This window comes from Symsagittifera roscoffensis, chromosome 9 (genome assembly GCF_963678635.1).
Source record: "Symsagittifera roscoffensis chromosome 9, txSymRosc1.1, whole genome shotgun sequence".
Taxonomy (NCBI): domain Eukaryota; kingdom Metazoa; phylum Xenacoelomorpha; order Acoela; family Convolutidae; genus Symsagittifera; species Symsagittifera roscoffensis.
The window spans coordinates 46,982,943-47,104,838 of NC_087070.1; the positions used below are offsets into that span (position 1 = coordinate 46,982,943).

General features: G+C 36.5%; 1 protein-coding gene and 1 long non-coding RNA gene across 2 annotated transcripts; one reads left to right on the forward strand and one right to left on the reverse strand.

Moving 5' to 3' along the window:
• Positions 1-23,871: 23,871 nt before the first annotated feature.
• On the forward strand, positions 23,872-120,612 carry LOC134854863 (small G protein signaling modulator 2-like). The gene is made up of 23 exons (XM_063871222.1): positions 23,872-24,067; positions 24,194-24,289; positions 24,399-24,687; positions 24,770-24,837; positions 30,345-30,578; positions 33,020-33,207; positions 34,427-34,687; positions 41,630-41,790; positions 42,567-42,634; positions 45,981-46,351; positions 61,417-61,810; positions 62,110-62,321; positions 63,234-63,303; positions 105,921-106,121; positions 107,954-108,216; positions 108,691-108,917; positions 112,015-112,375; positions 114,207-114,334; positions 114,472-114,554; positions 117,065-117,174; positions 118,309-118,422; positions 119,736-119,898; positions 120,309-120,612. The coding sequence occupies exons 1-23, from the start codon at positions 23,872-23,874 to the stop codon at positions 120,395-120,397; spliced, it is 4,347 nt and encodes a 1,448-aa protein (XP_063727292.1). The 3' UTR covers positions 120,398-120,612.
• LOC134854677 (uncharacterized) lies at positions 96,601-99,315 on the reverse strand. Its single transcript, XR_010164430.1, has 2 exons — positions 98,739-99,315; positions 96,601-96,861 (listed from the first exon to the last, which is right to left on the reverse strand). It is a non-coding gene; the product is annotated as an uncharacterized LOC134854677 (long non-coding RNA).
• Positions 120,613-121,896: the final 1,284 nt, after the last annotated feature.

Genomic DNA, 121,896 nt, shown 5'->3' on the forward strand with positions numbered 1-121,896 from the left:
ATCATCACCTGGCGGATTGCACGATATACAAACAAGTCATGAAAAGTCTGGAATACGCTCCGGATGAAGAAGACATGAGCCAAACGGAGGAACACGAGTTTTATAGTGGCTTAATCATCAAAATAGGCGCAAGGTGCCTCTTCTGTAACCAAGAGGGCCATTTCAGGATGGATTGTCCGTTATTTTGGGAGGCTGTGAAGAAGCAAAAACAATCCAAACATAAATTGGCGCTGGCTGCGGTACATAATACGAGGAACAGACAAGCCGAAATTGATTTGAAGAGCACAGAGGCAGCGAGTGGGGAATTACCAGCAAAGACGGTGAAAACGGTAATGCAAGTCAGAAGTGCAATGGAATTCACTGGAGATAAAATAGGAGAAAACTGCTGCAGAAGCAATCAACAAAGTGAAGCTAGACTTGGTTACGAAAGAAATCGAGCAACGACTGAGGCAGGAGATAGAGAGGCAGACATTCAATGAGACACTCTGCAGAACAATCCCAGTGCCGGAAGCCACGGAGAATGCAACAAATGGTGGAAATTGCAACACTCTATAGATGGTGACGGGAAAACCATTTGGCATAACAAAAATTGGAACGAGAATAATGTCGATAATCACAGTGGGCGGTCAAAAAGTAACAAGAAACCTGAGTGAACAGAGCGATCAGACGATAATGCACATCGATGTGTACGCAGATTACTTGAGTGTAATAAGCTCACAAACAACTTCTAGAGGCGTGAGGGCGCTACTCACAAGGGGTAGCAGCAAATCAGTTCGCGTCGACAATAGGTACACGGGAGCATATGGTCCACATAAAGGGGATGCTAAACATAGATGGACTAAACATCTACACGAGACAATGATAACATGTGATGAAGACCTAGCCGGACAAATCTACGTGGGTAGAGAAGAACTAAAAGTGAGATCGATTGGACACTGTGCCATGTTGGAAGAAGATGCGATGCATATAGTGACGGAAGCGGACGTATCTGGGCATGTACTAGACATAAGGGGAAAAAAGACTCAACTGCGTGGGTTATTGGAGACACAGGAGCAGTCTTGAGCGTCATACCAACCGAAACATGGAACAGAATGCGCTTCGACAAAGATGTCTTGATAGACTCGAGAATACGGCTGTCAGCAGCAAACAAAGGGCCGCTGCGGGTACCAGGCAGAACAACAATAATAGCCCTAAACTTGGGTAACGCAATTTGTGGATGAGCGTCCTCGTGGTATTGAACCTAGATGAGTATGACCAATTCATTTTAGGCAGAGACTTCATCAGGAATTTCGACGTAACAATTGATCTAAACAATGCGATGTTCAGGATTGGGAACCGATAATTTTAATAATGGCGAATGAGAATAAAGCACCGGTATTTTTGAGTAGGAGGGTAAGGCTGAAAGCAAACGAAGCGGCAATAGTAAGTTGCGGATGAACTAAGTGACAACAAGCAAGTATGCATAGTCCCAAATCCAAAAAGTCAAAGTGCTGCTATTTTAGGAAGATCCTTCTTGATAACCAAGAGTGGCCTCTGCGTCAGTGTCTTGTTGAATACTCTTGATATACCTATCACGATCCAGAGGGAAAGGAAATTGCGATTCACTCTACCTGTGAAAACTCGATATGAAATGACTAAAAGTGTAAAAGAAAATTAATTGTCCTAATCATAGGGATAAGATTTGTTTCTTGAGAAGAAAGAAGAAAATAAAATTTTCATCAGGTTGTGTGAAATCGTATAAATCGGGGACAGACGAACGACTTTCGAGCTGTTCACATTTTCCGGAAAGACCCACACTAGAGGAATTGGAAAGGGATAAACCGGTTTTACCAGAAATAGAGCACTTGAGGGGCAAGGTGACGGACGAGCAGCTCCAAGCCATCAAGGACCTACTAGATCGGAACGAGGACGTTTTTTCGAAACATAAAGCAGACATTGGTTGTTGTAACTTTATGGAACACAAAATAGAGCTTGAAGAGTCGGCGGTACCAATCAGGGAGGGGGCGAGGCGTATGACCCCTAACAAATCGGATGCATGTAGAAAAGAAATTAAAACCCTACTAGAGTATGATATGATAGAACCATCCAAATCACTGTGGGCGTGTGGAGTAGTGATGGTTAAGAAGGAAAACGACCAACTAAGATTTTGTTGTGACTTTCGATATCTGAACTCCGTCACGGTAAAGGATGCCTATCCCATACCTAGGATTGATCAGAGCCTCTCAAAATTAGGGGATGCAAAATTTTTTCAAGTCTTGATTCAGAATTGACTTTTTGGCAGGTCCCACTGAGGAAGCAGGACAGGGACAAAACAGGGCTTGCTTGCGAGCTAGGGCTGTTTCAATGGAAGAGGATGCCCTTTGGCCTTTGCAATGCCCCGGCTACGTTTTGACGATTGATGGCACACGCATTGACAAGGGTAACGAAGAAATATGGCAACCTGGTGATGTGCTACGTGGACGAAGTGGTAATAGCGACACCTACACTAGAGGACGACATCGAGCGACTAGATGAGGTATTCGCTTGTATGACAAGAGCAGGACTAAAATGCAAGCCATCAAAGTGCGAGATACTCAAGGACTCAATTAAATACCTGGGGAGGATGGTGGATAAACATGGCATCAGACCAGACCCAGACGCAGAAGAAGCGGTGCTGATTTGGAAATCACCGAAAACGGAGCATCATCTGATGAGCTTATTGAGTTTTGCGAACTATTACAGGGAGTTCATTAAGGGCTATGCGGACAAATTGTACCCGATGCAACAACTCTTGAGGCACAAAGGCAAGAAATTCGTGTGGAACAACGCAGCAGAAGAGTCATTCCAGAGGATAAAGAAGGAGTTGTGTGAAGCACCTGTGCTTGCTAGGTATGCCGACGGAAAAAGGGATGTACGTGCTGGATACGGATGCGTCGGTGGTAGCGATCTCGGGCATACTCCATCAAGAGCATGAAAGGAACGGGAAGACAGTCTTGAGACCAATAGCATACGGGAGCAAAGTCTTGAGTGATACAGAAATGAAGTACGGCGCGCCCAAGGCAGAAATAATTGCGGTTGTCACCTTCGTTGAGAAATACAGGGCGTACCTAGGTAGTGAACCATTCAAGTTACGGGTCGACAATAGAGCTGGTTGAAAACGTACTCAATGGATCAGAGCTACATTGGGAGATGGATAGATTGCTTGGATGTCTACAATATGATCATTGAACACAGAACAATGGACAAACATCAAAATGCCGATAGCTTGAGTAGGAAGACGGAATTCTACGAAAGACAGGAACAAAGGGAGGCGGTCAAGTTAGAAATCAGAGATGGCTTCTCTTTTATGGACAAAGAAACATACAACAGCCTTCCACTCACGAAGTGGCCCGACAAGTCAGGTAAACCAATAGAAGATCATCCCGAATTGCCAGAGGAGCGTCCAGAGAGAACAATCTTGAAGAAAAACAGAGGGATGCCAATGGAAGTAATGCTCAGGTCAAAAATAGTGAGGGAAACACTAAAGGCGAAAGGTTACGATCTCAAACAGGTAAAGGCGGGAAGTGCGAAGATAGGTGAGGACGTGAGGGGATTATTTGAGAGTCTAGCAGATGATAGACCCGTTGTCCAGACCAATGATGAAGACGAACCGGAGGTCTCAATACTAAGAAGAGATGAGGCGGCGTTTGGCGAGGACTCGTTGAAAGAAAAGCAACTCGATGGCAAGGATGTCATGCAGTCACTAGTAGAGAAGATCCCGGAAGAGATACTAAGGCGGACCATGGTTCGAAAGAAGAAAGTGACATTTAACGAGGAGGCCGAACACCTTGGATTGGGTCAAGAGTCCGAGGAGTGGGCCACATAAGAAGAAGATGCTGAAGAAGAGAAATTGTCCGGGGATTCCGATGAATGGGATGAAGAATCAGAGAAGAGCAGCAATGATCAGGATAGTCTATGCATGATATTGGCAGAAGAGAAAATGAGGCACCGTGACAGGGAACTACAAACTGACCTTTCCTCAGTAACATACAATTTGGATCAGCAAGAGGTTAGCGGAGGTGAAGAACTTGAGAAAATTGCAGAATCAAGGAAACCGCTCAGGGTGCTATCGTGCAATTCAAATGTCAGAATGAACTTGGTGCCTGACGATGACAGGAAGATCTTGACAAGGATAGTTTGCGTCGAACTGAAGAATGACATCTACAGTCGCGGAAAAATGAATGGTCAAATAATAGCATTGAAGGAATACGACTCTGTCAGATCTGATATGAGCTCAGAAGAATGACAAGATGACGCGCAACCTCTCCAAATGGATTCAAACAGGAGTCAAAGAGAAAGGGGATCTGGAGGAAGACAGTTACAAAATCTTGAGTCAGTTCTTCAAGGAGAGAAAAGATTTACTCTATCACACAGCTGATGGTGTGGTAGCGTGCAGAAGAAAAGACGAGGAGAAGATACTACACAAGCACAACCTCATCATACTACCACAGCTGTACCAGACAGAGTTGTTATTCAGATCGCACAACCAGATGGGACATCAGGAGATAGATAAAGTACAACAATGAATACTACCAAGGTTTTACTGGCCAGTTTTAAGAAAGGCTTGCGAGAGGTGGGTGAACGCATGCCTGGCGTGATTACAAGTGAAAGATCCAAGAAAAGTGAAATTCCCACTCAAGTCCATAGAGAGCTCGGAGTTTAACGAAGTCGTGCAGATAGACCATCAGAAGATCTGCATGACAGACTCGGGATATAATCAAATACTGGTCATAAAAGACCACTTCACGAAGTTGGCAGAAGCGGTGCCATGTTAAACGGCCTCAGCGGAGGAGACTTGTGAATATTTGAGAACACATTGGATATTACGATATGGTTGTCCGATGACATTTCAGTCGGACAACGGGAAAACCTTCGTTGGGGACTTAACAAAAGAGTTGAGGGGAGATCGCACTTTGCTCAAGCACACTCAACTACTTACCATCAGACTAAGGGACTAGCCGAGAGACTAAAAAGAACGCTGGTAAATATGCTCAGGGTGTATTGCTCGAGATACATGACAGACTGGGATAAGTATCTGCAGCAAGTGCAAGGGGCGTATAACAGCACGCAACACTAGACAACAGGTATCACTCCCTTCATGATAATGACAAGCAGGGAAAGAGCGATGCCCCTAACATTCTTTGACCCAAAATACGAGGCGAAAAGGACGTCGCCCTAAGCTTATGTGAAAGAAGCAGTCAAGAGACAACAGGAACTGAACGAGCTCTGCAGGAGGAACATGGCGCAAGCACAAATGATACAGCGGAAGAAATACGATGAGAAGATACTTCAAGCGAAACCGTATGCAGTGGGACAATATGTCTGGGTATTCCAGAATATCATACCTCCGAAGGGGACGAAGAAGCTACAAAATGAATGGCGAGGACCAATCATGAAAACGTAGGTACATCAGCAAGGACGGTTCTACCGCTTGAGTACAGGTCTTGCAGCGCACTATGAAAATCTGAAACCTCATGTCCCATCTCAGGAAGACTGGTGTGTACCGCAGAACATGGAAGGACTTGAGTACCTATTGGTAGAGCCAGCATGCGAAGTGAACGAGAAAGGCACCAGAGAAAAGAATGATGGCAACGAGGACGTGAGCATGGATGATGATGAGAAAATAGATGCAGACTCAGATGCGGGTTCCTTTGCGGAACAAGATTGGAATGATCCAGAGCAGGAGGAGGTGCCGAAGTGGACGGAACCAGACTTGCCGAGAACAGCACAAACAAGGACTGGCAATCGCAAACGGACAGGCATGAGATACAACAGTTACGGGGTTGACTTCTTGATTGACAAAATACAACCTGATGAGATGAGCGAAGAGTTAGTGAGTGTGGGCGAGTTGGTAGCCGCTGACGAATGGCAAATCATCAACAACAGCGAACACTACTTGCAGGAGGATTACTCAATACCTGAACGTGAAACAGATCTGGAGCATAGCGAGATAGAAAGGAGGGAGAACACTAACTTGAGGATACCGGAATGGATACGTGATCTCAAGAACAAGGGAGTTGAAGAGCAAAGTATCCAACAGGTCGATGTGTCAGCGGAAAAACATGTGAAAACGAAAGACCAACTCTTCAGTTGGACAGCAACCGACCGGTCACTCGAGGTACCACCAGATAACTTAGACTCGGCATTATCGACAGAGACGTCGATACATATTTTTGTCCGGGGAGTGGGGGTAGGATTTACCCACACCGAAAATTTGATGATAAAGAAGCTCAGGGAAGTGAAAGAGACCTGGAATTGGATCAGAATGAGGCTGAGCCTACCATAGGGCGAAATTTCAAGACAAATTTTGAAATACCCAATGAATATTCAGAGAACATCCTGATCACGGACAGCGACTTCATCTTGTCAGACAGGACAAGCGCGATCTGCATAACGGCAGATATGAGCTTCAAATCGAGACTAGGGGCAGTCTTCAAGAGAAAGTATCAGAACGTGGAGTTTCTATTTAGGCAGAGACCGGGGCTGGGAGGAATGGCTGCGCTTCCTCCCACAGTTTCACAAGTTCCGGGCAAAATCCTGTGCTTCTTGGTAACAAGGGTCAAGGAAAGGAACACGATAGACCCCGAACAAGTGATGTTGGCACTAACGAGTCTGAGGGACTTCATGGTCGAACGAGGGATAATGGAGGTCTCGATGCTAGTCTATGACCCAAACAGGGGCAAGTTGAGCCCTAGGGAGTTGTACACCATCCTACACGTCGTCTTTGCAGAAACGGAGATAACGGTACACCTACACAAGAAGTACTAAGAAGTACTACTTGAGTATCGCCTGAGTTTCGATCGGAAATGGAGGTCTCGAGTTGGGTTAAAGGGGGGTACAAGTTAGGTACAAGGGAGCGCGAGTCAGGTAGACGGATTTTAACGTAATAGGCATGACAATTAAATCTTAGAGAGTTAATGGTGCTAAAACATGAAATGAATCTGCATGCTCTTAAAATCACTAATAGAAATTTTTTAGCAAGTAAGTGGTGGGATAATGTTTTAAACACAAAAATGGGGGGGGGGTGCTTAGGTTAGGCACAGAACATCTCGGTCAAAAAACTGGGTTTTATTTTCAGATTGATTTGCAAAATTGAGTTGACGACCTAGCCACACGCATTTGAAAAGAAGAAAGAAGATTTTGAGCAAGTTCACTGTCAGCAGCACCGAAGGGAAACATGTCTCAAGCATCAACTAGGGAAAAGATATTTCTCAAGTTTAACTGAAAAGGTGTTTCTCAAGTTGGTTAACTGGTAAGGTATTTCTCAAGTTGGTTGACGGATTTTAGCGTAATTGGCATGAAAATTAAATCTTAGAGAGTTAATGGTGCTAAAACATGAAATGAATCTGCATGCTCGTAAAATCACTAATTGAATTATTTTAGCAAGTAATTGGTGGGATAATGCTTTAAACACAAAAATGGGGGGGGGGGCTTAGGTTAGGCACAGAACATCTCGGTCAAAAAACTGGGTTTTATTTTCAGATTGATTTGCAAAATTAAGTTGACGACCTTGCCACACTCATTTGAAAAGAAGAAAGAAGATTTTGAGCAAGTTCACTGTCAGCAGCATCAAAGGGAATTATTTCTCAAGCATCAAGTGGGGAAAAGGTATTTCTCAAGTTTAACTGAAAAGGTGTTTCTCAAGTTGGTTAACGGGTAAGGTATTTCTCAAGTTAGTTGACTCTTGAGATCATCTGAAGATAGTGACGATGGCGGGTGACGAGGTCAATGTGACGAGGTCGGAGGTCGATGAGAGGTTGGCGGTGATGTTGAACGCCATCCTACAGTTAGAGGCACAGGGTGACTGTAGGGAATCAGCGACAGAATCCGTCTTGATGGTTGGGTACACTTCAGAGGGGATACCCAATCAAGAGCAGACCAGATGGTTATCCTGGAACGTGGATGAAGGCGTGAGGGGATTCGACTTGGCAAGAAATTCCGGCTTGAGCAATAACACGGAATTTGGCGCAGGAAAATTACCACTCCCCACCAGACCGCCAGCGAGATTCGCAGCCCAATCCACGAGCAGGCCATTGTCTGTGATACGATCTCAACAGACAGAGGAAGCGTACCCTGACCTCAGTAGCTTAAAAAGGAACTAGAGAGAGCACAGAGGGAACGAGACAAGGCGAACCTTGAGAGGGATGTTGCGAAGCTCGAGAGGGACCAGGCAAACCTGCAAAGAGATCAAGCAGTCATCGAGAGGGATCAGGCGAGGGGGATCAGAGGTCTCGATGCCGGTCTATGACGCAAACAGGGGCAAGTTGAACCCTAGGGAGTTGTACACCATCCTACACGTCGTCTTTGCAGAAACGGAGATAACGGTACACCTACACAAGAAATACTAAGAAGTACTACTTGAGTATCGCCTGAGTTTCGATCGGAAATGGAGGTCTCGAGTTGGGTTAAAGGGGGGTACAAGTTAGGTACAAGGGAGCGCGAGTCAGGTAGACGGATTTTAACGTAATAGGCATGACAATTAAATCTTAGAGAGTTAATGGTGCTAAAACATGAAATGAATCTGCATGCTTTTAAAATCACTAATTGAATTGTTTTAGCAAGTAATTGGTGGGATAATGTTTTAAACACAAAAATGGGGGGGGGGCTTAGGTTAGGCACAGAACATCTCGGTCAAAAAACTGGGTTTTATTTTCAGATTGATTTGCAAAATTGAGTTGACGACCTAGCCACAAGCATTTGAAAAGAAGAAAGAAGATTTTGAGCAAGTTCACTGTCAGCAGCACCGAAGGGAAACATTTCTCAAGCATCAAGTGGGGAAAAGGTATTTCGCAAGTTTAACTGAAAAGGTGTTTCTCAAGTTGGTTAACTGGTAAGGTATTTCTCAAGTTGGTTGACCGATTTTAGCGTAATTGGCATGAAAATTAAATCTTAGAGAGTTAATGGTGCTAAAACATGAAATGAATCTGCATGCTCGTAAAATCACTAATTGAATTATTTTAGCAAGTAATTGGTGGGATAATGCTTTAAACACAAAAATGGGGGGGGGCTTAGGTTAGGCACAGAACATCTCGGTCAAAAAACTGGGTTTTATTTTCAGATTGATTTGCAAAATTGAGTTGACGACCTAGCCACACGCATTTGAAAAGAAGAAAGAAGATTTTGAGCAAGTTCACTGTCAGCAGCACCGAAGGGAAACATGTCTCAAGCATCAACTAGGGAAAAGATATTTCTCAAGTTTAACTGAAAAGGTGTTTCTCAAGTTGGTTAACTGGTAAGGTATTTCTCAAGTTGGTTGACGGATTTTAGCGTAATTGGCATGAAAATTAAATCTTACAGAGTTAATGGTGCTAAAACATGAAATGAATCTGCATGCTCGTAAAATCACTAATTGAATTATTTTAGCAAGTAATTGGTGGGATAATGCTTTAAACACAAAAATGGGGGGGGGGCTTAGGTTAGGCACAGAACATCTCGGTCAAAAAACTGGGTTTTATTTTCAGATTGATTTGCAAAATTAAGTTGACGACCTTGCCACACTCATTTGAAAAGAAGAAAGAAGATTTTGAGCAAGTTCACTGTCAGCAGCATCAAAGGGAATTATTTCTCAAGCATCAAGTGGGGAAAAGGTATTTCTCAAGTTTAACTGAAAAGGTGTTTCTCAAGTTGGTTAACGGGTAAGGTATTTCTCAAGTTAGTTGACTCGTGAGATCATCTGAAGATAGTGACGATGGCGGGTGACGAGGTCAATGTGACGAGGTCGGAGGTCGATGAGAGGTTGGCGGTGATGTTGAACGCCATCCTACAGTTAGAGGCACAGGGTGACTGTAGGGAATCAGCGACAGAATCCGTCTTGATGGTTGGGTACACTTCAGAGGGGATACCCAATCAAGAGCAGACCAGATGGTTATCCTGGAACGTGGATGAAGGCGTGAGGGGATTCGACTTGGCAAGAAATTCCGGCTTGAGCAATAACACGGAATTTGGCGCAGGAAAATTACCACTCCCCACCAGACCGCCAGCGAGATTCGCAGCCCAATCCACGAGCAGGCCATTGTCTGTGATACGATCTCAACAGACAGAGGAAGCGTACCCTGACCTCAGTAGCTTAAAAAGGAACTAGAGAGAGCACAGAGGGAACGAGACAAGGCGAACCTTGAGAGGGATGTTGCGAAGCTCGAGAGGGACCAGGCAAACCTGCAAAGAGATCAAGCAGTCATCGAGAGGGATCAGGCGAGGGGGATCAGAGGTCTCGATGCCGGTCTATGACGCAAACAGGGGCAAGTTGAACCCTAGGGAGTTGTACACCATCCTACACGTCGTCTTTGCAGAAACGGAGATAACGGTACACCTACACAAGAAATACTAAGAAGTACTACTTGAGTATCGCCTGAGTTTCGATCGGAAATGGAGGTCTCGAGTTGGGTTAAAGGGGGGTACAAGTTAGGTACAAGGGAGCGCGAGTCAGGTAGACGGATTTTAACGTAATAGGCATGACAATTAAATCTTAGAGAGTTAATGGTGCTAAAACATGAAATGAATCTGCATGCTTTTAAAATCACTAATTGAATTGTTTTAGCAAGTAATTGGTGGGATAATGTTTTAAACACAAAAATGGGGGGGGGGGCTTAGGTTAGGCACAGAACATCTCGGTCAAAAAACTGGGTTTTATTTTCAGATTGATTTGCAAAATTGAGTTGACGACCTAGCCACAAGCATTTGAAAAGAAGAAAGAAGATTTTGAGCAAGTTCACTGTCAGCAGCACCGAAGGGAAACATTTCTCAAGCATCAAGTGGGGAAAAGGTATTTCGCAAGTTTAACTGAAAAGGTGTTTCTCAAGTTGGTTAACTGGTAAGGTATTTCTCAAGTTGGTTGACGGATTTTAGCGTAATTGGCATGAAAATTAAATCTTAGAGAGTTAATGGTGCTAAAACATGAAATGAATCTGCATGCTCGTAAAATCACTAATTGAATTATTTTAGCAAGTAATTGGTGGGATAATGCTTTAAACACAAAAATGGGGGGGCTTAGGTTAGGCACAGAACATCTCGGTCAAAAAACTGGGTTTTATTTTCAGATTGATTTGCAAAATTAAGTTCACGAACTTGCCACACTCATTTGAAAAGAAGAAAGAAGATTTTGAGCAAGTTCACTGTCAGCAGCATCGAAGGGAATTATTTCTCAAGCATCAAGTGGGGAAAAGGTATTTCTCAAGTTTAACTGAAAAGGTGTTTCTCAAGTTGGTTAACGGGTAAGGTATTTCTCAAGTTAGTTGACTCGTGAGATCATCTGAAGATAGTGACGATGGCGGGTGACGAGGTCAATGTGACGAGGTCGGAGGTCGATGAGAGGTTGGCGGTGATGTTGAACGCCATCCTACAGTTAGAGGCACAGGGTGACTGTAGGGAATCAGCGACAGAATCCGTCTTGATGGTTGGGTACACTTCAGAGGGGATACCCAATCAAGAGCAGACCAGATGGTTATCCTGGAACGTGGATGGAGGCGTGAGGGGATTCGACTTGGCAAGAAATCCCGGCTTGAACAATAACACGGAATTTGGCGCAGGAAAATTACCACTCCCCACCAGACCGCCAGCGAGATTCGCAGCCCAATCCACGAGCAGGCCATTGTCTGTGATACGATCTCAACAGACAGAGGAAGCGTACCCTGTCCTCAGTAGCTTAAAAAGGAGCTAGAGAGAGCACAGAGGGAACGAGACAAGGCGAACCTTGACAGGGATGTTGCGAAGCTCGAGAGGGACCAGGCAAACCTGCAAAGAGATCAAGCAGTCATCGAGAGGGATCAGGCGAGGGGGATCAGAGGTCTCGATGCCGGTCTATGACGCAAACAGGGGCAAGTTGAGCCCTAGGGAGTTGTACACCATCCTACACGTCGTCTTTGCAGAAACGGAGATAACGGTACACCTACACAAGAAATACTAAGAAGTACTACTTGAGTATCGCCTGAGTTTCGATCGGAAATGGAGGTCTCGAGTTGGGTTAAAGGGGGGTACAAGTTAGGTACAAGGGAGCGCGAGTCAGGTAGACGGATTTTAACGTAATAGGCATGACAATTAAATCTTAGAGAGTTAATGGTGCTAAAACATGAAATGAATCTGCATGCTTTTAAAATCACTAATTGAATTGTTTTAGCAAGTAATTGGTGGGATAATGTTTTAAACACAAAAATGGGGGGGGGGCTTAGGTTAGGCACAGAACATCTCGGTCAAAAAACTGGGTTTTATTTTCAGATTGATTTGCAAAATTGAGTTGACGACCTAGCCACAAGCATTTGAAAAGAAGAAAGAAGATTTTGAGCAAGTTCACTGTCAGCAGCACCGAAGGGAAACATTTCTCAAGCATCAAGTGGGGAAAAGGTATTTCGCAAGTTTAACTGAAAAGGTGTTTCTCAAGTTGGTTAACTGGTAAGGTATTTCTCAAGTTGGTTGACGGATTTTAGCGTAATTGGCATGACAATTAAATCTTAGAGAGTTAATGGTGTTAAAACATGAAATGAATCTGCATGCTCGTAAAATCACTAATTGAATTATTTTAGCAAGTAATTGGTGGGATAATGCTTTAAACACAAAAATGGGGGGGGTTTAGGTTAGGCACAGAACATCTCGGTCAAAAAACTGGGTTTTATTTTCAGATTGATTTGCAAAATTAAGTTGACGACCTTGCCACACTCATTTGAAAAGAAGAAAGAAGATTTTGAGCAAGTTCACTGTCAGCAGCATCGAAGGGAATTATTTCTCAAGCATCAAGTGGGGAAAAGGTATTTCTCAAGTTTAACTGAAAAGGTGTTTCTCAAGTTGGTTAACGGGTAAGGTATTTCTCAAGTTAGTTGACTCGTGAGATCATCTGAAGATAGTGACGATGGCGGGTGACGAGGTCAATGTGACGAGGTCGGAGGTCGATGAGAGGTTGGCGGTGATGTTGAACGCCATCCTACAGTTAGAGGCACAGGGTGACTGTAGGGAATCAGCGACAGAATCCGTCTTGATGGTTGGTTACACTTCAGAGGGGATACCCAATCAAGAGCAGACCAGATGATTATCCTGGAACGTGGATGGAGGCGTGAGGGGATTCGACTTGGCAAGAAATCCCGGCTTGAGCAATAACACGGAATTTGGCGCAGGAAAATTACCACTCCCCACCAGACCGCCAGCGGGATTCGCAGCCCAATCCACGAGCAGGCCATTGTCTGTGATACGATCTCAACAGACAGAGGAAGCGTACCCTGACCTCAGTAGCTTAAAAAGGAACTAGAGAGAGCACAGAGGGAACGAGACAAGGCGAACCTTGACAGGGATGTTGCGAAGCTCGAGAGGGACCAGGCAAACCTGCAAAGAGATCAAGCAGTCCTTGAGAGGGATCAGGCGAGGGGGATCAGAGGTCTCGATGCCGGTCTATGACACAAACAGGGGCAAGTTGAACCCTAGGGAGTTGTACACCATCCTACACTCGTCTTTGCAGAAACGGAGATAACGGTACACCTACACAAGAAATACTAAGAAGTACTACTTTAGTATCGCCTGAGTTTCGATCGGAAATGGAGGTCTCGAGTTGGGTTAAGGGGGGTACAAGTTAGGTACAAGGGAGCGCGAGTCAGGTAGACGGATTTTAACGTAATAGGCATGACAATTAAATCTTAGAGAGTTAATGGTGCTAAAACATGAAATGAATCTGCATGCTTTTAAAATCACTAATTGAATTGTTTTAGTAAGTAATTGGTGGGATAATGTTTTAAACACAAAAATTGGGGGGGGCTTAGGTTAGGCACAGAACATCTCGGTCAAAAAACTGGGTTTTATTTTCAGATTGATTTGCAAAATTGAGTTGACGACCTAGCCACAAGCATTTGAAAAGAAGAAAGAAGATTTTGAGCAAGTTCACTGTCAGCAGCACCGAAGGGAAACATTTCTCAAGCATCAAGTGGGGAAAAGGTATTTCGCAAGTTTAACTGAAAAGGTGTTTCTCAAGTTGGTTAACTGGTAAGGTATTTCTCAAGTTGGTTGACGGATTTTAGCGTAATTGGCATGAAAATTAAATCTTAGAGAGTTAATGGTGCTAAAACATGAAATGAATCTGCATGCTTTTAAAATCACTAATTGAATTGTTTTAGCAAGTAATTGGTGGGATAAGGTTTTAAACACAAAAATGGGGGGGGCTTAGGTTAGGCACAGAACATCTCGGTCAAAAAACTGGGTTTTATTTTCAGATTGATTTGCAAAATTGAGTTGACGACCTAGCCACAAGCATTTGAAAAGAAGAAAGAAGATTTTGAGCAAGTTCTCTGTCAGCAGCACCGAAGGGAATTATTTCTCAAGCATCAAGTGGGGAAAAGGTATTTCTCAAGTTTAACTGAAAAGGTGTTTCTCAAGTTGGTTAACTGGTAAGGTATTGCTCAAGTTAGTTGACTCGTGAGATCATCTGAAGATTGTGACGATGGCGGGTGACGAGGTCAATGTGACGAGGTCGGAGGTCGATGAGAGGTTGGCGGTGATGTTGAACGCCATCCTACAGTTAGAGGCACAGGGTGACTGGAGGGAATCAGCGACAGAATCCGTCTTGATGGTTGGGTACACTTCAGAGGGGATACCCAATCAAGAGCAGACCAGATGGTTATCCTGGAACGTGGATGGAGGCGTGAGGGAACGAGACAAGGCGAACCTTGACAGGGATGTTGCGAAGCTCGAGAGGGACCAGGCTAACCTGCAAAGAGATCAAGCAGTCCTCGAGAGGGATCAGGCGAGGGGGATCAGAGGTCTCGATGCCGGTCTATGACCCAAACAGGGGCAAGTTGAACCCTAGGGAGTTGTACACCATCCTACACGTCGTCTTTGCAGAAACGGAGATAACGGTACACCTACACAAGAAGTACTAAGAAGTACTACTTGAGTATCGCCTGAGTTTCGATCGAAAATGGAGGTCTCGAGTTGGGTTAAAGGGGGGTACAAGTTAGGTACAAGGGAGCGCGAGTCAGGTAGACGGATTTTAACGTAATAGGCATGACAATTAAATCTTAGAGAGTTAATGGTGCTAAAACATGAAATGAATCTGCATGCTCTTAAAATCACTAATTGAATTGTTTTAGCAAGTAATTGGTGGGATAAGGTTTTAAACACAAAAATGGGGGGGCTTAGGTTAGGCACAGAACATCTCGGTCAAAAAACTGGATTTTATTTTCAGATTGATTTGCAAAATTGAGTTGACGACCTAGCCACACGCATTTGAAAAGAAGAAAGAAGATTTTGAGCAAGTTCACTGTCAGCAGCACCAAAGGGAAACATTTCTCAAGCATCAAGTGGGGAAAAGGTATTTCTCAAGTTTAACTGAAAAGGTGTTTCTCAAGTTGGTTAACTGGTAAGGTATTTCTCAAGTTGGTTGACGGATTTTAGCGTAATTGGCATGACAATTATATCTTAGAGAGTTAATGGTGCTAAAACATGAAATGAATCTGCATGCTCGTAAAATCACTAATTGAATTATTTTAGCAAGTAATTGTTGGGATAATGCTTTAAACACAAAAATGGGGGGGGCTTAGGTTAGGCACAGAACATCTCGGTCAAAAAACTGGGTTTTATTTTCAGATTGATTTGCAAAATTAAGTTGACGACCTTGCCACACTCATTTGAAAAGAAGAAAAAAGATTTTGAGCAAGTTCACTGTCAGCAGCATCGAAGGGAATTATTTCTCAAGCATCAAGTGGGGAAAAGGTATTTCTCAAGTTTAACTGAAAAGGTGTTTCTCAAGTTGGTTAACGGGTAAGGTATTTCTCAAGTTAGTTGACTCGTGAGATCATCTGAAGATAGTGACGATGGCGGGTGACGAGGTCAATGTGACGAGGTCGGAGGTCGATGAGAGGTTGGCGGTGATGTTGAACGCCATCCTACAGTTAGAGGCACAGGGTGACTGTAGGGAATCAGCGACAGAATCCGTCTTGATGGTTGGGTACACTTCAGAGGGGATACCCAATCAAGAGCAGACCAGATGGTTATCCTGGAACGTGGATGGAGGCGTGAGGGAACGAGACAAGGCGAACCTTGACAGGGATGTTGCGAAGCTCGAGAGGGACCAGGCAAACCTGCAAAGAGATCAAGCAGTCCTCGAGAGGGATCAGGCGAGGGGGATCAGAGGTCTCGATGCCGGTCTATGACCCAAACATGGGCAAGTTGAACCCTAGGGAGTTGTACACCATCCTACACGTCGTCTTTGCAGAAACGGAGATAACGGTACACCTACACAAGAAGTACTAAGAAGTACTACTTGAGTATCGCCTGAGTTTCGATCGGAAATGGAGGTCTCGAGTTGGGTTAAAGGGGGTACAAGTTAGGTACAAGGGAGCGCGAGTCAGGTAGACGGATTTTAACGTTATAGGCATGACAATTAAATCTTAGAGAGTTAATGGTGCCAAAACATGAAATGAATCTGCATGCTCTTAAAATCTTTAATTGAATTGTTTTAGCAAGTAATTGGTGGGATAATGTTTTAAACACAAAAATGGGGGGGCTTAGGTTAGGCACAGAACATCTCGGTCAAAAAACTGGGTTTTATTTTCAGATTGATTTGCAAAATTGAGTTGACGACCTAGCCACACGCATTTGAAAAGAAGAAAGAAGATTTTGAGCAAGTTCATTGTCAGCAGCACCGAAGGGAAACATTGCTCAAGCATCAAGTCGGGAAAAGGTATTTCTCAAGTTTAACTGAAAAGGTGTTTCTCAAGTTGGTTAACTGGTAAGGTATTGCTCAAGTTGGTTGACGGATTTTAGCGTAATTGGCATGACAATTAATTCTTAGAGAGTTAATGGTGCTAAAACATGAAATGAATCTGCATGCTCGTAAAATCACTAATTGAATTATTTTAGCAAGTAATTGGTGGGATAATGCTTTAAACACAAAAATGGGGGGGCTTAGGTTAGGCACAGAACATCTCGGTCAAAAAACTGGGTTTTATTTTCAGATTGATTTGCAAAATTAAGTTGACGACCTTGCCACACTCATTTGAAAAGAAGAAAGAAGATTTTGAGCAAGTTCATTGTCAGCAGCATCGAAGGGAATTATTTCTCAAGCATCAAGTGGGGAAAAGGTATTTCTCAAGTTTAACTGAAAAGGTGTTTCTCAAGTTGGTTAACGGGTAAGGTATTTCTCAAGTTAGTTGACTCGTGAGATCATCTGAAGATAGTGACGATGGCGGGTGACGAGGTCAATGTGACGAGGTCGGAGGTCGATGAGAGGTTGGCGGTGATGTTGAACGCCATCCTACAGTAAGAGGCACAGGGTGACTGGAGGGAATCAGCGACAGAATCCGTCTTGATGGTTGGGTACACTTCAGAGGGGATACCCAATCAAGAGCAGACCAGATGGTTATCCTGGAACGTGGATGGAGGCGTGAGGGAACGAGACAAGGCGAACCTTGACAGGGATGTTGCGAAGCTCGAGAGGGACCAGGCAAACCTGCAAAGAGATCAAGCAGTCCTCGAGAGGGATCAGGCGAGGGGGATCAGAGGTCTCGATGCCGGTCTATGACCCAAACAGGGGCAAGTTGAACCCTAGGGAGTTGTACACCATCCTACACGTCGTCTTTGCAGAAACGGAGATAACGGTACACCTACACAAGAAGTACTAAGAAGTACTACTTGAGTATCGCCTGAGTTTCGATCGAAAATGGAGGTCTCGAGTTGGGTTAAAGGGGGGTACAAGTTAGGTACAAGGGAGCGCGAGTCAGGTAGACGGATTTTAACGTAATAGGCATGACAATTAAATCTTAGAGAGTTGATGGTGCTAAAACATGAAATGAATCTGCATGCTCTTAAAATCACTAATTGAATTGTTTTAGCAAGTAATTGGTGGGATAAGGTTTTAAACACAAAAATGGGGGGGCTTAGGTTAGGCACAGAACATCTCGGTCAAAAAACTGGATTTTATTTTCAGATTGATTTGCAAAATTGAGTTGACGACCTAGCCACACGCATTTGAAAAGAAGAAAGAAGATTTTGAGCAAGTTCACTGTCAGCAGCACCGAAGGGAAACATTTCTCAAGCATCAAGTGGGGAAAAGGTATTTCTCAAGTTTAACTGAAAAGGTGTTTCTCAAGTTGGTTAACTGGTAAGGTATTTCTCAAGTTGGTTGACGGATTTTAGCGTAATTGGCATGACAATTATATCTTAGAGAGTTAATGGTGCTAAAACATGAAATGAATCTGCATGCTCGTAAAATCACTAATTGAATTATTTTAGCAAGTAATTGTTGGGATAATGCTTTAAACACAAAAATGGGGGGGGGGGCTTAGGTTAGGCACAGAACATCTCGGTCAAAAAACTGGGTTTTATTTTCAGATTGATTTGCAAAATTAAGTTGACGACCTTGCCACACTCATTTGAAAAGAAGAAAGAAGATTTTAAGCAAGTTCACTGTCAGCAGCATCGAAGGGAATTATTTCTCAAGCATCAAGTGGGGAAAAGGTATTTCTCAAGTTTAACTGAAAAGGTGTTTCTCAAGTTGGTTAACTGGTAAGGTATTGCTCAAGTTAGTTGACTCGTGAGATCATCTGAAGATAGTGACGATGGCGGGTGACGAGGTCAATGTGACGAGGTCGGAGGTCGATGAGAGGTTGGCGGTGATGTTTAACGCCATCCTACAGTTAGAGGCACAGGGTGACTGTAGGGAATCAGCGACAGAATCCGTCTTGATGGTTGGGTACACTTCAGATACTCGTGAGGGGATACACTTCACCCAATCGTGAGGGGATTCGACTTGGCAAGAAATCCCGGCTTGAGCAATAACGCGGAATTTGGCGCAGGAAAATTACCACTCCCCACCAGACCGCCAGTGGGATTCGCAGCCCAATCCACGAGCAGGCCATTGTCTGTGATACGATCTCAACAGACAGAGGAAGCGTACCCTGACCTCAGTAGCTTAAAAAGGAACTAGAGAGAGCACAGAGGGAACGAGACAAGGCGAACCTTGACAGGGATGTTGCGAAGCTCGAGAGGGACCAGGCAAACCTGCAAAGAGATCAAGCAGTCCTCGAGAGGGATCAGGCGACGCGTGATCTCAACATGATCAGGGCGGAATGCCAGCAGGAGCAGAAGGTCCGCGAGAACGAGACGAATTGTGAACAGCTGTTGAAGTTTTGGACAGAGAAGATAATTGAAATTGACCCAGTGGTAAAAGAAAGGCCGAGCCTAGGCCTGATACTTGAGAAGATGCCAGAGGTGATTAGTGTACCGGGCTCGAACAAGAGGGTAGAGCTTAAGATGGGAGATGGAAACGGCATGCTGATCACGAATCTGGGGACGGTTTGGAAGTTGCTGGGGCCTTCTTGGTGCCCACATCCCCATGCGAGCCTGATAGAGGAAGTCACGGAGCAAGTGAGACTGTAGCCGACAAAGGATGAAGACTTGGGAACTTTGAATGTGGTACACAAGCTGATCCTACCCCATAATAAGGAGTCGGGAGAAACCATGAACAAGCTAGAGAGGTCAACGAAGATGATGGAACCCGGTAGTTGTCTCAGTCTGACGTCTGGAAGTGGTGAACATTCCTGCGATGAACGGTCATGTGTCAGGATACAGTCCTTTCAGAGAGAAGATCTAGCCACTTGGTTTAGCGAAATCACCGCGAAAGAGAAGAGTGAAGTACAGATAGTGACTGAACGTTACACGAACACTACTGTAAATATAGCAACGGCGTTGGGGCTCTTCTCAAGGATGTGTAGTTTGCAGTCGCTGGAGATGCTGGAGTCCGAGCACCACTTGGTATTAGCGTTGAGCGTGGAGTCATGGCCTGGAGCGCTTCAAATAACCCAGAAGCACATCAGAGGGTGAAAGATTGGTCTGGAGGCGGAAATGGGGTTTCCCGTGAGTGAAGCCTATAGTTTGCCAGTGAACGCAAAATCCCTAGTGGGATCAGTCATGGCCAACCAGTGTGGACGCCACTATCCACTACACATGGCAATGGTGGAGGTATCCAGCCAGAGGATACTAATCGACAAAGCCTTCTCGGCACCCAAATGCCTGGCTCGAATGTCGCATCACTCGCACAGTTTGTTGAGGAATATCCTAGGGACTGTACCGGGGAACAAAGAGAAAACTTGAGTGAGATCTGGAGGGAAGAACTCTTGAGTCTGGAAGGTGAGAACACGAGTGACTTCGAGAGACAAAACACGATCGGGAAACCGATGAACAGCACCCCAGCCCTGGAGGAGAATGATGTGACGCACGAAAACACGATGGAGCTGGAACCTCTGCTTGAAGCATCGGGAGAACGCAAACTCCGGAGTATAAACCTCACACATGGGGAAGGCCCGTGTCACTGTCTGGCGCAAACGGTTTGGTATCCGGAGCACTTGAACCTCTGTTTGATATGGGACGTGGAAGAAGTTAGGTCAACCGGGTTACCCGATCATCGGCAGAAGGTGTCCCTACTGGTAGTGAGTTCAATGCTGGCGTTGCGATGGATGGCAGAAAACGTGACGAAATATCGAGAGTCGAAGATAACAACAGCGAAATCGATACACGCTATTGATTACAGCAGGAGGCTTGAGTTGTTTGAGACTGCGTGCAAGGTATTCGCTATACCAATGGAGGTCAGGCAAGTGTGGAGCCGTATAAGGTTCTTCTCATGGTTTCGGGCGACATTGATGTCTTGGTTATACGCGGTGACGAAGGATCACATGAAGAAGCATCAGAAAGAATATCGACAGTTCCTGGCTGAGATAGGGCCGGAAGCCTTCAAAAGACCCTTGCTGGCCCATCGTAATGCAATCACAACGGTTTAGAAAACAATCGGTAGGGTGTCTAGAGATAACACCAAGGCGAGGGAGTCAATATTGGAAGAAGACTTGGGCAAATAACGTGAGTTTGAGCCTACACAACTCTTTTTGCCTGGACAGGGAATCTAAAAGAAGGGTTTGCCGAACCAGGCAAAGAGATTGCAAAAACAGAGGGAGTGGATGCAATCCTACGAACAACTAAAGGCTTGGAAAGAGATCGCGATCATCTTCGAAATGAGGAAGCGCTGCTGAGGCAGATTACGGTGCCGAATGCATCAGGGCCTAGCACCTCAAAGGCGAAGAGGATGAAGTGAGCAGGAAGCTCACTGTCGGTTTCATGAGTCTTGAGAGGGAAAGAATAAGGGGCTTGAGTGTGAACTCGGATAAAATCTGAGGTCACGGAAAAGAAATTTTAATGAAACAAAGTATTGCTATTAATATGCTATATCTATTATATGAATCAAAATGCTGCATGACAATTTTCTGATTGGATAAGACAAAAGAACTTTTAATCATTAGCTTGCAAAGCGGAAGTTAAGGGTGCAAGTGCATGCAGACCTTGGTTGCTGTTTAGCGATAATGTGACATTTTTGCATGGTTGTGAATTTTGGGGTGTATATAAAGTTAAATCTACTGCAAACTTCTGTAAATGACCAGTATCTTGAGCAATACTCGTTGACATCACTTGAGGACATCAATCTTGAGTCCGGGGAGTATGTGCCAGTCGGTCATTTTTGGAAGTTTGACCTTGAGCAACGCAAGAAACATGATTTTGGGTTTTTATGAAATTTTTCAATAATGCGAATCGGACATGTCATGCTCAAGTTTCTCGCGACAATTGAAAATATCAAGATAACAAAATCAGAACAACCGAACTACAATTGCATGAAAGTAGTCGAAAAAGCAGCGGGAAATAGCTATTCGCCATTTTCAGATATAATATCATTCGAGAGTAAAGCTGTTTTTTTCTTGTCAGAAGTCAGAATGCAATCACGAGTGGAAGGAGAGTAAATTTGAGTGGACCAGAGTGAACCTTCGGTGGAAAGGTGGATAACCGAAGTCTCTCAGTTGTCCAGCCCCAAAAACTTATTTCTCAAGTCAAAACTCATTCTCAAGCTGGAACATGTTACTTTAAAACTCCTCGACTCAAATTTAATTCCCTAGTTTTTCTGGAGTTACTTGTTAATCTAGTTACCCAAATTCTGGAGTGTGCTGGTATGTGAGTACCCAATTTATTTTTCTTGAGTGTGTTTTATATTGTTATGTCGAGGTAGGGAGAGTTTTAGGTTGATCCATCTGAAATGGATCAAAGTTCCACTGTCTAATAAAAAACCACCATACGGATTGTTCTGACCCTGTTTTTAACGGCGTTCGCGTGTTTTAGGTATTTTCAAACCTAATTAAGGGGACGTTCTTATTTTCTAGAGTGGGGGGGGTGTTTTTGGTAGTGGAGTTTAAGCTGTAACAAAGATTTTAGTCTCATGTCGCAAGTGAACCCAATTGGCTCCGACCGTTTGTGGTGGAAAAACACAAGAGATAGTGTCCCTGACTCTTAAGCCAATGGTTATACGGCCTATTTTTCTTTAACCTCATATGTGACTTAAGAAGGCGACTGTAACAAGCATCAAAAGACCTTGGAAAACGTACAAAGAAGAGCGATTCGTCAGTTAGTGGTATAAAAAATCTATCCTTTTACAAACGCCTTAAAAAACTGAATCTATCATTGCTGGAATACAGAAGGAAAAGAGGGACAATGATAGAAATGTATAAAATCTGCTAGGGTTCTTATGATAGGAATGCCACTGCGGGACTATTCGAGCGGAATGATAGGGATTCTAGAGGTAACGCATGTAAAGTAGTAGTACGTAAAGCAAATTGTGAAAGACGAAAAAACTTCTTCACGATAAGAGCACCTCTCGACTGGAACAATCTGCTCATGAAACAGTGCAAAGCAAGATCATCGACGAATTCAAGTGGAAACTGTACAAACATAGGAAAGCGATTGGAATTGACAGGTTCAATTTCGAAGGGAGATAGGAAAGCACATCTGAAATGACCTCAAGAGGCACTGCCTAATGGTCATAAAAAACTTGATTTGACTTGACTTCAAGGAATAACGGTGTTAATTCTTTAATTGAACGAAATAAGAAGGGTCAAATTGCGGTGATCGAGCATTTCCGAGAGTTCGGAGGGCTATTGGGAAGATCTGATACCCTACCTGATTGCCATGAAGACTGCTCTTCGACCGGATTCGAGAATCCGGAGGGTTCTTGTGAAAGACAACAGACATTGATTTTAACAACTTTTAGCTTCACGGAATGCCTAGAACTGAATTTGAATAACAGCTAATTCTTTTTTCAGAACATGAGAAGCTAGGAGTTGAGGGAAAGGGTTGATTTATTTATGATGGATTTGATGATTTTCATCTACTCAACAAAAACAATAGTAATATGATTATAAGTAATAGCCCGGTTTTTAGGAGTGTTCTCGTGGTCTGGGGATACTGAGACCCAGCCATGAGCTCACTCATTCTGCATATAACTAAGTTAATTTGCGCGTTTTGGCCGATAGCCTTGAGTAGCAATGACTCTAACGACCCGATGTTAATGGACCACACATTGAACTGGCTTTGGTAGAGACGGTTAAAAGCATGTGAAGCTGTGTTTAGACGCTAGCCAGTCGTTTTAGAACCTAGCTTTATTTTCCGTCGGCATGTACTTCCGATGCAATATTACAATTTCTTGACCGCTGGCTTGTAAAAACTGGGTAAGTATGTTCAGACTGAACTGGATATCCAGTGTGTGACTGCCCCATGTTGGAAAATCCAGTTTCTTGGAGATTTGTTTCATCCAGTTTTTCAAGGATTTCGCGGTTTTAGAATTTTTTCGTCGATATGTAGATTGCTAGCTGAGAATGCAAATGATCGCTATCTCAAAGTCGGCGCTTTAAGTCCCCCCCCCCCTCTGAAACTATTTTTTTTGCTGGAAGCTTTTTTTAGTATCCTGGGTTGCCGTTTTCTGCTTGCGTTTGTTTAGTTTTGCCTCCTTGTCAAAGCTTTTTGTGACTGAGTTGACTATCGTGTCCTGATGTCGGTCACCGTTGTAACCTAGATAACATGGCTGAAGTTTTGGAGGCTCAATCGTCTCAGGGTTCAGCTCCATTCATTCCTCCGGCATCAGGAAGCTTTGTGTCGGGCGAAGAGAAGGCCGCGATGATTCAGAAGGTGAAACAAGAAGTGAAACGGCTAATGGAGGAAGCCGTCACTAGAAAGTTCATCCATGAGGATAGTTCGTCTGTCCGCAGTTTATGTGGTATGTTTGAACTACAACTGTTTCATTTAGCTACCCGAAGTTTTTCGAAGTATTCCTTTTTTATGCAATGAAACTTAGTTGCTGTTGCTCTCCTGTTGCCGTTTGTTTCGACATTTCCTATTTCAGCGGTTGTGGATTCGTGTTTGGTTCACAAACTAAAGAAAGGAGTGTTGAGCTCTTTCAGTATCGGAGGACTGTGGAATTCACCAAATAATAATCAAGGTTAGTCCAACGCTCCATAAATCATGGCTATACCGAAAATTTTGATTAAATACCTCACAGCACAGGAAACCCTTTTTCAATTTGCTTTCAGTGTACTTTATTTTTGAAGGAAAATCTGAATGCTCGGCAAGTCTAAGCTTAGTTTCAAAGCTCTGCAAGCAGCTACCTGATTCAGAAATCAAGCAGCAACTCAGTGATATACTAGGCCAAGTTCAAGACAAACAGAATGCTTACAAGATCATGATGAAGAATTCGAATGGTCAGAATGGAGCGGGATCTGTTTCATGGTCTATCCAAGAGTTTCCGTCCGAGCGGGCTCTCAAATTTCTGTGGATGCGTTTGTCTCTCTTTTCTGGAATTTTGGATCGTGTAATAGATTTCATCTGCAAAGAATCCAGGTACATTGAAGTTTCAAATTGTGTCTTTGCGCTTGCTCTTTTTTCCTACCAAGTTTTTGCGCTAAGTGTCGTTTTGTTTCAGCAAATACTACGACAAAGAATCATTCATGTGTGATCCAGTAGTTACAACTCTGCTGATTTCGCTAATGGGTTAGTTGCTTAAGTCACAATTTATTTCGAAAATATAAATTTTAGTATAAACTTGAATCACAAAGAGTAACCAAATCACTACATGAAGATCTAATCGACGTTCAACCTAAAGTTACCATTTGGCTGATATGCCACCGAATTATGTCCCTTTAGCCGAGAGCTCAAGTACTGAGTCGAAAGTGAATTTTAAAATTCTGCTACAAAAACGTAATTTGATAGGAATTTTCCAGAAATGGAACTAAAGGTACACGAATTCAATTCGAATTGCAAATCAAAATTATTCCCAAAATGTTCAGCCAAAAATTTTTTGATCAATTAAAGCTAAATGTAAAATATAAAATTTAAAATAGAAAAAATTTTCTGCGCCCATAACGATTCAACATGGCACAGTTAGCCTAAACTAAAATTTTAACCTCAGTTTAAAAATGTGAATCAAAGTGATTTCGATGATCGGTTTTTAAAATTCGTATGTGATATTTGAAAGCTTGTCTTAAATATGTTGCCTCAAAGTTCAAGCAGACTGAAACTGAAAGAGGCAAGTACGGAAATCCACCATTCATTACACTTGTGAATTTAAGTGTGCGAAGTGTAATACTACGACTTTTCTTTTTTCTAACCTATTTTGGCAAATATTGGTAGCAATTGTACGGATTTTTGATAGCCTGTGCTTTGACATTCGAATAGTAATAAATTAACACATTTGATGAACCGACAAAAGCTATTGGTTTTACACAACTTAACAATTATAAAAATTTGATTTCAGAAATTTTGTAACTCAATATATCTCGAAATTTTTTGAAATGCATAATGCATACATAATGTGGCTTTATGCTTTCCAATTTATTAAATGCAAATTTGGTGTGGATGATTCATTTTGTTATATTCCAAATTAGTACTTGCAAAATTGTGTCTAATTGTATTCGGTGCCACTTTTGCTGCGTGGCATTGGCAAAATAATAGCATTTATAGCTGCTTTATGTGTGATTAGTGTTTGCCAGTTGTTTAGCGTTCGTGGCCGAGAGGGCAGGGCGTGATACTCTAAGTCTCGAGGTTTCAGGTTCAAATCCGATACATGGCATAATTTAACTTATTCGAGGCTTCTTTTTTATTTATTTCACCATATAAAGCTGCTTTTTTATCGTGTTCTCGCTAGTGTTTGCGGAGCGCAGCTTTGTCTTTTTGTCCATATTAGGCCCCTCTCATTTTGTCCTTTATATTTCTGATATTCAACTGGAAGAAGAACATGAAAATAGTCTTATGTTGCTAACGACATTTTTGTTGAAGCGATCACCTAAATCTCGAAATGATGGCTCAACATCAGAGATGTCTGGACAAAACGACATCTTGTCTCGAAAAGAAACTTTACTTCAACGAAGATAGCAAGAAAACAGAATTACTAGCCTAGAACAATAATAGCAGTTGTTGTTGTTTTTGTTTGTAGCTGCAAATGGAGATGTCGTCCAATTCGTGTCTTTATTGTAGTTTATTTTCAGTACTTCACAAGCAAAGATTGTGGAAATTGATGAATGATTTAGCTCGTGCGTCAAACAGTATCTCTGGTTTTCCTAGGCTTCCCTAAGAAATGCCGTCGTATGACAGTACTGAGTAAAACCCGTTCTAAGGAGCAGTTTTTGGCATGGAGAGCCGAGCAAAATCCTGTGCCCAATTTCAGCGGGCAGTTTTTAATTAGCGCGAAAAATCGAGAAACTCTAAATGTGCCCAGTTATGTTGGCAAGTTGAGGCATTTTGCAACTGCAACGGAGTTGTCCCACATGTCGTCGAATTTAAGAGACGTTGGAATCGATAGACAGCTAAAGAGGCGCCGTATGTCACAGGGACTAGCGTAACATTTTGGGCAGTTGTTTTTCTTGTGAAATCTCGACATAGCTTTTCAATATCCACAGCGGAGTTGAGCAGGAGTAAGTCGCGCACTGCTCGAAATGCTTTTTTCTTACAAAGCTATTTCTGGAGGTTGAGAGCCCATCAGTTTGGAGGATGTTTAGGTAACGTAGTTTATCACCTCATTCGATTGAATTCTTTTAAAAACGACTTTGTATTGATATGGTGCTAAGCGCTCTTTTTCATCATGATTTTTTTTGATGTTGTCATTGTATTTTTTGGCAAAAGTTTATAAGTCTCGACAACGGTTTGTGTTTGGTTGTGTGGTGGTCGCATCATTCTTGTTGATAGCAGCCATTTAAAAAATTTTTGCTTAACATTTCATTGTTTTCTTTTGCTGGCAGTTTTTGAGTTTCACAGTGAATTGTTCAATTGGAGTCATTTTTGTGCTGCCAGTTACATTTCTAACGGCTGTTTTTTGTTAAGTTTGAAGGTCTTTGCAACGAGATTCACTCCTTAAAGGAGTCCGGACAGGAGCTGCGTTTTTCAGAACACTGCCCCTAATGGCCTTTTATGAGATGTTATACTTTCTGCTACTCAGTTTCTTTACTGCTCCCTGTGCCTGAGAAATTTTTCGGCAAATTTTTTTGTTTGGAGTTTGCTTATCAACGTGGTAATGTGTTCAGCGAAAGTAAAGAGCTTATCAGAAGTGACTCCTATAATTTAGGTTTTTGGATGGTAGGCAGTGGGTTGTTTTCGATAATCACATTAGTTTTTTTTTTTCGTTCCAGTTTGTTATAATAGTCGCTGAAGCTTTGTCTGCGGATCGGTTGAAGCTGCGTTTTCGAAGCCAATTTCATAGTGTTTTTAGGCAGGGTTGTACCTTTAGTTCAAATCAATGTTGGTGATAGAATCTGTTATTTTGATGTTTTTAGCAGAAAGATACTTTCAATCAGCTACCGGGTATAAGAGGGCTATGGGTCGGTTGCTTGTTGCTTCTGCCCGGATTCAGTAAAGGAAAGGGTCGACCAACTTTCCAGTTCTGCGAAATGGTGGAGGTGTTAAGAGTGATATTGGTTCTGTAAGGAAAATTGATGCTTTTTCTCCGAGATAGTCAAGATGAGTTGGGGCGATGTTGTCGGGCGCTTAAGCTTTTCTTTTCTTGCACAGGTGAATTTTTTTTTAAGACGACCTGTGGAACAATCAAAGTGGATTCCCGGTGTATTTCTTTATGTCGCGGAGCGTGCTGCGTTTCTCTGTTTCTCTTCATATGTAATGGGTGGGTGAGGACAGTAGTGCTGATCAATTTGATTTGCGCAATGATTGGTACCATAGACTGTTTTTTTTGTTGTTGAAATTATTAGGTTGGTTACGTGCGTTGTCATCTGCTTTGCCCGCTGAAGAGGTAGAAGTTTTGACGAATACATGACCGTCTCCACTGTGGGCGAGGGTAATGACAGATTCAACACATTTATCGAGTTTGTCTTTTCACAATGGCATCGATTTGTTTAATCAACAGCTTGTTTTGGAATGTGTGGTCTAAGTTCTTTGATGCGGCTCTCTGGAATGTGCTATTTGGCCGCCTTTGCCAAAACTTTGCCGAATGTAACCTCACCTTCAGGCACTTCTTTGGTGATCTGCATACAGAATTCTTTCCAATTTGCTTTCCTAAATTTAACGAAAGTTCTTAATGTTTCCATTAATGAAAGAAATTAATGTTCTGATGGTTCAGCAAACTCGACTTCACATGCTAGTGTAGCACGATTGCCTGATGACCAAAAACGAGGCAAGACTCTGTGATCGAGCTAAGTTTTCTCGCGAGGCTGGCACTTGCAAGACTTATTTCAGAATTAAAGGTTTCTCTAGCAGGGACATTCTCTCAAAAGACTGCGTGGTCTGTAATCTATTTCTTTGGCATGTGTAGTTCCTCTTGTTTCCCTCTCAAGTTCGGAGAACCGGAGAGGGCTATGAGCTTTAAAGTCACCGAGTATTAGGAGTTGAGTAGTTGATTTTTGGAAGCAGTGTAACCATAGCCGCAGCTTGTGTATTGGGATGTGTACATTATCAGGTTTATGTGACTTTCCTAATTTGTTTTTCAATTCCGCAATTTTCTAATTGGATTGTTTGGGGGTTGATTGTTATTTTAAGTTCTTGTACTTGTACGTGTTTTTACTGTGAAAAGCCAAACCTCCATCTTCACCTTTTTCCGGGTTACGTTTCTTAGTTATTGAAAAGCCTGGAGTTACTTTAAAGGTGCTTTTATCTTGAAGTGTGGTTTCTTGAACGGTTGCAATAGATAGTCTGTTGGTTTGTTTGAAGTGAACGATGTTGTCAAGTTATGCGCCAAGGCCATTTGCGTTTAGTGGTAATCTGTTTAATTGTTTCCTTCTTTGGTATCGGGGTGCCTGGTGTTTTATGCTTTGGTTTGGGGCAGTAATTTTGGTACTGACAGTAAGTCAGTGTTGACGGTAAAAGTTGTCAGACCATTCAGTAGGGTTATGTAACGAGGTGCAAGTGAGGTCCACGCATCCGCCAAAGTGGCACCAGAAACTTGTGGGCTCTTTATTAAATCGCAGATAGGGCACCAAAGTTGTATCGGGGTCCTAGTTAAGGTTCTGTGGCGGTTTTTAGTAGAAAGATGTTATTCATTGATATAGCTGAATGTTAGGGGGACGCAGTCGCTGGGTTTCTCCGTTCCCAGAATAAGAACACGAATTGGGCAACTATGTTCCTGTTTCAGAAGGTTTGTTCGAGATTTGAACCATGCTGTGAAGCATGACGTGGATACTGCCGCGAATAGGCACTCGTACTTCGGTATTCATGATAGCAGTTCAAATCTGTTAATGAAAGAATTAGCTATTTAACAGTGGAATTCGGTTTGATACTTAAAATGTCCAGTTTCTGTGGTTATATACTGTAGTTTGCGAAAACTTTTGGAAAAATTACTGAAATTTCATTGTGCGTGGTGTTGGAACCAGTTCGTACTATACGGTTTGCTTAATGCGTCCACAGATGCGAGTATATTTGAATCATTACAACCAAAGTTGTTTCGGCCGCTGAAATTAGTTAGTTATAAAAGTATGAATTGTTTAAGATATAAGATTAACTTTAACAACATAATCATTCAAGGAGTTACATAGCTCAGAAAAAACGATGAGCTATGATTTTAAATTTTTTGAAGTTTACTGATTATCCTTGAAGTTAGGAAGGGCGTCGCAAACGGCTAGTAGACTTCCCCCCTTATATAATTTAGTTACAGAAATTGTACATGAAAATGTTGCACGTGTTTTACTTGCTTTGTTATCAATTCAAGTTCAATGAGCTTTCTGTGCATTTGCCGTATTGGTAGCACGGAAGTTTGTGACAGTAAAGCCCAGAAGTTTGATTCCAGTCGTGAATTTTTTGCGAACTGAAAGTTTTTGGCCCTTGTAGACTATCGTCTGTCTGCTTGTTTTTGTCGGCTTAGTTCCCACAGAACGGACTTCAAGGTTGGACTTCTTAAAAGCATTCCGAAAGCTCATTCTAAAGTTTTATTGGTGAGTGTGATTTTGTTCCAGGATTTTTTGGCCTTTTTGCAATTTTTCATTAGTTTGCGCCAAAATCGAAATTGCCGGGGCATTATTTGCGTTACACAGCAACTGGTTATTGATTGTAATTTTTTCTTTCAGTGGGACCTTGTTCGCTTGACTATTCAAAAGCTAAAACTCCAGATCATCTTTGGACAGATCCTCATGCTGAAGAATTAGTGTTGAAACACAGAATACATTCAGATATAGGCTACACATCTTCCCAATTTCCGATGGACAGTTCGAGTCCAAAAGGCGGCAACTCGGACGCAAGACGCGCTCTCTTCTCAAGCAGCTTTAAATCGCCCAAACCAGCGTTAACTAACATTGAAACAGGTAATCACACCTGAACTGGAGTGTTGAAATTTCCAAAAGAAGGTGACAGAAAATATAGAGAAGTGCTGTAGTTGTGGTTCAAAAGAACCGAAAGGTCAGAATGCCGAAAGTTGAAATACCTACTGACTTAATGGGCTCTACGTACCTTGCCTGCTGATTAATTACTGCTTTGCTGCTGTAGTTAAAAGCTTTTGATAAGATATCAACTACGTGGTGTGCGGTCTGTAAGCAAACATCTCAAAATTATACTCATAGCGTTGCGTGATTTTGAAATAAACAGCAAAATTGGTTAAAAGTGTGCTAGTTTTCAGTATTAAGTTATTCAAATTCATTTATCAGGTTTCCTAAAAATTGTCGAAGTGTTTTGGAGATGTTGCTCTTTAGAATGTCGCCTGCTAAATAGTAGTCGCAGAAGTTGTCTGTTTATTGGCTTGTGTATACTATAGTATAGTCTCAATGATATGTTCCAGTACAATTAGACGCTAATAGTCCGTGTAGTTCTCCAGCAGATTTTTTCCCTAGATGCTGCCACTAATTCCTACTAAAATCTGTTTTCGGCATCGCCTTTTTTTCTTGCGCTAAAAGTGACTGTTGACTTTCAAAACAGCTCGTTTGGATCACCGAAGTTGAGAAACAACTTTGAAATCGGCGTAGTCTTTTTAGCGCTAGTCTTTTAAGTCGTGGTACCACATAAATACGTCGATTGGTATGGATTGATAGTTTATTTTAAAACCCTTCAGTGTTTTAGACTGCTAGGAAACTTTCATAAATGGTAGTTTAATCAACCCTAAGCTATAGCAAGGGTATTACAATTGGGTACTAGACTTTTTTCCCGTAAACGTCTTAGTCCACAGGACTCATTGAACTGGTTGTTCCTTGGTTCACAATGAATTCAAAATTTGTAGTGTCTCTTGCACGCTTAGCCTGGTGATAACGAATAGGCCTGGGACGGCAAAGGTCCTGGGTTTTTTTTTCAAACGGTAAGTGTTTCGGTTAAAAAAATTTTCGGCCCATTATTTGTCTGCTAATGTTTTATCGGCTTAGTTGCCTCATCTAAGAATCGTTTTGTTTTTAGCCATAAATAATTTTAACTGCAGTTGTTTTAAGCATTTTAAAAATCCGGCCGAATCGAAATTTAAAATTTCGATTCGGCCGGATTTTTAAAATGCTTAAAATAACTTCAGTTAAAATTAATTACAGCTAAAATAAACGATTCTTAAATGTGGCAACTAAACGGATAAAACATAAGCAGACAAATAATGGGCCGAAATTTTGGTTATTTTTTAACCAGCTCGCTTTGTTAAAATTTCCTTTTTTTGTCTTTTTTATCGGCTTAATAAATTTCGGCCTAATTAGTAATGACCTAGTGGCCTCTTATTGCGTCGTTGCTACAGAAAAAAAAATTGTGCGCGTGGGTGTGTTCTGACGCGAAAAGGGACTTGACATTTTTATAAGGTTAAAATTTTTCCGATTTTTTTTTTTCGGCTTGAAGGGTTTCTGCTCAGTTTTTTTTTCGGCTTTGTTACCGCTTGGTAATTATAATTTCAAATCCAAGCAACCATCCGGCGCATCTGGCGTGGAGTTTAAACAACCGCTTGTGATAGCAAAGATTTGCGGTTCGAATCCGGCCTGGCCTTTTTTTGCAAACTAGAATTTTTGTGCTTTTTCGGATTATCATCCATCTGTTTATTTTTGTCGGCTTAGATCCCGTAGCTCGATGGTTCAGCTGTATTCAAAGTTGCTGTAACCCCCATGCGTGAGACGACAAAGCACGGGAGTTCGATTCCAGTTGAGACTTGTTTTTCTTTTAAATAGAAAATTTTGGGTTATTTAGATTATTGTCTGTCTGCTCAGTTCCACAAAGTACTTTTTTTTGGAAAACTTGGATTCTTCGTAGCATTCCCAGAGCTCTTTGTAAAGTTTCTAATGGTGCAGGCAATTTTGTTCTGGATACTTTGGGCTTTTGTTGCAATTTTTTTTGACAAAAACGATTGTTTGAATAATTTCTACAATAATTGTTGCAATTTTTAAGGAAAAAAAACAATTTTTTGAATAATTTGGTTCTATAATTATATATCTTTGTCTTTGTTTTATACATAAGAATAAGTGGTTTTTGATTTTTTCATCGATGCAGTTTACCAATGGATCCATCGCGTGTCTTAGGAAGACTTCGATGCATGCAGTCGTGTTTAGAACATCAGTTGTGGTGAGGTTTATTTTGTTGCTTATATATATATATAGTTTTCGATAAATTTGTTTCTCGGCTTACTATTTTTGCATTGCAAGTGGCAGATTTTGTGGGGAGGCTAGGTTTGGGTAACTGTTTTTTTTTGGCTTGGAACCTGTAAAAGAGTTTATTTTATTCTTAATGCTTAGCTCGGCAAAAGTTTAAAAATAAACGTTGACAAAAATTGGTTTCTCGACAAAAATGATGTTATTAGGTGGTCACAAGTTGGACGACACCAACAGCAGTCGCTCTCAGGTCTCTCCAGCTGCTGCACCTCAACTGAGCGTAGACAGCATATCTCCAATCTCACTGGCCCACTCGCCGAAGGACTACGTCGACTCACTGCACCAGAACAACAAAGAGACACTCATCTACGGCAAGAACAATGTCAAAGTCCAACCTGTGAGTTGTAAATTTTATTGTCATCTTCTGATTCCTGGAAAACTTTATATCAAGTGGACACCGTCGCTTGATATGTCATACTGAAGCGTTTTCAGTCGTGATTCGGACTCCATAAAGATATTCAAAAAGTTGTCCGTGTCGAGAAGAACTGGTCTGAATATTGTTGCTACTCAGACTCGTTTATCGCTTGTATGATAAGAAGACTGGTTAAGGAAGAGAGTGCCCCATGCTCAAGTTAGAAGTTGAACACCAATTCTCTCATGAAAAATTGGCTGGACTATTGTGGTCGGAACATTCTGTGCTCTGAACTATTGGTTTGGTTACTCTATTTAAAGTTACTCTATTTAAAGTAATAAAAATTGTTTGCTACGCTGGTATGTAAATTTTGTTACAACTCCACAAAAACAACGTGTTAACTCGGTAGGAAAAAAGCTACCGGACAATCTCAATCTTCACTATCGCCCTAATCCATTTCAACTTCGCTGAAATTGAACATGAAATTGAACATGCGTTAAGCAGGGGTATTGCAATCGGGTACTGGTTTTTTTCCCGTAAATATCTCTGTCATTTCATCGCCTGGACTCCTTCATCTTCTGACATGCTCAATTTTTGGAAAATGCAAATATAACTACTATGTTTTAACTAGTAATTAGGTAAAGCGCGTATCAGGTTTTAATTATTTGGTTCGTGGTTTTCGTCCTAGTTTCTGTCGGTTCTTTTTTCGTTTTTTTTTGATACGCCATTTTTCTAGGCTGTTTATGAACTTCTATACAACCATGAAGTATGGAATGGCGTGTTTTTGTAAAATGGAGTTTTTTAAGTACTTTTTTAGCTTCATTTTCAGCCTTTTTTCGCATCGCAAGTGTTGCGAAGCTCCGCTTCGCCTCTGTGTCAAAGTGTGATATCTACGAAGTATCTAGTGAAGTAAGACTCGGTGCTCAGTTCAGAAAAGGGTCAGCCGCCATTCTCCCAATCTACTCCCCAGACTAGGTATAAAAATCTATAAATATATCTATGCTTTGCAGTTCAAAGTGGCTTTGGGATACACTCGGAATAAGCTTGATGTTCTAGATTTTTGGGGAGCTTTAAAAAAATTAGTTGATCTATATGTATCTTTAAAAATATGAAAATATTTACCCGCCTCCAAAGTTCGCATTTAACCTCGAAGTTCGTCGTCCTTGAACTGTAGATGAAGCGTGAGTTGTGTGCTTTGATTTAGACGAGTGAGTTGGAACCGATGTTGGGGTACCTGTCTCTGCACCAGTCTACTGCTTCGCCCACTATAGTGGCGGCTGCGGTAGCCGCCAGAAAAGCGGGCAAGGACTTAAATAACTCAGCCTACTCAACTTCAGCAGCAGCAGGAGTCAAACAGGTGTGCTGGCTACAGTTGCAGTGGACACCGAATGATGTCATGAGTCCAGTGCCCGTTCAGATATCTGCGGCGACAATTCAGTCGTCAGAATATTCTAGAATAACTAAGGTGATTTCCAAGTTTAGTTTGAATCATTTTTCGTAGTTGGTCGGTGATGTCTTAAGGCAAGGCAAAAAACCTATAAGTAAGACGGTTGATATGGATATCAGCCGCCTTCCTTTACCAATGGTACAATTTACGGTGTTGCCAACTCAGCTGGATTAGAAAGATGTTTCTCAACGACAAGAAAGACTTATGGACAGTTAAGAAAGCAAACAGTGACTGAAAAATGCGGAAAACTTGCATTTTCAGCTACTATTTTTAAATAATGTTATTAAAAATAATGAACGTAATGAAAAATCTTAAATAGGTCTTGATGATTTTTTTCAGGAAAAAGTCTGAAAATGCTCTAATATCTACAGATGTGCATTCATACATGTTAATCCATTTATGAATGCGCTTAGGTATATGCGCACTTTTTGAGTTCAATTGAGTTTCATCCGCTGAAATTTACGTAAGCAGCACTCTCCAAATACGAACGTGCAAATGGCGCAAAAAAAACAAACAGTTTCTTGTTTCGAAAGTGGAATTTAGTTTTTAGATTTCCAGCGGAATAAAAACTTTACCTTATGATCCAGTTTTCTAAAGTTGGGTTGATGTTATCAGAAAAGTGCCCATCATAAATTGTTTTAGAAATTCAAAGAGCTTAAAGGGCAGCTATTTTTCTTTGAATTGTTGAGATTTTCTCAAAGTGTTTTTTTTGTTTACTTGCGTTCATAACTATGTTTCGACTGTCAGTTGGCTATGTCTAATTAACTTTTTTTCAATAGAAATTGTTTTTCCCAAACCTGGCGTTGTGTCTTATATCCACGAGCTCAATTTTTTTCGGAGAACGATCCGGCTTAAGTTGATTTTTGTAGCGCATAGCTGAAAAAAAAAACATTTTTTTAAGATTAATGGAATTTGACGAAGTTTGTCACCTACTTTGCCGACAACAAAAGTTGGATCGAATGCTACATAATATATGTTCTGATTTTCAACGCGGATAATTTGAAATTAGAATTTTTTCAATGAAAAACTTTTTACAAATCTAGGAAATTAAGTTTTGAAGAACACTTTGATATTTTTATGAACTGGTGTGTTTGATTTTCATCAGCTAATTTACTTGCTGCAATTAGAAGTTTTTTTCTACCTATCATGTGTTTGCATACTGTTTTTCGGCTTAGTTTCTGTAGCTAGGACGTTTTTTGTTATTCCAATATTTTTTTTCAATCCCTGAGATGAATCCTGTTTAAAACGTTTTATCTAGGTTCCTAACCATTGTATCTAAAACGATCGAGCTTTGAAGTTCATGTTTTTGCCGATTATTGTTTAGTGTTCTGGTATTCGACTGAAGCTCTTTCAAGTTCCGAATAGAAATTATTCTTTATGTGAAGGCGTGTGCATATTTAATGCCGTATATACACTAGCGGACAAAATTAAACGAAAATTCAGGTTTTTCTCTGAAAGCTGCCTTCTTTTCAATGTCCATTTTGGACAACATTTACTTCGATTTTCAGCAAAGTGTTAACTTAGACCACGAGGAAATCATTAGAGCTACCATCTATGAAAAAATCAGTATTTGATTTCAAAGACTTACCAATGTAATGCGGGTCTGAAAATACCAGAGTTCCTCATCTGCACTAAGTTTTCGATTCGCGTGAAAAAGTAAGTAACAAGCAAATTTAATTAAGCTTTCACTCTGATCGTTTCAATTTTTTTTGCTGAGAAAGTTTCACGTCGAATGAAATTTCTTACTCCGCTTATTCGACAAAAAGTGTACACTACGATTAAAAACTTAAGGCAGATGACGAAATCTGGCGTTTTCAGACCCGGATTAAATTGGTAATTCTTTGAAATTAGATATTGATAATTTCATAGATGGTAGCTCTGATGATTTGAGCTTGGTCTATGTAAAAAATTTGCTGAAACTCGAAGTAAATGGTGTGCAAAATTGCCATTGGAAACAGGCATTTTAGAGAGTGAAAACCTGAAGTTGCGCTTAATTTTATCCTATAGTGTAATCTAGTGGACAAAATTGAGCGCAAAATCACGTTTATACGCTCTAAAAGACCTTTTTTAATGTCCATTTATACAACCTTTACTTCGATTTTCAGCAATTTTTTTCTACATAGATCAAGAGGAAATGATCATAGCTACCCTCAATGAAACTATCAATATGTGGGTTCACCAATGTAATCCGGGTCTGAAAATGCCAGTTTTCCTCATCTACACTAGGTTTTTCGTTTCGTGTGAAAAATTAAGAAACAGTGGAGGTAAGTAAAGTTTTCACTCTTACTTTTTTAGTTTTCTCGCTGAGAATGTTTCTCGTCGCTTGAGCAACTTTTTAATTCCTCTTACTCAAGAAAGAATTCACTACGATGCAAATTAAAGTGCAGATGAGGAAAACTAGCATTTTCAGACGTGGAATACATTTGTAAAACATTGAACCCAAGTACTGATACTTTCATAGAGGGTAGCTGTGATCATTTGCTCTTGGTCTATGGAAAAGTTTAACTGACTTTCAAAGGAAATGTTGGCAAAAATTGACATAGAAAACAGGCATTTTAGAGAGTAAAATCTTAAATTTGCGCTCAATTTTTTCCACTAGTGTAGCAGTAATTCAAGACTGCTTACGAGTCGTAAACGTAATGAATTTTCTTATATAGGTCTTGGTGCTTTACTTGTTTGCTGTTTGACTTTTGATTAAGAGTAATGAACGTAGTGAGTACTCTTATATAGGTCGTGGTGATTTTTTTTTGTTTTTTTTTTATCTTCAGGGAAAAGTCAATTTTGAGTTTTCGCAGTTTGGCATGTGATTTCTTTTTAGGTTCAGTGCATTTCTATTGTGAAAAGGAAGGCAAACTCCACTATCGAACAGCAAAAGTCTAAAGGCCACGAAAAATGTGATCGACTTCTAATTTCGAAAATGGAAATTAATTATCAGATTTCCCAGCTGAATAAAAGTTTCACCTATTGATCCAGTTTCCTCCAATTGGGTTTCTTAACAGTATGTGTCAATCATCAATTGTTCCACAAAATCAATGAGCTTTAAGACAATCAATTTTTTTCGAAATTCCAAAGTTGAAGGTTTTTGAAAAACAAGTGTTTTTTTTTCAGTTTTCTTGCGTTCATTACTCAGTTTATTTTCAAGTTCAGCTCGTCTTTTTTGTCAAAAGGAAGGCAATCTCCATTATCGAACTGAAAAAGTGTAAAGGCCACGAAAAATGTGATTGACTTCTAGTTTTGAAAGAAGAATTTAATTCACAGATTTCCCATCAGAATTTAAAAACAATTATATATTGATCTAGTTTTCCGAAATTCTGTTAATTTTTTTGAAGTTCGAAATTTGAATATTTTTCAAACAACAAGTCAGTTTTTTTTTCTATTTCCTTGCGTTTATGACTCTTTTCTAACCGTCTGTTGGTATGTTTTAACCAAACCAGTGAATAATTTGTGCTGCTATCATTTTTACAGCTGACAAGCTCAATTTCTCGAAAATTTAAATTTTGCTACTGGCTAATAATACTTACTGCTGTTTTACCCAGTGCTTCTAGGGTTGCAATATTAGTTTTTTGAGTTTTTTTGGCTTCCTGGTTGTCGACTTAAGCACTGGTCGCTCAGTTTCCGAATTGTTTATTTGATTTATTTATATGCATTTTCTTAAGCAGTAGCGTCTATAGGAATATTTTAGGATTTTTCTTTGATGTAGACTTTTTCAGATTAAAATAGTATTCATCTGTTGGTTTTCAAACTGAAAAAGTTTCTTCCTCTCGCTTGACATCGTTTTTGTCGGCATAGTTGACTCAGCGCTACTTTTTTTTTCGAGATTTAAGCAATATTTTTTTAAAAATAATTGCAAGCCTTGTTGATTTGTATACTTAGTAAAATTATCACCCGTTATCGTAAAAATTTACTCTCTGTATTTTTATCGTTTCGCTTGAAAATTTTATTCGGCTCAAATGCTTTCGTCATCTGATTCGTCGGATTATATTTTGAATTTTGCGTTATTTGAAAGAAAAATAAATTTCATGGTGTTTCCCGAGAGTAGGAAAAGTTTCATATAAGTCTCTATTTTTAAAATGTTATGCTCAAAAATTTTTCATTTTGTTTTCGGCTGAGACAAACGTATGTATGAAATGTTTTTCTATTACCGACTCAATGGCTATCCTCTTATTATCTCTCCGCTGGCTTCAAATGACAAATGTAAAATGTGTTTTTTTAACTTGCTTCATACTAAATTATTCAATCAACCATTGAGCGCATCTGGCATAGAGGTAACACCCAAAACCCATGCTTGAGACAAGCTGGAAGTTTTCTGCTTAAAAAGTGATTTGTTATGATTTGATTCATTAGGAAAAGTCTTAAAATTAGTTCAGGCTTAAATGTGATGTTTCGCAGTTTATTTCAGTTGTGAAAAAGGAGGCAAACTCTCAAAGAAGGCACTATCGAACAGCAAAAGTGTAAAAATCGATGACTGATACTTTTCCAACAATCTGTTGGCTATGTTTGAAGGTATCATTCTTGTTTGCTATGTTTGAAGGCAGCAACTTTCTTGTGATATTCTGAATACTATTCATCTGCATATAATTTTTACGCATGTTAATATGAATCAGTTTTTAATAGTCCATGGTTTTTGTCCGATTTTCAACATCCTTTTTCGAAGATTGCTTGCCAATTTGATATCGTTTTTTTTCCAAGTGCATAAGTTTTGTTCTTCGGTTTTCTTTTTGGCTTGCGGGAAAATTCTGATTTGATCCCGATTGCTAATCGCAAGCGTTAACTCTTTTAATATCCAAACATAGCCACCAGGCATTTGAAAAAGTGTCAGTGAACGCTGTTGCACGGATTTGCTCTTTTAAGATTCGATAAACATAGTGACGGCTCTTACATAGGTCGTTATGATTTGCTTTTTTAGGAAAAGTTTCAAAATTAGTTCAGGCTCAAGTTTGATTTTTTTGGGGTTTCGCTTTTGATTTATTGCGGTTTCGCTTTAGTTTTTTTTGCAGTTCAGTTAATTTCAGTTGTTAAAAAGAAGGCAAATTTTCGAAAAAGGCACTCGATCAGCAAAAGTGTAAAAATCACAAAAAATGTGATCGATTACTAGTTTCCCAGCGGAATGAAAAAATTACCCATTGATTCAGTTTTTTAAAATCGGTTTATTTTAATCAAAAAAATTGCCAACAGTAAATCGTTCTAGAAATTCAAAGAGCTTTAAGGTAATCTATTTTTTGAAATTCCAAAGTTGAAATTTTCTCAAAAAACAAGACATTATATATTTTTTGGTTTTCTTGCACTGATTGACACTTTTTCAACTCTCTCTTGGCTATGTTTGAAGATAACATTCTTGTTTGCTAGGCTTGAAGGTAAAAACTTTCTTGCAACCTGAAATATTTCAAGTGACTGTTTTTGCTTCGTCGGTTTATCTGCTCGTAATTCCTACGAGTGTTATTATGAATCACTTCTTTGATGGTCCCTGTTTTTTCTCCATTTTTAAAATCCTATTTCGAATATCGCTTGCCAATTTGGTATTGTTTTGCTCTAAGTGCTGATCTTCAGTTTTCATTTCGACCATTGAAAATGGGTAGGAACTTTTTCATCGTGTGTATTTATTTTTTGTTTTTTTTTGTCTTCCAAAGCAAAATCAGCTACCAAAAGTAATCAATATAATAGCTCGAGTGAGATATCATTTTAAAACCCTTTCAGTCGTGATTCGGATGACATTGTAAAGTTTTTTTTTTAATTTCACCGTTTCGAGAAAAAGTGGTTCGAATATTTTGATTTTTAGTCTAATTTCGAGTAGGTCTAATAAAAAGAAAATTCTTCTTTCAAGTGGAGATAAACTCATTTTTGTTCCAGGAAAACTTGTTTGGAGACTTCATTTAGCCTTGCTTTGGCAATAAAAAAAAGTTAGGAAAAAATCAAAAATTATTCTACAAAAAATTAGAAAAATTAAATGTAATGTCTTTTTATTGTGTTATTTTTCGAAGACAACAGATGTCGAATAAGTGTCATTCGATAACGTTTTACGCAATTCCTTCATCACACTACGCATAAACACAACAATAACTTGAAGAAAAATGAAAAAAGAATTTGTAGTTTTTATGAATGTGGTCGGAACATTTTTGTGCTACTTGCACATCAAATGGCTATCCTTGTTTCTTTTCTGAGCTTTGTTATCATGCCGCTAAGTGTCGTTGCTTAATTTGGTGAACAAGTAAGAAGTAACTAACTTCTATCATGTCAAATTTTCAAAGTCAAGGAGTATTCTGCGCCTTTGAGGTAGTGATAACATTGATTCATGGCGACAAAGCCCAGGAGTTCGATTCTTCGCCTATTTTAGACCGTCATCTGTCTGCTTATTTTTGACGGCTTAGTTTCAATGAAAGGACTGTTTTTATGGTTCGGCTTCTCTCTACCATTCCGGAAGCTTCTTGTAAAGTTTCTAATGATGCAGGTAATTTGTTTCAGGATTTTTTGGCTTTTTTTTTTGCAATTTTTATGTTTTTGACAAAAACGATTTTTTTCCAAATTTGTTATTTCGTTTTTGTATTGCAAGTGGTGCGAAGCTCTCCGTCGCATCTATGTTTCACCTATTTTTAAGAGTAATGAACGAAGTGAGTACTCTTATATAGTTCTTACTGATTTTTTTTTTGCCGAAATAAAAGTTTACTTTTGATCCAGTTTTCTCAAACTGGGTTTATTTTAACAACAAAAAAGTGTCCATCATGAATTGTTCTACAAATCCAAAGAGCTTAAAGGCCATCTATTTTTTCTTCGAAGTTCAAAAGTCGAAGATTTTTGAAAAAACAAGTCGTTGCGTTCATAACTCTTTTCCAACTGTCAGTTATGTTTTCTGGATCAAAAGTTGCGTTAGGTCCTTGCAGGCTTGTACGAAAAAGAGCTTACTTTTTCAAATTAAGTGACACATTTCGTTCTTACTCTTCTGTTGGATATGTTTATTTTTCTTAGGCTGCCAGTACAGAATTGCCTCATGTGAATGGCGTGAAAAACAACCAAGAGCCGAACTTAACGAGAGATGAAAAAGGAAATCATGCATCGTCATCGTCTACTGGGAAAGTCGCAAACGAGGGTTCAGTTTGGACAGGGTCCAACCACGGAATAGACAGAGAGTGAGTGAAATTTAATAACGTAATTTAACGTGTAAAAATTTGTACAGTGAAATAAGAACAATAAATCAACTTGTAAAAAGAATGAGAAAATCAACAACAGATATTGGAAAAGTTGTAAAAAACTAAGAACTCTACAATGGCCTGTTAAATTCAATTGGTGATTTTATTTTGTCGGCCTTTTTGGGTTTTTTTAGTCCGACCAAAATGATTTTCCGAGCACTCCCAAAGAACTAAGGGCACTGAAAGTTTTGGGAAAAATAGGCCAAAAATGTTTTTTCGGCGCGCTCTCCCCCTTATAATGAGTGTATATTGTCGCCAAAGGCGCCTTTAGAAAAATTTTTGGGTCGGTCAGTCAAAAATGGATATCCCAAAATAGTACAAAGGGGGGACTCTTTGGGTCAGCAGGGGGTCGAATCCTTGAGGGGAGAAGGCATCGTCGTCCCCCCTTCCCCCCTAAATCCGCCCCTGCACAGGAGTTATGTTTTTTTTTGTAGTTGAAACCTGGACTGTTTCTCACTTGTTTTAGAAACTTTTTTTTTCGCTGAACTATGCGGGTCTAATTTTTGTGAAAGCATTTTTTCATAAGAGGCGGTCTGAATAATTAATGAAGATTTTTATGATGTTCGTGCTCATAGCTGCAAAATGTGCATCAAACCTGCTCCAAATATTAGACACGTGAAAGTTTTCATTAGAAAAAAAACGTGAATGTTTTCACTAGAAAAAAAACGTGAATGTTTTCACTAGAAGAAAAGCATGACTAGTTTTTATTATTTCAGTGCCCTGTGGAAGTATGCCATGAGTGTGGACATGCGAGACATTCTCTATCTGCACTGCCATCAAATGTGTAAGACTTTAATAGGACTATCACAGAATAATATTTCTTAGGATCATTTTATAAAAATTATTTTTAATCCGTTTATTATTTTCATATTGACTGATTTTCTTAGTGTTTGAAATGTAGAGCATTTGCTTCGCAATTACAACTGTTTCGTGAGTTTGAATAAATTGGTAAATCGGAAGCATTTTTGCCTAATATTTGAGCAGGAGTACCAAATGCCGAAATACCAAGTTTTTAAGTCGTTTGTGGTCAGAGTCAGTGTTCAAACGAAAAAAATATATATCATTAATCATAATTATGGTCAAACTCATCTCATTTCTTTATAAGAACGAATTATAAGTACAAACTACAAACCTGTTTCCGGCATCAACAATTGACACGAAAATGCGTTAAAATGCTTTTGATCAAGTATCAATGCACGTAGCGACGACATTTATGTACGTCGTCAGGGGCGGGTCTAGGATTTTCTCACGGGGGAAGGGGTTAGATAATTTCAAATTGATTTTCCGAGCTCTCCCAAGTCATGAGAAAGACCCTATTTTGTCGAACTATGTTTAGGGTCGATCAGCAAAGCATAGATGTTCTAAATTAGCAATTTTGGGTGACCAGGGTTGGTATCCCTGAGAGGAAGGGGCTTCTACTCCGCCTTCCCCCAAATCCGCTACTTTAGGCCGTGTTGATTTTTTAGAAAAGGCAAACTACCACGAATCAAATTCCGATGCGCAGCTTTCAAGTTCAATTCAACTTTTTTTGGTAAAAAGAAGGCAAATTACGCTCTCCAATTACCAGATTGCAACGGGCGCGGAAATACGTGGTCCAATCTAGTTTTCCATAGAGGTTTTTTTTTTCAAAATTTGCAAACGAATAAAAAAAATTTCCTTTGATCTAGTTTTTTCAAATAAGTTTAGTATTACTACACTAGCCAACTTTAGTGAGCGTTATTGTTATACTACGTATGTTCTTTGTTTTTAACCCAAGTCGCAAGTATTGGTGCCATTTTTGGCGCACCTTTACGACTTTTTGATAGCACGTGCTTTGACATTCGACTAGTAATCAAATGAACCGAAAAAAGTTATTTGTTGCAGCCAACATAACAATGATAAAACTGGATTTCAGCAATTTTCTAATTCAATGTATCTCGCAAATTTTAGAAGTGCATAATTAAAACATAATTGTTCCGACTTTCGATACGAAAGTAACGGAATATTTGTGCTCGGGGTGGGTTTTTTTTTCTTTAGACAAATTTCGACTTTTTAACTAGCCATTTTTGACGGAATTTTTTTATATCATTCAAACGGTATTGTTGTCCTGAGCTTAAATTTGAAAAGATATTTCACCTGTGATCATTTTTCGTAAAGTTATGAGGGTTTAAAGATTGCCATTTTGACCAATTTGGGACAATTAACGCGCAATATAATTCGCGCTATTAACGCGTAAGCGAGATTTAATCCGTCTTATAAATCGTTCCAAATTGGTTGAACGAAGCTTATTTGCCACAATTGATTTGTTACAAGGAACGAAATCTATCTTTTTGTACTTTATATGGCGTGTGGGGGAATGATTTTCATAAAAATTTTCAAATTAAAAAAAAAATCATTTTATTTTATTTCATTTTTTTTTATGTATTACTGCTGCTCAATAAACCTTAAAAGGCAGTCGGAACATTTAGGGCTTCGCGCTGATACGAGCACTCTTGTTTGGTTTTATGCTCTCCTGTTTTCTCACCAGTGGTTGTGAAGCGCAGTTTCGCCTCTCTTTCCAATTTAATGTTGGCTATGTTTTGTATACAGTGCTGATTTAAATTATCCGGACAAAACGAACAAAACTTGAATTTTCAAACGCGTTTTTCTCAAATTGGGTTAAGATTAGACAAAAAGTGAACAGAACAAAAGTTGCTTAAAATTTCACCAGAATTAATATGGTGCCATTTGTTCTCCGAAATTCTCAACAAAAAATTTTACCCCAAAAATGGGTCATTTTGGTTTTTTTCAATTAATCAAGAATTACGCTGAAACTACTTTGTAAATTGATAAGAAAATTATATCACAGGAAGCCTCTTACGCAGCTCAACAAAGTTTAAGAAGGGTTAAATCTCCAAAAACCAGTATAAGAGAAAAAAATTTCACTTGATAGTCAATAAATGTGATTTTTACTTTATAAAACCCAGAATTTTTGCTTAAAAATAAATTTTAAACAATTTGCGCATTTTTGGGGTAAAATTTTTGTTGAGAATTTCGGAGAAAAAATAGCACCATATTAATTCTGGTGAAATTCTAAGCAACTTTTGTTCTCTTCACTTTTTGTCTAATCTTAACCCAATTTGAGAAAAACGCGCTTGAAAATTCAAGTTTTGTTCGTTTTGCCCGGATAAGTTAAATCAGCACTGTATTCTACAAAACTTAAAAGCAATCAATGTATGAATTTTTGTCAATTTTTCTCGTTCTTTAAGACGATTTTGGACAGTAAAGGCGAGAATTTGGTTTAAATGAGAAGCAAAGATTTCGTTTGTAAAATCTGTCGTATCCATTTGGAGATTTTCAATCCTTGGTCTATTTTTAAAGCCATAGAAGGAAGGTGCACTGAAGGTGGTCTACTTAAACTAGTACATTCATTCCAATCGGTAGGAGTATCTCTTTAACTACCCTCCCCCTTTGCTTTGGGGAGATTCGTTACTGGGTACACAATTCACATATGCCTAACCGGTGATTTAGTTTATTATAGGGATGGCAATTCGTTACTAGGTACCAAAATGGGGAAATAGTTAAAGAGATCTGGAATAAAAAAAAAGCTTTTACTATCAATCAGTTTTATTGTACTGCTGGTTCATCTGACGCTGAAAAACAAGTAGCTGGTTTTTATTCAGTTCGTAAAAAACAATGCCGCAGGGTGGTGCTAAAAGTGCAGGTTAGTAATGGCACAAGGCTACAGATGAAAGCACATCGCTTCTGGGTGTTTTTGACTACCAAATGAGCGAAAGCCTCAATCCAAACTTGGAAACAATTAATGCCTCATTGAACACGACTAAGAACATGATGCGAACATAATTTTCACAAGTTATTAACGCTGTGTTACATGTTAGGTTTTCATCGAGGGAATTACCATGTGTAGAGTATGTCATCAAATATGTAGATGCAAATCGTTTGAATGCTGACTTGAAGGCTGACCAAAAATCTGAATACTGGAACTAATTATTCCAAATTTCAGCACAAATTGTATCTACTGCAGAATCTTAGAATCTAACTGCACTAAGTTATCCTAAAACAGCGTAAAATAATCTACTGATTTATAGTTTACATAAGCTATGCTGATTTTTTGCAATAAATGTAATTGGAAATGAGTGTTGATTTAAAAGCGGCTTCTAAAAAGGATTCGCGTCCTGTAACTTCGAATTCGCACGATTCGTCGCAATTTCACACAGTTTCTTCAACTGTTACTGACCAATCAAGCGACACATGTGCGAAAAATAGTGATTTACACGAACTGTCAAGTTCAAAAGGCAGCAGTGTTTCGAAAAGGAGAAGCACAAGCGAAGTCGAAGATGATGAGGATGGGGACGTTTTGGTTCTGGTTGGCCATGACGGGGTGTCCCTACCCCCCATCACCTTCCCCCCATCTTCCCAGCCGGGGGGACATTTGCTATCCTTTTTGTCGTGTCTGGAGAACGCACTATCACCTCATGCGATATTAGAGCCGCCTCTTTGGCTGCATCGAAGCAAGGGAAAGGTGCAACTTCAACTAAATTTGAAAAAATGGCAGTTAATTGACCATTGTAAAGTTACAATTTTAAGTTGAGCTTAAGTTTACCAGCCGAAGTGTAAACCAACCAAAAGTGCGCGGAGTACATAAAGCAGCCGAAAGTTGAAACGCAGAAGCTAAAATTTGCACAATATTTTTTAATATATTGTCATATTTGTTATATAATTGTTATGTAACTGATCAGTTGTTTATATGGTAGCTGGTTTAAACTTCGGATGGTTTATTTTACACCAAAAAAGGTTACATAGCAAAAGTAGACAACCAATATGCAAACAGGTCAATAGGTAGACAATATTTTTTTATTTTATGTGCGTAGTTCAGACTCTTATTACACTTGCCGAGCGTTAGTGTAATAGTACGACTATGCTTTTTTCTAACCTAAGTCTCAAATAGTGGTACTAGTTTTGCGGCACTTTTACACTTTTTTGATAGCATGTGCTTTGAAATTCGATTAATAATAAGTTAACATTTCTCATTGTTCAAAAGAACCGAACAGAATCAGTACAATATTTAAAACTCTATTTCAGAAAATTTCCAGCTCAATGTCTCGCAATATTTTTGAAATGCTTCATTAATACATAATCTGGGTTTATGCTTTCGAGTTTAGTTCATGCAAACTTAGCGTGAATGCCTTCAGTTTGTTATATTCCAAATCATTACATGCGAAATTGTGTCTATTTGTATTTGGTGCCACTTTTGCTGTATTGAATTGACAATTTATTAGCATATGTTGCTGCTTTTTTCGTGACTACTGTTTGTCAGTTATTTAGCGTTCGTGGCCGAGCGGGCATGGCGTGAGACTCCAAATCTCGAGATCTCAGGTTCGAATCCGATACATAGCAAAGTTGTACGAATTCGAGGCTTATTTTTTTCTTATTTCACTTTTTGAAGCTGCTTTTTTTGTAGCGGTACTGCTGGTATTTGCGAAGCGCAGCTTCGACTCTGTGTAGAGGTCGTGATGATTTCTCAGGAAAAATCAAAACTTGTTCACGCTCAAATTGGTTTTTTGCTGTTTGGATTTTGATTTCTTCATTTCCTTTGTTAGGAAGGCAACTCCACTGGCGAACACGATCGACTTCTAGTTTTGAAAGTCGAATTTGAATTCAGATTTTGCAGCGAATTTTACTCATTGATCCAGTTTTCTCAATTTGGGTTAATTTCATCAAAAAGTGTCAATAATAAATTGTTCTTGAAACTCAAAGAGAGTTAAGGGTATCTTTTTTTCTTGCAATTTCGAAAATGGAGATTTTGTCTAAAAAATTAAGTCAGTATTTTTCTACTGTTAACTTCGTCATTGAATTTTTTTCCAGCTCTCTGTTGGCTATGTCTTAATATCTAAAGCAACTTTTGTCAATAAAAGACACCATATTAATTACCGAATAAATATATGCTCTTTATTCATAATGTTATTAATAAGAGTAATGCACGTAGTGAAGCTCTAATATAGGTCTCGCTGATTTTTTTTGTATTTTTTTCCAGGAAAAGTCTTACAAGTCTCTAATAACTACAGATGTGCATTCATACGTATTGATGCAGTTATCAATGCACTTAGCTAATGCTTATATGCATTTTTTGAGTTCACTTGAAATTCATCTGCTGAAAGTTGCGTTAATAGCATTCTCCAAATCCGAACGGGGAAATGGCGCGGAATATGGCAAATTTCCAGCGGAATAAAAACTTTACGTATTGATTCAGTTTTCTCAAGTTGGGTTGATGTTATCAATAAAGCGCCTATCATAATTTGTTCTAGAAATTCAAAGAGCTTAAAGGGCATCTATTTTTTTTCTTTGAAATTCGAAAGTTGAAATTGTTTCAGGAAAGTCAGTGTTTTTTTTGTTTACTTGCGGATATTAGCCTTTTCCAATTGGCTATGTTATCAATTGCATTTGAACAGTATTGGTTTTAAAAAAACTTTACAAGCAGTATCGAACGAATTTTTCAAATTACACTTGATATCCTTTTTCAGTCACGCAGATTTGAGTCTTGTCAAATTTGTCTGCCTACTGACTTGTTTGCTTGCGCGATTGTCTACTTACTAGTCTCAAACCACCAAAAAGTGTCTTAAAGTTGTTCAAACTTCAATTTCCTAGTAAAAGCTCGGCGAGTCTGTTCACTTTTTCACACTGATATTTAAGTAGCAAGATTTAAATTAAATGGTATTTTCGAAAGCTTATTTTGAAAAAATCAAGAGGAGTGGCGGCAGAAAATTCCAAAAATAAATCAGTTTGCATTGTTTGGATTCTCTATTAAATTTTTGGTTTTCTCTAAATCTTATTTGCTTCATTTTACATGAATGCTGAGACAGATGCTTATTAGGTTTCCTCTTACGTTTTTATCAACGTGTTGAACAATGTCATCTAATTTAGACACAACTGAAATCCAAATAAGGCATATGTAATCGATCATATTTCGGACTCCCTTCGATTTCTAATTTCCTCCATGGTATACCTTATATGTATGTAAATTGCTTCTTTCTGTACGCCAGTCGCTTTGCTTGGCGGAAATTGAGCCACCAAAAGTCTGCCATCTAAAATGTTGATTCCTTTGGTAGAACTGGGGATGATGAAATAGTGTACTCTTTGATGATATTTTTTACCATGTGAAATGCATAAATGTCCTGTCCATGACAGTGTCGTTAATAGCATGCTTTTTTCCAATTTGCTGTGCTGATCTTGATGTTGTATAAAGGAGTTTTGCTTTATGGCAGTATTAAAGATTGAGTGTGATTTTCAATACCTAGATCAAATGCTTATCTTTGGGATTATTTTTTAGAGAGCTACTACAAAATGATGAAACGAAGCTTGCCGTACTGGAAAAGTTTTTTTTCGAACGAGTTTAAAAACTGATTTGCGAGCGTTTAAATGGGTGGACTTCAGACCAAATATGATGAAGATAAAACTTAACAAAATTGTTATGGTGCATTTTTGAAATGCGGACCTAAATTTTTACCCCAAAGCTTATCATTTTTAGTTTTTTTAGTCAATGAAAAGTTACGCCAGAACTGAGCGATCAATTGCTCATAAAGTTATATCAACGTGAGTCTCTCATGTAGCCCAACAAATTTTAAAAGGGGTTTAAGAGGGATTTGATCAAAACGTTTTAAAATAGTTTTCAAATAAAAAATTGGTGCACATGCTAAGATGTGTGATTCAAGCATTAAAGAAATGCTAAGAAAAAATGCTAATCTGCAAGGGGGGTTAGATTCCGGCGCATAACAGATTTTTTTAAGTTTTATCTTTTCCTTCGATTTTCACCTTTCGCTTTTTTAGAACTTAATTTTGCCGTTTTGTTGCTTGTGTTTCGGAAGTTGTAACTTGGTCTCTGTGTAAAATTGTGTACTAGCTCAGCAAAGTTTAGTTTTATAAATCTTTATTTTTATTGCGAAAACTAAAATCGTTGTGTTGAACAATTTTTATGCTGATTACTATACTGAATAGCAACTGACTATCTGTTTTCAATTTGGATTAGTTTAATCGAAAAAGTCAACTATGAAACGTTCTGAAAGCTTAAAGAGCTTGAAAACAATATTTGTTGTTGAAAATTTTCCTTGTGCTCATTGATAATTTTCCAACTGCCTGTTCTTCATCCTATAAAATTGGTGTGTGTTTTTTGTCAGTATTTGTCATGGATCAGTTTCTCTTGCTGATACTGTCGGGCTTGTTTTTTGGCCGTCCTAATTAATATTGAATTCAAGACGCTCATTTAAGTCGTATTGTGTTTCGCTTCAGAGTCGATGAACGTAGTGAAGACTGTTATAAAAGTCGTTATATTTTTTGAGTCAGTTCTTTTCTTTTTTTAACAGAAAGGCAAACTCCACTGTCGACCTGCAAAAGTGTAAAGATCACTAAACACGTTCTAATTTAGGTTTTTGTTTCCTTGCGTACATTGACTCTTTTCCAAATGTCTGCTGGCAAGGTTGTAATTTTTTTACGGAGAAATTCCTAAATTTGACTCTGCTCAAATTTGATTTTTCGCGCTTTGACTTTAAATTTTTTTGGTTCAATTTATCCATCTGCTAAAAATAACGCTCTCAATTTACGATGGGGCTATCAGCGCGAAAAATAAAAATGCTTCCAAGTTTCGAAACTGGATTCTATTTTGTAAGGTTTCTTAGGGGAATAAGATATCTTAAACCCAGTTTTCTCAAAAACTCTCTCGAAAAACTCAATCATAAAAGAGTGTTGAAATTCAGAGAAAATCATGCTGAAAGTTGAAAAATGCTGAAGAAAAAATCATCTTATTCCGTTCTTTTTTGTGTTAATTGACACTGTTCCAAATGTTGTGGCTGTGTTGCATATGCATTTGTTTTAGTTCTGTTTTTAATTTAAGTTTTATTTGTGCAGTGAATTTGAAGAGATTTACCTTCAATGAGGTAGTGTGGCTTTTTATCCAGGTTTTTTTGCAAAAAACTTCTAGATTGTTCGTACTCATTTTTTTCAATGTTTAGTTATCGATTTTTTAGTTCATTTGGAATACATTTCATTAAATCGACGTTTGATTTAATTTTTTGATTAAATAGGCAAATTCTATTTCACTGGGAAGGCAAACTTTGTGTTAAGATTTCACAGCGGAATTAAAAAATATCTTTTGATCCAGTTTTCTGAAATTGGCTTAATTCGGAGTGTTTTTAATTTCAAAAATTTTTAAGCTCATATATGTTTTTTTTAATCAATTTTTTTTCTGTTTTCTTGAATTCTTTTGCACTTTTCGAGCTGTCTATTTTTCTTATTCTTTGATACTCGAAAATTTTTAAATTTTCTTGAGCTTTGGCCAATACACAGTTTTCTAGATGTGACTATTTTATATATTTTTTTTACGTAGGCCAAGATGTCAAATTAGGGCCTTTATCTCTAAATGGCCCAAAGATATGAACTAAATCTAACTATTCCGATTTGCAGAAATTTAACATTAACTATTATATTTTGAATAACCTACACAAATCATCAGAGTAAAAATTAATCAACAATATTGATTTCAGATCAACCTGTAAAAACATTGATTTTAGGCCGTTCAAATCCGAAAAAAAATCAGAAGTCCATTATGTTGATTTTCGTAACTCTCCTTGACAACTCATTTTCAAACCTTCTTAAGCTCAAATTGCCTTGATGGGTTTTATTGTACGCCTCGTGGGAATAAAATAAGGTAGGGTACATTAATGGCCCTTACAAAATTTGCAATAAAGGTAAGTTATCAGGTAATTTGCCTTATCAATACCGGACGATAAGATTGGCATTTATTGTGTTTTTTTTGTGTATGAAAAATAAGTGCATACAACATGCATTTTGAGAAACTTCGAGTTTAAATAGTGTTTTCGACAGCAAATAAGCTTAAGGAATCAAGTTTATCAAATTTAATGTATAAGGAGACAATAATTCAATGTGTGTACAACAAAGTTATTTTTCAGTGGATTACGTTAGTTACCTTTATTGCTTTGATTACCCTAAAGGTAAATGATAGCATTACACTAAAGGAAAGGAGTCCTATACCTTGTTAAGGCTTTGCCTTAATCCCTGGATTATAGGAAATAACGAAAATTAGAATCGATTTAAAATAATCTTTTAATTGATGAAATGTATATACAGAAATATGCGCTCGCAGTTTGTTTTTAGAAATATTCACGGGAAACTAGTCGTTTTATGCTTTTGTAATCATTTTCTTATTTTCAATTTGAACTCTATTGCCTCTGCTTAGTGCTTTTAAGTTTTTTATTCTAAATGCTTGATTGAAAACTGTAGGATTTTATTGTTCTCGTAGGGTAAAAGAATTAATATAGATGGTCGTACAGTAAAAAATAGCAATTGAGTACAGCACGTAGGAGGAGATAAGTCAAAGTGTATATTGCCCCATTTTTGTTCTGCCCTCGCTTGTTACCTGTGCGCATCCTGTTTAATATTTGTGTGTTTATGTTTAAAATGGTCTGTCGAGTAGTGCTATAGTACCAGAAGAAACATTCAAACCAGCGGAAACAGTTTTCCTTCTCCTTTAGAAGGGCAGGGCAGGAAGCAGAAGTTGATAAGGAATAATGAGAATAAAATGTTCAACCAAATTCTCATGTTCAACCAAATGGCCTTTATGTAGATGAATATTTGCTGCCTGGCATTTTTAGCAGTCTCATGCATGATTATTTGATGAATGGTTAAGTTATTATGAAGTTAACTCATTCGGTCTGACTTCTCTTGAAGTTGCCGATGAGATTTCTTCCTGATCATATAGTATTGCTTGCCGAAGTGTTTTGCATCGATAGCTCTGATCGAAATTAAACTTGTGTGCTAATTAAAGAGCAACCGGTAATTCTCGTTCCCACGTTTTCGTATTATTTGCCTTGCCAAAGCAAAGAATTTGTTCAAATCCATGCAATTCGGACGAAAAATTTATACCAACGAGAATTAGGCCACAGCAGAATGAAGATAATTGTTGATTCTAATAATATTTGAAAAAATCTATATTGTTTCCTAACAAAATATAATCTTCATTATGCTTTGGCCTAATTGTCGTTGGTTGAAATTTCATAAATAGTTCGTCGGAATTGCCTGGATTTGAAATATCGGCTGCGGCATCTCAAATTCTTTGCTTTTGCAAGGAAAATAGAACGAAAACGTGGGAACGAGAATTACTGGTTGCTCTTCAAGTAGCACACAAGTTTAGATTCGACCAAAGCTATCGACGCAAAATACTTAAAGCTTCACTTGTAAAAATAACCATTTGATTGATCGAGAGCGAGCTTTTAAAGAAATTAAAATTCAAAGTGCCAAGTGAAATATGAGCGGAAATTAAGAATTTCCTTTGAAAAAAAACACGATAATATACAAATATTGAAAAAAAATTTTGCATGACCATTTTTACTATGAATCATGAACCGCAACAATATGTTTGAAGTTCTGTTGAATCTAATATTATTTGAAAAAATCGATATTATTTCCAACAAACTGATTTTCAACAATATAGTTGCGCTTCATGATTCATCGCAAAAAATGGTCATGCAAAATAATTGAAGTTGAAAAAAACAATCAGTTGTTAATTGTTTTCTTCCTACCATTGAATCTATACCAGCTCTTTGTTGGCTATCTTTCAGAAAGCCAATTTGCTCATTTGAATACGAAGCTAAAATAGTTTTTGCATCATGTTAAACTCAATAATTGTATTCCATTAATAATACACCGAAATCTGATATTCAATAATCAGTTACTAATTCCATTTCTTTTATATCTTTCAATTCGGATCATGCAGAGTTGTAAGTTTTAAAGGCCAAATTTTCTGCTTATTCCGTATTTTCCTTAATTTTGCAGCTCCTTTTTTCTGTTTTTTTTGCTTTGGTGTGCGAATTGCAACACCATTGTGCAGTTTTAGAATTCTCAGCAGAAGGGAATACTGTAGATGCAGTTTTTTTTCTAATTGGGCTAATTTTTTAGTAAAGTGTTGGTTAAAAAATGATCTTGAAATAGAGAGCTTCAACGTGTGATTTTTTCGTTGAAGTTCAAAATTTTCAAAAAGTTTTTTTTTCTGTGTTATTTGAGTTCATTGAATCTTAAGCAATTGTTCGTTCGCTGTATTTTTCCAACCAACGTTGCGCATTTCAATTATGTGTAAAAATGTTTTCGCGTCATGTAAACATATTTAATTATATCCTTCTATTTTCAGAAAGTTCATTGCTATCTTGTATTTTTAACCATGAGTTGCTAGACAGGCATTATTGGTGTTTTTTAAAATTTTTGTCTTGGAATATGTAGATGGTGGGTTGTGTTCTGCTGAATCGGAATTTTTGAAGGTTAATTTCCGATTTATTTTTGTAGTTTCTCGAGTTTTACAGCTAGTTTTTGATGTTTTTTTTGCTTTTGCATGCGAAGTGTGTTGTGATTTGCTTTTAGTATCTTAAAATGACCTTCGGTATTTTAATTAATACCTGTTAAACATCTTAGTTACGACCATTGGTCGATATGAACGGAAGTTCAGTTGTCCATTTAACGTTCTTAATTCCACTACTTCCTTTTTACCGTTTTATCCTTCTAAGCTTATGTACATACATTGTACGTATAGAACCATAGAATTAGAATAGTTTATTATGGCGCAGTCAAATGATTCGAACGTGCGTGGAATTCCCCCCTTTTGGGCGAACCATACTCTAGAGCCACCGCATGCCTGGACCCAATGGAGCGACCAATTCCAGTTGGCGATCATTGCGAAAGAAAATCTGGATTTAGAGAGCCTACATGGACCAGAGATACCGGCGCAAATTCCAATCGCAAATTCCAATCTTGGAACAAGCAACAGGCAGCGAGTCGGACGCGGAAAAAGCCAACAGAGAGAGCAGTAACAAGAGCGCAATGAAACAGTATGAATCCACCGAAGAGAAGCGGATCAACGAAGAAAAGAGGAAATTTAATGGAATGAGACGAACGGAGGCGGACAAGAAACTGCGATCAATTTTATTTCTAGCCCTAGGGAGCGAAGGAAAAAGAGTTTTTACACAAAAGAACCCGAGAGTCAAGATTCTAGCAACATCGTTCTCTGAGTTCTGGACTCTACTAGACGCAGCATTTAACAAACCGCTCAACACTACGTTCGAAAGATATAAACTACTAAATCGAAAGCAGAAAGACCGCGAGTCGCACGAACAATTCTGGGGAGCACTGACGGACCTGGCCAGCACGTGCAACATCAAGGAATCTGACGAGGTGGAATGGATAAGAGACATCTTCATTTGCAACATGAAGAACACAGACACCCAGAGGAAGCTACTTTCAGCTACCATAAGCCCGTCGGAAGCACTTAATCAAGCCCTAATCGACGAAAAGGGATACTCTAACCACCAGAAACTAACAAATATGTCACAGTCATCGACCAACGGGACAACTTTTAAATCTTTTAGTAACCACAATCATATCAAAAAGGAACCAAGTTCAAACATCGAAAGGAGCAACTCGTGCATGAAATGCGGGAATACATTTACGAAAGGGCACTTAAACGTTTACCCAGCGAAGGACATAACCTGCAAAAATTATAATTATAAGGGACACTTCGCCAAATTATGTAAATCACGCAATAAGAGACCAACTGTAAATACTGTATCAGATAATTATGTAAATACCGAGAATTGTACATACACACATCCGGAAAACTCGTGGATGGAAGAAAAAGAATCGTGCGACGTTATAAATGCGTGGAACGAGTACGGACAGAGTGACGATGACAATTTCTCGGTGTTGAGCGTCAGAACTATTTGCGACAAAAACGGTCTCGAAACAAAGAAACTCCTGAACCTAGGCATCGGCTGGGATATGATTTTAAATATGAACATACCTGTAGATTCAGCAAGCCCTGTAAGTTTTTCAAAACAGAATGTACTACACGAATTTAAACTAAGATACCCGAACCTCAAGATACACCCAGTGGAGAAAAGAATAAAAGACCTATACTGCGGATTCACCAACGATACGATCAATATTTTGGGAAAAATAATTGTCAGAACACAGTCCAATGGGTGGATCAGCGAAGAAACCCCGTTCTTGATAACCGGCGGACACGAGCGAAACATCTTGGGGAACGACAATTTACCCAAACTGGGCATAGAAATAACACAGAGGAAATGCCCCCCAACCAATCTGCATGGTCAATCAACCCACACTCGAGAGTGAGTACAAAAACTTACTTTCTTTATCTGACAAAATTTTTAACGAGTTCAAAAATCTATTCACTAGAGTGGGGAAAATACCTAACGATCGAAAGGTAACTCATTTTCACTCACCTTTTAAACCAATACAGCCATTTCTGTAATATTACAAAACAGCCATTTCGATATAAAAGAGAAGACAAGACTGAAAACGGACGCTTCACATAACGGACTAGTGGCAACCCTAGAACAATTACAGGACGACCAGTGGAAAACAATCGCGTTTGCATCCAGATTTTTAAATAACCATGAAATGAAATATTCTACCAACGAATTAGAGTTGCTGGGAGTCGTATGGGCTACAGATCATTTCAGAAATTACCTGTACGGAACGGAATTTCAAATAGTAACAGACGACAAAGCATTTTTATCAGCACTTTCGGCAAATTATGGAAACAAAACGATGCATAGTCGATTGACCCGTTGGGTAAACAGACTTTTACCATTCAATTTTAAAATTTCACATTTACCAGGAAAGGACATGGGCTTTACAGACCTTTTATCTAGACTTCCTTCGGACAAAGTCCTTCCAATTTCCCATTATGACGACGAATTTGTAGTCGCTTCAATCGGCAAAATTCAGAACAAAATTCTAAAATAGTTACTGCAAAATTCTGTAGATAGACCAACGGTCGCAGTAAATACTAATACGCGAGTTAATACAATCCCGTCGGGAAACGAATATTCAAGCGACGTGATTGGTCAGAATCGGTTGAATAGCTCTTAAGCTTTACTTAATCTCAAGATTATTGCTGCTATCATATCTTGTATCGCTCAGTCGATAAAAATTTGCCACAATCAACACTCTAGGACAGAAAATTGCACTACAATTTGCCAACCTGTCGATAATTCGAAATTTAATTTTAAAAGTATTACCTTTACGGACAAAGTCCTTCTACATTTTTTATTACTAAACAGACACTTCATACCATTTAGCAAGAAACAATCAGATCTCCCAATGGACAAAGTGAACGAACCTCTCTTGATCATCCCGGAAGAACATAATATCGCCCTCAAATTCAGAGACGACCGACTTCACCCGACCACGCAGACCTCGTAAGAAGATACAAGGCCGACTTGAATTTACCAAATTCCCCAACTCGCCCGGAAAATCACTGTTCGAAGAAATTGCTTCAGATCATGACCAGAGAAGACAAGGTGCTGTGGGATTTGAAAGAGACGATAAAGAGGAATCGACCTTTGGGCATACACGGAACTTACATGAAGAACTATGCCAAAGATCTTCACGTGAAGGATGAGCTACTCTTCTTAGACAATAAATTAGTCGTCCCAGCTACCATCAGGGGAACTTTAATTCGATGCTACACGAGACTCATCCAGGACAGTTTGGGATGAAATCTCTCGCCGAATATTTGTGGTGGCCGCACATCTACCGGGAAATTTACCATCACGGGAGAACATGTAGCCAATGTCTAAAAGCTGGTAAGAACATTAAAGTGTTACTAGGCTCCCAGAATATTTCGAAACTCCCGACGTTGACATTCGCGAACGAAGAAATTAACTTGGACTTTGCGGGACCGTTGGACGCGTGCTGGTCTAACAATAAATGCATCCTTCTTTGCATCGACCGTTACACAAAGTTTCCTTCGGCCAAGATAGTTAACAACACCTCTACAAGAAACGTAATTTCATTTTTAAACGATTACTGTCACCTACACGGATTCCCAAGGAAAATTAGAGTCGACCATGGGTCATGCTTCTTATCACAAGATTTAAAAAACTTCTGCGATAAATTTAATATAAATTATTTACTGCACAGTCGGAGACCACAGATCCAATGTGCTAGTGGAAAGATTAGTGTACACAATTAAATCGAAATTACTGGCAATGTCCTTCGAATCACCCAAGCCGTCTCTAAACGAATCGATCGAGAAAATCATCTGGAATTTGAGAATCTCAAAACAATCTGCGATTGGCTGTACACCTTTTGAAAAGCATTTTAAATGAGTAGCGAACACTAGGTGGAAAAATCTTATGTCCAATATTGACCATTTAGATAAAAGGAAGACTATAATGTCCAAAGATCGGGCCACGAACTGGGAACTCCACGACGGGGCAGAAGATGGTTATCTGGACGAGGAAAAAGACAGCACGTCGGATCCAGAAGAAAACATGCCACTATCTAGGACTTTCAACCTACACACAACCCCGGACGTCACTATTCGATCTTCAGAACCTCTGGCAAAAAGAAAAGCAGTAATGGGAGGTAACTTATATAATAAGGTATCTAACAGGAAAAATAGGGACCCATATTTTAATCTGGTTAAGAAGGATATTATCGATTCTTCAGAGCACACCGTTACTCTTGACAACGGTCTCGTTTTACGTAAATCGGATCTGGCTATAAAAGGAAAAATACTCCCTGGGACCAAAAAGATAATAGTGAATCAGACACCCATTGGTCATAATCTTCACACTGATTCGAGTTTAGCTGGGAAAAGGAAACTCTCCCCACCGAAGAAAGCTGTATCGACACCCGCTGGACACTCGGGTCAAGGCACCTCAAGAACGGCTAACACCAGAGTAGGGACTAGTGCACCGACCGTGAGCACAGCCACTCAAGACTCTCCAAGATTTTCTTCAGGTTCATCTTCTTCCTTAAATCTAGATTCGTGGGACGGGATAATCGAGGATTACTTTGACGATGTGACCAATAATAACGTATCTCAAAACCCTCATACCGAGTCTAATCAGGGCTTAAGTATTACAGGTCCTGTCGAATCTCCACAACAGAGCTCAGAAAGGCCAGCGAACAACGACCCCCGGGAGATTGTTGTAATCCACGACGCGACCACGACAGAAGGATCACAAGACAACCCAATACTAGTAGACAGTATTCCGGAACAGATGAACAGCGCGACTCTAAAGCCCCGAAATTCTAGACCACGCAGAAATGTGGGCCCCCCACAGTTTTACGGAAATCGCAGATTTATAGACGTGGTGCTAGAGAAAGACGACCTAGGGGCGTCACCTTCTGTATTCTCTCCGGCACCGGACTCCCATAGGACTACTTTCACGGTCACCTCTCCATCCGGTGTTTTGACTCCACTAGCGGAGGCGCCTCCCAGACATATTCTCGTTGCGGAAACGACGTTGTCCTGGTCTTCAAGGAACTCCCTCCCGTCGGTCAGACCAGCAACCTCTACTATGAAGACTCATCTTCACGAGAATTCTTCGGACTCAAATACAACTTACCCGATCATGAAGGACCCCACGCTCGAGGTGGACAACTATAGCGAGATCTCATCGACTATAGGTTCGGAAGTGATGGCTAAATTGGATGAGTTTGACGATCAATTCAATTAATCTACATATCAATTTAAACTGAACAAAACAATTCTTTGATCCATATCTTACCGCCGGACTTTTTAATTTTACCTGTAGATACAATTGTACATGTTAATGTACATGTTGTGGATTAGTTTTATTTAGTTAGTTACTGTATACTGTAAATTTTGTAATTCTGTATAGTCACCCTGTACATTTGTACATTCTCTTTCAATTGTGGATCCTATTTTGCTTCTGTATATTTACCTTCTGGGTGCAGTTTGTAAAATTTTTCCATTTTCGGAGGGGGAAAAAGGTTGTATATAGAGTTATGTAGTTAGTTTGCAGTTTCATTTTTTTCCCGGTGGGAGATGTTGTGATTTATTTTTAGTATCCTTAAATGACCTTCGGTATTTTAATTGATACCTGTTAAACATCTTAGTTACGACCATTGGTCGATATGAACGGAAGTTCAGTTGTCCTTTTAACGTTCTTAATTCAACTACTTCCTTTTTACCGTTTTATCCTTTTTAGCTTATGTACATACATTGTACATATAGAACCATAGAATTAGAATAGTTCATTTAAGTGCAACACCGCCTCGGTGCAAGTTATAGAATTCATTGTAGAATGAAAAATCGTCTGTTGATTCATTTTTCAATTGCGCCTGTTTTCTGAATAAAGTGTTGGTCATAAATTATTCTTGAATTAGAGAGCTTCAACGTGTTATAGTTTTCGTCGAAGTTCAAAAGTTTCAAAAACTCTTTTTTTTTATTTTACTTGGGTTCATTGAGACTTAAGCAATGGTGCGTGTGCTTTTTTAAAATCAACGGGGTGAGCATTTCAATGTGAAGCTTGCGTGTGAAATGTTTTTGCATTATGTAAACATCACGAATTATATCCCTTTAGTTACAGGGATTCATTGCTATCTGATATTTATCAGATGATGGTGGGTTGGTTTCGGCAGAGTCTCAAGTTTTATAAGGCTAATTTCCGGCTTATTTCTGTATTTTCCTGGATTTTACAGCTCCTTTCTGCTTTTTTTTTTGCTTGAGCATGCGAAGTTCGAAGTCGCCTCTGTGTATCTTTTGAAATTCCCAGTTGCCTATGATATTCACTTACCGACCCAGTTTTTGCTAATTGGGTTCTTTTCATTTGAAAAAGTGTCAATCCGTTTCTAAAAAATTAACGAGCTAAAATGTGATGCTAAATCCAAAAAGTTTACTTATTAGTGGAGTCAATGAATAAGCAGAATTATGAATGAACTGAAAATGAGCGCAGTATCTGTAAGTCAGCCGTCAGAACTGAAAATTGAATCATTTTACGCAACTTTAAATAATCATCTTGTAAATTCTGTTTTTTTTTTGTTGGTTTTATGGAAGTTGATTTATAAACGGCCACAGTGAATCGATTATTTATCGCATGTTTGTTATTTCTTTGTTCTCTCATTGGTTTCGTGGGCTGTTTGGCATTAGCGCACTGATTTTGAATGTAATCATGGGCACTGTCGATACTGAAAAAGAATGCTGACTTTACAGTAATATTAGCTATTCCTTAATGGTCTGACGATATTTATCTGTGATTTTTGATAGATGCATATTTTTCTGTTTATTAGTTCTGATCGATTTGGGGGCCTTCCTTGGCACGGATGCATGGATTCTACAGTTAGAGCAAAATTAGATCTGTTTATCAACCCCCCTAACAGAATGGGTTAAATTGTTTAGTACAGATAGAACATTGTTCTCATAACTGATGAAATTGCTCTCTCTAGGAGGTGGATATCAGGTATCATTAGTACCAGGATCATTAAGCAATCCACGAAATGTTCGACTGGTCAAAATGCTGGTTGAAATTTTATATAGTGAGGTGGTTATTTTATGCTCTCCGTAAAATTAGCTTGCTTCTGTCTAAGTTGTGTATCAAATGTTTAGATCTTCTTGCAGATCTTAAGTTCCTGAATCTGTTCTTTTCACCAAATGTTGAAGAGTTTTTATTGTTGTTTTTGGCGCTTTTTTGCATAATGAAGTTACAACTCACAATTTTTTCAATCCTCGATTATAATAGAGTTTTTGTCCAGGTGTTTCCGCGTCTGTTTCACTCCAATGACAATGGAGGATCTCTGAATGAGAATGGCCAATCAGATTGCAGCATTGCAGATAAATCGAACCTATCAGAAGAGCGAGAAAGGGAACTGAATGTTGGTACAATAACTGCTAAATGCAATGAGACCTCATCTGGAACGTCTCCGAAGCGAAGGCCATTTGAAAAGTACATTCTGAGTGTAAGTCTGAGCAATCCGATTGGAGAATTGGTCTCGTCTTCGAAACTGTTTGCCGAGTCAATCGGCAAAAATGAAAACAGTAGTGAACGAAAATCGGAAAAGTTAGCGAAAAGTAGCTCGGAAGGCGACGCTGACGCAAAACTTAACGAAGCAATGGCTGCCGCAGCAGCAGCTAAAGAAAAAAAATTAGGTGATATATCAGATATAAGGTGTTACGTTTTCTACTGCAATTCGCGAAATTCGTTTTTTACTGCAAGGCACGAAAAATATATCTTATCGAACCTTTTGGTATGGCATACAAAATTTTTAATAACAAATAAACCAAACACTGTAATGAAGGAAAAGTTGCTTCAATTTTTCTGGTCAAGTTTTAGATATTTTTACGTTGCTGCAGTTCTGTATACTTTTACGTGATAGACGCGTTATGAATTTGCAATTTGATTTTTATAAAGTAGCACCTTATGTCTAATATGTCCTCTGATTAATTAGTGGAGAGCCGAGACTTCGTCTTCCGAATAATCCACCAGCACGGGAACTTCTCGCCTGTTAGTGTGTATTCAGGGAGTGCTGCAAACGAGACTGCATCCAGCATGACTACGGCGGCATCTTCATCGGGCGGAGAGGCGCCACTATTCGTGTCATCCATAATCTCACACTTCAGTTTCAGCCACAGTGCGATTATGAGACAGAAAAACTTACTGGTTACTTTTTTATTTACTTCTTACCAAGGGCGTAAGCATATAAGCCGAAGTGTATAAAAATATATTAAAATAGTAATTAAATAAGATATGCTAAGAGTAATGTAAGTAGTGAATACTCTGAAATAGGTCATGGTGATTTTTTTTGCTTATTTTTTTCTCAGAAATTTGATTTTCTGCGGTTAGACTTTTGATTTCTTTTTACGTTCCATTCCGTTCATTTGTTGAAATGAAGCCAAACTCCACTATTGAACAGCAAAAGTTTAAAGGACACTACAAAACGTGATTATCTTCTAGTTTCGAAAGTGGAATTCATTTTTCAGATTTCCCAGTGGAATTAAAAAATTAACTATTGTTCTTGAAATTCAAAGAGCTTTAAGGGCATTTTTTCGTTGAAATTCAAAAATTCCTTGCGTTAAAGTCTGCTTTTCAATTAACTGTTGGCTATGTTTTATATGTAGGAGAAGAATATATTTTTGGCAAGAATTTCAATTGACGATTTTATTAACTGTGTTTCATTCCAAAACATGATTTAATTTTTTTAACTCGATTTGATTGATTCTTTTCCTTTTTGTTGGCTATGTTTTCATTATGAACAAGGGGGATCTCAAAGTAGAAAAATTTTCTTTCGTTATACGTGATATGTTAAAGATTTCAATTACGTTTTTTGTACACCAACTGAGTGGTAGGTTAGAATTTTACTTTGAGTTGCCTTTTTCAAGATACAGCAAGGAATTGAATTTTCACTTATTTAAGTCCTGTGGTTTTTCTTTCAATTTTGTTTTGGCGGTTTGAGTTCGCGCAGAATTATGGTTTGGCTTAATGTGTTAAAAGTTGAATTTTAGCTTAATGTAGAGACGTGATAGATATCAAATCGACTGAAATCATGTATTTGTTTTGTATTTCTTATTTTAGCGAGAAGCAGCGAACATGACTGTTGAAAAGGAGCCCAGGCCCAAATTGCAACATCAGCCAGTAGATATAGGTAAGGACTCATTTCTGATCTTTTTTTTTCTTCATTATTTCATCATCAGCAATGAACTAAAGTAATTAAGACTTCGTCTTGGTTCGAATTGAACTGACACCTTTCTGATGTAATCAAATTTGCTGATTCAGTAGAACAAAAAGTTAGCTGATGATTCAATTATACCAAGCAAATTTGTGGTTCACCTTGGTGATGAAAGGCATGAATTTTACATCTAAAAGAATTTCTGTTACATTTGATTTTAAAGAGCAGTAGTCTGCGACTGCTGACGCAGTGTTGCCTTAACATTGTTCGCTAGGGCTGCAAACAAATTTCTTTTTGTTCTATTTTAAAGCGCGAGACATTTTTTAATCATTCAATTTTAAAATAGCCTGGTGGTTTTGCAATAAAATTATCTGGAAGCTATCCCCAATCAATAGTTTACAAACATGTTGGAAATTAAGTACTCTTTGCTTCATGATAATTGCAATAAACAGCTTTTTCTGATTCAATGTTAGCATTAATTGCTATAATTGCAGTAAGATATCCTGGAAGCTGTCCATTAACAAGTTTATGCACCAATCTGGAAAACAAACACCTTTTATTTTTGTCAGAAGCAATTAACAGCTTTTAATGATTCAATGTTAACATTGAATGCTGTTATTGCAATACAATCTTCTGGACGCTATCCATAATCAGTGGTTTTTGGACGAATTCGGAAAATATTTTCTTTTTATGCAATGTTAATAGTTCAGCTTTTACTCTTTCAGTGTTGCTCTCGGCTGCTGGTTTTGCAATAATTTTATCTGCACGCTACCCTTAATAAGTTGCTTACGAATGTGTTGGAATTAAAAGACTTTTTTTATGATAAGTGCAATAAACAGTTTTTCCTGATTCAATGCTACCATTGATCGCTATATTGCAATAAGCTCTTCTGGACGCTATCCATAAACAATAATTTATGGACGAATCTAGAAAACAAAGTTTTTCTTTTTCACAGAAGCTATTAACAGCTTCTAATGATTCAATGTTAGCATTCAATACTGTTATTGCAATAAAATCTACTGGAAGCTATCCATGATCAGTAGTTTTTAACCAAATTCTGAAAATATTTTTTCTTGTGCAATGTTAATAGTTCAGCTTTTACTCTTTCAGCGTTGCTCTCGGCTGCTGGTTTTGCAATAGTTTTATCTGCACGCTACCCTTAGTAAGTTGCTTACGAATGTGTTGGAATTAAAAGACTTTTGTTTTATGATAAGTGCAATAAACAGCTTTTCCTGATTCAATGCTACCATTGATCGCTATATTGCAATAAGATCTGTACGCTATCCATAAACAATAGTTTATGGACGAATCTGGAAAACAAACACTTTTATTGTCAGAAGCATTTAACAGATTTTAAAGATTCAATGTTAACATTGAAATCTGTTATTGCAATACAATCTTCTGGACGCTATCCATCATCCGTAGTATTTGGACGAATTCGGAAAATAATTCCTTTATATTCAATTTTAATAGTACTAGACAGCTTTTAGTCTTTCAAAGTTACACGTGGTTGCTGGTTTTTCAATAAATTTATCTGAACACTATCCTTAATCAGTTGTTTACGAGTGTGTTGGATTTAGAGGACTTTTCTGATAATAAGTGCAATAAAAAGCTTTTCCGGATTAAATGTAACCATTGATTGCTATTATTGCAATAAGATCTTCTGGACGCTATCCATAAACAATAGTTTTTGGACGAATCTGGAAAACAAACGTTTTTTTTTAAACAGAAGCTATTAACAGCTTCTAATGATTCATTGTAAGCATTCAATACTGTAATTGCAATACAATCTTCTGGACGATATCCATCATCAGTAGCATTTGGACGAATTCGGAAAATAATTCCTTTTTATTCAATGTTAATAGTACTAGACAGCTTTTAGTATTTCAAAGTTTTACGTGGTTGCTGGTTTTTCAATAAATTTATCCGAACACTATACTTAATCAGTTGTTTACGAATGCGTTGGATTTAGAAGACTTCTGTTTTTTGATAAGTGCAATAAACAGCTTTTCCTGATTCAATGTTACCATTGATAGCTATTATTGCAATAAGATCTTCTGGACGCTATCGATAAACAATAGTTTTTGGACGAATCTGGAAAACAAATGTTTTTCCTTTTAACAGAAGCTATTAACATTTTCTAATGATTCAATGTTAGCATTCTATACTGTTATTGCAATAAAGTCTTCTGGACGCTATCCATGATCAGTAGATTTTAGACGAAATCTGAAAATAATTTTTTTATGCAATGTTAATAAATCAGCTTTCACTTTTTCAGTGTTGCGCTCGGCTGCTGGTTTTGCAATAATTCTATCTGCACGCTACCCTTAATAAGTTGGTTAGGAATGTGTTGAAATTAAAAGACTTTTGTTTTATCATAAGTGCAATAAATAGCTTTTCCTGATTCAATGTTACCATGATTGCTATTGTTGCCATAAGATCTTCTGTACGCTATCCATAAACACTGGTTTATGGGCGAATCTGGAAAACAAACACTTTTTATTTTTGTCAGAAGCATTTAACAGATTTTAAAGATTCAATGTTAACATTGAAAGCTGTTATTGCAATACAATCTTCTGGACGCTATCCATCATCAGTAGTATTTGGACGAATTCGGAAAATACTTCCTTTTTATTCAATGTTAATAGTACTAGACAGCTTTTAGTCATTCAAAGTTACACGTGGTTGCTGGTTTTTCAATAAATTTATCTGAACACTATCCTTAATCAGTTGTTTACGAATGTGTTGGATTTAGAAGAGTTTTTTTTGATGATAAATGCAATAAACGGTTTCTCCCGATTCAATGTTACCATTGGTTGCTTTTATTGCAATAAGATTTACTGGACGCTATCCATAAGCAATAGTTTATGGACGAATCTGGAAAGCAAACACCTTTTAGTTTTGTCAGAAGCATTTAACCGATTTTAAAGATTTAATGTCAACATGAAAGGCTGTTATTGCAATACTATCATCTGGACGCTATCCATCATCAGTAGTTTTTGGACGAAATCGGAAAATACTACGGATTCATGTTAATAATTGAGCTTTTACTCTTTCAGTATAAAGCTCGGCTGCTGGTTTTGCAATAATTTTATCTGCACGCTACCCTTAATAAGTTGCTTACCAATGTGTTGGATTTAGAAGAGTTTTTTTGATGATAAGTGCAATAAACGGTTTTTCCCGATTCAATTTTACAATTGGTTGCTTTTATTACAATAAGATTTACTGGACGCTATCCATAAGCAATAGTTTATGGACGAATCTGGAAAGCAAACACCTTTTAGTTTTGTCAGAAGAATTTAACCGATTTTAAAGATTTAATGTCAACTCGAAAGGCTGTTATTGCAATACTATCATCTGGACGCTATCCATCATCAGTAGTTTTTGGACGAAATCGGAAAATATTACGGATTCATGTTAATAATTGAGCTTTTACTCTTTCAGTATAAAGCTCGGCTGCTGGTTTTGCAATAATTTTATCTGCACGCTACCCTTAATAAGTTGCTTACCAATGTGTTGGAATTAAAAGAATTTTGTTTTATGATAAGTGCAATAAACAGCTTTTCCTGATTCAATGTTACCATTGATTGCTATTATTGCAATAAGATCTTCTGGACGCATGATCAATAGTTTATGGACGAATCTGGAAAACAAACACCTTTTTTGTCAGATGCATTTAACAGATTTTAAAGATTTAATGTTAATATGGAAGGCTGTTATTGCAATACAATCTTCTGAACGCTATCCATCATCAGTAGTATTTGGACGAGTTCGGAAAATAAATCCTTTTTATTCAATGTTTATAGTACTAGACAGCTTTTTGTCTTTCAAACTTACACGTGGTTGCTGGTTTTTCCATAAATTTATCTGCACGCTACCCTTAATAAGTTGGTTACGAATGTGTTGGTATTAAAAGACTTTTGTTTTATGATAAGTGCAATAAACAGCTTTTCCTGATTCAATGTAACCATTGATTGCTATTTTTGCAATAAGATCTTCTGGACGCTATCCATAAACACTGTTTTATGGACGAATCTGGAAAACAAACACTTTATATTTTTGTCAGAAGCATTTAACAGATTTTAAAGATTCAATGTTAACATTGAAAGCTGTTATTGCAATACAATCTTCTGGACGCTATCCATCATCAGTAGTATTTGGACGAATTCGGAAAATACTTCCTTTTTATTCAATGTTTATAGTACTAGACAGCTTTTAGTCATTCAAAGTTAAACGTGGTTGCTGGTTTTTTCATTTAATTTATCTGAACACTATCCTTAATCAGTTGTTTACGAATGTGTTGGATTTAGAAGAGTTTTTTGATGATAAGTGCAATAAACAGCTTTTCCCTATTCAATGTCACCATTGATTGCTATTATTGCAATAAGATCTTCTGGACGCTATCCATAAACAATAGTTTATGGACGAATCTAGAAAACAAAAGTTTTTCCTTTTAACATAAGCTATTAACATTTTCTAATGATTCAATGTTAGCATTCTATACTGTTATTGCAATAAAGTCTTCTGGACGCTATCCATGATCAGTAGATTTTGGACAAATTCTGAATTTTTTTATGCAATGTTAATAAATCAGCTTTTACTCTTTCAGTGTTGCGCTCGGCTGCTGGTTTTGCAATAATTTTATCTGCACGCTGCCCTTAATAAGTTGGTTACGAATGTGTTGGTATTAAAATACTTTTGTTTTATGATAAGTGCAATAAACAGCTTTTCCTGATTCAATGTTACCATTGATTGCTATTATTGCCATAAGATCTTCTGGACGCTATCCATAAACACTGGTTTATGGACGAATCTGGAAAACAAACACTTTATATTTTGTCAGAAGCATTTAACAGATTTTAAAGATTCAATGTTAACATTGAAAGCTGTTATTGCAATACAATCTTCTGGACGCTATCCATCATCAGTAGTATTTGGACGAATTCGGAAAATACTGCCTTTTTATTCAAGGTTAATAGTACTAGATAGCTTTTAGTCATTTAAAGTTACACGTGGTTGCTGGTTTTTCAATAAATTTATCTGAACACTATCCTTAATCAGTTGTTTACTAATGTGTTGGGTTTAGAAGAGTTTTTTGACGATGAGTGCAATAAACAGCTTCTCCCTATTCAATGTCACCATTGATTGCTATTATTGCAATAAGATCTTCTGGACGCTATCCATAAACAATAGTTTATGGACGAATCTACAAAACAAAAGTTTTTCCTTTTAACAGAAGCTATTAACATTTTCTAATGATTCAATGTTAGCATTCTATACTGTTATTGCAATAAAGTCTTCTGGACGCTATCCATCATCAGTAGATTTTAGAGGAATTCTGAAAATATTTTTTCTTATGCAATGTTAATAAATCAGCTTTTACTCTTTCAGTGTTGCGCTCGGCTGCTGGTTTTGCAATAATTTTATCTGCACGCTACCCTTAATAAGTTGGTTACGAATGTGTTGGAATTAAACGATTTTTGTTTTATCATAAGTGCAATAAACAGCTTTTCCTGATTCAATGTTACCATTGATTGCTATTATTGCAATAAGATCTTCTGGACGCTATCCATAAACAGTAGTTTATGGACGAATTCGGAAAATAATTCCTTTTTACTCAATGTTAATAGTACTAGACAGCTTTAAGTATTTCATAGTTTTACGTGGTTGCTGGTTTTTCAATAAATTTATCTGAACACTATCCTTAATCAGTTGTTTACAAATGTGTTGATTTTAGAAGACTTTTTTGATGATAAGTGCAATAAACAGCTTTTCCCTATTCAATGTCACCATTGATTGCTATTATTGCAATAAGATCTTCTGGACGCTATCCATAAACAATAGTTTCTGGACGAATCTAGAAAGCAAACACCTTTTAGTTTTGTCAGAAGCATTTAACCGATTTTAAAGATTTAATGTCAACATGAAAGGCTGTTATTGCAATACTATCATCTGGACGCTATCCATCATCAGTAGTATTTGGACGAATTCGGAAAATACTTCCTTTTTATTCAATGTTAATAGTACTAGACAGCTTTTAGTCATTCAAAGTTACACGTGGTTGCTGGTTTTTCAATAAATTTATCTGAACACTATCCTTAATCAGTTGTTTACGAATGTGTTGGGTTTAGAAGGGTTTTTTGACGATAAGTGCAATAAACAGCTTCTCCCTATTCAATGTCACCATTGATTGCTATTATTGCCATAAGATCTTCTGGACGCTATCCATAAACACTGGTTTATGGACGAATCTGGAAAACAAACACTTTATATTTTGTCAGAAGCATTTAACAGATTTTAAAGATTCAATGTTAACATTGAAAGCTGTTATTGCAATACAATCTTCTGGACGCTATCCATCATCAGTAGTCTTTGGACGAATTCGGAAAATACTGCCTTTTTATTCAAGGTTAATAGTACTAGATAGCTTTTAGTCATTTAAAGTTACACGTGGTTGCTGGTTTTTCAATAAATTTATCTGAACACTATCCTTAATCAGTTGTTTACTAATGTGTTGGGTTTAGAAGAGTTTTTTGACGATGAGTGCAATAAACAGCTTCTCCCTATTCAATGTCACCATTGATTGCTATTATTGCAATAAGATCTTCTGGACGCTATCCATAAACAATAGTTTATGGACGAATCTACAAAACAAAAGTTTTTCCTTTTAACAGAAGCTATTAACATTTTCTAATGATTCAATGTTAGCATTCTATACTGTTATTGCAATAAAGTCTTCTGGACGCTATCCATCATCAGTAGATTTTAGAGGAATTCTGAAAATATTTTTTCTTATGCAATGTTAATAAATCAGCTTTTACTCTTTCAGTGTTGCGCTCGGCTGCTGGTTTTGCAATAATTTTATCTGCACGCTACCCTTAATAAGTTGGTTACGAATGTGTTGGAATTAAACGATTTTTGTTTTATCATAAGTGCAATAAACAGCTTTTCCTGATTCAATGTTACCATTGATTGCTATTATTGCAATAAGATCTTCTGGACGCTATCCATAAACAGTAGTTTATGGACGAATTCGGAAAATAATTCCTTTTTACTCAATGTTAATAGTACTAGACAGCTTTAAGTATTTCATAGTTTTACGTGGTTGCTGGTTTTTCAATAAATTTATCTGAACACTATCCTTAATCAGTTGTTTACAAATGTGTTGATTTTAGAAGACTTTTTTGATGATAAGTGCAATAAACAGCTTTTCCCTATTCAATGTCACCATTGATTGCTATTATTGCAATAAGATCTTCTGGACGCTATCCATAAACAATAGTTTCTGGACGAATCTAGAAAGCAAACACCTTTTAGTTTTGTCAGAAGCATTTAACCGATTTTAAAGATTTAATGTCAACATGAAAGGCTGTTATTGCAATACTATCATCTGGACGCTATCCATCATCAGTAGTATTTGGACGAATTCGGAAAATACTTCCTTTTTATTCAATGTTAATAGTACTAGACAGCTTTTAGTCATTCAAAGTTACACGTGGTTGCTGGTTTTTCAATAAATTTATCTGAACACTATCCTTAATCAGTTGTTTACGAATGTGTTGGGTTTAGAAGGGTTTTTTGACGATAAGTGCAATAAACAGCTTCTCCCTATTCAATGTCACCATTGATTGCTATTATTGCAATAAAATCTTCTGGACGCTATCCTTAAACACTGGTTTATGGACGAATCTGGAAAACAAACACTTTATATTTTTGTCAGAAGCATTTAACAGATTTTAAAGATTCAATGTTAACATTGAAAGCTGTTATTGCAATACAATCTTCTGGACGCTATCCATCATCAGTAGTATTTGGACGAATTCGGAAAATACTTCCTTTTTATTCAATGTTAATAGTACTAGACAGCTTTTAGTCATTCAAAGTTACACGTGGTTGCTGGTTTTTCAATAAATTTATCTGAACACTATCCTTAATCAGTTGTTTACGAATGTGTTGGGTTTAGAAGAGTTTTTTGACGATAAGTGCAATAAACAGCTTCTCCCTATTCAATGTCACCATTGATTGCTATTATTGCAATAAAATCTTCTGGACGCTATCCATAAACAATAGTTTATGGACGAATCTAGAAAACAAAAGTTTTTCCTTTTAACAGAAGCTATTAACATTTTCTAATGATTCAATGCTAGCATTCTATACTGTTATTGCAATAAAGTCTTCTGGACGCTATCCATGATCAGTAGATTTTAGACGAATTCTGAAAATAATTTTTTTATGCAATGTTAAAAAATCAGCTTTTACTTTTTCAGTGTTGCGCTCGGCTGCTGGTTTTGCAATAATTTTATCTGCACGCTACCCTCAATAAGTTGTTAGGAATGTGTTGGAATTAAAAGACTTTTGTTTTATCATAAGTGCAATAAACAGCTTTTCCTGATTCAATGTTACCATTGATTGCTATTATTGCCATAAGATCTTCTGGACGCTATCCATAAACACTGGTTTATGGACGAATCTGGAAAACAAACACTTTTTATTTTTGTCAGAAGCATTTAACACAGATTTTAAAGATTCAATGTTAACATTGAAAGCTGTTATTGCAATACAATCTTCTGGACGCTATCCATCATCAGTAGTATTTGGACGAATTCGGAAAATACTTCCTTTTTATTCAATGTTTATAGTACTAGACAGCAATCTTTGTCATTCAAAGTTACACGTGGTTGCTGGTTTTTTCAATAAATTTATCTGAACACTATCCTTAATCAGTTGTTTACGAATGTGTTGGGTTTAGAAGAGTTTTTTGACGATAAGTGCAATAAACAGCTTTTCCCTATTCAATGTCACCATTGATTGCTATTATTGCAATAAGATCTTCTGGACGCTATCCATAAACAATAGTTTATGGACGAATCTAGAAAACAAAAGTTTTTCCTTTTAACATAAGCTATTAACATTTTCTAATGATTCAATGTTAGCATTCTATACTGTTATTGCAATTAAGTCTTCTGGACGCTATCCATGATCAGTAGATTTTAGACAAATTCTGAAATTTTTTTTTTATGCAATGTTAATAAATCAGCTTTTACTCTTTCAGTGTTGCGCTCGGCTGCTGGTTTTGCGATAATTTTATCTGCACGCTACCCTTAATAAGTTGGTTACGAATGTGTTGGTATTAAAATACTTTTGTTTTATGATAAGTGCAATAAACAGCTTTTCCTGATTCAATGTTACCATTGATTGCTATTATTGCCATCAGATCTTCTGGACGCTATCCATAAACACTGGTTTATGGACGAATCTGGAAAACAAACACTTTATATTTTTGTCAGAAGCATTTAACAGATTTTAAAGATTCAATGTTAACATTGAAAGCTGTTATTGCAATACAATCTTCTGGACGCTATCCATAAACAATAGTTTATGGACGAATCTAGAAAAAAAAGTTTTTCCTTTTAACAGAAGCTATTAACATTTTCTAATGATTCAATGTTAGCATTCTATACTGTTATTGCAATAAAGTCTTCTGGACGCTATCCATGATCAGTAGATTTTAGACGAATTCTGAAAATAATTTTTTTATGCAATGTTAATAAATCAGCTTTTACTTTTTCAGTGTTGCGCTCGGCTGCTGGTTTTGCAATAATTTTATCTGCACGCTACCCTTAATAAGTTGGTTAGGAATGTGTTGGAATTAAAAGACTTTTGTTTTATCATAAGTGCAATAAACAGCTTTTCCTGATTCAATGTTACCATTGATTGCTATTATTGCCATAAGATCTTCTGGACGCTATCCATAAACAATAGTTTATGGACGAATCTAGAAAAAAAAGTTTTTCCTTTTAACAGAAGCTATTAACATTTTCTAATGATTCAATGTTAGCATTCTATACTGTTATTGCAATAAAGTCTTCTGGACGCTATCCATGATCAGTAAATTTTAGACGAATTCTGAAAATAATTTTTTTATGCAATGTTAATAAATCAGCTTTTACTTTTTCAGTGTTGCGCTCGGCTGCTGGTTTTGCAATAATTTTATCTGCACGCTACCCTTAATAAGTTGGTTAGGAATGTGTTGGAATTAAAAGACTTTTGTTTTATCATAAGTGCAATAAACAGCTTTTCCTGATTCAATGTTACCATTGATTGCTATTATTGCCATAAGATCTTCTGGACGCTATCCATAAACACTGGTTTATGGACGAATCTGGAAAACAAACACTTTTTATTTTTGTCAGAAGCATTTAACACAGATTTTAAAGATTCAATGTTAACATTGAAAGCTGTTATTGCAATACAATCTTCTGGACGCTATCCATCATCAGTAGTATTTGGACGAATTCGGAAAATACTTCCTTTTTATTCAATGTTTATAGTACTAGACAGCAATCTTTGTCATTCAAAGTTACACGTGGTTGCTGGTTTTTTCAATAAATTTATCTGAACACTATCCTTAATCAGTTGTTTACGAATGTGTTGGGTTTAGAAGAGTTTTTCGATGATAAGTGCAATAAACAGCTTTTCCCTATTCAATGTCACCCTTGATTGCTATTATTGCAATAAGATCTTCTGGACGCTATCCATAAACAATAGTTTATGGACGAATCTAGAAAACAAAAGTTTTTCCTTTTAACATAAGCTATTAACATTTTCTAATGATTCAATGTTAGCATTCTATACTGTTATTGCAATAAAGTCTTCTGGACGCTATCCATGATCAGTAGATTTTAGACAAATTCTGAAATTTTTTTAAATGCAATGTTAATAAATGAGCTTTTACTCTTTCAATGTTGCGCTCGGCTGCTGGTTTTGCAATAATTTTATCTGCACGCTACCCTCAATAAGTTGGTTACGAATGTGTTGGTATTAAAATACTTTTGTTTTATGATAAGTGCAATAAACAGCTTTTCCTGATTCAATGTTACCATTGATTGCTATCATTGCCATCAGATCTTCTGGACGCTATCCTTAAACACTGGTTTATGGACGAATCTGGAAAACAAACACTTTATATTTTTGTCAGAAGCATTTAACAGATTTTAAAGATTCAATGTTAACATTGAAAGCTGTTATTGCAATACAATCTTCTGGACGCTATCCATCATCAGTAGTATTTGGACGAATTCGGAAAATACTTCCTTTTTATTCAATGTTAATAGTACTAGACAGCTTTTAGTCATTCAAAGTTACACGTGGTTGCTGGTTTTTCAATAAATTTATCTGAACACTATCCTTAATCAGTTGTTTACGAATGTGTTGGGTTTAGAAGAGTTTTTTGACGATAAGTGCAATAAACAGCTTCTCCCTATTCAATGTCACCATTGATTGCTATTATTGCAATGAAATCTTCTGGACGCTATCCATAAACAATAGTTTATGGACGAATCTAGAAAACAAAAGTTTTTCCTTTTAACAGAAGCTATTAACATTTTCTAATGATTCAATGTTAGCATTCTATACTGTTATTGCAATAAAGTCTTCTGGACGCTATCCATCATCAGTAGATTTTAGACGAATTCTGAAAATAATTTTTTTATGCAATGTTAATAAATCAGCTTTTACTCTTTCAGTGTTGCGCTCGGCTGCTGGTTTTGCAATAATTTTATCTGCACGCTACGCTTAATAAGTTGGTTACGAATGTGTTGGAATTAAACGATTTTTGTTTTATCATAATTGCAATAAACAGCTTTTCCTGATTCAATGTTACCATTGATTGATATTATTGCAATAAGATCTTCTGGACGCTATCCATAAACAATAGTTTATGGACGAACTCGGAAAACAATTCCTTTTTACTCAATGTTAAAAGTACTAGACAGCTTTAAGTATTTCAAAGTTTTACGTGGTTGCTGGTTTTTCAATAAATTTACCCGACACTATCCTTAATCAGTTGTTTACAAATGTGTTGAATTTAGAAGACTTTTTTGATGACAAGTGCAATAAACAGCTTTTCCCTATTCAATGTCACCATTGATTGCTAATATTGCAATAAGATCTTCTGGACGCTATCCATAAACAATAGTTTATGGACGAATCTAGAAAACAAAAGTTTTTCCTTTTAACATTTTCTAATGATTCAATGTTAGCATTCTATACTGTTATTGCAATAAAGTCTTCTGGACGCTATCCATGATCAGTAGATTTTAGACAAATTCTGAAATTTTTTTTAATGCAATGTTAATAAATCAGCTTTTACTCTTTCAGTGTTGCGCTCGGCTGCTGGTTTTGCAATAATTTTATCTGCACGCTACCCTTAATAAGTTGGTTACGAATGTGTTGGTATTAAAATACTTTTGTTTTATGATAAGTGCAATAAACAGCTTTTCCTGATTCAATGTTACCATTGATTGCTATTATTGCCATAAGATCTTCTGGACGCTATCCATAAACACTGGTTTATGGACGAATCTGGAAAACAAACACTTTTTATATTTTTGTCAGAAGCACTTAACAGATTTTAAAGATTCAATGTTAACATTGAAAGCTGTTATTGCAATAAAATCTTCTGGACGCTATCAATCATCAGTAGTATTTGGACGAATTCGGAAAATACTTCCTTTTTATTCAATGTTAATAGTACTAGACAGCTTTTAGTCATTCAAAGTTACACGTGGTTGCTGGTTTTTCAATAAATTTATCTGAACACTATCCTTAATCAGTTGTTTACGAATGTTTTGGGTTTAGAAGAGTTTTTTGATGATAAGTGCAATAAACAGCTTTTCCCTATTCAATGTCACCATTGATTGCTATTATTGCAATAAGATCTTCTGGACGCTATCCATAAACAATAGTTTATGGACGAATCTAGAAAGCAAAAGTTTTTCCTTTTAACATACGCTATTAACATTTTCTAATGATTCAATGTTAGCATTCTATACTGTTATTGCAATAAAGTCTTCTGGACGCTATCCATGATCAGTAGATTTTAGACAAATTCTGAAATTTTTTTTAATGCAATGTTAATAAATCAGCTTTAACTCTTTCAGTGTTGCGCTCGGCTGCTGGTTTTGCAATAATTTTATCTGCACGCTACCCTTAATAAGTTTGTTACGAATGTGTTGGTATTAAAATACTTTTGTTTTATGATAAGTGCAATAAACAGCTTTTCCTGATTCAATGTTACCATTGATTGCTATTATTGCCATAAAATCTTCTGGACGCTATCCATAAACACTGGTTTATGGACGAATCTGGAAAACAAACACTTTATATTTTTGTCAGAAGCACTTAACAGATTTTAAAGATTCAATGTTAACATTGAAAGCTGTTATTGCAATAAAATCTTCTGGACGCTATCAATCATCAGTAGTATTTGGACGAATTCGGAAAATACTTCCTTTTTATTCAATGTTAATAGTACTAGACAGCTTTTAGTCATTCAAAGTTACACGTGGTTGCTGGTTTTTCAATAAATTTATCTGAACACTATCCTTAATCAGTTGTTTACGAATGTTTTGGGTTTAGAAGAGTTTTTTGATGATAAGTGCAATAAACAGCTTTTCCCTATTCAATGTCACCATTGATTGCTATTATTGCAATGAGATCTTCTGGACGCTATCCATAAACAATAGTTTATGGACGAATCTAGAAAGCAAAAGTTTTTCCTTTTAACATACGCTATTAACATTTTCTAATGATTCAGTGTTAGCATTCTATACTGTTATTGCAATAAAGTCTTCTGGACGCTATCCATGATCAGTAGATTTTAGACAAATTCTGAAATTTTTTTTAATGCAATGTTAATAAATCAGCTTTTACTCTTTCAGTGTTGCGCTCGGCTGCTGGTTTTGCAATAATTTTATCTGCACGCTACCCTTAATAAGTTTGTTACGAATGTGTTGGTATTAAAATACTTTTGTTTTATGATAAGTGCAATAAACAGCTTTTCCTGATTCAATGTTACCATTGATTGCTATTATTGCCATAAAATCTTCTGGACGCTATCCATAAACACTGGTTTATGGACGAATCTGGAAAACAAACACTTTATATTTTTGTCAGAAGCATTTAACAGATTTTAAAGATTCGATGTTAACATTGAAAGCTGTTGTTGCAATACAATCTTCTGGACGCTATCCATCATCAGTAGTATTTGGACGAATTCGGAAAATACTTCCTTTTTATTCAATGTTTATAGTACTAGACAGCTTTTAGTCATTCAAAGTTACACATGGTTGCTGGTTTTTCAATAAATTTATCTGAACACTATCCTTAATCAGTTGTTTACGAATGTTTTGGGTTTAGAAGAGTTTTTTGATGATAAGTGCAATAAACAGCTTTTCCCTATTCAATGTCACCATTGATTGCTATTATTGCAATAAGATCTTCTGGACGCTATCCATAAACAATAGTTTATGGACGAATCTAGAAAACAAAAGTTTTTCCTTTTAACATACGCTATTAACATTTTCTAATGATTCAATGTTAGCATTCTATACTGTTATTGCAATAAAGTCTTCTGGACGCTATCCATGATCAGTAGATTTTAGACAAATTCTGAAATTTTTTTAATGCAATGTTAATAAATCAGCTTTTACTCTTTCAGTGTTGCGCTCGGCTGCTGGTTTTGCAATAATTTTATCTGCACGCTACCCTTAATAAGTTGGTTACGAATGTGTTGGTATTAAAATACTTTTGTTTTATGATCAGTGCAATAAACAGCTTTTCCTGATTCAATGTTACCATTGATTGCTATTATTGCCATAAGATCTTCTGGACGCTATCCATAAACACTGGTTTATGGACGAATCTGGAAAACAAACACTTTATATTTTTGTCAGAAGCATTTAACAGATTTTAAAGATTCAATGTTAACATTGAAAGCTGTTATTGCAATAAAATCTTCTGGACGCTATCCATCATCAGTAGTATTTGGACGAATTCGGAAAATACTTCCTTTTTATTCAATGTTAATAGTACTAGACAGCTTTTAGTCATTCAAAGTTACACGTCGTTGCTGGTTTTTCAATAAATTTATCTGAACACTATCATTAATCAGTTGTTTACGAATGTTTTGGGTTTAGAAGAGTTTTTTGATGATAAGTGCAATAAACAGCTTTTCCCTATTCAATGTCACCATTGATTGCTATTATTGCAATAAGATCTTCTGGACGCTATCCATAAACAATAGTTTATGGACGAATCTAGAAAACAAAAGTTTTTCCTTTTAACATACGCTATTAACATTTTCTAATGATTCAATGTTAGCATTCTATACTGTTATTGCAATAAAGTCTTCTGGACGCTATCCATGATCAGTAGATTTTAGACAAATTCTGAAATTTTTTTAATGCAATGTTAATAAATCAGCTTTTACTCTTTCAGTGTTGCGCTCGGCTGCTGGTTTTGCAATAATTTTATCTGCACGCTACCCTGATTAAGTTGCTTACCAATGTGTTGGAATTAAAAGACTTTTGTTTTATGATAAGTGCAATAAACAATTTCTCCTGATTCAATGTTACCATTGATTGCTATTAATGCAATAAGATCTTCTGGACGCTATCCATAAACAATAGTTTATGGACGAATCTGGAAAACAAACACCTTTTTTGTCAGAAGCGTTTAACAGATTATAAAGATTTAATGTTATTATGGAAGGCTGTTATTGCAATACAATCTTCTGAACGCTATCCATCATCAGTAGTATTTGGACGAATTGGGAAAATAAATCCTTTTTATTCAATGTTTATAGTACTAGACAGCTTTTTGTCTTTCAAACTTACACGTGGTTGCTGGTTTTTCCATAAATGTATCTCTTCAATAATACCCTATTCAATAATACCATTGATTGCTATTATTGCAATAAGATCTTCTGGACGCTATCCATAAACAATAGTTTATGGACGAATCTGGAAAACAAAAGTTTTTTCTTTTAACAGAAGCTATTAACATCTTCTAAAGTTTCAATGTTAGCATTCAATACTGTTATTGCAATAAAATCTTCTGGACGCTATCCATGATTAGTAGATTTTAGACGAATTCTGAAAAAAATTTTCTTATGCAATGTTAATAAATCAGCTTTTACTCTTTCGGTGTTGCGCTCGGCTGCTGGTTTTGCAATAATTTTATCTGCACGCTACCCTGATTAAGTTGCTTACCAATGTGTTGGAATTAAGACTTTTCTTTTATGGTAAGTGCCATAAACAGCTTTTCCTGATACAATGTTACCATTGATTGCTATTATTGCAATAAGATTTTCTGGACGCTATCCATAAACAATAGTTTATGGACGAATCTGGAAAGCAAACACCTTTTATTTTTGTCAGAAGCATTTAACAGATTTTAAAGATTTAATGTCAACATGAAAGGCTGTTATTGCAATTCTATCTTCTGGACGCTATCCATCATCAGTAGTTTTTGGACGAATTCGGAAAATACTACTAATTCATGTTAATAGTTGAGCTTTTAACTCTTTCAGTGTAACGCTCGGCTGCTGGTTTTGCAATAATTTTATCTGCACGCTACCCTTAATAAGTTGCTTACCAATGTGTTGTAATTAAAAGACTTTTGTTTTATGATAAGTGCAATAAACAATTTCTCCTGATTCAGTGTTACCATTGATTGCTATTATTGCAATAAGATCTTCTGGACGCTATCCATAAACAATAGTTTATGGACGAATCTGGCAAACAAACACTTTTTTTGTCAGAAGCGTTTAACAGATTATAAAGATTTAATGTTATTTTGGAAGGCTGTTATTGCAATACAATCTTCTGAACGCTATCCATCATCAGTAGTATTTGGACGAGTTCGGAAAATAAATCCTTTTTATTCAATGTTTATAGTACTAGACAGCTTTTTGTCTTTCAAACTTACACGTGGTTGCTGGTTTTTCCATAAATGTATCTCTTCAATAATACCCTATTCAATAATACCATTGATTGCTATTATTGCAATAAGATCTTCTGGACGCTATCCATAAACAATAGTTTATGGACGAATCTGGAAAACAAAAGTTTTTTATTTTAACAGAAGCTATTAACATCTTCTAATGTTTCAATGTTAGCATTCAATACTGTTATTGCAATAAAATCTTCTGGACGCTATCCATGATTAGTAGATTTTAGACGAATTCTGAAAAAAATTTTCTTATGCAATGTTAATAAATCAGCTTTTACTCTTTCGGTGTTGCGCTCGGCTGCTGGTTTTGCAATAATTTTATCTGCACGCTACCCTGATTAAGTTGCTTTCCAATGTGTTGGAATTAAGACTTTTGTTTTATGGTAAGTGCCATAAACAGCTTTTCCTGATACAATGTTACCATTGATTGCTATTATTGCAATAAGATTTTCTGGACGCTATCCATAAACAATAGTTTATGGACGAATCTGGAAAGCAAACACCTTTTATTTTTGTCAGAAGCATTTAACAGATTTTAAAGATTTAATGTCAACATGAAAGGCTGTTATTGCAATACTAACTTCTGGACGCTATCCATCATCAGTAGTTTTTGGACGAATTCGGAAAATACTACTAATTCATGTTAATAGTTGAGCTTTTAACTCTTTCAGTGTAACGCTCGGCTGCTGGTTTTGCAATAATTTTATCTGCACGCTACCCTTAATAAGTTGCTTACCAATGTGTTGTTATTAAAAGACTTTTGTTTTATGATAAGTGCAATAAACAATTTCTCCTGATTCAGTGTTACCATTGATTGCTATTATTGCAATAAGATCTTCTGGACGCTATCCATAAACAATAGTTTATGGACGAATCTGGAAAACAAACACTTTTTTGTCAGAAGCGTTTAACAGATTATAAAGATTTAATGTTATTATGGAAGGCTGTTATTGCAATACAATCTTCTGAACGCTATCCATCATCAGTAGTATTTGGACGAGTTCGGAAAATAAATCCTTTTTATTCAATGTTTATAGTACTAGACAGTTTTTTGCCTTTCAAACTTACACGTGGTTGCTGGTTTTTCCATAAATTTATCTGAACACTATCCTTAATCAGTTGTTTACGAATGTGTTGGACTTAGAAGAGTTTTTTGATGATAAGCTCAATAAACAGCTTTTCCCTATTCAATAATACCATTGATTGCTATTATTGCAATAAGATTTTCTGGACGCTATCCATAAACAATAGTTTATGGACGAATCTGGAAAGCAAACACCTTTTATTTTTGTCAGAAGCATTTAACAGATTTTAAAGATTTAATGTCAACATGAAAGGCTGTTATTGCAATACTATCTTCTGGACGCTATCCATCATCAGTAGTTTTTGGACGAATTCGGAAAATACTACTAATTCATGTTAGTAGTTGAGCTTTTACTCTTTCATTGTAACGCTCGGCTGCTGGTTTTGCACTAATTTTATCTGCACGCTACCCTTAATAAGTTGCTTACCAATGTGTTGGAATTAAATGACTTTGTTTTATGATAAGTGCAATAAACAGTTTCTCCTGATTCAATGTTACCATTGATTGCTATTATTGCAATAAGATCTTCTGGACGCTATCCATAAACAATAGTTTATGGACGAATCTGGAAAATAAAAGTTTTTCCTTTTAACAGAAGCTATTAACATCTTCTAGTGTTTCAATGTTAGCATTCAATACTGTTATTGCAATAAAATCTTCTGGACGCTATCCATGATCAGTAGATTTTAGACGAATTCTAAAAAAATTTTTCTTATGCAATGTTAATAAATCAGCTTTTATTCTTTCAGTGTTGCGCTCGGCTGATAGTTTTGCAATAATTTTATCTGCACGCTACCCTTATTAAGTTGCTTACCAATGTGTTGCAATTAAGACTTTTGTTTTTTGATAAGTGCCATGAACAGCTTTTCCTGATTCAATATTACCATTGATTGCTATTATTACAATAAGATTTTCTGGACGTTATCCATAAACAATAGTTTATGGACGAATCTGGAAAGCAAACACCATTTATTTTTGTCAGAAGCATTTAACAGATTTTAAAGATTTAATGTCAACATGAAAGTCTGTTATTGCAATACTATCTTCTGGACGCTATCCATCATCAGTAGTTTTTGGACGAATTCGGAAAATACTACTGATTCATGTTAATAGTTGAGCTTTTACCTTTACAGTGTAACGCTCGGCTGCTGGTTTTGCAATAATTTTATCTGCACGCTACCCTTAATAAGTTGCTTACCAATGTGTTGGAATTAAAAGACTTTTGTTTTATGATAAGTGCAATAAACAGTTTCTCCTGATTCAATGTTACCATTGATTGCTATTTTTGCAATAAGATCTTCTGGACGCTATCCATAAACAATAGTTTATGGACGAATCTGGAAGAACAAACACCTTTTTTGTCAGAAGCGTTTAACAGATTTTAAAGATTTAATGTTATTATGGAAGGCTGTTATTGCCATACAATCTTCTGAACGCTATCCATCATCAGTAGTATACGGACGAATTCGGAAAATAAATCCTTTTTATTCAATGTTTATAGTACTAGACAGCTTTTTGTCTTTCAAACTTACACGTGGTTGCTGGTTTTTCAATAAATTTATCTGAACACTATCCTTAATCTGTTGTTTACGAATGTGTTGGATTAAGAAGAGTTTTTTGATGATAAGTGCAATAAACGGCTTTTCCTGATTCATTTTTACCATTCATTGCTATTATTGCAATAAGATCTTCTGCACGCTATCCATAAACAATAGTTTATGGACGAATCTGGAAAACAAAAGTTTTTCCTTTTAACAGAAGCTATTAACATCTTCTAATGATTCAATGTTAGCTTTCAATTCTGTTATTGCAATAAAATCTTCTGGACGCTATCCATGATCAGTAGATTTTAGACGAATTCTGAAATTTTTTTTCTTATGCAATGTTAATAAATCAGCTTTTACTCTTTCAGTGTTGCGCTCGGCTGCTGGTTTTGCATTAATTTTATCTGCACGCTACCCTTAATAAGTTGGTTACGAATGTGTTGGAATTAAAAGACTTTTGTTTTATGATAAGTGCAATAAACAGCTTTTCCTGATTCAATGTTACCATTGATTGCTATTATTGCAATAAGATATTCTGGACGCTATCCATAAACACTGGTTTATGGACGAATCTGGAAAACAAACACTTTTTATTTTTGTCACAAGCATTTAACAGATTTTAAAGATTCAATTTTAACATTGAAAGCTGTTATTGCAATACAATCTTCTGGACGCTATCCATTATCAGTAGCATTTGGACGAATTCGGAAAATACTTCTTTTATTCAATGTTAATAGTACTAGACAGCTTTTAGTCATTCAAAGTTACACGTGGTTGCTGGTTTTTCAATAAATTCATCTGAACACTATACTTAATCAGTGGTTAGAAGAGTTTTTTGATGATAAGTTCAATAAACAGCTTTTCCCTATTCAATGTTACCATTGATTGCTATTATTGCAATAAGATTTTCTGGACGCTATCCATAAACAATAGTTTATGGACGAATCTAGAAAACAAAAGTTTTTCCTTTTAACAGAAGCTATTAACATTTTCTAATGATTCAATGTTAGCATTCTATACTGTTATTGCTATAAAATCTTCTGGACGCTATCCATGATCAGTAGATTTTAGACTAATTCTGAAAATAAATTTTTTATGCAATGTTAATAAATCAGCTATTATTCTTTCAGTGTTGCGCTCGGCTGCTGGTTTTGCAATAATTTTATCTGCACGCTACCCTTAATAAGTTGGTTACGAATGTGTTGGAATTAAAAGACTTTTGTTTTATGATAAGTGCAATATACAGTTTCTCCTGATTCAATGTTACCATTGATTGCTTTTTTTGCAATAAGATCTTCTGGACGCTATCCATAAACAATAGTTTATGGACGAATCTGGAAGAACAAACACCTTTTTTGTCAGAAGCGTTCAACAGATTTTAAAGATTTAATGTTATTATGGAAGGCTGTTATTGCCATACAATCTTCTGAACGCTATCCATCATCAGTAGTATACGGACGAATTCGGAAAATAAATCCTTTTTATTGAATTTTTATAGTACTAGACAGCTTTTTGTCTTTCAAACTTACACGTGGTTGCTGGTTTTTCCATAAATTTATCTGAACACTATCCTTAATCAGTTGTTTACGAATGTGTTGGATTAAGAAGAGTTTTTTGATGATAAGTGCAAAAAACGGCTTTTCCTGATTCAATGTTACCATTGATTGCTATTATTGCAATAAGATCTTCTGGACGCTATCCATAAACAATAGTTTATGGACGAATCTGGAAGAACAAACACCTTTTTTGTCAGAAGCGTTTAACAGATTTTAAAGATTTAATGTTATTATGGAAGGCTGTTATTGCCATACAATCTTCTGAACGCTATCCATCATCAGTAGTATACGGACGAATTCGGAAAATAAATCTTTTTTATTCAATGTTTATAGTACTAGACAGCTTTTTGTCTTTCAAACTTACACGTGGTTGCTGGTTTTTCAATAAATTTATCTGAACACTATCCTTAATCTGTTGTTTACGAATGTGTTGGATTAAGAAGAGTTTTTTGATGATAAGTGCAATAAACGGCTTTTCCTGATTCATTTTTACCATTCATTGCTATTATTGCAATAAGATCTTCTGCACGCTATCCATAAACAATAGTTTATGGACGAATCTGGAAAACAAAAGTTTTTCCTTTTAACAGAAGCTATTAACATCTTCTAATGATTCAATGTTAGCTTTCAATTCTGTTATTGCAATAAAATCTTCTGGACGCTATCCATGATCAGTAGATTTTAGACGAATTCTGAAATTTTTTTTCTTATGCAATGTTAATAAATCAGCTTTTACTCTTTCAGTGTTGCGCTCGGCTGCTGGTTTTGCATTAATTTTATCTGCACGCTACCCTTAATAAGTTGGTTACGAATGTGTTGGAATTAAAAGATTTTTGTTTTATGATAAGTGCAATAAACAGCTTTTCCTGATTCAATGTTACCATTGATTGCTATTATTGCAATAAGATATTCTGGACGCTATCCATAAACACTGGTTTATGGACGAATCTGGAAAACAAACACTTTTTATTTTTGTCACAAGCATTTAACAGATTTCAAAGATTCAATTTTAACATTGAAAGCTGTTATTGCAATACAATCTTCTGGACGCTATCCATTATCAGTAGCATTTGGACGAATTCGGAAAATACTTCTTTTATTCAATGTTAATAGTACTAGACAGCTTTTAGTCATTCAAAGTTACACGTGGTTGCTGGTTTTTCAATAAATTCATCTGAACACTATACTTAATCAGTGGTTAGAAGAGTTTTTTGATGATAAGTTCAATAAACAGCTTTTCCCTATTCAATGTTACCATTGATTGCTATTATTGCAATAAGATTTTCTGGACGCTATCCATAAACAATAGTTTATGGACGAATCTAGAAAACAAAAGTTTTTCCTTTTAACAGAAGCTATTAACATTTTCTAATGATTCAATGTTAGCATTCTATACTGTTATTGCTATAAAATCTTCTGGACGCTATCCATGATCAGTAGATTTTAGACTAATTCTGAAAATAAATTTTTTATGCAATGTTAATAAATCAGCTATTATTCTTTCAGTGTTGCGCTCGGCTGCTGGTTTTGCAATAATTTTATCTGCACGCTACCCTTAATAAGTTGGTTACGAATGTGTTGGAATTAAAAGACTTTTGTTTTATGATAAGTGCAATATACAGTTTCTCCTGATTCAATGTTACCATTGATTGCTTTTTTTGCAATAAGATCTTCTGGACGCTATCCATAAACAATAGTTTATGGACGAATCTGGAAAAACAAACACCTTTTTTGTCAGAAGCGTTCAACAGATTTTAAAGATTTAATGTTATTATGGAAGGCTGTTATTGCCATACAATCTTCTGAACGCTATCCATCATCAGTAGTATACGGACGAATTCGGAAAATAAATCCTTTTTATTGAATTTTTATAGTACTAGACAGCTTTTTGTCTTTCAAACTTACACGTGGTTGCTGGTTTTTCCATAAATTTATCTGAACACTATCCTTAATCAGTTGTTTACGAATGTGTTGGATTAAGAAGAGTTTTTTGATGATAAGTGCAATAAACGATTTTTCCCGATTCAATCTTACCATTGATTGCTATTGTTGCAATAAGATCTTCTGGACGCTATCCATAAACAATAGTTTATGGACGAAACTGGAAAACAAAAGTTTTTCCTTTTAACAGAAGCTATTAACATCTTCTAATGTTTCAATGTTAGCATTCTTTACTGTTATTGCAATGAAATCTTCTGGACGCCGCTATCCATGATCAGTAGATTTTAGACTAATTCTGAAAATAATTTTTTTATGCAATGTTAATAAATCAGCTTTTATTCTTTCAGTGTTGCGCTCGGCTGCTGGTTTTGCAATAATTTTATCTGCACGCTACCCTTAATAAGTTGGTTACGAATGTGTTTGAATTAAAAGACTTTTGTTTTATGATAAGTGCAATAAACAGCTTTTCCTGATTCAATGTTAGCATTGATTGCTATTATTGCAATAAGATCTTCTGCACGCTATCCATAAACAATAGTTTATGGACGAATCTGGAAAACAAAAGTTTTTCCTTTTAACAGAAGCTATTAACATCTTCTAATGATTCAATGTTAGCATTCAATTCTGTTATTGCAATAAAATCTTCTGGACGCTATCCATGATCAGTAGATTTTAGACGAATTCTGAAATTTTTTTCTTATGCAATGTTAATAAATCAGCTTTTAATCTTTCAGTGTTGCGCTCGGCTGCTGGTTTTGCATTAATTTTATCTGCACGCTACCCTTAATAAGTTGGTTACGAATGTGTTGGAATTAAAAGACTTTTGTTTTATGATAAGTGCAATAAACAGCTTTTCCTGATTCAATGTTACCATTGATTGCTATTATTGCAATCAGATATTCTGGACGCTATCCATAAACACTGGTTTATGGACGAATCTGGAAAACAAACACTTTTTATTTTTGTCACAAGCATTTAACAGATTTTAAAGATTCAATTTTAACATTGAAAGCTGTTTTTGCAATACAATCTTCTGGACGCTATCCATTATCATTAGCATTTGGACGAATTCGGAAAATACTTCTTTTATTCAATGTTAATAGTACTAGACAGCTTTTAGTCATTCAAAGTTACACGTGGTTGCTGGTTTTTCAATAAATTCATCTGAACACTATACTTAATCAGTTGTTTACGAATGTGTTGGATTTAGAAGAGTTTTTTGATGATAAGTTCAATAAACAGCTTTTCCCTATTCAATGTTACCATTGATTGCTATTATTGCAATAAGATTTTCTGGACGCTATCCATAAACAATAGTTTATGGACGAATCTAGAAAACAAAAGTTTTTCCTTTTAACAGAAGCTATTAACATTTTATAATGATTCAATGTTAGCATTCTATACTGTTATTGCTATAAAATCTTCTGGACGCTATCCATGATCAGTAGATTTTAGACTAATTCTGAAAATAATTTTTTTATGCAATGTTAATAAATCAGCTTTTATTCTTTCAGTGTTGCGCTCGGCTGCTGGTTTTGCAATAATTTTATCTGCACGCTACCCTTAATAAGTTGGTTACCAATGTGTTGGAATTAAAAGACTTTTGTTTTATGATAAGTGCATTAAACAGCTTTTCCTGATTCAATGTTACCATTGATTGCTATTATTGCAATAAGATCTTCTGGAAGCTATCCATAATCACTGGTTTTTGGACGAATCTGGAAAGCAAACACTTTCATTTTTGTCAGAAGCATTTAACAAATATTAAAGATTCAATGTTTACATTGAAAGCTGTTATTGCAATAAAATCTTCTGGACGCTATCCATCATCAGTAGTATTTGGACAAATTCGGAAAATAATTCCTTTTTATTCAATGTTAATAGTACTAGACAGCTTTTAGTCATTCAAAGTTACACGTGGTTGCTGGTTTTTCAACAAATTTATCTGAACACTATCCTTAATCAGTTGTTTACGAATGTGTTGGATTTAGAAGAGTTTTTTGATGATAAGTGCAATAAACGGTTTTTCCCGATTCAATCTTACCATTGATTGCTATTGTTGCAATAAGATCTTCTGGACGCTATCCATAAACAATAGTTTATGGACGAAACTGGAAAACAAAAGTTTTTCCTTTTAACAGAAGCTATTAACATCTTCTAATGTTTCAATGTTAGCATTCTTTACTGTTATTGCAATGAAATCTTCTGGACGCCGCTATCCATGATCAGTAGATTTTAGACTAATTCTGAAAATAATTTTTTTATGCAATGTTAATAAATCAGCTTTTATTCTTTCAGTGTTGCGCTCGGCTGCTGGTTTTGCAATAATTTTATCTGCACGCTACCCTTAATAAGTTGGTTACGAATGTGTTGGAATTAAAAGACTTTTGTTTTATGATAAGTGCAATAAAAAGCTTTTCCTGATTCAATGTTAGCATTGATTGCTATTATTGCAATAAGATCTTCTGGACGCTATCCATAATCACTGGTTTTTGGACGAATCTGGAAAGCAAACACTTTCATTTTTGTCAGAAGCATTTAACAAATATAAAAGATTCAATGTTTACATTGAAAGATGTTATTGCAATACAATCTTCTGGACGCTATCCATCATCAGTAGTATTTGGACAAATTCAGAAAATAATTGCTTTTTATTCAATGTTAATAGTACTAGACAGCTTTTAGTCATTCAAAGTTACACGTGGTTGCTGGTTTTTCAATAAATTTATCTGAGCACTATCCTTAATCAGTTGTTTACGAATGTGTTGGATTTAGAAGAATTTTTTTGATGATAAGTGCAATAAACGGTTTTTCCCGATTCAATCTTACCCTTGATTGCTATTGTTGCAATAAGATCTTCTGGTCGCTATCCATAAACAATAGTTTTTGGTCGAATCTGGAAAACAAAAGTTTTTCCTTTTAACAGTAGCTATTAACATCTTCTAAAGTTTCAATGTTAGCATTCTATACTGTTATTGCAATGAAATCTTCTGGACGCTATCCATGATCAGTAGATTTTAGAGGAATTCTGAAAATATTTTTTCTTATGCAATGTTAATAAATCTGCTTTTACTCTTTCAGTGTTGCGCTCGGCTGCTGGTTTTGCAATAGTTTTATCTACACGCTACCCTTAATAAGTTGGTTAAGAATGTGTTGGAATTAAAAGACTTTTGATTTAGGATAAGTGCAATAAACAGCTTTTACTGATTCAATATTACCGTTGATTGCTATTATTGCATTAAGATCTTCAGAACGGTATGCATAAACAATAGTTCATGGAGGAATCTGGAAAACACGTTTTTCTTTTGGTCAGAAGCACTTGACAGCTTTAAATGATTCAATTTTTATATTGACTGCTCTTATTGCATTAACATTTTCTGGACGCTTTCAAGAACGATAATTTAGAGACGAATCTTTGAAACAAACGTTTTTCTTATTTTTCACGTTTAATTTACAGCTTTTAATGATTCAATGTTAACATTGAATGCTGTATTTGCAAAACAAATCTTCTGGACGCTATCCAATGTCTGTAGTTTTTGGGCGAATTCGGAAAATGATTTCTTTTCATGCAATGTTAATAGTACTAGACAGCTTTCACTCTTTCAATGCTACACTTGGTTGCTGGTTTTGCAATAAAATTATCTGGGCACTATATTTAATCAGTTGTTTACGAATGTGTTGGATTTAAAAGATTTTTTTTGTTGATAAGTGCAATAATCAGCTTTTACCGATCCATTTTTACCATTGATTGTTGTTATTGCAATAAGATCATCTGGACGCTATCCATAAACATTAGTTTAAATTCGAATCTGGAAAACAAACGTTTTCTTTTTGTCAGAAGCAACTATTAAATTTGAAGGATCTAATGGTAACTTTGAATGCTGTTTTGCAATACAACCTTCTCGAGGCTATTCATCATCAGTGGTTTTTGGACAAATTCCGATAATAAGTTCTTTTTTAGCAATGCAAATTGTACTAGTTAGCTTTTGCTCTTTCAATGTTACACTTGGTTGCTGGTTTTGCAATGAATTTGTCTGGACACTATCCTTAATTAGTTGCTTACGAATGTGTTGGAACTAGAAGACTTTTTAAAAAAAAGTGCAATGAAAAGCTTTTCCTATTTCAATGTTACCCTTGATTGCTGTTATTGCAATGAAGTCTTCTGCACTCTATCCATAAACAATAGTTCATGGACGAATCTGGAAAACAAACGTATTTCTTTTTGTCAAGCAATAAACAGCTTTTGCTGTTTCAATGCTACCATTGATTGCTATTATTGCAATAAGGTCATCTGGAAGCTATCGATAAACAAACGTTTATGAACGAATCTGGAACACAAACGTTTTTCTTTTTGTCAGCAGCTAGTAACAGTTTTTAATGATTCAATGTTAACATTGAATGCTGTTTTTGCAATAAAATTCGCAAAAGTGTAGTTCGACCAGAGTTCCAACGGAACAATTTCCCTTCTGCGCCTAAAATGAGAAAAAATACACTAAAGTACTTCGAAGTCAATGCTGATATACAATTGATTGTCCCGCCCCATCCCGTAGCAAAAGTTGAACTGTATCTCATAAACTATCCCTATTTCAATTTTGAGTTCGACTTAGATTCAATTTGGCATTTTTTATACCATTTTTTAAGAGTCGAAAAACCTAGTTCAGACTCTTAGATAAGTCGTGATAGTTTTTTTCCCATTTTTAAAAGGGAATGTCTTGAAGTTTCTTCAGGCTCAAATCAAATTTGCTTTTGCGGTTTGACTTTTGATTTCTTTCAAAGTTCAGTTCAATTCTCTTGTTAAAAGGAAGGCAAACTCCACTATCGAATAGCAAAATCACGAAAGTGTTAAGGTCACGAAAAACGTGATCGACTTCTAGTTTCAACTAGTGGACAAAATTAAGCGCAAATTTAGGATTTTACTATATAAAATGCCTGCTTTCATTGTACATTTTGGTCAACATTTCCTTCGAACTTCAGTAAAATTTTCACATTGACCGAGAGTAAATGATCTGAGCTACCATCTGTGAAAGTATCAATATTTGGTTTCAATGACTCCTCAATGTAATCCGGGACTGAAAAGGCCAGTTTTCCTCGTCTGCACTAAGTTTTGCATCGTAGTGAAATCTTTCTTGAATAAGCGGAGTATAAAATTTGTTCATGCAACTTGAAACATTCTCAGCGAGAAAATGGGAAAAATCACTGTGAATTTCTACTAAACTCATTTGTTTGTTTTTATTCACGCGAATTTAAAAAACTTTTTGCAGATGAGGAAAACTGGCATTTTCAGATCCGGATTACATTGGTAAATCATTGAAACCAAATATTGATACTTTCACAATTGGTAGTGATCATTTGCTCTCGGTCAATGTAAAAATTTTACTGAATTTCGAAGGAAATGTTGTCCAAAATGTACATTAAAAGGCATAGAGTAAATTGAAATACAGGGTAAAATGAAGAATTTGCGCTTAATTTTTTCAAAAAAAAGTGCCAATCATAAACACTATAAAAGAAGTTTTTAAATACGAGCAGATGGTTGAAGTGTATATAGGTCGCAATTAATTGCCCGCCCGAAGATTTTTTTAAATGAAGATGTAACACTTTTCGGAAAAATGTTTCAGTTTTTCCGATTTTTTGTTTGGGCGATTATTTAGAGGTAAGCAAGTTACCAGGTTCAGTTTTCTGACTTTTTTTATGCCAAAAAACCTGCAGCATCCTAATAGTTCATGTAATTACACATTTTTCTTCAAACAAAATAGCAAAAAGATCTTTTAAGATGCAACTAATTTGGCCATTTTTTTCTATCTTAATCTAGTTTTTGATTTTTTTATAATGTGAGTTTTGGTTCTCCGCGTTTGATAGAGAATCAGGTGAACAGTGTTACGCAATTGAAAGTAGTTTAAGTGGTTGTAAACAGGTCCCTGGTACGTATTGAGCTCTCTCCCAACCGCCGAAATTGGGTTGGGGGAGATTGTTCAATTGATCTGCTTTAGGTGCATCTATTTTTTTTTTGAAATTTGAAAGTTGAATATATTAAAGGCTAGTTCATTCATTTACTCTGATAGTTTAATCGGAGTAAGAAAATATACAATTTATTCACTTTGGCCTGTTAAAATATTAGTAAATGCAAATGCTAACAAAAAGATTCAAAAGTTTGTTTCGAAATACTAAGTTTTTTGTGTATAATCAATTGACCAATCCAAGTTTTTCAACACCTAGTTAAACCAATTGATAAATAAATGCTCATTTTAGACATCACTGAGATTTTTCAAAAAGAACTGGCAATTCGGGTGAAAAACTATATAGAAGTAAGATCTATCATTATTCGTATTCGAACCTGGTCTCGGGACCTCTTCGCCAAACAAAGGTTTGTTGACTTCGTTTCCCGAGTCGAGCTCGATGTTGATCTCGCCTCGACCACCAATAGTTTGACCAGACGAACTGTAAACCGAATCAGCGTAAGGTCGAACATCTGATTACCCATTTTAGAATGTTTTATGCCTTTCGGCTAACTGAAATAGGATAAAAGTTCTTTGACAACAAAAATAGATGACCTCCTGTATAACAAAAATAGAAACTTGAGAAAAAAATGGAGGAAACTAGAATTGGATCGAAATTTCAGTTAAACGTTTAACTGAGGTTATAATATGGCTATCGAATAATTTTGAATATCGAGTTGTGAGAAAATAGCAGTTTTGTTTGATTTGTGATTTCGGCTTTGTGAATTGTGATTTACGAAAGTTGAACCTGGGTTAATTTCGTGCGCTGTGGCGTAGTTGTTATGGATTTAAGAGTGATGGAATTTGAAGAGTTTAACTAATAATCAAATCCAACTGGGTCAATCCTGTGATTCTAACGCTTTATCTCTCAAGAATAACTTCGAAAACACCTCTGCTTGGGACTTGAACTTATGGCTTCAACGACGTTTCTTTAATAATCTTTCATCGATTAGGAATTTCTATTTTTGGCAGATAGTTTTGAGTGACTCATTACCTTTCAACTCACTAAAACAAATTTTGTCCTCTTACATTCGTTGCTGTAACATTCGTTTTATACCAATTTGCTATATTTATGCATGCTACGAGTACTGAACTTCGTTATTGAGACAAGAAGTTGGGCTGCGTTTTCGGGTGTTTATCACTTAGTAATGAATATTTTGAGTTCTCTTATATAGGTCTTGGTGATTTTTTTTTCAAGAAAAAGTCTTAAAATGCTCTAATAACTACAGATGTGCATTCATACATATTTATGAATGCACGTAAGTGTGTATGCACTTTTTGAAATCAATTCAAATTCATCTGTTCAACTTTCGGTTAATTGGCTTCTCCAAATACTAATGTGTAAATGCACTAAAAAAACGTGAGTGACTTTTAATTTTCGAGGTGGATTTAGTTTTTGCGTTTCTCAGGGGAATAAAGATTTTGTCTACTGATCCAGTTTTCTGAAATTGTGTTAGTTTTATCAAAAAATATATTATTTCTTTGAATTTTAGAAATTGAAGTTTTTCAAAAATCAAGTCAGTATATTTTGTTTCCTTGCTTTCATGGCTCCTTTCCAGCTGTTTATTTTTTTCTGTGCTTGCGTTTCTGGCTCTTTTCCAACTGTCTGTTGGCTATGTTTAGGGTAAGCTTGTGAAAAATGGAAAGTATTCTCGAATTTCAATAAGGTTTCAAGGCCATATGTTTTTCCTTCGCTATTGTTACAAGAATGCACGGGCAGTGTTTTCGGTTTTCATCAACAATATCGCTGTCGGCCTATTAAATTGTGATATTCTGTTTTTTTTTCGTATTATATTAATGTTCATTATTTTTCACTTGGGTATTTATGCACTTTTTGAGTTCAATTGAAATTCATCTGATGAAAGTGACGAAATTACGAAATTGGAAATGGCGCGAAAAAAACGTGAGCGATTTCTAGTTTCGAAAGTGCAATTTAACTTTTAGATTTCCAGCAAGATTTTCTCAAAAAAGTCAGTGTTTTTTTCATGTTTTCTTGCGTTCGTTACTCTTTTTCAATCTTCGATTGGCTGTGTTCATTTTTTGCGTCCAAATACCAGCTGAAAACCTGCGAGATGTACGAAGTATCTTTGTAATGTCTTACTTTGTGAGGAGAAGATCCGATTACTAAGTTTGTTTCTATTGAGCAGTTGGAACAATAACTTCAAAAAAATTTCACGGAAGCAAAAAATTTGGAAACTGTATTTTTTAAATACTTTAACAGAATATTTTTGAGTTTTCGGTTCGAGAGCTTGATTCACAACTGAATGGGCTGCAGCAAGATTGACGCTACACGCGATTTCTTTCATATTTTTTTGGGATGCATGAAATTGTAGGAAAATAATCATTCAATAAATCCATAATTACTTCCATAGTACTTACTTAAGCATGTGAGCGCGCTGATATTTTCTAATTTGCTTTATGTTATGCAACTTCTGCTTCGTCTTACTGTTGCTTATTTTCCGTGGCTTTTTTAAATGTCACGGTATTTAAGAAGAAACGAGTGTCTTCTAACAATCTATTTTTTAACCTTACTTAAGCTAATTATACTTGTTTTTGAAGTTTCAATTTCTCCGTCTCGCTATCCAAGAAATGTTCAAATTGTAAAAAAAACTCAAAGGGTTCTGATTACAGTGGCAGGGAACTTTTGAGCTGCGTTTACAGAAATCGGCTGCTTTTTTGAAATATAGCACAGGCTCGCTGCTGTGACGTCAGTTTAATATAATCTATCAGAGGAGAGTGACACCATCAATCTGTGTTCTCTATGAGCAAAAATTGCCGTGCAATTAAATGTCCTGTCATTCCGATGTAATTTCGTTTTATCGAATCGTTATAGCCAATCTGAATCGTTATAGGTTCCTTTTCGCACAAAGTCTAAGTCAAAATTAGCAGAAAATGATAATTAGTATTATAGCCAAATTTTGCTTTACAATTCGTGCAGACATAACATAAAAATTTATTATTAAAATTCGATGATCGTAGTTGCAATGATTTTTTTCACTTTGTTTTCAGGAAAAGTCTTAATTTTTGTACAAGCTCAAGTTAACTTTTTTGCGGTTTGACTTTTGATTTTGTTGAAGTTTATTTCCTGTTGTAAAAGGAACAGCTTAAGTAAACGTCACGAATTTAATTTTCAGATTGTCCGTCGGAATAAAAACTGATCTATTTTTCTCAATTACGTTAATTTAATCAAAAATCCTAAATTTTTCTAGAAATTCAAAGAGCTTAAAAGGCATCTTTTTTTCTTTGAAATTCATTTTTTTTCCTGTTTATTTGTCTGTTGGCTTTTTGGCGGTTCGGCTTTTAATTTCTGGGTGATTTACACATGGAAGACAACTTACCCTGCTCAATAACCATAGCGCACTTGGCACGAAAAATTGTTGATTCATATAGGTCCTTAAGTGGTGGATTATTGGTGGTGCGAATTCTCTGTGGAATCAGAAATGCCACTAGTCAGCCTATTTTTCTTGATTCCATCGATATTTATCCAATTTTCTGTTTTTTGAACAAAAGTTTGAATATCTAAATGTCTGTTTCAGTTGTTTTTGGATGAATTGTTTCTTTTTATGCGATGGTTATAGTGCTAGACAGATTTTACTCCTTCAATGTTACACTTGGTTGCTGGTTTTCCAGTTTTCATTCTTTCTTTTGCAACTGTCTTGTGGCTTTATTTTGATAATTTTTTTTACTGTTTGTGACGTGACAAAGAGTTAATTAGCATCTGGTGTTAATTTTTTTCAAAAATCGATGACCGTAATTCAGACTCTTCTATAGGTCGTGTTGATTTTTTCGAGGAAAAGTCTTTAAATGCTTTAATATTTAACAGACGTACATTCATACATATTAATGCATTTGTGAATGCTTCTAGGTAATATACACTATTTGAGTTGAGTGGAAAAGTTTTGCCTATTGATCCAGTTTTCTCACATTGGGTTAATTGTATCAGAAAAGGTTCGATTGTAAATTATTCGTGTGGCATATTTTTTCTTGGCATATATATATTTTTTGAAATTGTAAAGTTGAATTTTTTTCAGCAAGCAGGTCAGTTTTTTTCTGTTTCCTTGCTTTCATTGAATCTTTTCCTACTGTCTGTTGGCTATGTTGTGAAACTTTGCAAGATCAATAATTAACAGCAAAGAACAGAGCGTGAACCACTCGACCAAGTGTTAAATTTTCTCTTAATCAAGTGTTCATACAGTTCTACTACGAAAGATATAATAATTTTAACTCTGAGCTTTGAAGCATTTGTGGTAGTTATTTGTTTTCTTCAAATTAATTAATTCATAGTTTGAAATTGTTCTTGAATTGGTCAGTTAAGTTTTCTGAAATGGAATTTGCTAGGTATTTCACTCGACAAAGCCAACTTTGAAATCGAAAATTTTTAATTTATCGCTAAAAATATCACTGAATCAAATAATGATGGGGTAATATCACTAATAGCACAAAATCAGTCTAACGAGGGTAGTGTTTGGTTTTGTGTTCACTTTGATTTCATTCCTCGGACAAAGCTTCCATTGTGATTCTACGGTTGAAGGAACTGCTCACATCTTTCTTGTTGCCGAAGCTGTCCACTCGCAAAAGTGTAGTTCGACCTGAGTTCCAACGGAACAATTTTACTTCTGCGCCTAAAAATGAGAAAAAATACACTAAAATACTTCGAAGTCAATGCTGATATACAATTAATTGTCCCCCTAGTCCTGCCCCATCCCGTAGCAAAAGTTGAACTGTATCTCATAAACTATCCCTATTTCAATTTTGAGTTCGACTTGAATTCAATTTGGCATGTTTTAAACCATTTTTTAAGAGTCGATAAACCTAGTTCAGACTCTTATATAAGTCGTGATAGTTTTTTTCCCGATTTTTTAAGAGGAATGTCTTAAAGTTTCTTCAGGCTCAAATCAAATTTGCTTTTGCGGTTTGACTTTTGATTTCTTTCAAAGTTCAGTTCATTTCTCTTGTTAAAAGGAAGGCAAACTCCACTATCGAATAGCAAAATCACGAAAGTGTTAAGGTCACGAAAAACGTGATCGACTTCTAGTTTCAACTAGTGGACAAAATTAAGCTCAAATTTAGGATTTTACTATATAAAATGCCTGCTTTCATTGTACATTTTCGTCAACATTTCCTTCGAACTTCAGTAAAATTTTTACATTGACCGAGAGTAAGTGATCTGAGCTACCATCTGTGAAAGTATCAATATTTGGTTTCAATGACTCCTCAATGTAATCCGGGTCTGAAAAGGCCAGTTTTCCTCGTCTGCACTAAGTTTTGCATCGTAGTGAAATCTTTCTTGAATAAGCGGAGTATAAATTTTGTTCATGCAACTTGAAACATTCTCAGCGAGAAAATGGGAAAAATCACTGTGAAATTTTACTAAACTCAGTTGTTTGGTTTTTATTCACGCGAATTTAAAAAAAAACTTTTTGCAGATGAGGAAAACTGGCATTTTCAGACCCGGATTACATTGGTAAGTCATTGAAACCAAATATTGATACTTTCACAATTGGTAGCTCTGATCATTTGCTCTCGGTCAATGTAAAAATTTTACTGAATATCGAAGGAAATGTTGTCCAAAATGTACATTAAAAGGCATAGAGTAAATTGAAATACAGGGTAAAATGAAGAATTTGCGCTTAATTTTTTCAAAAAAAAGTGCCAATCATAAACACTATAAAAGAAGTTTTTAAATACGAGCAGATGGTTGAAGTGTATATAGGTCGCAATTAATTGCCCGCCCGAAGATTTTTTTTAATGAAGATGTAACAATTTTCGGAAAAATGTTTCAGTTTTTCCGATTTTTTGTTTGGGCGATTATTTCGAGGTAAGCAAGTTACCAGGTTCAGTTTTCTGGCTTTTTTATGCCAAAAAACCTGCAGCATCCTAATAGTTCATGTAACTACACATTTTTCTTCAAACAAAATAGCAAAACGATCTTTTAAGATGCAACTAATTTGGCCATTTTTTAGATCTAAATCTAGTTTTTGATTTTTTTATGTGAGTTTTTGTTCTTTCCGTTTGATAGAGAATCAGGTGAACAGTGTTACGCAATTGAAAGTAGTTTAAGTGGTTGTAAACAGGTCCCAGGTACGTATTGAGCTCTCTCCCAACCGCCGAAGCCGAAATTGGGTTGGGGGAGATTGTTCAATTGATCCGCTTTAGGTGCATCTATTTTTTGTTGAAATTTGAAAGTTGAATATATTAAAGGCTAGTTCATTCATTTACTCTGATAATTCAATCGGAGTAAGAAAATATACAATTTATTCACTTTGGCCTGTTAAAATATTAGTAAATGCAAATGCTAACAAAAAGATTCAAAAGTTTGTTTCGAAATACTAAGTTTTTTGTGTATAATCAATTGACCAATCCAAGTTTTTCAACACCTATTTAAACCAATTGATAAATAAATGCTCATTTTAGACATCACTGAGATTTTTCAAAAAGAACTGGCAATTCGGGTGAAAAACTATATAGAAGTAAGATCTATCATTATTCGTATTCGAACCTGGTCTCGGGACCTCTTCGCCAAACAAAGGTTTGTTGACTTCGTTTCCCGAGTCGAGCTCGATGTTGATCTCGCCTCGACCACCAATAGTTTGACCAGACGAACTGTAAACCGAATCAGCGTAAGGTCGAACATCTGACATCTGATTACCCATTTTAGAATGTTTTATGCCTTTCGGCTAGCTGAAATAGGATAAAAGTTCTTTGACAACACAAATAGATGACCTCTTGGATAACAAAAATAGAAACTTCAGAAAAAAATGAAGGAAACTAGAATTGGATCGAAATTTCAGTTAAACTTTTAACTGAGGTAATAATATGGCTATCGAATACTATTGAATATCGAGTTGTGAGAAAATAGCAGTTTTGTTTGATTTGTGATTTCAGCTTTGTGAATTGTGATTTACGAAAGTTGAACTTGGGTTAATTTCGTGCGCTGTGGCGTAGTTGTTATGGATTTAAGAGTGATGGTATTTGAAGAGTTTAACTAATAATCATATCGAACTGGGTCAAGCCTGTGATTCTAACGCTTTATCTCTCAAGAATAACTTCGAAAACACCTCTGCTTGGGACTTGAACGTATGGCTTCAACGACGTTTCTTTAATAATCTTTCATCGATTAGGAATTTCTATTTTTGGCAGATAGTTTTGAGTGACTCATTACCTTTCAACTCACTAAAACAAATTTTGTCCTCTAACATTCGTTGCTGTAACATTCGTTTTATACCAATTTGCTATATTTATGCATGCTAAGAGTACTGAACTTCGTTATTGAGACAAGAAGTTGGGCTGCGTTTTCGGGTGTTTATCACTTAGTAATGAATATTTTGAGTTCTCTTATATAGGTCTTGATGATTTTTTTTTTCAAGAAAAAGTCTTAAAATGCTCTAATAACTACAGATGTGCATTCATACATATTAATGAATTTATGAATGCACGTAAGTGTGTATGCACTTTTTGAAATCAATTCAAATTCATCTGTTCAAACTTCGGTTAATTGCCTTCTCCAAATACTAATGTGTAAATAGCACAAAAAAACGTGAGCGACTTATAGTTTTCGAGGTGGATTTCGTTTTGGGTTTCTTTTTATTTTCAAAAAACAAGTCAGTATATTTTGTTTCCTTGCTTTCATGGCTCCTTTCCAGCTGTTTATTTTTTTTTTATTTGCTTGCGTTCATGGCCCTTTCCCAACTGTCTGTTGGCTATGTTTAGGGTAAGCTTGTGAAAAATGGAAAGTATTCTCGAATTTCAATAAGGTATCAAGGCCATATGTTTTTCCTTCGCAATTGTTACAAGAATGCACTGGCAGTGTGACACTTTCGGTCTGCTTTGTTTTCGGTTTTCATAAACAATATCGCTGTCGACCTAGTAAATTGTGATATTCTGTTTTTTTTCTTAGTATATTAATGTTCATTATTTTTCACTTGGGTATATATGCACTTTTTGAGTTCAATTGAAATTCATCTGCTGAAAGTGACGTAATTACGAACTTGGAAATGGCGCGAAAAAAACGTGAATGATTTCTAGTTGCGAAAGTGCATTTTAACTTTTAGATTTCCAGCAAGATTTTCTCAACAAAGTCAGTGTTTTTTTTTCATGTTTTCTTGCGTTCATTACTCTTTTTCAATCTTCGATTGGCTGTGTTCATTTTTTGCAGTCCAAATATCAGCTGAAAAGCTGCGACATGTACGAAGTATCTTTGTAATGTCTTACTTTGTGAGGAGAAGATTCGATTACTAAGTTTGTTTCTATTTAGCAGTTGGGACAATAACTTCAAAAAAATTTCACGGAAGCAAAAAATTTGGAAGCTGTATTTTTTAAATACTTTAACAGAATATTTTTGAGTTTTCGGTTCGAGAGCTTGATTCACGACTGAATGTGCTGCAGCACGATCGACGCTACACGCGATTTCTTTCATATTTTTTTCTGGGGTGCATGAAATTGTAGGAAAATAATCATTAAATAAATCCATAATTACTTCCATAGTACTTACTTAAGCATGTGAGCGCGCTGATATTTTCTATTTTGCTACATGTTATGCAACTTCTGCTTCGTCTTTCTGTTGCTTATTTTCCGTGGCACTTTTAAATGTCACGGTATTTCAGAAGAAACGAGTGTCTTCTAACAATCGATTTTTTAACCTTACTTAAGCTAATTATACTTGTTTTTGAAGTTTCAATTTCTCCATCTCGCTATCCAAGAAATGTTCAAATTGCAAAAAAACTCAAAGGGTTCTGATTACAGTGGCAGGGATCTTTTGAGCTGTGTTTACAGAAATCGGCTGCTTTTTTGAAATATAGCACAGGCTCGCTGCTGTGACGTCAGTTTAATATAATATATCAGAGGAGAGTGACACCATCAATTTTCGTTGTTGCTGCTTAGCTACCAATTCGGTCTTATTTCAACTGTGCCTTGCTTTTAATTGTAGGAAAGAGACTTGGATCCCCGGGCACCCCAGCAATGGAGTTTTATAATCTTCATTCGTTCCTGGCAAGTTGAAATTATTCTGCGCTTGCTTAATATCAATCGTATGCGCTCGGAAATTACTTTTTCAAATTAAACTTTCCTTTCGCTGTAATTCGATGAATTCGAACTGAACTTACTTGAAGTAGCATTTTTGTACATTTGCCTTCTGACTTACCTGCTGATTGTGCTGACAGTTTCAGTAAGTAGTGGATTTAGACAAGAGTGTGTCTAGGATTTTGTCGATCTTTAATGGGAGCTCTTATGGAATCCTCAAAAGACGTTAATTTGCCAACAGATTTGAGGCAAGCTAATTGTTGAAAAAATGACATTTTGGGCCATTTTTTTCTTTCATTTTTTGACTGATAAGTTCGTTTTTTTTCTGAGCAATCCCCTCAAATATAGTTTTTATTTGCACCAAAAGCGCTCAAAAAAATTTAAAGTGTCCATCGTCAACCAAAATTTCTGCCGTAAAAATTTACCTACATCCGCCACGTTTAGACGAAAAAAGCCTGCATAAGGCTTTGAGTTGGACAGGTTGGCAAACCAAAGTTGTCTACCCAAGTAAGTTCGATTTTTATTTTGTTACTAGTCTAGGCTGGAAGGATCTAGATCTTTATGGAACTTGTAGTGTATGATTATTACCTGGTCATTACACTTGCGAGCGTTAGTGTGTTAGTGCGAATCTTTTTTTTCTAAACTAGCTCGCAAATAAAAGTGTTCCTTAAAAGTGTTCACTTATTTGGTGGCACTTTCACAATAATCACGGTCTGTAGCGTTGGAAATTTCATAGCATCTGTTCTCTGGTTTATTTGTGGCTAGTTTTTGCGATTAAGTAAGCGTCCGTTGCGTAGTTGCAGATCGAATCCGATACGTAGCCGAATTTTTACTAATTCGAGGCTTATTTCTACTTTTTTTTGCCCTTTATAGATCTGCTTTTTGTCGTGTTCTTGCTAGTGTTTGTGAAGCGCAGCTTTGCCTCAGTGTAGATAAATAGAGCAAAGACAGGATCTCTTTGAATTTTCTTACTTTCCGTTTTTGTGTAAAAGAAAAAGGATTTCTTATTTAGATTGTAGCTTAACTTTCTTAAGTTCTTTATAAAGCCAATAATACAATATGGTTTGCTCGTCTATGTTGACAAGAGTTTTGCTCTTTTTTAAAATCAAATTTTTAATGTTTCAGCGAAAATTATTCGCGTGGTTCGTTTCAAAAAGAAATATGGTTCAAATACACCATTTTTTTAACTACAAAATACTAACAGTGCTTGAATTATGTGTACAATTAAATACAATATAGTTTCAAATCGTTGAAGCAAAGTCTTTCCACGAAGTTTCTGTGTTCTTTGTTCTCTATAATAAGTCTTGCATATAAAACAAGAATTTCAAAATATACAACATTCATTCTCCCATTTTGTAAAAATAAAATGAGAACTGTTCATTAACTAACAGAGGAGCGAACTTGCTGAGTGAGATGAGTGGAAGCGATCGGTTGCCGAACAGTATTGGAAAAATTTCAGTGACTGAAGAAATTATTTTCTTTCATAAACTCAACAACTTTTAGCGCATTTCACTGCTAATTTAGCGCATTTCACTGCTAATTTTTCATTAGTGAAGATGGGAATGTCCAAACGCTAATTTTATCCTCTATTTCTTTACCTTTCCATTCTGATAATAATTCGCATTTTCAAAAAAGAATGGAATAAATCGATTTTGTTGTTTTCTTTTTTGTTAATCCATTAGTTATTGAAGTTATTAAGACATCGTATATTATTATCCATAATAGTTTGACCTAAGCGCAAGCTACGGAATTTTGTTACATCTCCAGAAATAATAAAAAACGACATCAAAAAATTCGAATTTTGTTTTTGTGAGTATTGTTTTTGTTCTAATATTAATTCTAATGAAATTTTTTGTATTGCAGGTAGAGCTTAAGTAGGCGCGCAATTCGCCTTTTGTCTATACTTTCTATTTTCATTTACTGAATTGAATGGTTTAATATCAATTGTTTATATTTAGTTGAAAATAATTTGATGATTGTAGTTGTTTCAACATAATTTTGGATAAATAAATTTTTCTTTGGATATTTATTTTTTATTTGATTGAATGTGAATAGTTTTCCTGCAAATTGAAAAATTTTAGAGTTTTTCTATGAAATTCTCCATTGAATTTCACCAGTTTTAAACTAGTGTTTTTTGTATAACTGTGTTCACAATGAGCAAAAATTGCCGTGCAATTAAATGTCCCGTCATTCCGATGTCATTTCATTTTATCGAATTGTTATAGCCAATCTGAATCGTTATAGGTTCCTTTTCGCACAAAGTCTCTGTCAAAATTAGCAGAAAATGATAATTAGTATTATAGCCAAATTTTGCTTTACAATTCGTGCAGACATAACAAAGAATTTTTTTTTGTCTTTCAATTTTATTATAATTCGATAATCGTAGTTCAGAATCTTAAATAGGTCGCAATGATTTTTTTCATTTTGTTCTCAGGAAAAGTGTTAATTTTTGTTCAAGCTCAAGTTAACTTTTTTGCGGTTTGACTTTTGATTTTGTTGAAGTTCAGTTCATTTTCTGTTGTAAAAGGAACAGCTTAAGTAAACGTCACGAATTTAATTTTCAGATTTTCCGTCGGAATAAAACTGATCTTTTTTTTCAATTTAGGTTAATTTAATCAAAAATCTTAAGTTTTCCTAGAAATTCAAAGAGCTTAAAAGGTATCTTTTTTTCTTTGAAATTCAATTTTTTTTCTTGGGTCCTTAAGTGGTGGATTATTGGTGTTGCGAATTCTCTGTGGAATCAGAAATGCCACTAGTCAGCCTATTTTTCTTGATTCCATCGAAATTTATCCAATTTTCTGTTTTTTGAACAAAAGTTTGAATATCTAAATGTCTGTTTCAGTTTTTTGAGGAAAAGTTCGAATGTAGTTCAAGCTCGTTATTTTGAAATTGATTCTCCCACCGAGCTCCATTTACATTCTTCAATAACGAAAATAGTACTTTAAAGTGTAGTTCAAATCCGAGAGTCATCTTTTGTTATAGATTGGTACATCAGCGAATTGCAGGTTTTAAGCTTTCCTAAAGATTTTTTTGTCCCTAACTCTTGCGTAGAATTGCCTTAACAATGGCGTAAATTTCTTTTTCCCCCAATTGAACGATTTCATAGAGTTCAAATGTCTAAAGTGTTAACTGTGTTAGCATTTAAAGCCATTCCAGTCATGATTCGATTCCAAATTTCTACCTCAGTCGTTGAAAAAGTTTGCCTCCATTTGAATCATTACAGACTACATGTCATTACACAAGCATATAGTATGAACTATCTTTTTTTCAACCTAAGTCGCAAATATTGTTGCGACGCAAATATTGTTGCGACAAAATGTGCTCATTTTGAAAGTGTTCATTTTGATCAATAACCAGCTATTAAGTACAACCAATGCTAAGGATATTAACAAAGACTATTATATTACAAAAAGCACCTTAGCTTTCAGGCATCATGGATCTGTAGCGTAGAGGTAGGGAAGGAGACCAGCAACACTATAAGAGGGTATGAACCTGGGCAGGGTCGGATGTTTTTTATGATTTTTTTTCGTATACTAGCTAAAATGCGTCCGCTCTATGAATTGAGGCATGTTAGTTGGTGAATTCCTGTTTGATTAAAACAGGTATTATGAAAATGTATGGGATTGGGTTTTTTTGGCTCTTTGGAAAAATTTTCCACTTTTCAAAAATTAGTTTTTCTCGAAAACGACTCTATCGATTTTCAAAAAAGTAATACCAATGGGAATTCCGCCTACTCCCCTGTGTGCCTGCATAATCTCCTAGTCTCTTTTAACCTTACTCCACTTCCTACAGCCTTCGAAAAAGTGTGTGTGGGATTTTTGACTCATTTTTTTTGGATTTTATACATTTTCTGGAAAACTACCCTACAAAATCTGTGGGAAGCTCTTCTGCATAAGCGGTGACGCCCATTTTTTTGGCACAAAAAGTTGTGGCTCTCGTAAATGTCGAATTTTTGATTTTTCTTACCTTTTTTAAAACTGTGAAGTTTTGGTTTTATTGGGTAGAACAGCTTGTGGGAGTTTCGCCTGCATAAGCGGTGACGCCCAATTTTTTTTGACAAACAGTCTGTGTAAAATTGATGCGATACTGAACTCGCAAGCTGGTTCTGCTGCGAACTAAAGATTGTTTTCGATAAAATAAACTCTCATTCTCGAAGTTTGCCGTTTACAGAAAAAAAAAACTATAAAAAATGCCGTTTTTTTAATATCTTTTCTCTTTTTTCCTGATTTCTCTATTTCTTAATTTAAATCCTTATAATTGGGCATACTAGTATTTATTGAACAGCAACTGGCTATCCTTCATGTGGCTCTGAATGTTTTCACTTATTTAGAAGTGTTTTTATTACAGTCGTGAAGTCTTATAATTTAGTTAGCTTACGCTTAAGTACTAGCCAAAGTACTTTCTACAATAGCATAAGTGAAAATGACGCGATTAAGTAAAAGATTTAAATTATTTATTTTGTTTTAAAAAGTGACTGTTCTCGAAATAATTTTTAACTTAATTTAGTCCCGTGGTTTTTTCAAGATTTTTTTAAAAATTTTATGCGAAAAAAATTGGAGAAGTCGTTTTTTTTTGCTTCCTGATTTCGCGACAGTTATCCATTTTTTGCTTGTCTTCTTACCATTTATTTCTCTTTGCTCAAATGTGTCTTCAACTGCTCTAGACTCAAATGCAGTGACAGCTGTGAATGAGGTTGGAAGCGAGAGTAAGAGGGGATCAGAAGAAGGAGACTGCGTGGATCTACTACTGATCGAAGGCATGTCTTTGAATGACCCAATGATGATGCTGCGAAATGACAAGGAAAACATTGAGAAATTGTGTCTGTCAATGAGACGACAAATCATGGCCAGAGCTTTCTACGGGTGTAAGTGTGTCTAAAACAAATTGGATATCTTGAAATATTCCCCGAATCGATTGTTGTCGCGAGTCGATAAATCGTTATAGGTTTCGATCTGAAACAGATAATCTTTCGTTACAATCAATATTTGACCTGTTTCAAAAAGGGATTGATCTTAATTTTGATTGTGAAACTCCCAGATACCCCAGTAAAATCACGTGTTTAATGGCCAAGATTTTGATCAATTATTCTTTTTTTTTTTGCTGGAAATTCGACTTAATAAAAATGATTAAAATGGAAGGTTTTCTGAGCCAATTGGGGTTAATAAAATAGTTCTAGTAATTCAATTTTCTGAAAAGTTTGGCAATCCGTATTCAGGTTCTACTAGAACTTCTCCCCCTCGTTCTTTCATAAGATGACATCTCCCAATTGTCGATATGGCACTCAACTGCTACAGCATTGTCGATCATCGAGTTTTTTTTACCAATGAGGGCTTTAATCAACAAAGGCCACTGAATAAAAAAAGTTCTGACAAGTTTATAGGGATTATCTATTAACTTGTACGCATATGTGTCCCATAAAGACCATCCACAATTTGTTCAGTTTTTACGTACCATTTTTGCCCTTTAAGTTAAATGACCACCGTTTGCGGACAATTTTCACCATTTTGTTCATTCGTGCAATTTAGATTTGTCCTCCTGCTTTTAACGAGCTATATAACCAATTACACTACCTTTTTATGTCACGATGCCCTGTTTCTCTGGCGTCGAAAGCAGTTCTCGCCAGTTCTCCTCGTTAAACAAGGAATTCGATACTGACTCCCGAATCAAAATGGATAACACACCCCTTCCTCTAGAGAATCTTTCCAAAATAGTTACTGTTATCTTTGATCCATCCCATTACTCCGCAGAGTACTGTTAACGAACATCATCAAAAGGCTCGCGTAGGATATCGATAATAAGGGTTGTCTCGAACAAATTGGTGTCAGTCCAAAGTTACTGGTTACTGGCTTTCTAAAGTTACGCTTGCTTTTTATGGTCCCACACCGCTAGTAAAATGTCTACACGCAAACTCCAAACGTTAGAAACCCCGCTCTCCGCGCAATAACGGGATGCATAAAAACGAGGGCTCCAGTACAGCCACATTCTGATGGTGATTTGTCTAATGTCATCCACCGCTAATGTTACCCTTAAAACTTACATTTCTTGAAACCCCCAAACTTTTTCCATCATCATCCGAAACCTCAGAGGATTATTCTCCCGCCAGGACTAGAGCTCTGTAGTACCGAAATATAATGGGCCTCGGCGACCCAGCAAATGCATCTTTTAAGAATTAACTACGTCTAAGAACTTTTGCCTCTCACATCACAAATTAAAGTCATTTTAAAACAACTTCAAGCTGTGTCAAGCAAGCAATTGCTGATGGTCATTCCCCAAAGTGTTTCCCTCAACTCCCCCCCCCCATATCTCTGTTTTCCATAAGAATCCCGATCGATCTGCACCAGAAGAGCCTTTCCCATTTATGGTTCGGTTAGAGTCACTTCCTAAACTGCTACTTAAACCAAATTGATCCGAATGTCTCACCAAATTTTCTTCCCCACACACCATCTCACACCTTTTTAACTGTTCCGAGATAGATCATTTTTTAAAAACTCATAGACTTGTGGCTTCGAGTGACCGATGTTGCTAAGTTTACGGGACTTGGTCTGAGCATGTTCGATGCGCCCTCTCGTGGCTAACATTAAAATGTGTGCTCATGCTCAATTCATGAGAAAAAATTGCTAAATGTAACCAGATAGTGCTTAGTTGGATTTATTCATTCCTCTAGCTGTTAATATTTTTGATAAGTTTCTGTTTCAGGGCTGACTTATGTGCGTCATCTGAAGACAGTGCGAGTACATCTATCTGGTCTGGTATCAGCAGCCCCTTCAACCTCCACATTTTCACAGACCAGTTCTGCTTCACAAATCCACACCAACACAACAGAGATGCAGAAACAGCCTGTCAGAGAGAGGAAAGTGTCAGAGTCGGAGGCTGCTCAGAAAAAGTGGCTACATGACCTGGCAATGTATAAAGGAGGACTGACGGTGCAAATGTGGAACGAATGGGATTCGGAGCATAAGGTATAAGTATGCAAACGAGCAGACCATGTTTACGGCTTCTTAAAAACGGTAAAATGCTCTTATAGTTTCAAGCCACGAGGTGTTCGGCAATGTGTAAAAATATTTGGTGTTGCTATTTTTGCCTGCCCTAAAATACTTCCCAAGATATCAAGCTGTCTGTTTTTTCAACTGACCCGATTTTGGCTCTTTTCAGCTTTCCCGTCCTTTGAATATCAATTTTGAAGAATTACGTTAACATTGTCAGAATGCAATGAAACTTGGCACAGTGAACAAACTAACCATTGTGAACAAATTTAAAAAAAAATTATTTTACATCTATAAAATATGAAAGTTTGAAAGGTGGAGGGGAGTGGAAACTAGCAGATTCTTAATTCGTGATAAAAGAGAACATAGAATTACAAAATAAAACATAGAATTTTTTTTCTAAATGCTTTTATTATCTCAAATTTCATTCCTCAGTTTCTCTGTTTTCAGCTGGGGAGCAATTGTGGTGAAATCTTGAGGTATGTCTACTATGGGGGCATGGAGCACACTTTGAGGTCCATAGTATGGCTGTACCTTCTGGGCCATTATCCTCTGGACGACTTGAAAGGCACCAAAGAGCAGCGCAGTTCAATTGACTCAGCCACTGCAGAGAAATACGCACAAGTGGTGACTGAGTGGCAAATAGCTGAAGTAGAATTCAATGATGCCAAAACCAAGTGAGAAACAATTCGAACAACTTATTAAATTATTGTTTGGCTTTTTTGCCTTTCCCCACCTGCGAATTTCAACTGAAAAACTTTTTGTTCACTTTGTTGGATTGTTTTAATGTAACAGATTGTAGTAACTATATACCTATATACGCTTATTGATGGCTAACCTTGATGTTTGGCAAACTGATTGCAAAAATGTTGATTGGTTTAGCCTTTAGACTCTTCTCACTATTAGCGAGATAGTTCACAAGACTAGAGTCCTAAGTGGAGTTGCATACAGATTACACTAACTTTCTGCCTGGGTAATCATTTGCCATATGACATGGAGCAACCAGTAGATCAGAACATCTAAATGAACATACAGCTCTTCTGGACGAAGGCAAAGCAAGAGTCACTTTTGGAGTGGACGTAATAGCGATCGATAGTGCAATCAGCAATATTCGTTACAGAGACCACAAATCTCCCAGATTTATTCTACGTAAAACCGGCAAGAACGTGTTCTACAGAGCCGGTATACAAGAACAAATTAACTAGTAAAACCAGTCCGCAGAGAGAGACAGGAAATCAGCACAAATGATTACAATGGGAAAACAAAAAACTGGAAGTGGACAAAACAGGCGTTGCGTCGAAACATGCCTCGGGACGCAGCGGACCCGAAAACGAAGGATGATTTATTTCCATGTTTAGAAGTAGAAGCCTAACGACAGTTTCGACGAAAAACCAAACTTTATAAATACGTTACAATGATGGGAACTAGTGGGAAAAAATAATTGACGGGAATTGTTGCGTTCGAGAGATACAATTTCATCTGTAGACAACAGCAAAAACAGGTTTAAAACTTCATGCAAAACCAGTGGACTTGACGTGCAAAGTGTATTACGTACGTAGACAAAGAAGCGGAATGGGCATAGGTCGAGAAGAGGCAGCGGTGGTTCATCATCACAACCAACAGGCCTCCACAAAACAACCGAAAGAATTAAGAACCAGTGGGATATATCTGCAACAACAATAGAATAGAAGTTTCCCTAATTGAGGAAGAAACAGCCAGAAATACGGAATTTAAAGAGGACAAAACCAACACGTCTGAAAACGGAAGAGCAAAAGTCTTGATTTATTGTATAGCATCATTAAGGTCAAGACGAAGGAGAAATGGCTGTGGCTATTGAGGACTCACTTAGCCCAGCATCAATCCTAATTGAGGGAACTGCAAACAGTCAACTGTGAAGCAAACCGAATGCTAAGTAGGAGACAACTGAAAAAGGCTGCATTTTACCACGGTGCATGTAACAACCTAGCATGTTACAACGGGGAAACGATATGAACCATGAGTAGATTAATTATTCCTATTGAATCCGTTGGGTGGCCGATGAAACGAATGCACCGTTGATAGCAATAGACCAGAAAAAAGCACATAGTAAGAAGATCGGTTCTGCTACAACTGGAGTTTCACCAGAGGCAGATGGCTCCGCTTACCTATAACACAATAGCGAAAATTTTTGAAAAATTTTAATCAGATGAGACTTGAACTAATTGGGTAACTGAAACCGCACAGGCATAGGTTGATTGAAACCTCACGTAGTCAAAATGGACTCACAAGAGATTTCATTTCAGTACATCAAAAGGGAAGAGGATTCACAAAACTTCAACAGGAACTACAGGAAAGGGTGTTATGCATGTCCTGTTTTGTTTAAAAGTCGACGAACGTAGTGGAGAATCTCGTATAGAACGAGATGATTTTTTTCGAGTTGTTGAATTTGATATTTTACTCTTTTTTGTTCAGTTTATTTCTTTTGTTAAAAGGAAGGCAAACTCCACTATCGAACTGCAAAACTGTAAAGGTCACAAAAAAACGTGATGAATTTCTAGTTTTGAATGAGGATTTTTTTTAGATTTCCCAGCGGAATCAAAACTTTTCCTATTGATTCAGTTTTCTCACGTTAAGTTATTTTTTAATCATAAAAATTGTCAATCATAAGTTCTTAAATTCAAGCAGAATTAAGGCCATTTTTATACAATTTGAAATTTTTTCAAAAACTAGTGCTTTTTTTCTGTTTCATAGCGTTCATTGTCTCTTTTCCAACCTTCTTTTGGCGGTATATGTTTATATACATTGGCGTGAACCTACGTGAGAAGCAAACGAAGGGGTCTCTATAATGCTGTTTCCGTCAAAACTTTTGGTCAAAAATTTTAAATTCATTTGCTTTCTGATTTTTGCCTGTGGATTAAAAATGGTCTTTTAACGTCCGTGAATTTTTTTAGACCAACAACAGTCAGCAGTTGTAGCGGTTCAACCGCGGGTTCTACCTCACCCGCTTACCTATAACACAATAGCGAAAATTTTCGAAAAATTTTAATCAGATGAGACTTGAACTAATTGGGTAACTGAAACCGCACAGGCATAGGTTGATTGAAACCTCACGAAGTCAAAATGGACTCACAAGAGATTTCATTTCAGTACATCAAAAGGGAAGAGGATTCACAAAACTTCAACAGGAACTACAGGAAAGGGTGTTATGGATGTCCTGTTTTGTTTAAAAGTCGACGAACGTAGTGGAGAATCTCGTATAGAACGAGATGATTTTTTTCGAGTTGTTGAATTTGATATTTTACTCTTTTTTGTTCAGTTTATTTCTTTTGTTAAAAGGAAGGCAAACTCCACTATCGAACTGCAAAACTGTAAAGGTCACAAAAAAACGTGATGAATTTCCAGTTTTGAATGAGGATTTTTTTTAGATTTCCCAGCGGAATCAAAACTTTTCCTATTGATTCAGTTTTCTCACGTTAAGTTATTTTTTAATCATAAAAATTGTCAATCATAAGTTCTTAAATTCAAGCAGAATTAAGGCCATTTTTATACAATTTGAAATTTTTTCAAAAACTAGTGCTTTTTTTCTGTTTCATAGCGTTCATTGTCTCTTTTCCAACCTTCTTTTGGCGGTATATGTTTATATACATTGGCGTGAACCTACGTGAGAAGCAAACGAAGGGGTCTCTATAATGCTGTTTCCGTCAAAACTTTTGGTCAAAAATTTTAAATTCATTTGCTTTCTGATTTTTGCCTGTGGATTAAAAATGGTCTTTTAACGTCCGTGAATTTTTTTAGACCAACAACAGTCAGCAGTTGTAGCGGTTCAACCGCGGGTTCTACCTCACCCGAAGAGACGACCTTAGTCAACGACATCAACAACCAGCAAACTGAGTTGGCGGAACACGCGAAGACTGATTCCAAATACGACTCACTAGAAAACATCCCGGAAGAAGACGAGGAGCCGTCTCAGAGTTCGCCGGAGGAAGATAGAGACGGCACTAATAGCACTACAGAGGAACCCGATTCAACAAAAGAGGGTCTATGCAATGACAGGAGTGAAGAGGAAGAGAAAACTGATGAAAGCCAATGCAATGAATATACTGCTGATGATTCTACCAGTTACTCCAATGGAGCTGCTGTAAATCAGAATCATGACGTAAGTTGCGTGAATTTCGAACCACCGATTTTTGGTTGGATTAGAAGTCCATCACGTTACTACGATGTAAGTTTTATGACAATCTGATGACCTTCTGTTAATACGTTTTTTTTTGTAAATTTATTCCTGAGAGGTCAAAATTAAGGACAAGATGGAGAATTAAACAGGATTATTTTAACTAATAAATTTACTTTTATTTAATTGTGCGCATATGTATCTTCAAAATGAAATCATCATTATACCTGGATAGAAAAGGCTGGCCCAATTTGAATGGGAGCTAACTCATTTGTTCGAGTAGTACAAATGTAATAGAGGGATCCCGACAAACTAAGAGGGTCCTTAATGTAAATTAAGTGCCTCAAATTGTTTAAGAGTAATGAACGTAGTGAAGACTCTTATAAAGGTGTTGGTGATTTTTTGTTTTTTTTAGGAAAATTTGTTGATGCTTCATTTTGATTTTTCGCGGTTTGACTTGATTGTTTGTAAAGTTCAGTTCATTTCTTTTGTTAAAAGAAAACCAGCTCCACTATCGAACAGCAAAAGTGTAAAGGTCACGAAAAACATGATCGACTTCTAGTTTCGAAAGTGGTATTTAATTATCAGATTTTCCAGCGAAATGAAAATTTTACCTATTAATCCACTTTTCAAATTTGGTCAATTTTATGAAATAATTGTCAATAATTATTTGTTGTAGAAATTACGAGAGCTTTAAAGCCATCTGTTTTTGGGGCCTTGGAAATTAGACGACAAGAAAATTAGACGACTGTAAAGAAACGGAATTTACGGACAACCAGTATTTACTCAGCCAAGAGTTAATTCAAGTCTGTAAACAAAATTCACGCAATTTGCACGCAAAATACTGTCTTAATTGGACAACCACTATTTACTCAGCCAAAAAATAATTTAAGTCTGTAAACAAGTTTCACGCAATTTGCACGCAAGTTATTGTCTAAATTCCGTTTTTTTCTGATCGTCTAATTTATTGTCGTCTAAGTTCCTAAACCCCTCTGTTTTTTATTCAAAAGCTGAGATTTTTTTAGAAAACAATTCAATGTTTCGTTTTCGAAACACTGATTTGTTTTCTCAAAACAATTCGTTTTTATTGATTCGGTGATGTCAATTAAATAATCGAGTAATTATGCGCAAATGAGGCAGGTTAACTACGATAGAGAAAAGGTTTTGAAAAAAGAGCGATTGATTTACTTGAGAGCTATTAGATTTACGTTTACCGCGAAAACTCGAGTGCGTTTTTCTCAAATTGAGTTCAGATTCAACAAAAATTGAAGAGAACAAAAGTGGCTTAGAATTTCAGTGGTGCAATTAAAGTGGCGCAAGTTTTCTCCAAAAATGGGTGGCTTTTTATTAATCAAAAACTTCGCTGAAACTAACAAGTTAAGTGATGAGAAATGGTAAAAAGAGCCTCTCACTAAGTCCAACAAAGTTTTAGCAAGGTAAACTTCCAAAAATTGCGTAAAACGTTTGAAATTTGTTTTTAAGCAAACGTTTCAAGTGCATTTTTCGATAAAGTAAAAAGCTACTCATTTTTGGAGTAAAGGTTTGGGTGAGAATTTGGAGAAAAAATTGCAACTCACAAATTCTTAGCAACTTTTGTTCTCTTCTTTTATTGTCTAATCGTAACCCAGAGAAAAACGCGTTATACATTTCAAATTTTGTTAGTTTTATCCGGATAATTTGAATCAGCACTGTATTGGTTTATTTAATTACTTGCTGTATTTACTTAAAAATAGTGTGATGTTGGAACCCTCTAACTCACTTGTATCGCGAGAGAAAGTTTCTTGCGTGATTGTATTTGGATTGTGTTGTGTCGTAGCCGGAAGTGTTGGCGGCACTGGGCTTGAACTTGCACCGGATAGACAAGGACGTGGCGAGGTGTGACCGCAACAACGTCTACTTCGCCGAGAAACACAACCTCGACAAACTCAGACGCATAATGTGCAGGTTAGATAGATGATCGCACAGTATTGATTGACCCACCAAAAGTGCTAAAAATATATTTATAAATAATCCTCGTGGTAATATAATATTTAATTATTAATTTTCTACGTTGAAGTCAGTCTTTTCTTGATCTGTTTTAGTTACGTGTGGGAGAATCTGGACGTGGGTTATGTGCAGGGCATGTGTGACATTGTAGCTCCGCTTCTAGTCATATTCGACGACGGTCAGTGCAGTTCACCTCTAAATGTGGGGGCGTAGCGATAAGCATGTGTGATCTTAGCGTTCTCTAGTTGCCTCTAGTTGGGGGGTTCGTTCAGACGAAAAAGAAAGTTTCAATCGATTGGCTAATTTTCGTATTTAGTCTGAAAAATCGCTTGATTTGTTACGGGAATCAGAACCATACAACCCCCCCCCCCCCCCCCAAAAAAAAATTGATTTAAGGGATAAAATACCGGTTTTTCAGTAATTGACTTCGAGGGCAAAATAAATTGATTTAATTAGTCAAAAAATCAATTGATTGATATTAAAAAACTAAATTGTGATTAATATTTTACGCTTCTCCAGGAGTATATTCAGCTCGCTTCTTTGAAATTTGAAGTATTTTATGCGGAACTAATTTTCAAAATGAATACATGCTTGGGGAGGACATTTACGGTAGGTCACTTGAAGAGTGGGGGTGGTGGAGATGGAGATGAGGTTTTACTGTTGATCCAGGAAATCAATTACATTTTTGGCGGAGTTAAACGCTATTTAAATGGCAAATTGGAGTGAACAAATTTTGAAATAATTAGCGATTCAGGTGCATCATTTAACATGGGCATGCTTATCGACACACATGCTAATAGGCAGTTCTCCGTTAAATGTACCCGCTCATATCGGTTGCGACAGTTTGAGCTTAATTAGCCCTTACTAAAAGTAATATGAAACAAAACTGACTTTTCTACAACAACGCAACATCAAAAACTTTTTTTTTCAGAAAAGTCAGAAGACATGTTTTTTTTGTTTTGAATTTTAAGAATTTATGAAAAATTAATTTTTGGAGCAAATTGTTTCACATGAGTGAGGTTTGAGTTGTGACTGAGAGGGGATACAAACAAGATGATGATCAAGATACTAAGTCAGGACACAAACCGAGATTTCTAGCTCATCATTTTTTCAAAAGTTTTATCGGAGGTTTTTTGCACTTTTTTTAAAAAAAAAAGCTTCTTAAATAGTAATTTCTGCATCGAGTTCAAAAAAGTGAAGCTCCTATTGGATTGCAGTGTGTTACTGAAAATCGTTTTTACATACTTAGGACAATCGGTTTTTCAGATTGCCTAATTTACGTATTTGTGTGACTGAAGTACGACAGCAAACGATCAAACCGTATATCGAAACTGGCTTTCCTCGTTCTTCGAATTTCAATATTTTTCCCTTTAGAAGATCCTTTAACTAGAAGAGCATCGCTCTTTAGTTTTGTGAGTTTTTCTAAACAGAAAGGATTTGGTTCATTCAAATGCAAAGTTTTACTTAATATTTTGCCAGAATATTTTGCCAGGATAGTTGAAACTTTTGGCGATTTATTAGAAATGTTTGTCTTAAAGTCTCAAACCCATAGACTGCCTTAATCAAATGGCACCGAAAAACGTAATATCTTCCATTAAATAGCTTGAATGCTTTTCAGAATGCCTTCATCTGAATGCTGGAATTTGTCAAGCTACACAGATATACCATTGCTTACGCACTTTCCGAATGTCCAACCCAGCCAAAATAGGAAAACGGACAACAAATGCATTAGTAGTAGTAGTAGTAATATTTGAGCTGTTTGATATTTCAATTATGATTGGATGAATATAACATTCCAACATTCGGTCTCTCGATAATAAGGTGTGCCACCAGAAGTTTTGCTATAACAGCAAAGCAATTTCTGAAAGTTACTTAGTTCTAAATGTCGCACCCGATTTTTATGCGTTTGCTTCCAGCATTATTAAGTTAACCTTGATTTTTTTTCTTGAAGGCTAGCTTAAAAAAATTCTTCCTCCATAGGGGCAATTAAGGTATCAACAATTGGTACTTTTTCTGCAAAAATAGTATCTTTTCTGCAAACGAAAGACTTTGGCCTTCAATTTCAATGACATCGTGGTTCTTGTAAATTTCCCTGTGAACAATGTACTTTCAAAAACACTGGTGACTTGCCCATTTGAGCTTCCGACTAAAGCGCTTTGTGAATACATTGTAATTGTAAAAAAAGCTTAGGTGTGATGCAACAATGCATAATCACAATTCATTATTAGTCATGAAATCCACACTGCCTTAATTGGTTCACACATCCGCCCCAAAGGTGTGTTCGTTTTCCGCCATCTTACCCGTATTGCTTTTATTGTAAGGTCTTTATTGAAAATTAACTTACCTTAGCGACCAGCCCCTGCTCCGCGCAATTCTGAAGTACCGCCATTTCTTCCACTATTTCTTTTTTACAGAAAAATGAGAGTCCCAACCTACGTGGATATAAGTTCAGCTCTGAATATTGGAATTTATTGATAACGGGAATATAATTTGAGATCGAACTGACCAATGAACCTGTAGCAGTAAAACAGTAATAGAAAGTTTACCAATTCGATTGTCAATGACTTAGCTCATTGAAAATGACAGTTAAACAGTAGCTGGTGTTTTTTTTGTTTCTGTAAATTATCAAGTTTTTTGTTGATATTTTATTGCAATTAGTCTATATATGAGTATGTGTTTGTGTTTTAGAGAGCAAGACGTATGCAGCCTTTTCACTGCTGATGGTTCGCATGCGAGAGAACTTCCCCCAGGGTAGGGCCATGGACCAGCACTTCTCCAACATGCGAGCACTGCTCCAGGTACAGCACACAGTATAAACTACCAACACCCCCCTCCCCTCCCCCCCCCCCCGGCGGGGTTTTGTTACAAGATACAAAATGCGCATACGCTTAATCAATTTTCCCCATCCTTTTTGTAAATGCCTTTTCCCCATCCACTAAGTTACATTTATTGTAAAGACATTTACCAATTCGAATATAATTTTAAAAGTAGAGGTTGTACAGCTGGTTCCATAGGAGGTGTTTTGAGCTGCAGATCCCATTGAGTTGGTCGTCTTCAGGTGTGAAATTTTGTTTAATCATCTACCAGAAGGGGGGCTGAGAAGGAATAGTTAACCAGATCCCACTTCAATATTTCTTGAATGAGTTTCGGCAGCTGTAGTCAATTGGATGGCGGCTCATTTCTCTTGAGTGCAAAATGAATAAGTGTCGATGAACGAAGTAAATTAATTTTCTGAGTTATAATTTTCAGAATTGCTAGCCGAAAAAAAGTTTTCTTTAATCGGGTTAATTATATGACTACCAACTGACTGTGGTTTTGTTTTTGATTTGGTATAATTTCTTGAGTTTTATTTTCCCCTTTATTCGGCTGGAATATTGCATCGGCCTGGTGGCCTCATTGGCCCTTTTTTGTCGGTTGGCTTTTTTTGTAAATATACCAACTCCGATTTAGTTTAATTGTGTTTAGTTTTTTGATTTTTCTGTTTATTCGGGTGGTAATTTTCCGGCTGATGTTATATCGGCTTAATAGCCTCATATTGCCGCGTTTGATGAGTGAAAAAAAAGCATTTTGAAGGGGGGAATTATTATTATTTTTTTATTTTAAATGAAAACGTTTCTTTAGCTCAAGGGTGTCTGCTCAAGTATTGTCGTTTTTTACCGCTTCCTTAGTTTTTTTTTGCTATGCTAATTAAAGACCGCTATTTACCTTATATGGTACTTTTTTTGAACATGAATTTCATTCAAGAGAAAGCGAGACCAACATAAATTTTATTAGATTAGGTTATTAGACTTGGTGCCTCTGTGAGCCGCAGCTATAAGAGATTTTAATCCCCATTAAAAGGTGAATTGGCAGATTTTGTTTGGATGAGGCGCTTTTGTTAGTCTGATCCGTATGTTAATTGTGTTCACAAGTGTGTGTGTGTTGTTGTGTAGATTCTCGACCCGCAGTTGTTTGAGCACATGCAGCAGCACGGGGACTACACTCACTTCTACTTCTGTTACAGATGGTTCCTCTTAGACTTCAAGAGGGAACTTAAGTACCATCAGGTAACACAGCAAACATAATAACCGAATTATTTATTACTTGCCACAGTTTCAACCTAAATAGCCATCAAAAATACGAAACAACTTTTTAAAAATCGATGAACATAGTTCAGACTTTCATATTCGGTGACGATCAATTTCGTGATGATTAAGTTTTTTTCCAGGATAATTCTTAAAATTTGTTCAGTCTCAAATATTATTTTTTGCAATTTGAATTTCAAGTTCAGTTCATTTCCTTTGTTAAACGGAAGGCAAACTCCACTATCGAACAGCAAAATTTTAAAAGTTACGGAAAACATGATCGACTTTAGTTTCGAAAATGGAATTTAATTTCAGATTTCCCAGCGAAATAAAAGTTTTGCCTATTGATCCAGTTTTCTCAAATTGGGTTAATTTTCTTTTTAAAAAAAGAGTCATTCATGAATTGTTCTGAAAATTGAAAGAGCTTCAAGACCATCGTTTTTTCTTTGAAATTTGAAAGCTGAGGTTTTCTTTTTAAAAAAATAAGTATCCTTGCAATTCCTTGCGTTCATTGACTCTTTTCCAACTGTCTGTTGGCTATTTTCTTAGATTAGAAAGCAACGTATAACATGGGTATGATGTTTTAACAAAAAGGACGACGCCATCACAACATTAAAGGGATCTCTTGCAAAAAAAGATGTATTCGGTACTAGGTGCAAAATCCGCATATACTTATTTGTTGAATTAATTCTTGTTCTTTATAGGAGTGGTTCTTTAACAGGTACGATAGGGGGTAATAGTTGGAGATCCCATTGAATCAATGCTTTATTTAGTGCAAATAAGTGGAAACTGATCCACCCGCTATGTCTGCTTAAGTTAGGCTTGGCCAGAACACCATTACAAGCATGGTAGTTGCATCCTTAACATCAATAGGAGTCAGTCACTGAAGAAGACAAAGAAACTGCCTATTACCCGAAATAGTCTCTAGTCCGTTCTTTTGTAAATGTTTAACGGATATGCTTACTCACCTTTTGAGAGAGAGATGAAGAGTGTTAACCGGGCGTTTTAGCCAATCAGATTGCAGGGCTTTTTAGCCAATCAGATTGCAGGAAGTTGGTCTTTTGAAGAAAACGGGCGCACTAATCGCGCACTTTAAGTGACATGTCAAACAAAGGTACGATTCTATAATACGTTGTTTTTAGAGTGTTTATCGAATAAGTTGATAAGGGGAATGGGGCGGAGATTGTTAAGTATCAAAATGGATTTTTTTCGAGTGTGGATTGCATAGAATGTACCATGAGGGGGAGATGGAGCAGATAGTTAAATAAGTAGATGGTGTTTAACCTCTCGCTTAGGTGTTTTGGCTGTGGGAGACTATCTGGGCCGCCTCCCGTCTCGGTCCCCCGGGGGGCACTGAGCACTTCGTCCTGTTCGTGGCACTCGCCCTCCTCAAAATGTATCGCAAGATCATCATCAACTACAAAATGGATTTCACAGATATCATCAAGTTCTTCAACGGTTTGTGTTTAATAACCTGATTTGTTTTCACGAATCTGTGAACTAAGTGAAGAATCTTGAATAGGTCGTGATGATTTGATTTCTTTTCGGGAAAAGTCTTAAAATTTGTATAGGCTCAAATTTACTTTTTCGCGGTTCGACTTTTGATTTCCAAAGTTCTGTTCATTTCCTTTGTTTAAAGGAAGGCAAACTGCACTATCGAACAGCAAAAGTGTTAAGGTCACGAAAAACGTGATCGACTTCTAATTTTGAAAGTGGAATTTAATTTTTAGATTTAGTAGCAGGATGACAAGTTTACCCATTTCTACTTTGCCGATCTAACTCGATGGATTCTTTTATCTACCTTTTAATCTCGTAATTGCAAGATTATTCATGGTGTTTCTTTTAAAGAAAATTTCCTACTTTTTTAGAAATGGCTGAATGTCACAACGTGGAAGATGTCCTCCTGATTGCACGAGATTTAGTCATGCAGCTCCATGCTATGCTGGAAAACAAATGAAAATGGACAAATTGAGAAAACATATTTACATTGTGTCAAACAGATTATCTATCCTAAGTTGAGAGTTCTAAATTTTGTATTTTGTCTGTAACTTTGAGAATTGTTTAAATAAGAATGCGAATATTATTACTTTTGATTAGAAATAAATGTTTAGCTAATAATGTGGTGCAATATTACTATTATTTTACATAGTTTAAATGTCAATATTTCTCCCTTTTGTTTCCATCTAAGAAGAAAAGGGTCACATCGTCATACATATCTCTAAAAGTTAAGGCAGGCTCACATATTTAGACGCAATTTTGTACGTCTTACTTGGTTATCCAGTAGCATCTCTCTTTGGTATTAGCTAAATCTATTTCAATGTGCAGCAAACTTTGCTGCCCGTTAGTTGTAACAACAAGTCTGTTGAAACAAAAATTTTTTAAAAATAATCAGAGATTGTGGCAGTTTATTTTTGTTTTTATTGGAAGGGTACTAATGAATACATTTTTAACGGTTTTAGACTAAAATTCTCGTTTTTTTATTGGTACAACCAGTTAATTTCTCTTTCATCTGGAAATAAACTGTTCATACTCAAACAAACTACAACAGATATCATAAAAGAAACATCTATGCAAGTTAAGTGGAGTCCATCGAGCGTGCGTCAAGAATTCTTTAATCAACACAATCCTTCGTCGGTCTCCGATATGATGAACGGGATCCACGGATACACATGATCTGAGAAGCGCAAATCCACGATGACATCGAATCTACCAAAGCACTGCACTATACGAAGTTACTTCTTTCTTCCCACTGATCATCGAAGGAAGTCTTTTTTAAAACATGGTAGCAAGTTTGCCCATGACACCCCACCCATGCACGAAAGAACAAGAGGTGTGAATGACCTTTGTTCACATTCTCTGATACATTGATTATAGCAACTCTTTTTCCACTTCGTGCTTCCTGTACATACTTGGCAGAGTACAAGAATTTGACTTTGCGCAAGGATAGAATACTCTTACATCAACGAATGCCGTCTCAAATCTGCCTCCCCAGACTCCATTGGCTTCGTCGCCACTTATTAATGTTCTCAAAGCCAAAAACTCGCAAGATAACGCTCTAATTGCGGTTTGACTTCAACGTTAGAGTAAACTTCAGTCAACATTTCCGCTGTTATGTCTCACTTCATTATGCCAAATAACTGGGAATCCGCCAGCAGAATAAGACAAGCAATGCTCAACCGAAAAAGTTTTTCCTCAAACACAGTGAGCAGGAACACCTTTCAGCGGCCTATTATATCGCAAGCATAATGCATCCCAAAACGCTGCTTTATTCAGGCAAAAACCATGTTTTTTTAACGGCAACGTTGTGAGCCAGTTTCATGCGCCTCTTTCGTTAGCCGGTTTAAATGCTCTTGAGTATGGAGTACTGGGTACTGGCGCGCCGTTCGTTCTCCTTCTGTATTTCAGTATAAAACAGTTTTTGTCCACTTGCAACTCCGTCTAAACCAGTATCGCTCG

Bases quoted from the DNA above. Each gene is read 5' to 3' on its own strand.
- LOC134854863 (XM_063871222.1), top strand. From the start codon at position 23,872: ATGGCTGAAGTTTTGGAGGCTCAATCGTCTCAGGGTTCAGCTCCATTC. The intron at 24,838-30,344 runs GTTAGTTGCTTA...TTTTTCTTTCAG, and splicing joins TCTGCTGATTTCGCTAATGG to TGGGACCTTGTTCGCTTGAC. The intron at 30,579-33,019 runs GTAATCACACCT...TGATGTTATTAG, and splicing joins GTTAACTAACATTGAAACAG to GTGGTCACAAGTTGGACGAC.